This window comes from Microtus pennsylvanicus, chromosome 14 (genome assembly GCF_037038515.1).
Source record: "Microtus pennsylvanicus isolate mMicPen1 chromosome 14, mMicPen1.hap1, whole genome shotgun sequence".
Taxonomy (NCBI): domain Eukaryota; kingdom Metazoa; phylum Chordata; class Mammalia; order Rodentia; family Cricetidae; genus Microtus; species Microtus pennsylvanicus.
The window spans coordinates 74988876-75133054 of record NC_134592.1 but is presented as its reverse complement, the minus strand read 5'-3'; the positions used below and the strand labels follow the sequence as shown (position 1 = coordinate 75133054).

General features: G+C 40.6%; 2 protein-coding genes across 3 annotated transcripts in view; one reads left to right on the top strand and one right to left on the bottom strand.

The window, feature by feature from the left end:
- Positions 1 to 44958, bottom strand: part of LOC142834739 (HAUS augmin-like complex subunit 8) — a 90679-nt gene extending 45721 nt beyond the window's left edge. Inside the window, exon 1 of the mRNA XM_075947556.1 lies at positions 44828 to 44958. The gene's annotated coding sequence lies outside the window, so the exon portion shown is untranslated. The remainder of the gene's footprint in view (positions 1 to 44827) is intronic.
- A 25356-nt stretch (positions 44959 to 70314) lies between these two features.
- Positions 70315 to 139493, top strand: LOC142834759 (small ubiquitin-related modifier 2-like). 2 transcript variants are annotated; one of them, XR_012907671.1, is made up of 3 exons: positions 70315 to 70391; positions 70660 to 70764; positions 139295 to 139493. XR_012907671.1 is itself a non-coding variant. In XM_075947592.1 (3 exons), the coding sequence occupies exon 3, from the start codon at positions 120583 to 120585 to the stop codon at positions 121006 to 121008; it is 426 nt and encodes a 141-aa protein (XP_075803707.1). In that variant the 5' UTR covers positions 70315 to 70391; positions 70660 to 70764; positions 120471 to 120582; the 3' UTR covers positions 121009 to 121555. The 2 variants fall into 2 exon arrangements, 1 of the variants encoding a protein (XP_075803707.1); XM_075947592.1 differs by lacking the exon at positions 139295 to 139493 and adding an exon at positions 120471 to 121555.
- The last annotated feature ends 4686 nt before the right edge of the window (positions 139494 to 144179 follow it).

Here is a 144179-nt window from a genome sequence, read left to right as displayed (position 1 = left end):
TAAAATTCAACAAATATGAAGGATTCCAGCTGCTGGACTGCCATGCAGTGGGAGGGCAAGTGTCCCACGGCCAGGTTAACACAAGGACTCAGGCCCAGGAGGAGGTGAGAAACACAGAGGGCGATGGGAGCCAAGGCTGGGGAAGCTCTGATCCAGCCACTCCTGTCATGTGGCAGTGTGCCCCATCCAGGTTCAGTGTGTTGCTGAAAGCAGGAAGGGAGACAGGTCTGTGCACTGCCCGAGCTAAGTAGACAGGTACCCAGCTCTTCATGGACCATGGGGAGATCTCACTGAAGCCAAGATAGAAAGAGGGAAAGCTGGCCCCAGAGACTCGGAAAACACTCCAGCTCTGCCTTCCCCAGAACCTTCATCACTGCGTCTTAAACTTCAGTCTATAACTGCAGCCCTGGCTAGTAAAATCTCTGAGCAGGACCATGTAGGACCATGTCAAGGATTCCCCAGCCGCCTAGCATGTGTGTGAGCCCTGCCCCCTCCTTGCCAGATCTTTCATTAAAGTCTGCTCAGCCTGTTTGTGGGGTTTCATCCCAAGTCAGGTATTTATAGTGACCAAATTTCCTCAGTCACAGGAGTGGGGTCACTGTGCCATGGGGCTTCTGCCCTAGAGGTGGTACTGGCAGCTGGTGTAAGCTGAGGAAAACTCTACACCATTTGGAAAGAGGAGCAGTCTTTGCAGCCAAGCCCTCCTCCAAACCGGGGGCCTGAATTCTCCACCTGCCACTGGCAGGCACTGAGTCACTGCTGTGCCTCTTCTAGCACCTAGTCTGGGAGAGAGCTGCTCTGGAGGGATTCAAGGTCCGGGTGCCCACTGTAAACCGCTGATGTGGATGGATCCCTCCCTCCCATGTTCATGTGCACAACCATTACCTCCTCGGGGTTCCAAATCATCTTTATGATCCTCAGGGAGACCCAATACCCATTAGGGTCTCTTGCCTCCCCCAGTCCCCAGCAACTGCTCATCTGTACATTTAGCACTGTGGAGGCTCCCATAGTGGAACCATTCAGCATGTAGCCTCTACTGAGCAAACTGCTTTTTAGACTCGTCTATGTTCTGGCATTATCAGAATCTCAGTCCTTGCTGTAACTAAACAGTCTTCCATTATGTGAAGCCAGCAGGCAAATGGCAGGTGCTTTTAGGACAGAAAGCGCCAGTTTAAGAGACGCTTTCAAAAGGGAGGAAAAGGTAGTTGATATGTGAATCCTCGTTTTCTTTCTTTAGCAGTGTATGCACATGGGCCCTAGGAATAACCACTGCTGGGCTGGAGAGATGGCTCAGCAGTTAAGAGCACTGGCTACTCTTCCAGGTCTTGAGTTCAATTCCCAGCAACAACATGGGTAGCTTACAACCATCCATAATAAGATATGGTGCCCTCAAAAAAGATATGATGCCCTCTTCTGGCCTTCAGGGATACATGCAGGCAGAACACTGCATACTAAATAAATAAATAAATAGTCTTTTTTAAAAAAAATATGAAGGAACATTGTACCCAAACCTGTGGAACACTATGAAAGCAGTGCTAAGAGGAAAGTTCATAGCTAATACAGAAAGCTCACAGTGACTTAACAGCACATATGAATGCTCTAGAACAAAAAAAAAGCAGACATGCCCAGAAGGAGTAGAAAACAGAAACTAATAAAATTGAGGGCTCAAATAAATTATTTAGAAACCAAAAATGCAATGAATCAATGAGACAAAGAGCAGGTTACTTGAGTAAATAAAAAAGATAGACAAACCCTTATGCAAACTAATAAAAAAGACAAGAGAGAAGATCCAAACTAACACAATCAGAAACAAAAAGGAATACATGACAACACTAATGAAATCCACAAAATACTTAGAGCAAACAACAGAAACCTGTACTACACAAAATTGGGAAACCTAAAAGAAATGGACAATTTTCTGGCTAGGTACCATTTACCTAAATCTAATAAAGCCTAGGTGAGCAGTTTAAATAGGCATATACTCTTTAATGAAATAGAAACTCTCATAAAAAGCAAACAATATATCTGAGGGACAAATGGTTTTAATGAAGAATTGCTATACCCCTCTAAGTGTTGCACTTAATATAACCAGAAGGAACATAGCCAGACCTCTTTTTGAGACTACATTAAGATTGATGACAACCACACAAAGACTCACCCAAGAAAGAAAATTACAAAACAATCTCAATAATGAACATGAACGCAAAAATACTGAATAAAATGATGGAAAACCGAATCCAGGAATACATTTTAAAAACCTTCATTAACAATTCAGCTTCATCAAAAAGATGCAGGGATGGTACAACATTCATAAATGCATTAATGTAATCCATGATACAAATAAATTTAAAGAAAAATACGCATGAACAACCTATGAAATATTAAAGTAGGCACATATCGTACTTGTCATCAAAGACTCTCAGCATATTCCATTAATCATACCTGGGATAATGGTACTGAAAATTGAGAAACAGCATAACCTGTATGTACAGATTATACATATTATAATTTCAAACATCGGCCATCCTTTAGAAAATTGTGAAACAAATTGGGCAAAATACTTCAATATAAATGGGTCAATTGGAGCCCATATGGTTAGCTTAGTAACAATTGTTCTGAAATATCACCACCTGTGATTTGCTTAGTGTTACCAGGATGAATCAAGCCAAGAATAAAAAGTTAACAGGAAGCCATTTTCTGACATTGATTGCCTTGCACACAGCCCATAATGCAATATAGATCCATATTAGGAAGATCATAGCTGACTTAAAACCTGTTCAGGTATTGAAAGGCTCAGTCATTGGAACAGCAGTACCCGCCTCTACTTATATATTTACCTTACTCAGGAATACTAATGTTACTACCTATGTACAACTAGCATATGTATTTTTAGTTAGAAGAACCAATTTCAATACTGAAATTAGTAGTTATGATTTTCAATTGGATTCATGTATTAATTTATCTGTTAGGTTTAATCCTCATCATTACTTATGATACTACAGCAACATACACACATTTGGCTGTCTGTAAACCTAGGTCAGTGTTGGGCTCAAAAGCCTCTGGATCTTAATGTAGTATTCTTTATCAAAATATTGAAAAGAACAAAGTGCATGTTAGATTTTGTAATAGAGGAAATTCATAACCTTATTGCTGTTGCTGCTAATGCTTCTGTGTCAGGTGGGCAATGGTATAAAGATTCTCAGGGACTGGACTCAGCAAGCTCAAATAGATACTAAACCACAGACAGAGGTTGATGTGCTTAAGAAATCTGTGGGATGGTTGGGAAAGAAATATTTATCTGTGCAAAAACATTTGTGATTGGAATTCGACCACTTTTGGCATTACTGATTAAGCTTAGTGAATTTTTACATGAATGGAAGGTTATTCATATTTATCTTTTGGGCAATGCTGCTCCTTGATCTCTCATTGATCATTTACATGATGTTATAGAACTTACTTTTCCTAATCATTTCCTGATTCAGATGCCTCAACTATTGCACAAATTTTTGATAACAAAGTGACAGGACAATTTGGACAAATTAGATGCGATGGGATTCTTACAAAGTATTCCTCATACATCTGGTGGTATGCTTATTGTAATCATTGTTATTCTTTTCTATTTTTGATTATGTAAGAGTTTCTTTCAACCAAATGCAGAATATTTACATACTTTATGAATAAAACTCAATTAACTTAAAAAATCTAAAAGGAGGAAAATATGGAGGCACAAAACTAGCTTAGAGTGCAGGCTCCTTGTGGCACAGATGAGACAAACTTGGGAAACGGTTGCATGAGAGAACAAGCATAGATGAAAGCAAACTCTGCCTATTTCTCAAATGTTCTCTCAGAATCTATACCATGGATAAAAAATTTGTTTTTGAGCTCAGTTGCTCACACTGTACCAGTTAAAAAGGAGTGCTTTGCTTCTGTATACTTTTTGCATTGTATCTTTGTACTTATTTTCACTTTTATTATGGATTAATTGAGGTATTGTTTCTGGGAAGGAGAAGCAAGAGTACACATGTACCTGAGTACAGAGGGGTTTCAGAGTTGAGGTATCACTTTTTAGTATGTATAAAAAGCCATAGTAAATAAATCTTATTGTGCAGTTGTTCATACTATGCATCAATGTGTACTGATTTACAAGACAACCATACCAAGGGACCACAACGCAGTAGATGTTGAAAGGTGGTACCAGAACAGAGACCATAAAGAGTAAAAGTTAGGAAGGGTTTTAAATTATAAACCAGATAAGTAATCTTCATTACAGGGCAATGGGACAAGCCAAATCCTCTCTGTACCTTGCTATCCTAAAGCATTCAATAAAAACTCATAGGGTTCACATTTCTCTTTCTGATTTAGAAATGTGTGTGGAAATAATGAAGCCTTAAAATTCTTTGGTATCCAGAAGGCACCTAAGATATAGATACTTGGTAAAGAATTAAAGCTAATGTTGAAAAAGCTCTGAGATAGGGTGAGAAAGTACTTGTCTGTTTCTGGTCTTATAGGGTTTATGAGCTTTACTATTTTCAAATAAAAGCAAATGAAAATAACTGGCCACTGTGTCAAGAGAAAGTAGTGCCAGCTGCACAAGTAACGACCATGTATAAAAAAATTCAAATACTTGGCTCTTTGTCAAGGGAGTACATGACATGTAACTCCAGCACATAGAGGCTGGGAGGAAAGCTGCCATGAATCAGTTGCTTCCCTGGGCTAAATAACAACACAACAATAAAACAATTCCATTCAGGATAGCAAGGGCAGACCTAAAAATTTCAAGTCCTTTGCAGTAAGAAAAGTACATTTGAGGTACCATTTTTTGTTCCAATTTTCTTCTCCATTGTTGTGATTAAACTCTATCCAAAAGCAACTTAGATAATGAGATTTATATGGTTGATATCCCTAGATCACAGTCCATCCTTGTGGGAGCTTAGGATGGAAACTCAAGCTAATAAATGAAGACAAAACATGGGGAAACATTGCTTCCTACCTTTCTCTCGTTTGTCATGGTCTCATGCTAAGCTAGTTCTCTTCTGCAGGTCCACTTGCTTAGAGATATTGTCAACTCAGTGGAAGAGCCTTCCCAAACTTTAAATCAATACAATTTCTCTCAGATGCAGCAATTAGATGTTCTCATCTATGCACACCCTCAACTGATGCTTCTTCAGATAACCCTAGGCAATGTCATGTTGACAGGTGAGGCTAATTAGGAAAAAGACAATAATATACAAGGAGGTTTTAAAGATCCAAAGTCAATGTATTAATCACATCCAATCACTTAAACAGCCAAAGCCCAAACAGCAACTGGAAAATACAGAAATGTCAGGGAATGGAAAGAGGAAGGCCTCTAAGAACAATAAATAAAAAAACTAAAACCAACTCTCCACAGAAACTTCTCAACAAAACATAAGGTACTTTTAACATGAAATTTTCTAGATACAAAACTGTTGAAAGCCGATCATTTTCCAGAGGAACAATCAGATGATAATAAAACTAACAATATAGGTTGCAACACTCAAAAAATGAGACATAAAGACATAGCTACAAATATAGACTATAATTTCTTAAACAGAAATGACAGGATTCTAATCAAAATCAAACTATCAGAAATCAATGACCATAACTCATCCAGTACACCACATTCTTTGGAGAGATTCACTTGAAGCCTTCTGAGGTTTTAACTTTGTAGAAAATATTGTGACTACTAAAAGGATATCATTCAGCCGGGCAATGGTGGCGCACGCCTTTAATCCCAGCACTCGGGAGGCAGAGGCAGGTGGTTCTCTGTGAGTTTGAGACCAGCCTGGTCTACAGAGCTAGTTCCAGGACAGGCCCCAAAGCCACAGAGAAACCCTGTCTCGAAAAACCAAAAAATAAAAAATAAAAATAAAAAAAATAAAAGGATATCATTCTATTATAATAAAGAATAGGATGTCTGTTAGGGTCACTTAGACAACATTTTGCTTACTATTGTTGGGTCCAGGTGGCATGCAATTATTGAGGAGGGGGCAGACCACTAAAATATATTAAACCAGAAGCAAAGTTGATTCCAGAAAAAAAGGAAGGGGAAAAAAAACCTCCATGGGGCACACAAAGCTTATCAGTTATATCTAATCACCACCTGAGATTGGATTTCTATATCAGTGGCGATGGGAGATTTCCAAACTACCCTTTTTATAGCAAAAAGCAAGCATTATGCATGAACAAAAGAATTTTTATAACCTTGAGGTAAAGCTCAGGTACTAATTGCTTTGTTTGTTGTTACCATTTCCAATAACAGGGTTTTTCAGTGAAACTAGGGTTTGCATTTAGCCTATTGTTTCTCTCTGCCACTTTCTGGTGGTCTTTAGTGAAGTTCTGTAATCCCTTGATACTGACAGTTTTGCACAACAAAAAGTCATGTACATCCCTTAATTTAAAAGTTAACTCAGCATTTCTAAAAACTGAAAAATGCAGCTGTTCTAGAATTATTAAACTTTCATGGCACACAGGTTGTGAGCCTATAATGGCCCCTTGAGCACCATGTTAGAGGTCTTTGACTGAGAAGTGGGTCTTTTGGCTGATTGTAAATCATGGTTTTCTCATTTGTTATAGAAATGTACCTTAATGGCTTATTAATCTTGGTGAACAAACATTTGCATCTCATGATACTAATATCTAACAGGCATGGTTAGCATACTACTTATCTTTGGGGAATTTGGGATGCAGCCCTCCCTTACTTAAATTCTACTGTGTGACTTAATGTCTCCTAAGAACTGGTAAATCCTTATACCATTTATGCTACTATCAATTATGCTCTACTTCAATTTAGCAGTGGAGTTCTACTCTACACAGGAGAAACCGTTTACAAGCTCCACAAAATTAATACAAATGGATCCTAAACATAAATGTTAAAAGTGCAGAACTTCTGAAGATACTGTGGTCTCCGAGTTTGGAAAATTTGGTGATATCTCTCCACATGCGGCAAAATAAGCACTACAGCCACCACCATTTGCAGCTGCCAATGCTCTGCTCAATGCAGACACAGCCCAGGCAGTGAAGTTATTCAGAGACTGCCATGGAGAGTTGCAAGGATCACTTAGGACTACTTACTTAGGATAAGGCAGGAACACACTAAACTCTTTGTCCACTGGCTCCCAACCAATCAGGGGAGGACTGAACAGATCAGCCGTACTCCTCAGCAGGCCACTCCACCTAGTTTGTGGACAGTGGCCCCTGACCCGCCAAGCACAGCCACTCTAAACGTGGGAAGAGCAGCCACGTGCATTAAGCCCAGCCACTCCTCCCACCTGGGGACATTGGCCCCTTACTCACCTTGGCCCATCACTCCTCCAATCTGTGGAGAGCAACCACTCATTCACCATGGTACAGCTGACAAACTCTCTCCCCACAAGGGAACCCAGGACACAGTGCACAAGAGACTGATTTCTTCAGGAAGCGATAGACCGGGAGTCCTTGCTCCCTGAAGAACCCTCCCATTTGACTGGTGGAGGCTCTGATTGGTTAGTGAAGTCTGAGTGTCAGAATCAGGTGAGCAGAAGGTCCCAGCAATGGCTGCTAATCAGACCTATCCCAGATTGACTGTAGAACTAAGTCAAATTCAACAGCAAGTCTCTTGCTAATGTAAATCAATGGGTTGGGTTTTAAAAGGAAGTATACAAATTCAGAAAGGGGCTAATCAGACAATGTTGCACAAGAGAAACATTGGGTAAACCAAGAACATTATAAACAAAGTCCACAGTGGTGTTGGAACTGATAACCATAGTTTTCACCCTTCTGTGAAAAGTCTTGGGTTCTGAGGACCCAGACCAGCAATGGAAGAGGTTGCTCAGCTTCCATGTAAAATGTTAGTCACTGAGTGCTGTAATCTAACACATGGAGTTGCATTCAATTGTCTGTTTCTCAAACATCTCAGCTGACTTAACTTTATCAATCAGGATTGTACATATCTGCATAGATCTGCTCATTGGAAACTGAATACTTAGTAGTTCAAGCTCCCCTCCCTAAATTGCACACCCACAAATTCTGTCTGTCTTCACTCACATGGAAGGAATTAATACATGCAGGGAAATTATAGAGAAAGTCACTCATCATGCCCCATCAGTCAGTCCTTCTTTAAAATGGAGACCCCTGCAGCTTACTGCCTTCAAGTTCAGTCTGTGACCTGGCTATTACCTAATCTGTTTTCTCAGAGCAGTGTTCCTCCTCTTCTGGTCTGAATGGAGAAGCCAGGCTCCATAAACAAATCCTTTCTCTGTTCTGCAATGGACAGTCCACTATGTACTCAAACTGGCAATTTCAGAATGCTGTGGTGCTGCAGACATGCAATCCAAGGTTTAGAGTGTTTAGGAAAGAAGACAAGAAGGGCAATGTCTTGTGGGGCTACAGACAGGGTTCAAATATACTTCAATCAACATAGGAGACCTTGACTCAAAATTTCTTTTCATAAAGACTAGAAATGCCAATGTTCTAGAATTAATATACCTTTATGGCACAACAGGACTTAATGGGGTTGTGACACTGGCATGGTCTCTTGGGCAGCATTAAAAGGATGGTTTTTAATGGAGGAATGGGTGTTTCTGCTGTTTGTAAAACAGGACTGTCACCTTTATTTTGGGAATGCAGCTGGTTAATCCTAGGTAACAAACATTTATATCTTATACTAATCTCTAACATGTGCAGTTAGCATACCATTAACCTTTGGAGGATTTGGGATGCAACTCTCCCTTACCTAAATTCTACTTTGTTACTTAATATTTTCTAAGAACTTATACCATCAATCCTAGTCTTATCACAGTAGCAGTGGAGTGCTAATCTATAAAGGAACTACTGTTTACAAGCTCCACAGAATTAACTACAGATGGATAGTAAACATAAATGTTAAATGTTCAAAGTGCAAAACTTCTGGAAGATACTAGAGGGGCCAGGGCTCTCCAACCTTGGCAAATCTGTGTTACACGGGGCTGATTTCATAAAGGATATTTCAAAGCACAGTCCCGCTCCCTGTGCTCTGCACAGACACAGTCAGGAGAGTGCCAGTCGGCCCAAGAAATACAAAGAACATGCAGGACCACTCAGATCATGCTGGAGCATTAAAGACCAACAGAAGCACACTGGATGATGCAGGACCAGGCAAGAATATAATGAAATCTGCATCTGATCACTCACTACCACATAGCCAGGAGAAGATGAACCACACTGGCTCTCATAGCTCAACTAGCCCGTCCTCCCAGTCTGGGGATAGCCAAAGCTAACCATGTTGTGGTTTTCTAGCTTTTACATGCTCCCTGCTCAGCTGCCTGCAGCAACTCTCATAGCACAGCACACAAAACCACATGTGCCAGCTTCTCTTCAAAGCCTGAAACTGGGTCCTGAAAGACCCAGCACAACTTCTTGACTGACAGGTCACCTAGAGGATCTGATTGGCTATTGAGGCCTGAGTGACAAGAGCACCTCCCATAAGGTTATACTGTGCTTAAAAGCACAGCACAATGGTTCCTGACTACTTTAACCCAATGTAATTGTTCTGAATTTATCCATACTATGGTATATAGCAGCCCATTCATATTCATTTCTGAGTAGTGTCCCATGAGACCTCAATCTATTCCTCTACCTGCTGATGAAAACGTTGAGTGTGTCCACTTTTTTACTCTTACATATGAAGTATTTGTGATCACTTGTAATTATGTACATACTCATTGCTCTTGATGTATCCAGTGGCACACACGCAGATGTAAAATAGACACATCACATGGAAACAGGAGCTGATTGAGTGGGGAATGCTGGGTTAAGGTTTAAAACTGATGACTGGAAAGATGTCTCAGGAGGTGAGGACACTTTGTCACCAAGCATGAAGACCTAATTTTAATCCCCAGAAACCACAAGGTAGAACCAACTCCCACAAGCTGTCTTCTGTCTTCAACATGTGTGCTATGGTGCATGAGTGCATGTATGCCCACAAAAATGCACACACATGCACACATAATAAATAAGTTTTTGAAGTTATGCCTGAAGAGTCAGAACTGGGTACAAAGACTCACACTTGCAATCTCAACATCTCGAATACTAAAGCAGTATTCTGCTTTAATACCAGGCCACCTTAGGTTGTATGAAACCCTGTCTCTGAAAGAACATGATAAAGGACTGAAACCCTAGATTATGAGCTTCACTGCTACAAAATTTCCAGTGACCTGGAGCAAACACCTCTTGTCACCTTTCTGATTGTCAGTTTTCTGGTAAACAAACAGAAGTCTGAATCAAATGTCCCGTGCTAGGCTAGGATCTACTGTTCTGTGCTTATCCTCCTAGGATCCTTTACTTTCTGTCACTGAACAAACTCAGAGAGTGTGGTGAGTGCCGCTTCTCCACCACCAGTGCCAAATGATCTTGAACTCCATCAGTCCTGAGCCAAATTGAAGTCAGGCCACGTGATTCCATAGTAAGCACCAGACATAACAAGTTTTTAAAAATGTCCTAACTTCATTCATTCTGACCATAAACAGGAAAGAAGGCAAGGAGAAAGGTTTCTGCTTCTTGGGTTCACATAGACTTCCAGCAGACAATAAACATCCACAAGTTAAGACCCAGGGAGGTGCTGTCTTGTGGTAATCAAGATCTTAAGAGAATAAGACATCAGATGGCTCCTCTTTTCAGAATGTAGTGTTTCCTACTCTTTGTCTCTCTCATGTCTGTGAGCTACACCTAAGCATCCTACCTCGAATCTGGAAACTCCTCTGAGACAGCAGTCTCAGCTCAATGCCTGGGTGTGACACACACTCATACACACACTCACACACACACACACACACGGTAGCTCCTCAGCTGACTTATAGAATGCAGCCTCCTGACATAGTAGGTCTACAAATCAGGCATGATTTGATTGATCTAATCAATCAGCTCTGTTGTCTGATCAAGTGAGGAACACCCCTCCAAAAGGCTCATGAAAATCCTTCCATATGTGTTGTGTAGCATTTTGTTTGTGTTCTGACAAATAAAACTGGCCTGGAGATCCAGGGTGGAGCTAACCACTAGTTGACCATAGGAGCCTGGTGGTGGTGGTAGTGGTGGTGGTTGGGTAGAGACAGAATCTCACCCTTTTAAATGCAGAAAGGAGATGCATAGAAAGCAAATGGCGACTGCTCCCAGTTCTCTGGTCTTCCAGGTTTTTACTCCCACATCTGTCCCCTGGTTTTTATTGATTAAGTGTAGTTGGATTTATGTGTCACCTTTGTAACACAGATCATGTTTTACTTTAAGTTGTTCAAAGGATTCATTGCTTAAACCATTAGGTTGGGAGAAAGATATGGAAAACAAGCATGACAAGACTTTGATCACAGACTGCCTCCAAAAAACGAATAGCTAGCTAGAGGTGCAAAGAAAGCAGAAAGGGTTTTTGCAAAGTTAGAACTGAAACAAATCTAACTCTGCCCATGCCCCCATTGTATCCAGTGAATAGGATAACTGTGGCAGAGAGCCTTGTGTCTTCTTATTATTTCCCCAGGCTCTTTTGAGCCTACCTGATGACAAAGAGGGGAAAGACAGTTTGAATAATTGCCCTGCAGGGAGACAGGCCATCTCTTCAACAGTATAATCAACTTTTACAGGGAGGAAGGCAGAGTCTGTGGCAGTTGAATCAATACTATGGACCTATCAGGACAGCACCAGCACCAGGAGAGAACTTATACATGAAAATCGTAAGATTATTCAGGAATTCCATGGGTACGATTCAGATAAAACTCTGCCAATTACTGCCCTAAGCTTCACTGAGCTCAAGAGTATATTGCTGAGCTTCAAGACCTGACAGCCAGCCTTCCAGAACTGTAAAATGTGTCGTTGCACTATTTAGCCACATGGTGGCAGCACGCGTCTACTATACTGTCGCCCGGCAAGAGACTCATAAAGAAGTAGGAGTCTGAGAAGACTAAGAGAAATAGTTGGACTCAAAAAATCAGGTAAAAGCTTTTGAAAACAGTCACTTTAAATGTATCCCAAAGAGCACAACAAAGTGAGTTTGGTACAATCACGTCATCTAAGAGAAAAGGCCCTCTCCACCACACGTTTAACAATGGCTCTTCCTCCACCAGTGACTAGGCATTCAGGGAACAAACACTATCGGATGCGCCAGTGACTAGGCAAAAACGCTACATTCAGGGAACAAACACTATAGAAGTCCATAGGACAATGAGAGGAACTGCATCCCAGGAAGCCTGTAGCCAGGTGATAAGGCTAAAAGAGAGACTGTTCACTCAGGCCTTATCACCACCTAAGACTCTCTTGACTGAAAGTCTAAACTATGATGAGGAGAGCGTGGACCTTACAGCCCTCTCCTACTCACTTTTTCCTGTTTCTGGTCTGCCTGGTCCCACAGAAAACAAGAAATGCTTCTGTTTGGTTTTAATTTTCTGATCACCCAGATGTTTTAAATGAGCAAAGCATTCTGAACTCTTAAGTCATCAGCTTCAGTCAAACATTTCTTCTCAGGTAATCCACATTTTAACAAAAGAAGCTAGGAGCAGGCATCCTGGCTTTTGTTAAGGGCAGAGGCAGCTTGTCTGCAGAGCTACGTGATCAGCTTGGACAGGGCTAATGGCTTTTGTGCCATATCGAAATATGGGCCCACAATCCACTCTCTCTTATTAATTTTAATAAACCCTGTGCTTCTGCAACAAGACAGATATGTCGCTCTTGACTTGGGCAAAGTCCTCTTCATTTACCCAAATTTTTCCGTCATTAAAATAGGCATCTTTTATGCAAGCCCCTGTCTTAGGCATCTGGGGAGAAGCCTCAAACCCCTCATTGACTGCCGACCTCTGTAAAGAGATTAGTGGATAGAAATATACTTTTCAGGCCCTGTGTATCAGCCATATCTTGTTAGGATGCATCACAATGCTTTGTGTATAATTATGCTCCCAAAGACTATATTCTCCTATCTTAAAGGAGAGTAGAATCACCTGAGTTGAAAATGTTTCCTCCGCTGGTACAGAACATCATTCAGAGTTTACTTTCTCAGCATGTGTATCAACTCAACATTCATAGTCAATCTCTCTTTCAGCCAACTCTCAATCGCTGCAACTCACAATCATGATTTTTCCACATCACCAGTCAATGCCGATCTTTAGTTTTCTAATACCATAACTTCATGTTTAGCCGGTCAAAACCAGCTCTCCCAATTTTCATAATTTCATGTTTGGCAGGTCAAAACCAGCTTTCCCAATTATTGATAATTTCATATTTAGCCGGTCAATACCAGCTCTCCGAATTATTCGTAATTGCATGTTTAGCCGGTCAGTACGAGCTCTCCAATTATTCATAATTTCATAATTTTCTTTACCATAACTTTATATGAACTTAAAATGACTGAAAACATTCAATAATTGCTCAAATATAATATGCTTAACCATTGGAGAAATGCAAATCAAAACAACTCTGAGACTCCATCTTATCTCTGTTAACATGACCAAGATCAAAAACTCACAACTTATGTTTAAGAGAAACTCTTCCACTGCTGTTGAATTCTCAGAAAATTAGGCAACAAACCATTTTAAAACTCAGCTATCTCTTCTGGGCCTATATACAAAAGATGCTCAACCATACAACAAGGACACGTGCTTAACCATGTTCATAGCAGAATTACTTTATCATACACAGAATCTGAAAACAATTCAAATGTATCTCCTCTACATATATCATAAACGAGATACTCATAAATATCATGAATATTTTTGAGTAACTCTAATCACACAAATTGAAAAACTTGTATAACAAGAACTTTAAATCTCTGAAGGAAGAAATTTAAGCCAACAGAAAATTGAAAGATTTCCTATTCCCTTGTAAAGATAGCACCAATCATAGCAAAATTGACAATGTTATTGAAAGCAATCTACAGATCTAATGCAAATGCCCATTAAACTTGTAACAAAATTCTTCACAGACTTTGAAAAAACAATCCCTAACCTTGTGAGAAAAGACAAAAACTCAGGCTAGCCTGAAAAAAATCTTAAAATCCTGTACAATCAAGGAACTTCTGAATGCATCACAATCTCTGACTTTAAACTTTATTAGAGGCACAGTACTGAAATCAATCCACCTTGGATACGAATTCACTTGCCTACAAATAGCAGACTATTGACAAAAAGGCAAAATTGTGAAATGAAAAAGCATTTTAACCTGCTTAAGTCAGAGGCTACTTTAATTTAAATCTGGCTTTTTCTTTCAGTTGAAGCTGCACTGCACAGCAGGAAATAGAACACAGGCTCTTGGTCTCTTAGACTAGACTGCCTTCCTGAGCTCTAGTGGGCAGATTTTTAACTAGGTGCCAGGGCTCAAGTCACATCCGCATCTAGCAGTCAGGTAGGCCCTGAATTAGCATCTCTATAAGACACCTTCCAAATTACAAAAGAAAGGAAGCACCAAACGTCTGAACTCTTAAGTCATCAGCTTCAGTCAAACATTTCTTCTCAGGTAATCCACATTTTAACAAAAGAAGCTAGGAGCAGGCATCCTGGCTTTTGTTAAGGGCAGAGGCAGCTTGTCTGCAGAGCTATGTGATCAGCTCAGACAGGGCTAATGGCTTTTGTGCCATATCGAAATATGGGACCACACTGAAAGAACCTGTAAACTTCCTACTACTGGGGTTCATTATTGCCACCCAGAGTCCATCAATAGCTAGGACCACCTAGCTGGGATTCAAGACAATAGCAGTTACCACAATTCCATAATGGTAGTTAGTGTTACCTCTTCAGAGGAAGGTGGGATAAGAACTGGAGGTAGAAATCAACTATACAATTTAGGGAAGAAGAAAAACAACTCTCATGGCTCTTTATTGGCTCCCTATTTGCTCACAATCTACTACCCACTGGTGTTCTTGATTGTTAGGCTTGCCCAGAATCCCTCAATAGCTAGAATTGCCCAGCTGAGCCTCAAGCAGTTCCCCAACTAGATGAGCAGAAATCAAATGACTAAGCTAAGCCAGCACAGCCCTTCCCAGCTCTGCCATTCCACCCTAGGGGAACGCAGGATTCTAGTCTGGAATATTGGCATTTTAGTAGAAACTCTTCCAGTCTCTGAGAGCACTTCCTGTTCTTTTCCAAAATATGGTGTGATTTGTATGTGTTCCATTACAGAGTCACTGACCAGTGTAATAAACCCTTTCCCTTATAGCTCAGATATTCTGAAGCCAAACCTAGGTCACATGCAAACAGCAACCCTTGATAAAGCAAAATTCATGATTTTTCTAATTTCTGGAAAGCTTAGAGGCAAGAAAGTGGTGACATAAATGATGTAATTAAAATCCACAAAAATTAATCTAAATAGGTGAAACAGGTTTATGGTCATGTGCTTCAAAGTATAGTGATTTATATTAGAGGACATCAAGGATTAGTAACACATTTTATCTTTGGCTGTACATCTTAAATATGTAAAATAACAGTGCTTTTAGGCAGGGGAACAACATTTCATCCAGTTCTATTTTTGTAATAAGAATAGTGCAACTACTGAAATTTGGTTTCATAAATTTGGTTCTTTATTCTGATTCTTGATTCCTTAATCTGTGGATGCAAGAAATGGTCAGTGAGAACATTTAGCAATCATCTAAAATTGATTGACTCACTACCTATTTCTTATGTGAGCTATGGTCGAAGAGGGAAAGCTTTCATGCTCCTTCTTGCCAAGACCTCTCTGTGCTGGGACTATACATGATTTACAGTTTGTAAGGGAATACAATTCTTACACGAGTCCCTCTGGAGATAAGGTGGCCAAATAACTCTGATTTTCTTTCTTTCTTTCTTTCTTTATTTATTTATTTATTTATTATGTATACAATATTCTGTCTGAGTGTGTGCCTACAGGCCAGAAGAAGGCGCCAGACCCCATTACAGATGGTTGTGAGCCACCATGTGGTTGCTGAAAATTGAACTCAAGACCTTTGGAAGAGCAGGCAATGCTCTTAACCGCAGAGCCATCTCTTCAGCCCCATAACTCTGATTTTCTACAATATCCTACTCTATACACTGAGTTGCAAGACAGCCAGAGATTCATAATTAGGCTATTACTTAAGATAAAAAAAATAGAAAATAAAAAAGAACAAATTATTAAGAAAAGTAATAAACATGATATTTTTTGGTGACACTAATTTGGAACGGTGATGAAAATATGGGGTCCGAACAAGTTTAGATAGATGACAAGGGATATACAAAACTAAGTTAATATAACTAAGTCATATAATGAAAGCATTTCGATGTCTGAAACTCTCCTGTCTCTCCTGTAAGGTGGTCAGATAAGGAGTAAATGTTTAAGTAAACATGGTCTCACCTGAAGGATTCAGTCTTTTTCCACAGTGAAATTCCCAGGGAAACTCAAATTACATAGTGTCTATTAGTTCAGTAGTTGTTAGCCAAAGGGAGAAATTTAAATGTATCTTAGAATATCCTTATTCTTGCCAGGCAGACAAGTACTGGAGATTGACGGGATGGAGACTAAAGAGCTTTACATTCCTGTGGAGACTGCAAAATGGGGGCTGTAGGATACTGTCACAAGGAGCCAAAAAAGTAAATAATGGAAGACCTGGAGGAGGCTGAACCACCATAGTAGAATGGATACAGAGCACAGATGGTGCCAACCCACTTAAATGCACCCTATGCACTGCTCTTTGGCATTTGATCCCAGGGCTTTGCAAACAATTCTTTCAACCACAGCTCCATGTAAGTATCTGATTAACTTAGCCTTACACTTACTTCAGTTCAAATCTCAGGATCTCCACACAACCTGGATGTCATCTGGTCACCATCATTCAAAACTCCTAACTAGAGATTTTGTAGACATCAGGGAAACACAATATGATTCCATTCAGATAAAGTCAGACTACATGCCTGCAAGTTCCTTTTCTCTCCTTCAGAGGAAGTAAAACATCAACCTGGGGTCCATCTGACATGCGAGCTTATGGGTTCCAATAGATGTCTATTAACCATATTGGAGACAAACTCATTATTTTGACTTTGGTTAAATGGTCAACCATCTTTTAAAGTAATTTATTGTCAGTTTCCATCCTGATTATTTTTGTACTTTACCCCCATTTTATGGAGTTTTTGTGCCCCTAACCATAACCTCCAAAAGTAGCTTGCTGTCATACAGAGAGAACCAAGAGGTGAGTGACCAGCCACCAGTTATGAAACCACACTTTCAAAGCCTTTCATAGTGAGGCAAAAACCTGGACCTCTAACCTGACTGCCTCAGTTTCTCTAGCCAGTCAAAAGGAGAGATTCTTGCAGGTAGGCTGGATCAATACCCACTCCAATCCACTAGACCCCCACAAGCATCAAACGCCATCCTGCACCCAAACTCACCTATCCTGCAACCTCAGTGGTACTCTGAAATACAATACTGAGAGGACCAAGAGGTGAGTGAACAGCAACCCAGCCAGGGGCATGACCAACCTGACCCAAATTATCTAGACAGCCAGCAGAAGAGGTTCCTGCTGAGAGGACCAAGAGGGGAACTATAAAATGCAAGCTGTGAGAGCAACCCTGGAGAACAGAGCAAGAGAGGATGCTAAAGGAGACCTCAGTGGCTGCCTGAGACACAGAGCAGACCAAGAAGAGTTCCCAAAGACTCAGACAGCCACTGTAAGAAGTAGACGAGCAGAATAGAAAAGATGGAAGAATCTCAGGGGTTGAAAATAGCTATATGAAATAAATTCATGAGCCAAAGAAAACATTAAACCTAACAAACTCTTAACACAAAACATCCAGGAAATCTGGGAAAACATCAAAAGACAAAACCTAAGAATGATAGGGATAGAAGGAGAACTCCAGCTCAAAGACACAGAAAACACATTCACCAAAATCATAAAAACTTAAGGAAGGATATTACTACAGAGATAGAAGAAGCTTAAAGAACACAAGGATCAAAGTTAAGTATCCAATAGCACAAAACATATAGACTAAAGGCAAAATATTGTGAGCCACAAAGGGAAAAGGTAAAGTACCATATAAAGGTAGATCTATCAGAATTACACCTGACTTCTCAATGGAAACTAAGAAAGCCAGAAGGTCCTGGTCAGATGTGCTAAGAGACCACAGATGAAAGCACAGATATCTATACCCAGCAAACCTTTCAATCACCATCGATGGAGGAAACAAGATAGTGCATGACAAAACCAGATTTACATAATATATATCCTCAAACCCAGCCTTACAGAAAGTACTAGAAGCAAGCAACAACCCAAGGAAGCTAACTTCACCCACAAAATAAAATCAAGTAACAGATAACCTCAGATCAGCAAAACCCAAGGAAGAGAAACACACAACCACTCCCACTGAAAAAGAACAGGAACCAGTGGTCATTAATAGCACTTAATATCAATGGTCTCAATTCACCTATAAAAGGACACAGGCTAAAAAAAAAGTGGATAGGAAAAGAAGATCCAGACTTCTGTTGTATACAAGAAATACACCTCAACCTCTAAGACAGACATTAACTAAGTAAAGGATTAGGAAAAGGTTTTCTGATTAAATGCACATAAGAAACAAGGTGTAGCTATCCTAATATCTAGCATTATATTTCAAAATAAAATAAATAAAAAGAGCTGAAGAAAGACAGTTTATACTCATAACAAGATAAATCTATCAAGCTGAAGTTTCAATCCTTAACATTAATGCCCCTAATACAAGAGCACTCACATATGTAAAAGAAACATTACATTAAAATCTGCACACTAATAGTAGGAGACTTCTACATTCCACTAACCACAATGTTAGTTTGATCTACCAGACAAAAAATTTACAGAGAAATAAGGAAACTAACAGATGGCATAGATGAAAAGGAATTAACAGACATGTACAGAACATTTCACTTAAACACAAAAGTATACCTTCTTCTCAGCACCTCAGAACCTTCTGTAAAAGGTTCTGACCACATACTCCATAGCAAATCAAACATCTGCAGATATGAAAAAATTGGAGTAACCCTATGTATCTTATTGGATCTCCAGGTTTAAAGTTAGAAATTAACAACAATACTATGAGAAATCATACAAATACATGGAAATTGAAAAGTAAACTATTGAACCACCCCTGGGTCATAAAAGAAATGAGAAAGAAATTAAAGACTTCCTAAAATTAAACAAAAATGAAGCTACAAAGTACACAAACCTATGGGACACTATGAAATCAGTGCTAAGAGGAAAGTTCATAGCACATAAAGAAAGTGGAGAAACACCCAAACTCTAATGCAAACTAATAAAAAAGCAGAGATAGAAAATCCAAATTAACACAATCAGAAATGAAAAGGGATAAATGACAACAGACATCAAGGAAATCCCGAGAGTCCTTAGATCATACTACAAAAGCCTGACTCCACAAAATTAGAAAACATAAAAGAAATGGACATTTTTCTGGTTAGGTACCATATACCAAAATTAAATCAAGACCAGGTGAACAATTTAAGTAGACCTATAAACTATAAAGAAATAGAAGCTATCATAAAAAGCCTCACAAACAAAAATATCCCAGGGACAAATAGTTTTAATGCAGAATTTTATCAGAACTTCCTACACTCCTCAAAGTGTTCTCCAGATTAGAACCAGAAGGAACATTGCAAACTCTTTTTTATGAGACTACAGTTACCCTGATCCCAAAACCAAAGACTCAACGAAGAAAGAGAATTAAAAAATAATCTCACAGGGGCTGGAGAAATGGCTCAGAGGTTAAGAGCATTACCTGCTCTTCCAAAGGTCCTGAGCTCAATTCCCAGCAACCACATGGTGGTTCACAACCATCTGTAATGAGGTCTGGTGCCCTCTTCTGGCCTTTAGACATACACGCCAACAGAATATTGTATACATAATAAATAAATATTTTTTAAAAAATAATAATCTCACTTATGAACATAGATATGCAAAAGTACTCAATAATATGCTAGCAAACTAAATACAAGAACACATCAAAAAAAATCCTTCATTATCAAGTCAGCTTGATCCCAGAGATGCAAGAATGGTACAACATAAAAAAAATCTATTGATATAATCCATCATGTACATAAAATGAAAGAAAATAACCGTATGACCAACTCATTAGATGTTGAAAAAGCATTTAACAAAATCTGATACACCTTCACGATGAAGATCTTGGAGAGATCAGTGGTACAAGAAACATATCTAAACAATATAAAAGCACCTGTCAGAATGGCTAAGTCCAAAAACACCAATGATACCGTAAGCTAAAGAGGATGTGAAATAACTATTCAGAATACAAACTTGTGCAACCACTTTCAAAATCACTATGGCTGTTTCACAGAAAACTGGCAATCAACATACCCAAAAATCTAGAAATACCACTCTTGGCATTATAACAAAAAGACGCGCAATCATACTACAAAGATATATGTTCAACTATGTTCATAGAAGCATTTTTTGTAATAGTCAGAACCTGGAAACACCCTGAATACCCCTCAACTGAGGAATGGATAAAGAAAATGTGGAACATTCATATAGTTAGATTACTACTCAGTGGTAAAAAACAAAGATATTTGAAATTCTGCATGCAAATGGATGGAACTAGAAAACACTGTCCTGAGTGAGGTAACTCAGACCCAAAAAGATGAATATGGTATTATGTACTCACTCATAAGTGGATATTAGCTATAAACAAAGGATATTGACCCTATAGTTCATGATCCTAGAAGCTAAGTAACAAAGTAAACCCTAAGAAAAACATATAGATCCGCTTGGAAATTCAAAATATACAAGATCAGCCACAAATTAGAAGATAATAAGGGGTGTCATGGTAAGGCTTGGGGATAGGAAAGAGAATGTTGAAACAGGATTAATAGTCATGTAATTCAGTAACTAGGGATTTATATTAGGGCACATCAAAGATTTCTCAAACCGTTTATCTCAGGGTGTATATTTAAAACCAGTAATAACAGTCCTGTTAGGCAGGGCCACATTTTACTCAGATCTATTTTGGTTGAACTACTGTAACTATAGCAATTTGGCTTTATGACAAGATATGTTTTTTATCCAGATTCTTGATTATATGGCATGTGGAAAACAAGAAATGGCCATCCGGGACATTTATGGAGCATCTAAAATTGATTACCTAATTACTAATTAGGTAATTACTACATAGCTAAACACTGCTAATCTCAACTACTGTTGAAGTAGGAACCTTCTCAACCACTGTCCTTTCTCTCACTTTCTGCACTGTGAATCTACCAGCTTCAAGCTTGACCTATGTACTCAGTTCTTGCACAGATTATTTTTCCTTTATAAGCAACAATAAAAAACAGAGATACTGGAGGTCACTCACTACCTGGTCTATTTATCCTTTTCACAGACCAGTCAAGTCCTGAAGGAGTTGCAGGACTACCTACCCAGCACTGGGCAGCAGAAGGAGGATTAGGAGTTTAAAGCAATTATCAAGTACATAGCATGAGGCAACAACATGTCCTACTAGCTTGCATAGGATCCAATCTTATGGAGACCCTTTTTAAAATTTAATCTCACATGACTTTAGCTTATTTTATTTCAAGCTGCCAGTAAACTATCCAGCACACAGTGGTCTAAATTCAGAGACTTTGACTAACTCTGACCATTTAGCTGAAACCACTGTGTGCAGTTCAACTGCAGCTTTCTTGTCCCAGATGTTGACACTGTATATACAAACTATCAACCTCAGCTTCCTCCTTCCAAGAGAGCTAAGGCTGAACCAGAGACTGCATTTCTAAAACCTTCTAGGCAAGACTGAGACTAGTCCTTGAACTAGATTTGAGCATTAATTACATAAATTGCACTTTTCTCCCATAAATCTTAGTATTTCAAGTGAAAAACTACTCTGGATAGTCAATGTAGTGATTTGATCTCTGAATAAGCTGAGGCTCAAATGGCAAACATAAGGAACAACAGCAAAAATGGATTTGCTGACAGTTGGCTTCAAAAGGAAACAGTTAAAATAACAGCAGCCTAGTGGGCAGCCAGCAGCCTTGGAGGCTCTTACTACTATTCTCTTCCCAGGTAAGGACACAAGCACAGTGTCCTTTACCAATTACCCACAATTACAAGCCTCCAACTACAATTCCAAGGCTTGTTCTCTTGTTGGAACTCACCTGCCACCTGCCAGTGCACCCTGTGGCAGAGCATGGGACGAGGAGGAATCAAGGTACCATGGAGACGGGACTATCTACAGAAGCATTCCCTGCATCTTTGCTTCTGTGCCTTCAGCATTTCTTTCCAAGGCTCTATTCAGGAAAAACCTTACTGAGAAGTCAAGGGTTTCAGTTTTCCTTACCAACACTGCTGCTTTATTTTTGTCAATTCAAAGTTCACTAAATTTACAAACCGCATTTTAGGGACTCTGACTTATAACACCTTAAATCCATCCATTGCCAAATACTCAACTAATACATAAGTTCCTCTGGGATTTGGCTCTTTGTTTTTGTTTACATGGCACTGGACTAAACCCAGGGACTCACACATGCCAAGCAATGACTTTACCACCGAGCTATATATTCTCTCTGATTGAGTCTGGCTCCTGGTAACTCAATTACAGATTACATAAGCAAAATGCCTGAAGCCAATGTGATGTCAACAAATGCCAGCGGAAACTGGTTTTAGTTTAGAATACAAGGAAAACAAATGTAAAAAATTATCATACTAAATAGTAAAGAAACAAAAACCAGGCATGCAGACTCTTGGCTGCTTCCTTCTGAATGAGAAGGGTGAAGTGCACTAACAACCATCATGTACTATCCTTCAGAAAAGAACAGTCGGGTCACCTCAAATCACCCAACCATTATTCCTGTGTGGCAATTCAGACATCACTTCACACGCTGTTAATTATATGCCGGATGATGACAGATGTGCTCCTTCAAACTATGTACAGATCTAAATAGGGAGTCAGGCAGCTGTGGGAGAGTCATAAAGAATACATGGCACTATAAGAAATTACAGAGAAACTAAACTAAATAATTATTCCACTCACAATGACAGGTGCATCAACATTTTTGCTAACAAAAGAAAAATTCAGACATTTCACAAACCTCTGTTAAAAAAAATTCTGAAAACCATTTAACCTAACCTAGTATAATTTATTTGACACATAGATCTTTCCTGAAGGGGTCAGAAGCATTTACAACACCAAACATTAAATCTCAAGCTTTGAACTGAGCCCATTTGGTGTGTTATAAGCAAAGTTGTATGGCTCACCAAAACTACAATGCTCCAGGGTATGAAATTATGCTGCACTAGTGAGGAAAGATTTCTTGTCTTTCAAAACAAAGTTAAACCACACACACACACACACACAGAGAGAGAGAGAGAGAGAGAGCAAAGGATCTTCCAAACTTTTATAAAGTAGTCCCTATCTGCTATGGAGTTGCTCATTCCTTCTTTTTCTTTCAACCAAGAAAACACATGCACCCCAAGTTTACCACTCTCTAATCCTTAATTCCTAATTCTCAGTACCACAATCTTTTTAGATCCCTTCAAAGCTGGCCTCTAACTGCTAGAGGCTATGGTGCACAAGCCAGAGGCACAGCTAACTGCACACTGCTGCAGGTTGCAATCCAAGTAGTTCTTTTCAGGGGCGGCCAGTCGGGAAAGCTGGAAGTCCAGAGTCAATTACAGAAAAGAATTTCAGGTGGTTTGAATGTGAATGTAGACTCAGATGTGTGAATAGATGAATCCCAGTTAGTAATGTTGTTTGGGGAGGTTTAGGAGGTGTGGTCTTGCTGGAGGAAGTGGAGGGGTGCTTCTCTAAGTTGCTTCTGGTCATGGTGTTTTATCACAGTAATTAGTTAAGTAACTAGTTAGTATTAATTAAGAATTAATGTAGTAATTAATTAAGTGACTAACACAGAGTCCAAGCTTCAACAGCCACCTGGGTGTTGTAACCAGCTTGCTCCCTGGTACCTCATGGCTGGGGCCTTGAACATGGGAGGTCCACTGTCAGGAGCCAATTTCCTCCTAAAATCTTTACAGGAACCATCACCCTGGGGAGTCTGCAGAGAACCCCACACCCCTAATTGTGTTAAGAATGGTTCTATTGACAGAGCCTACCCCACACCCAAATTGGCTGTTAATGAGAGCTATCTGTTAGCGGAACCCACCCCACATTCTAAACTATCTAGAGAACTAGGTGTGTCAACTTCCAGGCCTACTGTGACTTGACCGAAGATAACCTCCTGCCTACGTGACCAACGAGGACCATGTGACCAACGTGAACCACGCGGCAAGAGCCCAGAACCCTGTGCCCATCCCCCAACTCCTTACCCTATAAAAAGCTGTATCTTGTCCCTAATAAACGGAGGCTTTGACAAACTTTGCATGGCCTTCTTCCTGTCTCCTAGCCCATATCTTCCAGGTAGTGCCTCTCCGGGACCCTGGAATAACTGAACTGCCAGGCGGGCTACTAACCCTAGACTAAGTGGCCCGCCAAGGCAATCGACAGTGGTGCCCGAACCAGCGACGCGGAGCACGGTCAACTATCGGACGACAACGCGCAGTCCCGGGAGAACAAGAAGAAAACAGAAGGTTCTGCAGCTGTAGAACTCGGACAGATCTGCAGGACAAGGTAGGCGCAGGTTCACCGTCGTCCAAAAAGATATGGGACTTTCAAGGGAAGAGAAATTCATACAGGAATTTAATCAATCACTCAGGGAGAGAGGAGTAAGAGTCAAAAACAGAGATTCATGTGTTTGCTTCATATGTTTGCTTTATGTGTTTGCTTGCGGACTCAAAAGGGAGTCCCTTGAGATATGAGAAGTTAGGGTACAATCCACACAGTTATGCCTGCCAAGCAGGCTGGCTGCTAGGGCTAGAGAGCCTATGTCTTTAACCCCCTGCCATATGGAGCGAAAGCTGACAGGCAGGTTTGCTATACAGGAATCTAGACTCAAAAAGTTGCAGCTTCATTTAGGACAGTAAATATGCTTCTTTTCCATTTTAAAAATCTTGCTTCTTGGTCAAAAATCTTTAGTTTGTAGGTATAGAAGTTTATATCTAAGGTAGATTAATTTCAGTACTATGTTTCTGTAGGAAAGTTTTAAAATCAAAGATTGTGATATATTCAGAGGATTTTTAGAATTGTTTAGGCTATCCTGAGTTTTTATTTCTTTTGTATAAGGTTGGAGATTGTTCTTTTGAGTTCTATATTGTTCTTTCGAGTTCTGTGAAAAGTTTTGCTATAATTTTAATGAACATTTATATTGAATCTGTGAGTTCTGTGAGGAATGTTGCTATAATTTTTAATGGACATTTACACTGAATCTGTAGACTGCTTTCAGTGAAATTGTCATTTTTGCTGTGTTTCTTCTGCTTTCGCAAGAAAGTAGAGGATCTTTCAAGATTTAAAGTTCTTATCCTACAAGTTTTTCCATTTGTACGGCCCGCTCTTGGGTGGGAGTCCTATTGTTTCAGCTTGAGGTCCTTTCCTGCTGCCAGGTGTGGCTTCAAGGTGGTCTGCTGAGACTCAGGCCTCTTAATTAAATTTATCAAGGGCCAGAGTTATACTCTAACAAGTGATAATGGTTAAAAATAAAAAACATTTCCGCCTTCACAGGCAGAGATGACGGGACCCAAACTTCTGTCCTGCTTGCTTGGAGTTACTCCAAGATATTTTGTGGTATTCATGGATATTTAAAAGGATGATGTCTCATTTATCCTAGGTGTAAAAGAGGTACATCTGGGTTATTTTCAGATTCTAGGCAAAGATAAAATGGTTCTGCTATGGGCATGGCTAAACACATGTCCTTGTATGGTCAAACATCTTTGTATTTAGGCCCAAAAAGTTTTGAGGTAGATATTTGCCTAATTTTAAAAAATAGACAAAATGAGGGTCCCTCAGTGCTGGGGAGACTCTCACTTGGGTCTCTGGATGGCAAGGGCCCGGAGACCATCCTTGCTGAGGTCGCACACATGGCCTGGTTCGACCCCCAGTGACCAGGAGAAAGAATTTTTTGAGGAAAGGGGCCACAACCCAGTGGTCCAGGAGGTTCATAAATTCCAAAAATCCTGTGGTGGTTGCAGGAAGACAGCTCTCCTGCCTCTTGGGACCACTCCCAATAATCCCCTAGTTCCTAAAACAGTACTGTGATAATCGCAGCTGAAAAACCTGTTTTTCCAGGTTAAGGTCTGGCTTTGTCTTCAGCTGGTTCCTAGGGCAGTTCCTAGGGCTGAAGCGGCTAGCCCTGGATTTTTGATTCTTTTCTTCCTGCTGGGAGAGTCGGGGTTCATCCAGGTTTTTTAATACTTGTGTGATCCAAAGGTGACTGTCAGTTTACACTTCCAGCAATAAAAGTTTTTTCTTTACCCACATTTTCTTAAACATAAATTGTTAACAATAATTTTTAATCTTGGTCATTTCTACAAGGATAAGATAAAATCTCAGAGTTTTGGTTTGCATTTCTCTGAGGGCTAAAGGTTGTTATGTTTGAGCATTTTTAAGTGTCTCAGTCATTTTTAAGTTCGTCTGAGAGTTTTCAGTTTAGGTCTATAACAAATATTTTTTGGGATTAAAATTTTTAATAACTAAGTTCCTGAGTTCTTCATATATTTTTGGAATGGATTTATGATAAGTAAAGATCTTTTCCCACTATATAGTCTTGTTATACAAAAGTTTCTCAGTTCAGGAGATTTATGGTTTCTCCAAATGTTTATGCCACTGAGGCTGTGTTTGAGATGTGGAAAGTATACTTCAAAAAATTTTTCCTCTGTGAGATTCAACATAATTTTTATATGCTGAGGCCTTTGGCTCATTTAAACTTAAGTTTTGTACATGGAGATGGATATAGATTTATTTTCATTTTTCTACATGTTGATGTCTAATGAGGCCAGCATTATTAGTTAAAAAATCCTTCATTTTTCCATTTTCCTATCTGCAAGGCAGACTTAAAACTTAAGAGGAGGATAGCTTACAAACTTTTGGTTGGAGGTCCAATGGTTAAAGCCCTAGTTATAATATTCTTATGGAAGAGCTGCATATATGGCTAATAAAAAAGAAATTGTGGAGCGTAACAAGGCTCCTTGAAAGCAACTCATAAAAGTTGCAAGCAGATCCTAACACAAACGGATCTGGCGTGATAACACCAAGCTAACCTTTGCTAAGGCAAGATGGACAAGCCCTTGCAATGCATTATAAAAAAAACCCGACCTATTTATATTTGGGGTCGAGGATATGTTTATGCTTTTTTCACAGAAAGAAAATAAAAGCTGGATCTGATGCTGCCGTGGCTGCGGACATCCCACAGAGGAGTTCCAGAGGAGACTGGGGAGAGGTCCTTGGTCCGGCCTTTCCTGCCCCCAAGGAGAGAGGAGTGCCTGATAACAGAACCTGCTACACCACTCTGCAGGGTGTCAATTCTGCCCCTAGAGAGTCCAGGGAGACCCGCCTGAGATAAGTGCCAGGATGTGCTGCTTCAGATAGCTGACTCCAGCTCACCTCACTCAGGAATCCTCTGATGCGGACTAAACATCAGACAGTTTTAATGTTTGGGACACAGAACTCATTTTAATTAAAATATTAATGCCTTTTTCACTTAAGAAAGGGGAAAGATTAGGGTTCCTGTCACTGTTGCTCAGAGACTGGAACTGGTGGTATTTGATGACAACAATGTATGTCATTGTGCTCTTACTGCAATTGATCTAATGATACTTATAACTGCTTATAGATGTTGGGAAAAGTTTGACACATGCTGTAAAATGTTTGGGTTTAATGCATATGTTAAAAATTTTAGATTTAGATCCCTTTTACACTGCCCTAATTGTTGGCAGGCAGCACACGTAATCTTATGTGGAGTAGGCATTTAGGAAGGAGGATACCTAAGGCCAGATTAAAAGGTGAATACTGGGTTTGGAAAATGCCCTTTCTTCTTGTCTGGAAGATGGAGTTATTGGTGCCCAAAATTATATCATTTTATTTTGTTTGAGGAGCTACTCACAGTCTTTTCATTAGTGATAGACACAGGGGCCCAATGACGGGAGTTAGTGTGGACCCTCGCCTGAACAGCACACCATACAGAGGCTGTACTGGCCGGCTCAACATGGCATGGTGCCAGGCACGAGGAGTGCCCTCCACATGGCCTAAGACAGGGTGCCCTGTTATCTGTTTACTTTAAATCTCGCTAGATACCTTTCATTTGAGGAGCTCCAAGGATGGGTGACTTGTGGCAGGAAATCCCCCAACCTAAGACAGGATACTGGGAATCCTAAGACGGGTAAGGGGGATAAAGACCTGGTCCCCACTAGACCTAAGAATCATAAGGCACCCCTCTGTTCCCAGGAGAGGTAAATTGCTTCACCATTCGAGAGGAGGGTCTCTCCTTGTCCCAGTCCCTTCTCCTTTAGATCTGACACCTTGGTTGGACTCTGACCTGATGCCCTTCACTTAATAGCTGCCTGTCTTTATAAAAGAAAGGGGGATCTGTCAGGAGCCAATTTCCTCCTAAAATCTTTACAGGAACCATCACCCTGGGGAGTCTGCAGAGAACCCCACACCCCTAATTGTGTTAAGAATGGTTCTATTGACAGAGCCTACCCCACACCCAAATTGGCTGTTAATGAGAGCTATCTGTTAGCGGAACCCACTCCACATTCTAAACTATCTAGAGAACTAGATGTGTCAACTTCCAGGCCTACTGTGACTTGACCGAAGATAACCTCCTGCCTACGTGACCAACGAGGACCATGTGACCAACGTGAACCACGCGGCAAGAGCCCAGAACCCTGTGCCCATCCCCCAACTCCTTACCCTATAAAAAGCTGTATCTTGTCCCTAATAAACGGAGGCTTTGACAAACTTTGCATGGCCTTCTTCCTGTCTCCTAGCCCATATCTTCCAGGTAGTGCCTCTCCGGGACCCTGGAATAACTGAACTGCCAGGCGGGCTACTAACCCTAGACTAAGTGGCCCGCCAAGGCAATCGACAGTCCACACACACAGGAACAGCTGCTTAGCCACCTCGCTCCTGCCTGTTATCATACAGGCAGTGAGAACAGCAGAGCTGCTGCAGTCAGCTCTTAGATGATGAAGAGTAAATTTTTATTTATGAACACTACTGTGTTTGGGGATAACTTTTTTTTTTTAGTTTTTTTTTGGGGGGGGACAGGGTTTCTCTGTAGCTTTGGTGCCTGTCCCGGAACTAGCTCTTGTAGACCATGCTGGCCTCGAAGTCCCAGAGATCCACCTGCCTCTGCCTCCCAAGTGCTGGGATTAAAGGCGTGCACCACCAATGCCCGGCGGGGATAACTTTTTTAAAATATTTTTTTCTCATTTTACATACCAATCCCAGTTCCCATTCCTTCCCCTCCTCCCACTACCCTCATCTCCCCGACACCGTCCCCTCTATCCAATCCTCAGAGAGGGTAAGCCTTCCCGAGAGAGGAGTCAACAAAGTCTGGCACATCCTTTGAGAAAAGACCAAGGCCCTCCCCCCTGTATCTAGGCTTAGCAAGGTATCCCTCCAAAGAGAATGGGATCCTAAAAGCCAATTCAAGCACTAGGGATAAATCCTGGTCCAACTGCCAGTAGCCCTACAGACTGCCTAAGCCACACAACTGTCACCCACATTCAGAGGGCCTAGTTAGGTCCTATGCAGGTTCCCCTCATCAGTCCAGAGTCAGTGAATGCCCCCTAGCTCAGGTCAGCTGTTTCTGTGGGTAGGGTATAACTTACTATGCATCAAAAACTACCACTGCAGTTATTTAACTGAAGTCATAAACTACACAATTTTGTAAGTTACCTTATTTTATCTTGACAATGAGCCAAAGAAAAACATCATTAGTCCTAATTTTTAGCTATCAGTTGAGAAACCTATTTTTATGTATTTCTAATTATCTGTGCAGGCCCTACCTCAGGTCTATAAACAGAAATCTCCAAAGAATGAGTTCGATGAACCCTTTGTTTCTTTTTTTATTGAGGTTTATGTTGGGGTTAAGCCCCACTCGACCTCTCGGGATTCAGAAGGATTGCTATAGTAGGTGACATCTGCAATAAGGTCTGAGGGCAAACAACAAATTAACTCACAGAAGTCTTTTTATCAAGTTCCGTTTTTTCTGTCTGTGCTCTCTCTAGTGCTCTCCTGATGTTACGCTTTCTATGGCCCTCCTCAATGTTCCTCACTATCTACCCATCCCACAAGGTTTCCCCTTTACACACCCACAGAGATATGGTTAGCGATCCCATAGGTGAGAACAATGGCACCAAGCATGCATTTCTTAGGGCTAACAGGGTGGATAAAAGACTGACAAGGCAGGTGCCTTGTGTCTCAGAAGGGGCGTGGCTGTGCAGCTCCCTGGAAGATACTGGGAGGATTAGGATGAAATTTGGCTCCCTGAGCTAAACATCCTGGTGCTGTATCTGCTGGCACCCAGGTGAGAAGGAATTTCTTCCTCTGGGGCTGGTTTAGCAAGCAAAGCTTTTTTTCCTGTATATTTTAGGGGTAAAGGTACAGAGAGTTAATTACAGGAAAAGAGCTAGTTACAGGAAAGGATCCAAAGCTACAGAGAAACCCTGTCTCGAAAGACAATAGATAGATAGATAGATAGATAGATAGATAGATAGATAGATAGATAGATAGATAGATAGATAGATAGATAGATAGATAGATGGGTGGGTGGGTGGGTGGGCGGGCGGATGGATAGATAAATATATAGATAGACAAATAGATAGATAGATAAATAGATAGATAGATCTACAAGAGCTAGTTTCAGGACAGGATCCAAAGGTGCAGAGAAACCCTGCCTTGAAAAACTAAAACTAAATTAAAAAATAAAAGAAAGAAAGAAAAAAAGAGAAAAAAAGAAAGAAAAAAAGAAAGAAAGAAACCTGCAAAAGCTATTTCCAGGAAAGGCTCCAAAGCTACAGAGAAATCCTGTCTTGAAAAACAATAAATTAATTAACTAATGAAATAAAAATTTAAAAAATGAAAATTAAAGACACAGCTCAGTGGTTCCTGGCCCTGCCTTTTATCCCAAAGACCCTTTCTAAATGAGTAGAGGAGCATTTCCATAGCATGTACCCCTGGCTCCAACAACAGATCCTGCTATCTTCCAGCTCTCCACAGGCACTGCCCATTCTTCTCCTTGACACAAGCTAGCTTGTACAGGCCACTGTTCCACAGGTGGAAGGATGCCCAGAATATTATCAGTTAAAGGGAGATATTTTTTTGCGGCGGACTTCTTGACCGGTGACGGAAGAACGACCACCACACCAGGATTCCACTCAGATCACGCTTTACTGGAGTGCCCTTGATTGATGGGGGCAGGGAACGAGGGGGCAGGAAAACGAGGGACAGGGAGCGAAGGGGCAGGGAGCACAGGGGAGAGGCAGCAGGAAGCGAAGGGGAGCAGGAAGCGAAGGGAAGGGGGTGCACTTAGGCAGCCGCTTAAATAGGGAATTGGCACACGGGTCGCCCTGTGATTGGCTGCCACCAACAGCTGACACCAGACCGCATCGGGATAGGCCCAAGAATCCACATCCACCGCGCATGCGGGAAGCGGGGACACGCAGCTCTCAGTGAATAGCCAAATATGGAGTTGTTTGTAACAAACAAGACAGGGTGTCGGCGCCATCTTGTAATGGCGATCCTGTCTGGCTCACTACAGTTCCCCCTTATTGTTTGTAAGCAATGAGCGCAGGACTAACTCATCCAATCTGACCCCCACCTCATGATGTGTTGGTCGATCGAGGATGGAAGATATTTTCCATGGACACACCTTCCCCTGTGCAATGGGTATTCGAGGAACCCCGGGGGTGCAAAGGCTGTGTCGCAGGAACCTACAACCACACACCTTCCCAAGTGCAATGGATCGACAGATCCCATGGGGTGCAAAGGCTGTGCAGAAGGAGCCTACATCCGCACACCTACCCAAGTGCAATGGATCAACAGATCCCATGGGGTGCAAAGGCTGTGCAGGATGGAAGCTCTAAGCGTCTCTTAGTGCTAACAATCATATCTGGGGGAAGGAGCCACACTCCAGAGTAGCTAATGCCTGAGAGATTATAACTTTATCCCAATATAGCCTTATCCCTATTGGTCTGGGCTCGAAGGCAGCAAACCAACCACAGGCACAACACACGGCCACCCAGGCAGCTTGCCAAAAACATGCCCACGCAACTGAAAGCATAGGGACCCTTTCTCTGTAAAGTTACGTGCTTCTCCTATAAGGTAAAAATCTGGGGAGAACCGTGGCATCATGCCGAACAGGCATCGCCTTTGGGAAGGCTGACAGGATTCCCCTTCAGTGCTCCGCCTTCCACTGGATCCATGTCATCAGGGATGTCTGCAGGAACTTTCTCCAGAGACTCAGCCTCATCCTTAGGAACTTCCTTGATCATGCGTGTCAGCCGGCTCGGAACCCAAAGCGGAGCCTCTTGGCCCTGTGGAAAAACACATACAGCTCCCCTGGATCTTGCCAACACAAGATCCGGTCCATACCATTTGTTATCCAATACATCTTTCCACTTCACATATTCCTTTTGTTCCATAGGGCCTGCTGCATGCTTTTCAGCTGCTGCAGCACCCGACTCATTCAGGTTTAAAAAGTTAAGTGTGAAGAGAGCAAGGGAGATTCTTTCCCTGGGGGAAGCGGATTCAGCTATTCCCCCTTTTTGTTTTTGTAGAATTTCTTTAATATTTCTGTTGGCTCTCTCCACAATACCTTGTCCTTGTGGATTGTATGGAAGACCCGTAATGTGGGTCACTTGGAGCTGTGCACAAAAGGCACGAAATCCATGGGAGGTATATGCCGGGCCATTGTCTGTCTTCAGGCGTAGGGGTTTTCCCCAGGCGGCCCAGGCCTCCAGGCAATGTGTTTTTACATGAGTTACCTTTTCTCCCGCTAGGGGCGTGGCATGAATAATGCCCGAAAAGGTATCCACTGATACATGTAAATATTTTAATTTGCCAAAATCAGGCAGATGGGTAACATCCATTTGCCACAACGCGTTAGGTTGCAGCCCTCTAGGGTTGACCCCAACATTAGGGGGGTATAAAAAGGTCACACATGAAGAACAGGCTTTAACTATTTCTCTGGCTATCTCTCTGGAAATATGAAATTTTTTTCTAAGGGTATTGGCAGGCACATGCCAAAGCTTATGAAAATCTCGTGCTAATTCTACAGGGTCCGAGACGACCAAAGCCATGGACCGGGTAAGGCAGTCAGCCAAATCATTGGCCTCAGACATGGGTCCTGGAAGCAAAGTATGCCAGCACGGTCATACATTCCTTGACTTGTGGGGAATCAGGTCGAAAATCAAGCAAAATGGGATCCCTACCTTGAATTACTATGGCACCTTTGCCAGTTTTGGAGCCATCAGTAAAAACAGTCAAGGCCACATTAATGGGCTTTTAAAGGTAACCTTAGGAAAATACACTAAGTTCCTTACCACAAAATTTAATAGGGGATGTCTTGGATAATGATTATCAATAAGGTTAGGAAAAGCGCAAACCAAAACAGCCCATTCATTTACTGTAGCTGCCAATGTCTCCACCTGTCCTTTGGTATAGGGAATAATCAATTTATCCGGCATGGTTGCAAAAGATGTTAAACAATGTTTTATCCCCAATACCGCTTGAGAAGCAACCAACTCGGGATAATATTGAATGGTTTTGGTACCTGAAGAATTACCATGGATCCACCACAAGGGGCCATCTTGCCATAGCACCCCAGTAGGGTAATGTGCAGTTTTTAAGATGCATAAGAATATAGGCAAATCAGGATCGACTCGGCACAATTGTGCCTTAGTCATTGCTTTTTCCACCTGTTTTAAAGCCTTTTCAGCCAAGGGGGTCAAAGTTCTGTTCGAATTAACATTTGGATCACCTTCCAAAATAGAAAACAAGGGCAACAACTTTGCCCGGGGGATGTTTAAATACCCCCTAATCCAATTAATATCACCCAATAATTGTTGAAAATCATTAAGTGTCCTCAAATGATGGGTGCTAATGGAAATCTTTTGAGGGGTCACCGTCAAAGGGGATATAATTGCCCCCAGAAATTTTATAGCAGTAGTCTGTTGGATCTTATCTGGTGCCAAGACCAGGCCCCAACATGTAGAAAAATGAAAATAGACCTATATCCATCTTTATGTACAAAACTTAAGTTTAAATGAGCCAAAGGCCTTAGCATATAAAATTATGTTGAACCTCATAGAGAAAAAATTTTTGAAGCACATTTTGCCACATCTCAAACACAGCCTCAGTGGCATAAACATTTGGAGAAACCATAAATCTCCTGAACTGAGAAACTTTTGTATAACAAGGCTATATAGTGGGAAAAGATCTTTACTTATCATAAATCCATTCCAAAAATATATGAAGAACTCAGGAAATTAGTTATTAAAATTTTGATCCAATAAAAATATTTGTTACAGACCTAAACTGAAAACTCTCAACAGACGAACTTAAAAATGACTGAGACACTTAAAAAATGCTCAAACATAACAACCTTTAGCCCTCAGAGAAATGCAAACCAAAACTCTGAGATTTTATCTTATCCTTGTAGAAATGACCAAGATTAAAAATTATTGTTAACAATTTATGTTTAAGAAAATGTGGGTAAAGAAAAAACCTTTTTTGCTGGAAGTGTAAACTGGTGCTGGAGGTGTATACTGACAGTCACCTTTGGATCACACATAGTATTGAAAAACCTGAACAAACCAGATTCTCCCAGCAGGAAGAGAAGAACCAAAAATTCAGGACTAGCCGCTTAAGCGACCCTGCTGAAGACAAAGCAAGACTGCAATCCTGATAACAATCCCGATAAACAGTGAGTTTCCTCCTTGTGATTATCAGCTTGCTGTGTTTTAGGAACTAACAGATTACGACCTTGGGAGTGGTCCCAAGGCAACCACCTGTGGATTTTTTGGAATATGACCCTTTTGGACCATTGGGCAGTGGCCTCCTTTTTTAAAAATTCTTTTTCCTGGTACTCGGGGTTGAACTCCTCCCCCGCCAACCAAGGCCACGTGCGCGACCTCAGCAAGGATGGTCTCCCGCGAGCCATGCGGGGGCCCGCGCCATCCCAAGACCTGAGTGAGAGTTTCCCCAGCATTGAGGGACCCCTCATTTTGTCTATTTTTTAAAATTAGGCAAATATCTACCTCAAAACTTAGCAATACCCTTTTTTGAGCCTAAATACAAAGTTGTTTAACCACAAGAACATGTGCTCAGCCGCTCAGCCTTGCTTGGAGGCTTGGCTGAGCAGAGCGGCTGGGCCCGACCGACCGTTTAAGCTGGTGAGCCTTACCACGGTCGTGCTGCACTTCTATGCCCTGAGGCCCACGCTGGGAGTGGCCTAGCGTTCTAGCCTAGTGGGTCCTCAAGGCAGGTCCTGTGTTTGCAGCTTTGCATCTTAGAGCCACAGCTGTTCACATTCTACAAAATCTGGAGGCCTTGGTAACTCGAACCAGAGGAATATAATTCCCTTCCTTAGCATTTCTTGTTTAGCGGCCAGATCTCTACCAAGCCTATCATAGGATGACACATTAAGATTACCAGAGGCGGCTTTCTCCAGCTCTTCCTCCTCCTGAGGGTCTAACTCCTCCTCAGACCGATCCAGGCCCGCAAATTCCTCGAGCGCTGGATAGAGGGGACCTCCCCTCTTCTCATTAGCCTCTCTTTTAGAGAGGATTGTATCAGGATCCTTTTCTTTTACCTTTTTTCTTTTAGGCCTTTCCAAGTTTCCTCCCTTTGAATCTGAAAAACCGTTCTTGTGTTTAATCCGGGCCTTTCGCCCCTCTCTCGGAACGTCCACGTTGTTTCCCGCTCTGAGGTTGCGGCCAGACTTAAGGCAGTGAAACCAGAGAAAGCAGGCTAGTACTAACACCACAAACGCCACGAACACGAGACCAAACATCCAAGAACCCACTCCCGCAAACAGCATACTTGGGGAGACTGAAACCAGCATACTGGGAGAAACTTACCGACGTCGCCACTCCGCGTGTTGAGTTCAGAATCCTCTTCGGCCCTTCGCCTGGCGACCGAAGTTCCCGGGATTTCGGCACCAGTTGCGGCGGACTTCTTGACCGGTGACGGAAGAACGACCACCACACCAGGATTCCACTCAGATCACGCTTTACTGGAGTGCCCTTGATTGATGGGGGCAGGGAACGAGGGGGCAGGAAAACGAGGGACAGGGAGCGAAGGGGCAGGGAGCACAGGGGAGAGGCAGCAGGAAGCGAAGGGGAGCAGGAAGCGAAGGGAAGGGGGTGCACTTAGGCAGCCGCTTAAATAGGGAATTGGCACACGGGTCGCCCTGTGATTGGCTGCCACCAACAGCTGACACCAGACCGCATCGGGATAGGCCCAAGAATCCACATCCACCGCGCATGCGGGAAGCGGGGACACGCAGCTCTCAGTGAATAGCCAAATATGGAGTTGTTTGTAACAAACAAGACAGGGTGTCCGCCCCATCTTGTAATGGCGATCCTGTCCGGCTCACTACATTTTTTTTTGGTTTTTTCGAGACAGGGTTTCTCTGTGGCCTTGGAGCCTATCCTGGAACTAGCTCTGTAGACCAGGCTGATCTCGAACTCAGAGATCCGCCTGCCTCTGCCTCCTGAGTGCTGGGATTAAAGGCGTGAGCCACCATCGCCTGGCTAAAGGGAGATTCAAAGATACAAAAGGAGATATTTGTTATGTGACACCAAACTGAGGTGAACTGAAGGTAATTTTTACCTGGATGTCACAGGGACTTCAGATAACCAGGAAAGAAAAGCAAGACCTAGATCACAGATTAAAAACAGATAATAAGCCTTTCTACAACCAGAAATATGCATGATGGTTTCATTTCTTTGGAGTTTCATTCATGAAATTTAGAACAAACTGTTGTCGAAATGATAAAAATAAAGAGTAGTCTTCAGGAAAAGTTGAATACTTAGAGAATAATGAGATAGAAACAAAGTGTTTATGAGCACTAATGCTATCACATCTTCCTCAATGGGCAGGTGAAAAAACCCACAGCAGCATTATTCAAAGTTGTCTACATAAATAGGAATGGTAGAATGAATCTCTCCATGTATATAGAAAGTGGATTTATTAGAATGTCTTACAAGCTGTGATGCAGGTAATCCAAAAATGTCTGTCAAACAATAGAAATAGTTGTTAAGTTCATGAGGCTGAATATCTCAGCTGGTATTCAGTATATACCAAAATTTCAAGGAAGTAGGCTCTAATGCTGGTAAAGAAATGAGCTTGGTAGCCAGAGCTAGGGCAAGCAGGAAAAGAGGAGAGAGCTTCCTTCTTCAATAATGAAAAGTATAAGAATAAAATATAGAAATTAAGGGTCCAGTCTAAAAATGCAGAAATATAAAGTTGTAAGCTACAACGCATTTTGAAAAATGAAAGAGAGGAAGAAAGGAAGAACATTATGGTGTGTATAGTAAATTGGCAGCATAAAATGAATACAATTAGATGGCAATTTCCAAAAATTTATAACAGAAAAGCAGATTACAAAGCTACATTCATAGTGGAAACACTCAGAGTGATCAATGAGGTTATAAAAAACATTATGGAAAATAATTTAATATCTGCTTCATGTCACAAGGATTATATCACAAGATACAGATTCTGCCCTATCTACCTGCCCAATAACATGAACACATGAGAAACTTTGGTACTTCCTTTTGTCCCCTAGAATTAAACATCACTGAATCATATCATTGTGGCTGGTGAGAGCAGAAAGTTAGAAGCATTCTAATCATGTATTGCCAAAAGACAATCAACATCACCATAGTTCTACTACCTTTTAAACTACAGGTTTATGGTCACGTTCTACAAAGTTTTCCTTCTGACTTACCACTTAAGACCCAGCCTTGCAGCAGTTGCAAGACTTTCTTTCTAGCACTGAGCAACAAAAGCAGGACTAGGTGTTCAAAAGAATTCTGAACCACATAGTATGAGAAAGGTAGGTCTCTATAAACTCAAGGTAAGCATGGTATACAAAGCTAGTTGCAGGACAGCCAAAGATACACAAAAAAACTCTGTCTTGAACAACAAAAATGTATTAATTGGTCTGTGGTGTGCCAAACTATAATTGAGGAACACTGGAGATAATGTGGCAAAATAGCACTGATTTCTCTACAAGATGCTACTCTATACACTGAGTTACAACACAGCCAGAGATTCATAATGAGGATATTACTTAATATAAAAAATAGAAAAGAAAAAAGAACAAATTATTAAGAAAAGTAATAAACATATTTTTTTGGTGTGACTAATTTGGAACAGTGATGAAGATATAAGGTGATTAATTTATCCTTGGGGTCCTAACAGGTTTAGATAGATGATAAGGGCTATACAAAAATAATATAACTAAGTCATATAATGAAAGCATTCCCATCTCTGAAACCCTCCTGTCTCTCCTGTAAGGTGGTCACATTAGGAGTAAATGTTTCTTAAGTAGACATGGTCTCGCCTGAAGGAGTCAGTCTTTTTCCACAGTGAAATTCCCAAGGAAACTCAAATTTCATAGTGTCAATTTCAGTAGCTATTAGAAAAAGGGATAAACTTGAATGTATCTTAGAATATCCTATTCTTGCCAGGCAGACAAGTATTTGGGATTGATGGGATGGAGACTAAAGAGCTTTATGTTCCTGAGGAGACTGCAAAATGGGGGCTGTAGGATACTGGCACTGAGGCATCAAAAAAGTAAATAGTGGAAGACCTGGAGGAGGCTGAACCACCATAGTAGAGTGCACACAGAGCACAGATGGTGCCAACCTACTTAAGTGCACCCTATGCACTGCTCTTTGGCATTTGATCCTTGGGCTTTTGCAAACAATTCTTTCAACCACAGCTCCATGTAACTATCTGAAATGGGAGCTTATGGGTTCCAATAGAGAACCACATTGGAGAGAAACTCATTATTTTGACTTTGGTAAAATGGTCAACCATGTTTGAAAGACTTTGTCAGTTTCCCTCGTGATTATTTTTGTATTTTACCCTTATTTTATGGAGTTTTTGGGCACCTAACCATAACCCTAACCATAACCTCTGAAAGCAGCTTGCTCCCATACAGAGAGAACCAAGAGGTGAGTGACAAGACACCCGGTATGACACCACACTTTCTAGGCCCTCCATAGTGAGGCAAAACTCTGGACCTATACTCTGACTACCTCAGTTTCTATAGCCAAAAGGAGAGTTTCCTGCAGGTAGGCTGGACCAATACCCACTCCCATCTCCTGGACCCACACAAGCAACAAAAATCATCATGCACACAAATTAACCTATCCAGCAACCTCAGTGGTACTCTGAAATACAATACAGAGAGGACCAAGAGGTGAGTGACCAGAACCCAGCAGCGGTCCTCACAAACCTGACTTGGGTTAACTAGACAGCCAGCAGGAGAGGTTCCAGCTGAGAGAACAAAGAGGGGAACTATAAAGCACAAGCTATGAGAGCAACCCAGGAGAACAGAGCAAGAGAGCATGCTAAAGGAGACCTCAGTAGCTGCCTGAGACACAGAGCAGACCAAGAACAGTTACCAAAGACTTAGACAGCCACTGTAAGAATTGGACCAAAATAGAAGAGATGGAAGAGAGAATCTCAGGGGTTGAAGATGGCTATATGAAATTAACTCATCAGCAAAAGAAAACATTAAATCTAATAAATTCTTAACACAAAATGATAAAGAATGATAGGGATAGGAGAAGAACTCCAGCTCAAAGACACAAAAAAACACATTCAACAAAATCATACAAACTTAAAGAAGGATATCCCTACAGAGATAGAAGAAGCTTACAGAACATAAGATAGACTAGATCAAAATAAAGTACCCTCACCATATAATAATTAAAACATATAGACTAAAGACAGAGTATTATGAGCTGCAAAGGGAAAAGGTCAAGTAACATAGAAAGGTAGACCTATCAGAATTACACCTAACTTCTCAATGGAAACCAAGAAAGCCAGAAGGTCCTGGTCAGATGTGCTGCAGACACTAAGAGACCACAGATGCAAGCACAGATATCTATACCCAGCAAACCTTTCAATCACCATCAATGGAGGAAACAATTGATATTGCATGACAAAACCAGATTTACATAATATATATCCACAAACCCAGCATTACAGAAAGTACTAGAAGGAAAACAACAACCCAAGGAAACTAACTTCACCCACAAAAAAAAAATATCAAGCAAAAGATAACCTCAGATCAGCAAAACCCAAGGAAGGGAAACAGACAACCAGTCCCACTAAAAAAGAACAGGAATTAACAACCAGTGGTCATTAATAGCACTTAATATCAATGGTCGCAACTCACCTATAAAAGGACACAGGCTAAAAAAAAATGGATAGGAAAAGAAGATCCAGACTTCTGTTGTATACAAGAAACACACCTCCACCTCTAAGACGAACATTAACTAAGTAAAGGATTAGAAAAAGGTTTTTTGATTAAATGCACATAAGAAACAAGAAGGTGTAGCTATCCTAATATCTAGCATTATATTTCAAAATAAAATAAATAAAAAGAGCTAAAGAAAGACAGTTTATACTCATAACAAGATGAATCTATCAAGCTGTAGTCTCAATCCTTAACATTTATGCCCCTAATACAAGAGCACTCACATATGTAAAAGAAACATTACTAAAGCTTAAAACATACATCAAAATCCACACACTAATAGTAGACTTCTACATTCCACTAACCACAATGTTAGTTTGGTCTACCAGACAAAAAATTTACAGAGAAATAAGGAAACTAGCAGATGGCATGAATGAAAAGAATTTAACAGACATGTACAGAACATTTCACCTAAACGCAAAATTATACCTTCTTCTCAGCACCTCAGAACCTTCTCTAAAAGTGACCATAATGCATAGCAAAGCAAATATCCACAGATATGAAAAAATTGGAATAACACTATGTATCTTATTGGAGCACCAAGGTTTAAAGTTAGAACTTAACAACAAAAATACTATCAGAAATCATACAAATTCATGGAAATTGAACAGAAAACTATTGAACCACCCCTGGGTCAAAGGAAGAAATAAAGAAAAGACTTCCTAAATTAAACAAAAATGAAGCCACAAAGTACACAAACCTATGGGACACTATGAAAGCAGTGCTAAGAGGGAAGTTCATAGCATATAAAGAAACTGAAGAAAGGTCACTAGCCAAACTATTATCCAAAATAATAAAAAAAGCAGAGATAGAACATTCAAATTAACACAATCAGAAATGAAAAAGGATACATGACAACAGAAACTAAGGAAATCCAGAGAATCCTTAGATCATACTACAAAAACCTGTACTCCACAAAATTAGAAAACATAAAAGAAAAGGACAGTTTTCTGGTTAGGTACCATATACCAAAATTAAATCAAGACCAGGTGAACAATTTAAATAGACTTATAAACTACAAGGAAATAGAAGCTATCATGCAAAGCCTCACAAACAAAAATATCCCAGGGACAAATGGTTTTAATGCTGAGTTCTATCAGAACTTCCTATACTCCTATGAGTGTTCCCCAGAATAGAACCGGAAGGAACATTGCCAAACTCTTTTTTATGAGACTACAGCTACCCTGATCCCAAAACCACACAAAGACTCAACACAGAAAGAAAATTAAAAAATAATCTCACTTATGAACATAGATATGCAGAAATACTCAATAAAATGCTAGCAAACTGAATGTAAGAACACATCAAAAAAATTCACCATGATCAAGTCAGCTTCATCCCAGAATGCAAGAATGGTAAAACATACAAAAATCTATTAATATAATACATCATGTAAATAAACTGAAAGAAAAAACCAATAGAACAAACCTAAGAATAATAGGGACAAAAGGCACAGAAAACATATTCAAGAAAATTATAGAGCAAAATTTTCCCAACTTAAAGAAGGATATCCCTATGAAGGTACAAGAAGCTTAAAGAACACCAAATAGATTGGATAAAAAAAAATCCCCTAGCCATATAATAATTAAAACACAAAACATACAGAATAAAGAAAGAATATTGAGAGCTGCAAAGGAAAAAGGTCAAGTAACATATATAGGTAAACGTATCAGAATTACACCCGAATTCTCAATGGAAACCAAGAAAGCCAGAAGGTCCTGGGCAGATGTGCTGCAGACACTAAGACACCACAGATGCAAGCAAAGATATCTATACCCAGCAAACCTTTCAATCACCATCGATGGAGGAAACAAGATATTCCATGACAAAACCAGATTTAAACAACACATAGCCACAAACCCAGCCTTACAGAAAGTACTACAAGGAAAACCTCAAACCAACAAAGCTAACTTCATGCACAAAAACTCAAGCAACAGATAACCTCACATCAGCAAAACCCACCTGCAAAGACATTGTATCCAATAAACCGAAAAGTAGTTCACAGATTAACAGCAACAAGAAAAATAAAACCAAAGTAAATAATGAAGCATATAATTAATTTTTGGGAACTTGATACCTCAAAACAAAGATGTTGTGTATAGTAAATTTGCAGCATAAAATGAATACAATTCAATGACAATTTCCAACAATTTATAACAGAAAAGCTGATTACAAAGCTACATTCATAGTGGAAACACTCAGAGTGATCAATAACATTATAAAAAAATAGTACAAAGATTGACATAATATGACTTCTTGCTGGAAAGTGGTGGTGTACATCTTTAATCCCAGCATTTGGGAGGCAGGCACAGGCAGATCTCTGTGAGTTCAAAGACAGAGAAAGCCAAAACTCAAAAAAAAAACTTACATCAAAGCTATAACAGTAGTGAATGTGAACAATATTTAAGATAAATTTAGAAAAATATTTAGAAAAAAATTTAGAAAAATAGAATACTTAAATTGTGTTAGGAATACTTCCTAAGTGAGCTCTCTGACAACGCATAAATTCCCAAATCAAATCAATCCAAATTAAGAAATATCCAACACAGCTCCGCCAACCACGTGGCCTAAGTCCATTTCAGAGCGTCCTCCAAAGTGGCTCTTAGGTCAAAAAGATGGAGATTGAATGACCAGCCTCCCAGTAGAAACGGATCTCCACCTCAGCCAACCCCAATCCCACAGGATTGACTGCAACCTGACTCAAATTCCCAGCGTGAGCTCACAACTTCAAATGGAAATCCAAAAACGACAAAAATAAGTACGAATGGGTTCCCCCCCCCCCAAACCCTACAGCATAGACAAGAAAAGGAACTCACCAAGATGCAGCAGCTGAAGCACAGAAGCCGGTTATAAGTGGACCTGCCCTAGCTCAGGGAGGGGTCAGGACCTGGCATGCTGGGATTTGAAGTCCAGACCAGGCCTGGTGGCTGGGATAGATGTGAAGGACTGGGGAATAAATGTAGCTCCACCAGAGGAGGTAGGGAGTGTGGGCTTGAGGAAGGGAGGGGGGGGCAGTGCCTCAGGCAGCATGGTGGTGAGACGGCCTAAGGTGGGGGTGGAGAGAGAGAACAGACACACACACACACACACAAACATGGACAAAAAACCATATATATGTAAGTTTTGCTCATTTGTATCAGTCAGGCTCAATTTAAACGATTTTTTTTTGTAAGAGGCTTACAGGGGCAAAAATAGACCTGGCTTTGAACTGTAAGTGCCCATTTAAGAGTCTATGCCCAACCACATGTCCTAAATCCATTTCAGAGCGTCCTCCTAAGTGGCTGTTAGGTCAAAAAGGGGTCGCGGAGATTGAATGCCGGAAGTCCTGATAGAAACGGATCTCCGCCTCAGCCAACCCCAATCCCGCAGGATTGACTGCAACCTGACTCGAATTCCCAGCGTGAGCTCACGACTTCAAATGGAAATCCGAAAACGACAAAAATAAGTACGAATGGGTCCCCCCCAACCCTATAGCATAGACAAGAAAAGGAACTCACCAAGACGCAGCAGCTGAAGCCCAGAAGCCAGTTGTAAGCGTGGCGTAGAGCTCCACCTGCAGACTAGGTGCCTTTCAACACTAGGCCTGCCACGTGGAAAGGACCTGCCCTAGCTCTGTGGGAGCCTCCAAATGTTAGGAATATTTCCTAAGCAAGCTCTCTGACGACGCAAAAAGTCCCAATCAAGCCAAATCAAAACGCGCCAAATTAAGAAATATCCAGGTTTAATGGGAGATCTGCGCTCCTGTGGAGGAACCGGGAAGACAAAGGAACGTGACCCCCAGCGGGATGACTTAAGTACCCCGGGGAGGGGTCCCGACCCCACCCCCAGGGAGGGGTCAGGACCTGGCATGCTGGGATTTGAAGTCCAGACCAGGCCTGGTGGCTGGGATAGATGTGAAGGACTGGGGCCTAAGCTCACAACCTAACACTTTCTGTGACTTAATGTCTCCTAAGAACTGGTAAATCCTTATACCATTAATTCTATTATCAACTCTACTCTTTTACATCACAGTTTAGCAGCGGAGTGCTACTCTACACAGGAGAAACCTTTTACAAGCCTCACAAAATTAACTACAGATGAATCCTAAACCTAAATGTTAAAAGTGCAGAACTTCTGAAGACCCAGGAGAGACCACAAGTCTCCGACTTTGGCATATTTGGTGATATCTCCACATGCAAAAATATAAGCACTATAGGCACCACCATTTGGGGCTCCCAAAGCTCTGCTCTGTGCAGACACAGCCCAGGCAGTGAAGTTATTCAGAGGCTGCCAGCAGGGAGTTGCAAGGAGGACTTAGAACTACTTAGGATGAGGCAGGACGAGGCAGGAACACACTAAACTCTGTTTGTCCACTGGCTCCCACCCAGCCAGGGGAGGACACACCACACCAGACGCGAGCCTCAGCAGGCCGCTCCACCTAGTTTGGGAACAGCGGCCCCTCACCCGCCAAGCCCAGCCACTCCTCCACACGTGGGGACATTGGCCCCTTACTCACCTTGGCACACCACTCCTCCTGTCTGTGGAGAGCAACCCCTCACTCACCACGGTGCAGCTGCCAAGCTCAAATGCTCTCTCCTGACAAGGGAGCCCAAGGCGCAGAGGAGGAGAGAAATGATGATTTCTTCAGGAAAAGCTAAACTGGAATGGAAGAACCCTCCCATTTGACTGGTGGGTCTGCTGGGGTCTCTGATTGGCTAGTGAGGTCTGAGTGACAGAACCAGGTGAGCAAAAGGTTCACAGGGCAGCATTCCCAGCACTGGCTGCTAATTATAATTCAACAGCAAGTCTCTTGCTAATGTAAATCGGTTTTAAAAGGAAGTATACAAATTCAGAAAGAGGCAAATCAGACAATGTTGCACAAGAAATACACTGGGTAACTCAAGTACATTATAAACAAAGTCCTCAGTGGTGTTGGGACGGATAACCAGTTTTCACTTTTCTGTGAAAAAGTCCTGGTTTCTGAGAATCTAAAACAACCCTTTTCCAAAGGCACTGGCCCCACATCTTTACCAGCTCTCCCAAGTGTATTCCCAAGAGCTCTATACATCAGGGCCTTAGAGAAACCTCCCAAAGCCTAGGCAGATTGGCAAAGTCAGAGATATGATGACACAGAATTAAAATAAAACTTATAAATCTACAGAATATTGACAGAATAACTCAACTACTTTTTATAAAACATTTCATGAGATGAGGGAATAATTTCTTGTTTAAGATACTGGTCCTATCTTTGGGCAGTTCTGCCTTTGTTCTAGATCTATCTAACATGACGCTGCAGTGAAAATAACATCAAATACTTCTTCACTGGTTATCCCTTCGGATCTTTGCTGAAATTTCATGGCTCTGGATCCCATGTGCATTTCCTGTAGATAGATATTCTTCCAGTATTTCAGAGTTGCTTCTTGAAAAAAAAGCCTACAACTTTAAATGTGTATTTGTAAAGCATAAAGTCTTATAGATATGGTCTGACTGTGTCAGGGTACAACAGAGCTAACGTTTGCCTTATTCAGAATATTACCATTTTAGTCACCATATCAACACTACTTTAGAACAATAGTTGAATGTTTTGCAATAGCTAAAACATGGGATGAGGAAATGATAGGCTGCAAATAGCGTCCAAGGTTTTAAACTTAAGAGTTTAGCATCCTTTTGATGGGTCAGTGGTGGTACATGTCTTTAATCCCAGCATTAAGGAAGCAAAAACTGTAGATCTCTGAGGCCAGCCTCATTTACAGAGTGAGTCACAGGACAATTGGGACTACAGGGAAAAACACTGTTTATAAAACAAAAAAAGAAAACATCTTTTTCCTGGATCCAAATTGAAGAGTTATTAAGACAAAACATCTTTTTTCCTGGATCCCAACTGAAGAGTTAATAAAACAAAATGTCTTGAGATTAAGTGGATCTAGTATAAATCCTGGCCCTCCCTCAGTAGCCAGTGTCTTGCAGCACTAGTCTGGGATGCTAGGACTGCGGCACCTCCAAATTCCTGGTCTACTGGGAATTGGGACCCTGATAATTCCAATTGGACCAAGCAGCCAGAGGCACTTGCCCCTCCCCCACTCCCTCAAACCCTCACTACCCACCCCACCTGCGAGCAATGTTCTCCACATTTCTCTCCTTCCCCACCCTCACCTACTGCCTCCCTAGCAAACCGGAAGTTGAAGGTCAACTTCTTCCTTTCCCCCCTCCTTCCCTACCTCCCCCTCCTACCACAACTTCCAATCCTTGGATCCCCTGTTCACACTGAGCTAGCCCCTCCCAATCCTCCCCTGTCTCCTCCTATACCAGATCCCACCATAATTATGTTCTCTGCCCTCTTCAGGAAGTGGTGGGGGTCAATGGCGCAATAAAAGTCCATATTCCCTTTTCTATTCCGGATATCTCTCAGATAAAAAAGTGGCTGTGTTTCTTTTCTACTAATCCTTCTGCTTATATTAAAGAGTTTTGTTATCTGTCCCAGACCTATGTTCTAGCCTGGCATGACTACTACATCATCCAAGCTTCTACTCTCACTCCTGAGGAGCCACGTAGAATTCAGGAAGCACTGAGACAATATGCAGACCAGACTCGTTTGGTAGCCAGTACAGTCTCTATGGGGGAAGTGGCCATGCCAGCCAGAGAACCACACTAGGATTACAAACCTGGCCAAAGCGCTGACAGAGGCGGGACATCATGGTTCTTTGCCTCCTTCGGGGTATGGAACTGGTCTCAGAAAAAGTAGTTGATTTTGACAAACTTCAAGGGATTACACAGCTAGCTGATGGAAATCCAGCCATTTTTTAAAAAATCGGTTCCAAGAGACCATAGGAGCCATAGTCTTGGCTACCCATTTTATTTCTCAGTCAGACCCAGATATTAGAAAAAAGGAAATGGTGAAAATGGCCCTTACATTTTAATGCATGTATCAGTTTGTATTAGGAAGGCCAATTTTCTTTAGGTTTACTTCAAACAACTTTGTTGCAAGTGTCAAAAGAAAACCAAGTAGAAGCAATCCAGTGTCAGACAAGCACACAGAATGCTTTGGCTGTCTGCCATGTTTCATCACAAAGTGTTTAGATCTTCCAAACCTGGATATTGGTATGGGGATACCTAGGTCTTCTGTATGAAAGCTTAGATTATTCTAGGAAAAGGGATAAAAGCACAAATTCCATTAATGTTTTTGGAGAGAAGGAGAGGGAAGATCCACTACTGTAAGTCAGCCAGGCAGGAGCCTCATGACTATAATCATGACCCTGGGAGGCTAAAGCGGCAGCTTCAGGAGTTCAAGGGTAGTCTGGGCTTCTTGGCACTCTGTCTCCACAAACAAAACCAAACCAGAAAGCTGTCTGGGAAGAAATAAAAAGTAAGGAATATAAAGATGAATAAAAATAATAAGACAGAAAACATAGGACAGTATTAGCAGGGTATTTCAGGAATAAGTCAGACCCTGAAAATCAGCATTTATTTTACCACAGGACTAAGCAGCATTTGCTGGTACCATGTGCACTGGGCTGGCTAGGAAAATGGGAGGACTCATGTTTTGTCTCCAGAGGCTAGGGCGGCTCAAAGGCTGTGTGCTCGCATTGCCTTGGTGTAAGTCACAAGGAATTTGGACAAAGTGCTCCACTGGGGCAATTTCCTCCTGGAGTTTGGGTTCTTGTTTTGCTTTTGGCCCTCACTCCTCCATTCCTCCTTGTAGATCTGGTTCAGGTCCACCCAGGTTTCATTTATTCCAGAGTGGGAGCTGCCCCCCTAGCTCCCAAACTGAAGCAGGGCCCTATCCGTGTGACTACTAATTGTTTTCCTACTTTTTCAATGTGAAGTTCTCAAATTTTTCTCAAGGCTTTTTTTTTTAAATTTCTGTCTTCTGCAGCAGTATTTAATTAGTTATTTCACTCATGGGGGAGTCCTGGTGAAAAGGGGTGGGTGCATGGGGGCTGTGGAATGTTAGGTAGTTTCTCTTGGATGGTCTGTTCCTGGTTTGTGTCTGAGTGATCTTTCTTGGAATCAGGTGTTGCATTAGGGTAAAATAAAATTTAGGTCTCTATTGAACTTTTCATGGCTGGGCCATACAGCGACTACTTTGTTGTTGTTGTTGTTGTTGCTGTTGATTTGTATTGGTTGGTGAGAATATAAATTAGTATAGGTATTATGGAAAACAGCACAGAGCTTTCTCAAGAATTAAAAATAGGAGGATGGGAGAGATGACCCAGTGGCTAAGATTGCGCAGTGTTCTTACCAACTTCGATGCCCAGCACCCACACTGGGTGACTCACAAACAGCTGTAACTCTAGCTACAGAGTGACTGACACCCTCTTTGGACTGTAGCCTTCACTCATATGCACAGACACACATTGGCACACGTAATTTTAAAATATGTGAGCAAATCTTTAGAATAAATTAGAACTACCAGATGATCTAGCAATCCCACTTTGTATGTATAGTCAAAACCTTAATAGAGTCTGTACTCCATGTTCATCCAAGAGTCAAGCCATGGAAGCAACATAAGTGTCAAGAGAGAAAAAAACTGTCATCTATGAGAATTTCGTTTACTCGTGAAACAAAAATGAGAAGGCAGGTCTTATAATCCCATACCTTGGAATACTGAGGCAGGAGACTCACAAATTTGAGACCAGTCTGACTATGCATCCAAATGCTGCTTTGCTTGCTTGCTTTTATTTTTTTGTTATAGATGAACCTAGAGGACATTGCCTTAAGTGTAATAAGCTGGAAAAATCTTTTATGTAAAATCTAAAGAACTCAAATACATAATTTCCGGTGGGGAGGGTGTTGTTCAAAGGGCATAAAGGTATAACTAAGTGGAAAGCCTAGAACTCTAAAGCATAGGAATAAGACTGTAGCTAAAAACTGTCTGTGTAAGATCACAGCAACAGCTCTCACGAATGAGAGTCAGTTTATTCAGGAGGCAAATCTGAGTCATCGTGGTTCAAAAACACAAATTTAGGTTATCCCAAATTCTGTGTTCCAATGTGGAGGCTGTTTGTGAGGTGTCTACAGTTACAGAACAATGAAAGTCACAAAACAAGGCATTTGGGAAAAAATGCATTGATGGGGCTGGAGAGATAACTTAGTCATTCAAGGCTAGGCTCACCAGAGAGATGGGTACGGGCAGGGAAGGATCTCAGCTACAAATCTCAGATGCTATCTGATAACATTCATTGGACCTTTGGTTGGTTTTGTTAATACACTCCAAAGTTTGTGTTTTGAATCTGTTCATTAGGATATTAGCTCCCAAACCACAATGATAAAAAAAACCAATGATAGCCTTTGCTGGAGAGGTTGTGGAGAAAGGGGTACACTCACCCATTGCTGGTGGGAATGCAAACTTGTGCAACCACTCTGGAAAGCAGTGTTTTGGTTTCTCAGGAAATTCGGGATCAACCTACCCCTGGATCCAGCAATACCACTCTTGGGAATATACCCAAGAGAGGCCCTATCATACAACAAAAGTATATGCTCAACTATGTTCATGGCAGCATTGTTTGTAATAGCCAGAACCTGGAAACAACCTAGATGCCCTTCAACGGAAGAATGGATGAAGAAAGTATGGAATATATACATATTAGAGTATTACTCAGCAGTAAAAAACAAGGACTTCTTGAATTTTGCATACAAATGGATGGAAATAGAAAACACTATCCTGAGTGAGGTAAGCCAGACCCAAAAAGAGGAACATGGGATGTACTCACTCATATTTGGTTTCTAGCCATAAATAAAAGACATTGAGCTTATAATTTCATGTTCCTAGAGAAGCTAAATAAGAAGGTGAATCCAAAGACAAACATATAGGCATCCTCCTGAATATTAACCTTCATCAGGCGATGAAAGGAGACAGAGACAGAGACCCACATTGGAGCACTGGACAGAAATCTCAAGGTCCAAATCAGGAGCAGAAGGAGAGGGAGCATGAGCAAGGAACTCAGGACCGCGAGGGGTCGCGAGGGGTGCACCCACACACTGAGACAATGGGGATGTTCTATCGGGAACTCACCAAGGCCAGCTAGCCTGGGTCTGAAAAAGCATGAGATAAATCCGGACTAGCTGAACATAGTGGACAATGAGGAATACTGAGAACTCAAGAACTATCGCAGTGGGTTTTTGATCCTACTGCACGTATTGGCTTTGGGGGAGCCTAGGCAGTTTGGATGCTCACCTGGATAGAGGTGGGCAGTCCTTGGGCTTCCCACAGGTCAGGGAACCCTGATTGCTCTTCAAGCAGATGAGGGAGGGGGACTTGATTGGGGGAGGGGGAGGGAAATGGGAGGCAGTTGAGGGGAGGAGGCAGAAATCCCTAATAAATAAATAAATTAAAAAAAAAGAAATTAGCTCTGAAAGCAAGCATTTCTGGAGCCACACTTTTATACTGAAGACGGTGACCTGAAGTCAAAGGTTCTTTGAGGGCTAGAGCAGTGACTCAGTAGGCAAAGCCCTTGCCAGCCAAGAAGGAAGCTTGAGCCTGAATGCCCAGAACCCACAGGAAAAACACCAGTAGATAAGGTAGCCTGCCTGTAATCCCTGAAGGCAGAGTCAGGGGAAAAATTCCTGGAGATCTGACAGCCAAACTAGCCAAAAAAGCAAACTCCAGATTCAGTGACTCACCTTAACACATACTGTGGAGAGCAACAAAGGAAAACCCCTGATGTCAGCCTCAGGCATCCATACATGTGTGAACATGTATAACCATGTGCACCCCATTCCACATACACACACACCTAAGAATTTTCTCTGGATGTACTTTGTAGCATTCCTTGGGTAAGAATATGACCTCATACCTATTGCAGGGTGATCAAGATCAGAGTTCTATTAACTTTATTATCAAAAAATCTTGGCCAGGCGGTGGTGGCGCACACCTTTAATCCCAGCACTTGGGAGGCAGAGGCAGGCGGATCTCTGTGAGTTCAAGACCAGCCTGGTCTACAAGAGCTAGTTCCAGGACAGGCTCCAAAACCACAGAGAAACCCTGTCTCGAAAAACCAAAAAAAAAGAAAAAAAGAAAAAAGAATCTTATAGATGTCATCCCTCGCCGCTTAAGTACAAACTCTGCCCAATAACAGAACTACATCATAGGAAATGAATATATCAAATTGTATTTATACCCCCGGGCTCCACACCACATGATTAGTTTGCTGGGCACGAATTATAATGACCATACTTCCTGTTTCTTGGAAGTTTGAGAAATTACTACATCATCACTGATACTACCTAGGAGAAAATGTTCTGCAAAAAAAATAATAGTCACTTTCAGCTTCTAAAACTTTTAAGACATTTATCTTTGATCATATATAAAATACTGACCACTATACTAAGTGAAGAAACAAAAAAAAAACATATGAAACTTTTCAAGTAAGAGTCTGAAATGCCTATGAAAACGGGAGCATTTCTTCTGGATAGGTGCTGGCTGCTTCAATATGAACAGTCTTTAGACTCTGAACATTAAACCTCCATGGAGGCATTACTAACTGCAGAGCTCACTACACTGAGTCCGGCAGTTCTATCATACTACAATTAAAAGTCCTAAAAATATCCAAGGAGAATAATCATAAAAAACACTACAAAGTTTGAGAGTGAGGCTTTTCTATATTAACATCAACAAATGCATGAGGTCAATTTTTAAATCTGAAAAATTACATGGGGCTACTGAGAGAGCAAGCGTATTTGCCTTCATGAAGGATTTTTATTTAATTTAGACTCAATTCATTCTTCTTCTTCCCTGAGAATGTGGAGGGCATGGCCAAGCTTAACCTTTGATCTCTGCATAACCAATAAGGAGAAAATAAGCACCTCTACCAGGAAAAGAAAGAGTGAAGAGATGCAGCAGAGCAGGGATCTGCAACTAGCTGACCATGTGCTAACGACCCAGGTAAAAACTAAGCTTTATGAAAGTGAGGGTGGAAAGAGTCCTAGGCTCTAAGATGGCTCATATGGCAGGCACACCAGTGGATGTCATGCTCCCTGAAGAGGACACTGCACATGGGCATCTCAACGCTGGCAGTGGTTCCAAAGTCTAGAAGTGTGTTAGCCTAAAAGCATCAACTGCAAGCAATTTCTAAGTCTGTTTTGCCTCTGTCCATGACAAGAACCAACTTGTTCCAAAATTCTATAAAATGTTTTTTCATGTTAAACTCTGCTGTTTCTGGGAATGCTAAAAGCTAGAACTCTTCACATATGTGGGAAAAGTTATATTTGGACCTTTCAGTTCTGTACCAGAAAAAAAGAGACATTTTTAAAGAACTTTGCCACTGTAGCTTATTTAAAAAAAAAAAAAAGGCTTTCCAACTTTAAACATGTTTAAAAGGCCTTCTTTCCCTATACATGTGTTTAAAAGTTCAAGGCTTTTTTCATAAAAACAAAACAAAACAAAATCAAAGTTCACTGTGTGTTTAAACAAAATTATGAAACGGCCTGTATTCCTCTTTATAGATTATTTTTCTTAATCATCTCATTTATAAATATATGAGTTTTACATTAGGAATTTTCATTTATCGTTTTTCTTTTTCCTTTTTGCTGGGTTGGAACTTGGGGCCACTCCCATGCAAGTCAGGTGTTTATTACTGAGCTACTCCCAAATTCAAGATTGAACCTTTTTGTTTTGTTGGGGTTTTTTTGTCGTTGTTGTTTTGTCTGTTTGGATTTTTGTTATTATTGTTTTTGAGGTGGAGTATCTCTGTGTAACCCTGGCTGTACTAGAACTCACTCAGTAGACCAGGCTAGCCTCAAACTCACAGAGATCTCCCTGCCTCTGCCTCATGAGTGAAGGTTGTAATTTTTTAAAGATAATGAAAAATATGGCTATTTGTTTTTTATCCCTGTACCAAAATACCTTCAGGAACCTAAAATGACTAAAGGTTTTAGAGATCCATGATCAGATGGCTTTACAGTATGGGCCTCAGACAAGACAAAAAAGTAGTGGGTGAAGCACATAGCAGAGAAGGCTGCTTACTCAGCCAACAGACAGTAGTAACTGAGAGCTAAGAAGCCAGAGCAAGGCATCACTTCACAGAAATACCCCCACGAAGCTCCATCTCCCAACAGCCAACCAAACTGTTGTGCCATCAACCAGCTACTCCAGTGATGAGGTTAGAGGCTCTGGCATGTTCCTGCCTCTCCAAACCCCATCTGTTAACAAGCAAACAGATAGCCTTCGGGTGTGACGATGCTTAATTTAAACCCTTACACCATGCTTCTAAGTACTAAAAACTTACGATTAAATCATGATGTTTGGTACCTAACTTTAAATTCCTACAAAAGCATTTATGATGTCTTTCTTTAAACATCTGTGAAGCTGCACTACCTAAACATGCACAATAGAGACAGGCTGAAACCCAAGCCAGCAGATTATAAACCACAACTTCCCAAAGTTTGTGTCCATTAGACAACACAGATGTCCTTGTAGCCTGTCTGTCAAAAATAAAGGTCCAAAATAAAGTTCAGTATGATATCTACTAACAATGTTAATACTTAAAGAGTATTTACTTTTGAATAACGTTGTTACACTAAACCAGGACTTTAAATTCTCAGCACTATTAATATATAGAGCCCAAAGAACCATGTTATAGTTGCTTGTGAATCTTAGGATTCTGCCTTCCAATGATCAATCACCAAAATCCCCATTTCTAGATGTGACAACTAAAAGCTGAGTCCAGATATAGCTCTATGTCTCCTAGGACTTAAATAAAATCACTGCTGGTTTAGAACCCATGAGTTAACTTAAATGAAATTCTAAAAGTTGATCTAAGCGATTTTATGAAGACTTTAGATATATTAGTTAATATTACTAATAAATTCAAATCTTATAAATGGAGTCAATAACAATAGGGAATGTAAACATTCTAAAGAAGGAAAAAATTCAAAGCGTAATAACAAGGACATGAATGCTGCTATCACATGATACTCATAATGTTTTCAATCTCGAAGCCTTCGGGTCCATGAAAGAAACCAACACCGATAAAAGTCCACTATTTCAGGATGAGATCAGTGACGGCTTACGGCGAGTTGTCTAAAGGACAATTTCTATCTTTGTGACACACACCCAGTTAATGTTAAACTAAAACAAACTCAGGTAGTAAGTGAACTAGGACAAAATATGCTTAAGACAGTCTAAAATTGTATAAAGACAGTTCATTAATATGTCTAAGTTTCTTTCTCATTTCTCTTCAAAGGAAATCTGTCATGAAAATACACACATCAAACACACTACACCAACACATACACACAATACAAACACACTACACACACCATACTACACCAAACACATATACATACACATATCACACACACACTACATCACACACATATCACACACACTACACCATACACATACACACACCACACACATCACACACACCACACATACATACACACACCACACACACATTACACACCACACACATACATATATACACAATACACATCACACTAAACCACATACATACACACATCACACACTCCACACTATACCACACTACATCACATGTACCACACACATACATATACACACCATCCACATCACACACACCTACACACTACACCACACACACATACCTACACACATCACAATACACCACACACACATACACACATGACACACACCATACTACACCACACATACCACACTAAACCACACACACCATACACACACATGCACACACTATAAAAAATCTTAAGAAAGCAGTTAGACCTGGGCATGGGCATAGTGGCACACACCTTTAATCTCAGCACTTGAGAGGCAGAGGCAGGCAGATCTCTTTGAGTTCAAGGCCAGCCTTGTCAACATAGAGAATTTCAGAACAGTCAGGGATACATAGAAATCGTGTCTCAAAAGTACAAAAGAAAAAAAAAACATCAGCAGCAAGTAGTTAGTTTAACCAATCCAGAGAATAAAGAAATATTATGGAAAAATAAAGTAAAAATGAACACTGCCTAACTAAGGTTTTCATTAATCTTAAACATAGCCCAATTTCTTGCTATTTTTAGAAGAATTATTTATGTGTGTGAGTGCTTCTATTTGCATGTGTGCCTGCACAAAAGAAACGGGCATCAGTTCCCATTACAGATGGTTGTGAGCCACGATGTGGGTGCTGGGAATTGAACTCAGGACCTCTGGAAGAGCAGCCAGTGCTCTTAACTGCTGAACACTCCTCTAGCCCCAACTCCTTGTCATTCATTTTAAGGCAAGAGATACTGCTCTATTTCTCCTTAAACCATACACCAAACAGAAAATAGCAAGTTAAACCAAAATTTTAAATCACAAAGATAACCACAGCTCCTCAAGAATGGCCTGGGTGCCAAGAATGTAGGATCCAAAAATTGTGTATACAACGTTGCGTTGTTGGTATAGTGGTGAGCATAGCTGCCTTCCAAAAATTGTGTATACAAAAGTCAAATCTATACTTTTTTTCAAAAACAATGTATCATGTCAAAGCTTGAAAACATCACTTTCTTTGCACATGAAAAATATGTAAGTTAATAAGACCTAACAGGAGATGTAAATATCTGGGTATGGCAGGTCTACAATCACAGAACTTAGGAGGCAGAGGCAAGTGAATGCATCAACTCCAAGCCAACGTGGGCCACACAGTAAGACCCTATCTCTGATGAAAGACCAACTAACCAACAAGTGACCAGAGTAATCCCTGTAGCATTCTATAGCCATCTTCCAAGGTTTCAAAGATCACTTTCAGACTGTTTAACTTCAGGATGATGCAGACGGATCACAATAGCAAACATTTGGTTTCTGATGGTAATGACAACCTCTGAATTAGTTTTATTTATTTATTTATTTTACAGCCCTACCGCAGTTTTCCCTCCTTCCTCTCCTCCCATTCCCTCCCCCTCACCTCTGTGCCCCCAGTCTACTGTTTCTGCTGCATTACTTTTTAAGTTGTCTTTCCTATCCTTGTGAGCAAAATAAAAAATGCAACACACAGAGCTCACTCATTGTTTCTTTCCTTTAGCCTTTTCCTCAACTGCTAGATTTCCCCAAACACACATGGAAATGTCCAGTATGAAGGAAGAAATGGAATGTTTTCACATTCGGTATTTAACTGGTAGCGATCCATTTTCATGATTCCATGCTGGGCTTAAAGTTGCTATGCACAGTTTTTTTTTTGTTAAGATTTATTTATTATGTATACAGTGTTTTTCCTACATATATGCTGCAAACCAGAAGAGGGCACCAGATCTCATTACAGATGGTTGTGAGCCACCATGTGGTTGCTGGGAATTGAACTCAGGACCTCTGGAAGAGCAATCAGTGCTCTTAACCTCTGAGCCATCCCTCCAGCCCCTATGCACAGTTTCTTATGTTTGTTTTTCTGGCTATTTTAGACAAATTTCTAAAATGAATTTATGAGTTCAAGCAGTAAGACCTTTGAGAGAGTTACAAAAATTTGCATACTGCTTTTCAAAGCTAATAAATTGTACACTTTTATCTCTTTTGACAAGGTCAAATCACTGCATCCTCAAAAACATTGGACATTTTTAGTGTTATTGTATTTGTGTTCTAATAAATAAAGTTTTACTGGAGATCAGAAGGCAAAGCAGCCACCCTAGTCAGCCCTACAGGCCAGAGAGTGGTGGCACATACCTTTAATCCCAGGACTCAGAAGACAGAGTTAGATGGATCTCTTTGAGTTCAAGGCTACCCTGGGCTACACAAAATCAATCCACAAACAGATCCAGGTGGTGATGGTTCACACCTTTAATCCCAGCTTTTGGGAATCACACACCTTTAATGGAGAGAGGTGAAGACAGGAGCAATATGACTGGGCAGAGAGTAGAATATTTTTTGTTCGTCTGAGAGTTGGTAGAGATAAGATCTCTCTAGTTGCTTGACTGCTTTGCTTTTCTGATCTTCGACTTGAACCCCAATATCTATCTCTAGGTTTTTATTATTCGTGCAACAGAAATTTATCTTCCTAAAAGAAAATCAATTTAAGCACCAAAAGGAAGACTGAAGGACTGTTGGGGGATATCAGGAACAAAGCCCGTGTCTCACTCATACTAAACAAATACTCTACACTGAGTCAGTCTCAGTACTCAAATGTTTCATCACGAGTTTACACATTTTAAAGGTGACTGCATTTGTCTGTGCTTTCAAACTGTACAAACTTTTAGTCACTTTTCCAGGATCCCCTAATATTAAGTTGCTATACCTCAACATAAAACTGCTGCTTGGCATCCAGAAATTTAGTGTTTATACAGTTCAAGAAACCTTACTTACTGTAACTTTCCCACTATTTTTATTCTTGGAAAATTCTTTTCCATTTTGACATAGCTATTGATATAGTTTCAGTGCCTTTGTTAAAGATACTACACATTTCAGACATAGACCTCGGGGAAATAGAGTTGGAACTGACCTGCAAGCCTCCTTCCCAAGGACTAGCTCTAGTAGTACCTGAAGATGCTATGCAAGCTGCCAAAGGAAAAGAGAAATCAACATTCCTACCCAGCTATAAAACTTATGAACCTCAGTGATACCTTTCTGACAAGATACCCCCATGGTACAATAACAGCACAAGGGCACTTTATCACGGGAATGACCAACATCTGTCTAATAGAACTTAAGGTCTACTCAATAGGAGGGAATGCACACCCAGTACTATAAACTTAGCCAATATCTATGGATAGAGAAGTTCGAGACCCTAGGGGAGAACCCACAATTGCCAAAATCAATATACTTTCTAACAATACTCTAAATGCTTACTCTTATACCCAAAGATAAGGGTAACTCTCGCCCCTCCACAAGAAAACCCTTCTTTTGTAGTAGAGACCATCATAGAGATATACAACTGGTCCACATGTAGAGAATATGTGACCACAGGTGCTCAGCCCCAACTGGTTTTCCTACAATGTAACTCCTACTCCTAGGAGAAAACCATGGAAGAGGAGGAAGAAAGATGGGAAGAACCAGATGACCCAGGACACTTATTGCTAGTATCTTCTAGACATGACAGAAAAACTGTACCTATGAAATCTCAACAATAGTTACCTAAACAAGACTTGCATAGTGATACCACCAGTCGACATGCCAATGCACATGAGGGAAATTTCACAGAGCCCCACCCCTCGATGAAGAGAAGAGCTACTCACAACTCACTGTGGCTGACAGAGGGCGAATCAGTTTTTCCCAAGAACGAGCATCCAGATAGGTTATCCAATCCCAAGTGGTCAGCCCTTAACACGTGTACAGCAATATGGCTAGGATTAAAGCCATGGCTTTGATGGCTGGTTCCAGCCCACTCCTTAGCTTTATTCTGAGAGTCTTGCCTCATGGCAGAAGTACTGGCTGGAGTCATGTTTATTGCCACAACTCTATGGCGTTTAAAGGTCTCTACCACCACCAAAAAGCATGCAGTCAGCTTTTCATCAATACCATTTAAGGTTTGCAGCTAAAGCTGAGTCAGGAAGCCTCTCTTTTTTTTGTCAAATATTTATTTATTTATTATGTATACAATATTCTGTTGGCGTGTATGTCTAAAGGCCACAAGAGGGCACCAGACCCCATTAAAGATGGTCGTGAGCCACCATGTGGTTGCTAGGAATTGAACTTAGGATCTTTGGAAGAGCAGGCAATGCTCTTAACCTCTGAGCCATCTCTCCAGCCCCAGGAAGCCTCTCTTAAACAAGAGAGCTTGCCTCTAGCAAGCAGAGCCTACCTGAGAAAGTGCTGCTATCAGCTGTGCTTAACTCTATTCTTTTCTATCTAGAATAACTTCCCAAGCTCTTTAAGGCTTTAAAGTGGATTTGGTCAGCCCCACATTGGCACATCATTCTGTTGACTGAGGTTTGTGTCCTACCAGGTCCCACATCTACTTAGTTCCAAGTAAACACATAGAGACCTACATTAATTATAAACTGATTGGCCTAGTAGTTCAGGATTCTTATTAACTCTTATAACTTATATTAGCCCATAAGACTTGGCTGTGTTAGCCATGTGGCTTGGTACCTTTCTTGACAAGGCAATCACATCTTGCTTGCTGTGTCTGGCATCCTCTGTGTCTGGATGAAGACTGCAGACTGAAACTTCCCTCTTCTCAGAATTCTTGTTGTTTCACCTCTACTTCCTGCCTGATTGCCCCCCTATACTGAGAAGACGACAGGACATTTCACTGAAGAAGATGTACTAATGGTAAATAAGCACATTTCAGCTGTCAAAGAAATGAAGGTAAAAGTCACAATAAAGTATTATTATACATCTGTCTAAACAGATAAAAGAAAATACAGTGATGACTTAGATGTTAAATGAGGATATGGGAAAAAATGGATTCTTTGCACATTGCTGGTGGTAATATAAAATGTTTACAGGTACTCTGGGAAAGTGATTATAAATAAAACCATTAATTTCTCCCTTTGAGATACTGTGTGAAGAAATTTAATGCTATAAAAGACTTTTTTGGCTGTGAGTTTTCCTTTTCATTCATTTAAAAGTTCAAGTCTTATGTCCTTTTATTTCCTGAATTTGGCACCTAGAATCAATAGCTATCTGTGAGTTTGGACTCAGTAGACAAAGACCTTAAAATCAATGTCAACTGTAGCATTCTTTTGATGACATTCATGGATTCATTAAGATTTCCCTTCCAGGAATTTGTTCTTTCAGACAAGTCGCATCCTGAATTCTTTTACTGGCACTGCTGCTGTAGAGACTTAGCATGTTTTTATAACAATATGGCCAAACTTGTTTTGATCAGATGTGTGCTTTTCTGAAAAAGAAATCCTGGACTCATAGATATTCAGTCACTATTCTTGTGATATTATAAATCAAATATGAACTTTCAGTCACCAAAGCTTTATAGGAAATGGCTAGAAATATTAGTAGCTAAAGCTTCATTTGTGACTGTAGACTCTGTGAAATCTCTTTTTGGGCTCAGGTTGTCAGTTGTCAGGTTATCAAACTAGCCACAGGCTGGAACTGAGTAAGGAAATAAAAATATTTATATTATTGAATAACACATTCCTAAAAATGGCATAGGAGATGAGGACAGAATGTTGTTGCAAATGGTCTTAGAAAATGGAATAGTAAAGTGCAATGAAGACAGCACACAGTAAATTATAGAAAGTAAAGGACAGCTTTGTAACAATAACCACCACCATCTATCTTTTCTAGTCAGTAGTTTTTGCAAATTGTTGTTGTGTTTGTTGGTTTTGAAATGATTCTTTTTAAAAATTCTTTGTGTCTTTCACTTCATGCATCTCCATCCAATTTATTTCCATCTCTTCATATCCACTCTCTGCCCTTGCAACCTCCTCCCCCTCAATAAAATAAAATTTAAGAGAAAAACAAAAAAATAATCTCATCATGTAAGTTGTAGTATGACACAGTGAGTCAGGCAATAAACACTTTTATCCATATATCTTTACTTGCAGAGTCCTTGGTCTGGTTCGAGGTCTCCGGTTTCTGCTACACTATTGATGCTGGCTTGTGTTATGGAAATCCTGCAACTTCACTTGCTCCAGAAGATCACAGATGGGGTGGATACTGGGGTGTGTCAACACATAAGCCTGGTTCTGGGCCTGGGTAGTTGCAGGGTTGGTCAGCCTGCCTGGTCTTCTTTTGTCCTCACCACCATGGTCAGCTCTCCTGCATTGTTCTGGTGAGTTCAATCCTGGCAGCGATGAGCAGGGGGCTGGGCCAGTTCTCCTGTTTTCATGTCCTCAGGATCGGACCTCCCGTACCTACGCCTACAGGGTCAGCAGCTCTACTGTGTTGCCCAGGTGTGGTGTAGAGGCCACTTTCCTAATGCTGCAGCTGATGAGGGACAGGGCTAGCTCTCCAGCTCATATGACCTCAGGGCCAGCATGTGAGATGCTTTTACATACTCTAAAATTCCTTTCAGAGTTTGAGAGGGTGACAATGCACAGTGGGTGTCCACAGTTCACTATCATTGGTGACAAAAGAAAGCAACATTCCCACTTTGCACATAACTTCCCAAACATGGGAAATGTAATGACTTCTTCCCTTTCTCCTCTTCAGTTAGAAGAGACAGTATTTGTACAGGTTTCATATTAATATAAATGTCTGTAATCAAACTATCAACCAGAAAATACTCACACTGAAGATGTGTGGACAGTCTACAAGCCAACCAGAAAATGTCCACACTGAAGATGTGTGGACAGTATACATCAGGAGTTTGACTTTAGGCAAAGTGGAAGATTTAGGTTTGATTAGGATAAGCTAGCATTAGAAATTCAAGACCTACAGTGAGCCTAATTATGATTGATGTAATTTAGCTTTGAATGTTTTCCTTCTGGAGTGAGGTCCTCCCTGATTGAGGAGGGATCTCACGGTAACCACAGATTGGCTTGGACCTTGTCTGGTGTAAGGACCAGAGACTGGGGGAAGGTGGCATCAACCTTAGTGGTTTCTTCTCATTTGGGTCCTGGTTTAGTTCCTGATAAGAACATACAAGGCAGCTATAGAAGAGTTCCCCCCTCCTTTCTTTCTTTCCTTCCTTTTTTAATGATATGAGACTAGATCTAAGCCTCCACAACCTGGGATGTAGACTAAATTGAGGGCCCCAGATGACTTTGTCTCTTTTCCAACCTTCGTGTCTCTCACTTTAAGAGGCAGGGAATTTCCAGCAGAGAAGAAATGAGCTGTTCTTCTGTCCTCCATTACCACACATGCAATGAGGAAATTACCTCAGGGTTTGGGAATGTTGAAATTTAGTGGTAGGATTCTCAAAGTTTGCTGCTGTGGAGAAATTCAGCATAAAACTTCAGGGAAGGCTTGAAGTTATTAAATTAGGACAGTTCCCAAAAGCAGGACTTTGCAGAAGTCAGGATCAAAGGGAATAATTGTTGGAAACATATTCTCTATTATTATTCTCAGCTTATTAAATACAGCTGAGGCATCGAAAATTTGGCCTTTAATTTAGACCTGATGCTTTCTTAGAAGAGAGACTTACGCTTGAGAATTCTTTATAAGACTTTTCACTAGGAACAGTGGCACATTCAAAGTGGAGTTGTCTTAAACATTAAATACATTATATTTGCAAATTAAGAAGCTGAACACCCCTCTGCCTCACCAAAGCTCAGTAATCTTCAAGAAGAGGGGGTGGAAAGGTTTTTAGACCTAGAGGCTGTGGATAACTAAAAGGAAACAGTGGTTTCTAGACACAGTGGGACAGGTTCACATATGTCATGCAACATGCATATGACCTGTGTAAGCACAAGCTAGACAAAATCCCAGCATGAAGAAGGGAGTTGGAATTGAAGTCCCACCTCTAACTGAGAAACTGTTAGCATTTGATGGCTACTAAGAGTTGGAGAGTTAGTTTTCTTTAATGAAATGACCCCTAGAAGGTCGGCCACAGGCAAGAATATTTGAGCAACACAAATTGGACTGCATGGGTTTAAGAATAAAAATTATGGAGAACACGAGGTTAGGTGTGTAGTAAGGTGAGGTAGATTTGGGAGGAGTTGTAGCAAAGGAGATGAATATGGCCAAAATATGTTATATGAAATTCTCAAATAAATAATAAAATATTTTTTATGAATCTGAAACTAGTGGGCAGTGATGGTAGATGCCTTTTATTCCAGAATTCAGGAGGGAGAGGCAGGTAGATCTCTGCAAGTTTGAGGCCAACCTAGTCTACAAAGTGAGTTCCAGGACAGCCAGAGCTGTTAGGTAGAGAAACCCTGTCTTGAAAAACACGAACAAACAAAGAATCTAAAACTATTTGCTGTTATTTTGTACCTGACTTTACTTACATGCTGATGAGGACAGTCTATTAAGGGGTCATTGAAACAGTCATGAGTTGATATCAGGGAAATATGTGTATTCTTTCCTAGTTATTTGACACAGTATACAACAGAGTCACCATGAAGATGTACCTTTATCACAGAAAAGTGAGTGGGCATATGTGAAATATATTCCTATTAAATATTTTAGGACAATGGATTTTGACAGCTAAAACTTATCAAGGTGAAGAAAAAGGGTCAGTTGAAATTGAATTATTTCATTAGTAAAGGATTAAATTCAGTTATTCTAGATTTTTTAAAAAGTGAAAGCCAGGTACAGAATCAGTAACGGACATCATCATGCATGATTTATAAGCTTTCAAATTTGTCTAGTGGCTTTTACCAAAAAATTTTCAGTACACAGTTCCTTAAAAAAAAATAAACAAAGGGTTGAAGAGATGGCTCAGTGGTAAAGAATGCTGACTGCTCTTCCAGAAGCACAATTCCTAGCATGCATATGGCAGTTCACAACTGTCTATAATTCCAGTTTCAGGGGATCTGACACCATCAAACAGACATACATGCAGGCAAAACACCAATGTATATAAAATAAAAATAAATCATTAAAAAATACACAAATATTTGTTTGCTATTAATGTTTACCATTTTAAATAACTAATTTCAATATTTTATAGGAAAAATATGATATATAATTTTCTTTGCATATGTAAGATTAAGCTTGTTATTGAAAATAGATTCTTTTCTCAAATAGTATATCCTGATTATAGCTTCCCCTTCCTCTACTCCTGCAGTTCTTCCCCATCTCCCCTCCCCTCCAGGCCCACTCCCTTTCTGTCTCTCAGACTCTAAGAAATAACAACCAAGCATGACAAAATAAAATATAAGAAGATTAAACAAAAGTTTTTATGTTAAAGTTGGACATGACAACCTAACAGGGGCAAAAGAGTAGGCAATAGAGTCATAGTCAGGAGTCGCATAAAAATGATAAGCTAAAAGCTGTACTATATGTGCAGAGGACCTAGTGTAGACCCATGTAGGCCTCATCCTTGCTGTTTCAGTCTCTGTGGACTCATATGTGCCTTGTTTAGCTGATTCAGAGGGCCTTGTTCTCCTGGTGTCCTCCATCCCCTCTGCCTCTTACAATCTTCCTGCCTCCTCTTCTTCAGGACTCCCTGAGCTCTGAGGGGAGGGATTTGATGGAGACCTGCAATTTAGATTCTCTCTCTGAATAATGTCTGATTGTGTGTTTCTGCATCTGTTCCCATCTGCTGCTGGAGGAAGTCTCTTTAATGATGACTGGTTAAGGGCACTGATCTATGAGTATAATAGTGAATCATTGGGAGTCATTTTATTCCTTTTTTATTAAAAAAATACCAATCATGTTTGACTTAATCTAGGTCTTTGGGCTATCTAGTCTCTGTTTCTTGGTTTCTTGGTTACTCAAACAGTGCCGGGTACGGATGATTTCTCATGGAGTGGGCCTTAAGTCAAATCAGACATTAGTAGGCTACTCCCACCACTGCCCTAGCATACTTTACAGGGAGGACAGACTGTAGGCCAAAGGCTTTGTGACTGGGTTGGTGTCCACATTTCACTTTTGGTAGACTTCAGAGTACCTTCCAGCACCAAAGAGACTAGAACACAGAAATAGTGATCCATGTAGGCACCAGTTTGAATTCTCCATGTTTAATAAGTTATGTGGATACTGTCTTTGGCAATGAGGCCCTGCTGTCAGTTTGTAGTAACCTTTTGTATTAGCATCAGCCTGGCTTGTTGGGGATTTCTATGGGACCCCCTTGACCAACAATTCAATTGAATACAACCCAGTCCTGTTGTAGGAGGCCAATGGTTCATTTCCCAGCCACCCAGACTGCCGAAATAATCATGCAGAAACTATATTATTTAAATCACTGCTTGGCCAATCACTTAAGCATATTGCTAGCTGGCTCTTATATCTTTGGTTAACCCATTTCTATTATTTTATATTTTACCACAAGGCTTGTGTACTACCAGAAAGGTTCCAGCTGGCGGCTTGCCTCTTTCTTCTCTGGTGGCTCCATGGCGACTCTCTGTATATATCTTTTCCAGCCTGGCTATATTCTGTAAAGTCAATGGTTGAAGGCAGCTTCTTTATTCATTAACCAATAAAAGCAACACATATACAGAAGGACCTCCCATACCACAGTCCCCTCACTGAAAGCCTTGCTGGCTACAGGAGATGGCCAGTTATGACTCTATGTCACCCATTAGTAGTAACCCTTACTAAGATCAGCATCATATATTTCAGGAAGTTTCCACAACACCTTCAAACGTCCCCCAATTTAAGCTGTCTCTCCCTGCACATTCTTCTTCTATCCCTACCTGATCCCTACCACTTCCATCCTCATCAGCCTCCAGTCCACCAATAAAATCTGTTCTATATCCCTTTCCCAGGGAGATCCATGTGTTCCCCTAGACAGAAAGGGGAGGCAAATGCCTGAGTGTTTTGGTCTTGCAGTCCTGGGCTTTTATGTTCCTGGGTGCTTTCCCACCTCAGTCTTTTCTTTTGATAGTTAAACCAAGAGTACGACACTCCAACAGGTGTTTTCCAAGGCCTAATGCTGATTCTGCTCACAGGCTTCCTAGAAAATGTTCTCTGAATGTTTAGTATGTAATCATCATGTAAACAAAATAAAGTCCTGGTCATTTGAAAACCACAGTAGCAGTATTCATGGTGGTGGTCTGTCGAAACTAATTTTACTAAATTGTTCTTTGTAAACTTAATTTGTTTAACCTGGAATGTCCTGTGTTCTGTAAGATGCTGGAGCTGAGCCCCAGTTAGCATCTGTACATGGAGTACAGATGTAAGGGTGATGGCAGGTCGTCTTATCTCAGCTGAGCCTCTTCTTGAAGAGAAGAGAGCCTGGAGAGCTATTTGAGGTAGGGGTTATGGGTGTTTACTTTTGTGGTAATTTCTGTGTCTCTCTGCTGGCTGCCTTGTTTTTCTCTCTGTAAACAGGCTGAGCTGGCTCTGTCTTGAATACTGTGACTGTCACAGATGTGGATTTGGGTTCTTTTTTTTTTTCCTTTTAAACAGCACTGTTCTGGGGGTTTTAATTAATAAAAACCCAGAGACAGAAATTGGGTTTCCACCTTAAGGTCAGAACAACCAGTCACTGGCTCTTACCTCTACCTCAGTCCAAAATAGAAATCCTGCCTTCAAGAGTTTCACAATGAGACTGAGACTGAGAGCTGTCTCATCCCATTTTATAATCCTCTCTAGTTCTGGGATTAAAAGTGTGCACCACTACCACCTGGTTTCTATGGCAAACTAGCGTGGCTACTTGGATTAAAGGTTTATGTCATTGTTGCCTGGTCTGTAAGGCTGGCCAGTGTGGCTGTTTTACTTATCTGATCCTCAGGCAAGCTTTATTTATTAAAATACAAATAAAATGCCACTACATCTCACTACCTCATGCCCCATTTTTTTTCTAAATCTGGGAAAATATGTGGAATAACAATGTTTGGGGTTCTTGAAAATTTGGAGGCAGTGGACATGTTACCAAAAACAACACTTAGATTAACCTTTGTATTTATATAAATACAATAGCCTAGCAATCTCAACTCTGGACCTCTGCTTGTGGCCTCACTAAGTGCTTCTCAGGCATCTTGGAAGAACTTGCACCTTCCACAGTTGGAGCCTTGTGTACTGTGCTGACAGACAGTGGCCTTGAGCACTGTTTGTGCATCTCTTACATGTGGCTAAATAAAACTAAATTGCCTCCTAGGCTAGTGTATCAGAACCCATCTGGTTTCAGCTCCTTGCCAGTCCTGAGTTTTGACAATCTTCACCTGTATAATAGCAATACTGACGAATATCTTGCATATCACCATAGAACCTTCATCTGGTGATGGATGGAGATAGAGACAGAGACCCACACTGGAGCACTGGACTGAGCTCCCAAGGTCCAAATGAGGAGCAGAAGGAGGGAGAACATGAGCAAAGAAGTCGGGACCACGAGGGGTGCACCCACCCACTGAGACAGTGGAGCTGATCTATTGGGAGCTCACCAAGGCCTGCTGGACTGTGACTGAAAAAGCATGGGATAAAACCGGACTCTCTGAACATGGCGAACAATGAGGGCTGATGAGAAGCCAAGGACAATGGCATGGGGTTTTGAACCTACATAATGTGCTGGCTTTGTGGGAGCCTAGCCAGTTTGGATGTTCACCTTTCTAGATATGGATGGAGGGGGGAGGACCTAGGACTTACCACAGGGCAGGGAACCCTGACAGCTCTTTGGACTGGAGAGGGAGAAGAAGAGGAATAGGGGGAGGGGGAAAAGGGTGGGAGGAGGGGGCGAAGGGTGGGAGGAGGGGGAGGGAAATGGGAGGCTGGGAGGAGGCGGAAACTTGATTTTTTTCCTTTTCTCAATAAAAAAAAAGAACAATATCACCTGATTTAACATACCCAGTGTTAAGAGGTAGATTTGAGCCCTGACTCTATTTATGAACTAGCAAGTTAGTTTATATTATTATTGCTTCAAAGATGTTGGTAAGATATGAAACCCATGGGCCAAAGACAAAGGACATTCTTAAAGTATGGCCAGCACCAGTGTTGCATTAGCCCAGATTTCCAAGTCCCATGAGATTCCAGGTAGTGAGTTTGCACAGTTAGTGAGCTTGTCACAGTTTGGAGAACCCGTTGCTTTTCTATCAAGGAGAAGCTAACCTGATCATATTTAAGATTGAAGATGTTATCTTCTCTGTCCAATGCTTGCTGCAAACCCAGCTCTAAGAAATGCACAGGGTAAAGAGCAAACAACTCTGCAACTGCATCCTGTAATGCCAAAGCAAGACGGGAGACCTGCTGGGGAGCTGTAAATGAAAGCTCTGCTTAACCACAATAGAGCAATTTCTATACAAATATAGTTGAGTAGCCAACAGAATACATTCTGTGTCTCATATTTCAGATTTTAAATGGTAATGCAGAAAAAAATCCGTGAAGGCATTTGCTCAAGTTACTACAGTAGGTATCAAAAGAAATTTTACCTTTCATGACCTGTTCAAAATTGGCATAAAGAAATAGATTTCCAGAAAATATTTTAAGGAAAATTGCTTAAGTATCTAGAAGTAAGTACCCTAAAGTTTGCACCTATCTGTTCATGCACAGAGGCCAGAGGAGGCAGTCAGAACCCTCCTCTATTTCTGCCTGTCCTAGTCCCTTGAGACAGGATCTCTCACTGAAGTAGGGTGGAGGTGAGAGGACTGCAGCAATCCCCATGCGCATGCACACACACACACACACACACACACACACACACAAAACTGTAGTGATATTTTATTTATATTTTAATAAATAAAGCTTTCCTGATGATCAGAGAGTAAACAGTATCACTAATCAGCCATACAGACCAGCCAGTCAATGGTGCACACACCTTTAATCCCAAAAGCCACCCTAGTTTGCCATAGAAACCTGTCTCCTCCCATTTTATATTCCTCTCTAGTGCTGGGATTAAATATAAATGGGAGGAGACAGGTTTCAGGCTCGGTCTTATTCTGAGGTTTCCTGAAGGCAGGATCGTCGTTTTTAGACTGAGGTAGAGGTGGCTGGTTGCTTTGCTTTTCTGGTCTTCAGGTTGAAGCCCAATATCTGTCTCTGGGTTTTTATTAATTGTGCTACCACACACACCATGCACACACTTACCACACACACTACACAGACACCACACATACCACACACATGCAACAACACAACACACTCAATATACACATATGCTGCACACATATACACACATATCATACACACATATACACAACACATACACCTATCAGATATATTCATACCACACACATACACACACACATGTAACCAAGTCTTATTAATAGTTTAAAAGCTATTTGCCTATAAAAGGAGAGAACATTGCAGTCTTGGGTAGAATCTGGGAAATACAAATATTTTGAAACAAATAATTACTAATCTAAAGACTTAGAAATAGTAAACTAAACATTTAAAATAGTTTAACTGTTTATTCCTTAATGACTAGATATTAGCTTGATAATGCATTGGAGAAGCCAAAGAAATAAATCTAATACCCCTAAAATAAAATTAAGAAATCATTATTTGCAACTTTCCTTATGAGAAGCAGATGAAGACACTATAACTTGCCTTCACCACGACACTGCCCAGTTTGTCCATTTACCTCAGTATGTTTGTGGGATGTACACACACAATGTGTATTCATAGGATAGATTATCATCCTTGTATAACTTGTTTATCAGCTGTCCACATTTGAGCCTAAATATTTATAGAAACTGATTCCAGTCATAAGCATTGGCTATTTTTAAGTCTCCTGTATTAAGACATAGCTAAAGCTAGAATTAAATTGCGTGATACCTTCCAAAGGCTAAGACATGGGGTTGTTTCAAAATAAAGTCATTATCCACTCACCCCATACAAAAGGCTACTTTTATCATAACTAAGCTATTCCCTGAAACTGTGCACTGACCCTCAACATAGGTCACAAAGAAAGACCAGCTTCCCCTTCTGGCTACTTTTTAAATGGATACAGCTTTATTTTTTGTTCTGGATTTTAAGTAGAAAAAAAATTGTTCATCTGTTTTTTAATTCTTTACAGACAAAACAGAACCCAATGTTGTTCTTTCATAAGATTTTTATCACCAGTCATAATCCAATAATAAATAACAGGGGTGCCACTCAACCCAGGCAGGTGAAAGACACCCACAGGCTGAGTCTCCTCAGTCTGGATATCACAACTCTTGTTACCACTAAAGGTGGTGCAAATACCTGGGGTTTGGGCTACCATCTGAAGCCCTATTGGTGTCTGGAAGTCAAGCTGTAGCTGGGGTCATACAGATCTAAGTGACCTGAGCTGCCACAAGGTGCCATGGTGCCATCCAGGCCCAGGTTGCTGCCATGGACCATGTCTGGGTCAGTGGCCCTACACCAGCCAAAGTCTAAGTTGGTGTCCATGACTCCTGTTACCACTGAAGACTATATGGATACCCAGGGTCTGGTCAGCCACCTGAGACCATGTTGATGTCTGAGGGCCATGCTGCTCTGTGTACCCTGCACTACCTCTGGGCTATTGTGACATCCGGACCTTAGCTGCTGCCAAGGGCCATGTCTAGTACTGCCACAGCTGGGAGCTGTGTTGATGTTCATAATCTGTGTTACCATGGGGAAACAGGAACCATTTGTGTTGAAATCTGAGGACTGTGTTGAGCAAGCCCCACCCTTTACTGGCTCTGGGATAGCTGGCTCTGCCCTTTGCTGGACAGTGCAGTCAGAGATCTTACCCTGCCACTTATGCGAGAGCTGGCCCCTGCATTAGGGAGAGATGATCGCACCCCTCACTGTGAGTGTGGGAAAATTGTTCTGGATGGCATGGGTAAAAGAGAGCTAGCTCTCCCCCTTGCCTGAGGGAATGAGTTCTAGCGTCCCATACAGACCAGTTCAGCAGCCCCCATCCTGGGTTGGTCCTGAGAAACAAACACAGGATCTCCAGAGCCAGGGCAATAGCAGGATATCTGAGAGGAGTTTCGGTGAGGGTCCAGTGATGAAGGTGTGCCAGAGGCCAGAGGTCTTGAACCAGATGGATGACTCATTGCAATTTACATTTGTAGGTGGGGCTGATTGGGCAAGAAATGATACTGCGCGACACATCACAGCTCCCAAAGGCTCTAGGACGAGTGAAGAGTTGTTACAAAAGTCGAAGACTGTGGATTGAGGTGGTTTCTTTGTTTGCTTTGTATTTCTTTTAATTAATTTTGTGGGGATTCTCTTGGGAGGACATGGATATGAGGGACTGGGAGGTGAGTCGGATTGGGGTGCATGATGTGAAATTCTCAAAGAATTATGTTACCAAAAAAAAGAAAGAAAAGAAAAGAAAGAAAAAAAAACCAGTAGAAACTTGGAAGATTCTGTCAGACAACCAAGCAGCAAATGACTGGCTTGACTAGAGTCCCTCACCCCCACCCTGAACTCCCTAAACTACTTGGTGTTATATAAACAGAGATTTAGACTGGAGGGCTTTAATTTTGATTGATCCAAAGGAAACTCTATACAGGTTACAATGTCTTCACCTGCTTCTCATGGGGAAACTTGTTTGCAAAGAATGGTTTCTTAATTTCATTTTTAGAGTACTGTTAAATCTGAAAATTGCAAGGAGAAAGACCAGATTCACGACTGTCCAATTAAAACAAGCTTTATTTAATACTGGCTAGGGAGTGGACACTGGCCAGGTACATACATGGGGCTACCAGGGAATGCCACTGGGTTATTTTAGTCAGGTGCTCATAAAGGCAGAACCCTCAAGGCTATGGTACTTCCTGCTGTGGTTCAGTCAGAGGCAAGTATATACCCTGATGTGCTCCCTGTTTACAGACCTCCCACCTACATTTGATCAAACACACCCTGTGCAGCTGAGACAACCAAACTTGTCTATTGATGTAAAAACATGTGACTTGTTTTCTTACATAAAGAACAGTCTCCAACATTTCAGGAAGTTATCTGTCCTTGGGCAAGTGGGGCTTACAGGTTAACTTTAGCCCTAAGAGGTTCTAGATTTCTTTTTTGGCCCCTCTCCACAATTCATTATCAAGCTAATATAGTCTAGTCTTTAATAAATACACTTTGTTCAAGTACTCCAAACATTTAATTTACCATTTTCAAGAAGCTGTGTTTGTAAGATCAAGACTGTCATTTTTTGTGTTACTGCATTTCCTAAAAGCAGAGTCCTTCAGAAGCACAGTACCCTAGAGGACCAAGAGCTCTACTCCTCCTGTTTCATCCCTATCTCCCCTCTTATCCATATCCACATCCTTTGGAAAATAAGCAGGTTTTTTTAAGGTTATTTATTTATTTATTATGTATTCAGTGCTCTGCCTGCATGTATGCCTGCAGGCCATTACAGATGGTTATAAGCCACCACGCGGTCGCCGGGAACCGAACTCAGGACCTCCAGAAGAGCAGGCAAAGCTCTCAACCACTGAGCCATCTCGCCAGCCAAATAAGCAGGTTTCTAAGGGATAATAATAAAATACAATATTATAAGATAAAACAAAACAAATAAATCATAATAGGACAAAACAAACAAAGAAAAGGAAAAAAGCCTGAGACAAAACACAAGAAACAGATACAGATGCAGAGGCTACTAGTTCTTGCACTCAGGAATCCCACAAAAGCACACAACCAGAATCCATAATATATATGCAAAGGACCCGTAGGGTAAAAAAGAAAAACATAAAAATAAAAATTTTAAAGATCTCTGATGAACTTCCAAAGATGCCATTGAGTTCATTTTTGGTTGACCACCTATGACTGGGCATGTGACCTACCCTTAAGAGTAGTCTGTTTCTCCAGGAGACTCTTCAGAGGAAAACTAAATTTTCATTTGCATGTGGTTATCAATTAGAGATGGCTTCTGTGTTAGGGATGGGGACATGGGTCCACTTCTTTTGGATCTAGGATGCCAGCTGGTAAAAACTGTGCAGGCCCTGTGTGTGAGTCTCAGTCTCTTTGAGTTCCCAGTACTAAAAACTTCATTTTGGAGACCAGAAATGACCTGTGTTAGTCCTGTTGTGTTTAGAAGGGAAACTGATCACAATTCACTTTCGTTATTGGGCATTTAATGTTAAGTATCATGGTAACTGTGATCTCATAAAATAAATTAAACAATGTGCCTTCTGCTTCTACTTTATGGAATAATTTGAGAAGTGTTTTCATTAACTCTTCTTTGAAAGCCTGTTATGATTCTGCATTAAAACCATCTGACCCTGGATTTTTTGGTTGGGAAATTTTAGTGACTATTTCTATTTCTCTAGGAGTTATAAGTCTATTTAAGTTACTTATCTGATCTTGATTTAACTTGGTTTGTAGTATGTATTAAGAAAATTATCAATTTCTTTTAGATTTTTCAATTTGGTTGAGTACAGGTTTTTAAATATGTTCTTCTGCTCCTCAGGATTTCCTCAGTGCCTGTTGTTATACCACCATTTCACACCTGACTTTGCTAATTTGAACCTTCTCTCTCTGCCTTTTAGTTAATTTGACTAAAAGTTTGTCAATCTTATTGATTTTTCTCAAAGAGCTAACTTTTGTTTCAATAATTCTTCATATTTTTATTGTTATTTCTGTTATTGATTTCAGCCCTGAGTTTGATTTTTTTCCTACTATCTACTCCTATTGGGTGTGGTTTATTCTTTTGTTCTAGAGATTTCAGGCATGCTATTAAGGTACTAGTATAAGATTTCTCCATTTTTTTAAAAAATATTTACTTTTTTTATTTGTTATGTATACAATATTCTGTCTGTGTGTATGCCTGCAGGCCAGAAGAGGGCACCAGACCTCATTACAGATAGTTGTGAGCCACCATGTGGTTGCTGGGAATTGAACTCAGGACCTTTGAAAGAGCAGGCAATGCTCTTAACCTCTGAGCCATTTCTCCAGCCCCGATTTCTCCATTTTTTATGTAGGCATTTTGTGTTATGAACTTGCCTCTTAGAACTGCCTTCATTGTGTCCATAAGTTTGGGTATGTTGTGTTTTCATTTACACTGAATACTAGAAAGCTTTTGTTTCTTTCTCAATTTCTGTCAGTGAATTCTGTCAGAAATCTCTCAATTTATCATTCAGTAATGAATTACTCAGTTACTATGAATATCTAAACTTTTTGTTATTTCTATTGTTGTTTATATCCATGATGGTCTGTTGTAATAGGAGAGGTGGGCTGCGTCCCCGGCACCCGGCCGCCCACACGGCTAACTTTACCCGAAATAATTACATGGAAACTGTATTCTTTTAAACACCGCTTGGCCCATTTCTATCTAGCCTCTTCTAGGCTAGCTCTCACACCTGGACTAGCCCATTTCTAATAATCTGCTGTAGCCCACGAGCTGGCTTACCAGGAATGATCTTAACCTGCGTCTGCCTGGAGTGGGAGAATCATGGTGACTCCTGACTCAGCTTCTTTCTCCCAGCATTCTGTTCTGTTTACTCCACCCACCTATGTTTTAACCTATGAGGGCCAAGCAGTTTCTTTATTGCTTAACCAATGAAATCAACAGATTGATATATGACACTCTCACATCACTTCCCCTTTTTCTGTTTAAACAAAAAAGAAAGGATTTCATTTTAACATAGTAAGATTACATATAGCAAAACAGTTATCAAGCAAGAATTACAGTTACAATATTTATATCTATTTTATCTTTTATCATAACTAAGGAAAACTATAACTATCTATTCATTCTTCAACTCCATCAAAGACTCCAGAAGGATATAATACTACCTAAGTAAACAAGAAATAAGAAAATTCTAGAAATGACAGAGACATCTCGCTGCCTGGACAGTCACCCAAAGTTCTTTTGTACTGTTGGGGCATCCATCTTCAGCCTTCAGGCCGATAGTATCCAGCAGACATTTTCATCAAGCAGGAAATTCCAAAGACAGTTCAGTCACTTTCTGCTTATCCTGCAGAATGTCTCGCAGACTCTTTCATGAGTCAGGAACCCCAAAGGATCATCTCACCTTTAGGCAAGTTCAGCAGTCCTCTCTCTGCAGGTTCTTTGTGTCCAGTTTATGCAATAGTCCAGACAAGAGCAGTTTCTTGCCCAAATGGCTATCAAACTCCATAAGGAGCCTCTTCAATGCCCATCTTCCTCTTGAAGTAGATTGGTGCTGCCAGGAGCAGACGTGTCTCGTTGTCATGAAAAATCCTAAGTTATTAAAATATTTTAAATGCCATATTCTGCAGCCTTTGAAAGATATGAAGAATGCCCATCGAATTTAAATATATCTCTATATATTTAGAAAATCTAACTAACATGACTACAAGCTTTACTATTATCGATGATTATCCATTAACAACCTATATTTCCTAATTATACATTACATTTTAAAAGTGAACTACACAATCACAACACCTTATTCAAGATCAGAAATACATATACATATAACAAAATTGACTTTAAAATCCATACCAATGCAAATTATTCATACCTATATCATTTCCCCCTTTAAATGTAAAAGAACATTTATAAACAATATTTTGGGAACATGGGCGCAGTTTTTTCTCTCCAAACTGTTTCCTGCTGAATGGGGGCTCTGTTAATCAGATCATTCAGGGTGTAACCTGTGTGCCAGGTTTATCTCAGTTGGAAGTTGAGTGAAGTAATTTTTTTTGTTTGTCTCTTTTTTTAAAGCAATTTTTTTGAGGGTGTTCACAGGAACTTTTCGGGAGGTTGTGGTCTATTATACCATATCGGGATAGATGCAATCCACAGGGTCTGGTCCTCTGTAAAAACAAAAGAAGACCCTTTCCAAAGCATCATATCCGTAGACCCAAATTTTGAAATCGTAATACCCTTATATCCATTCTGGTTTAGCTTGGCAGCCCATGTAATGAAATGTCTCTCTGTACTTAGCTCCTTCACAGTCAAAAATTTTAAAGAAAACACAATGTACAGAATCCAGACTCTCTGTGAATTTTCCATTTTTACATGGCTTATTTTTCTTTATTTCTTTTAATCTCTTAACTATCTGTACTCTGTCTCTTTAAAGACTTTACCTTTTTTTTTTTAAACCATTAACTTTATCTCTATATTCTTTCTTTTTCTCTCTCTCTCAAGCCTACGTACATTCATCCAACAGTGTGACTCATTTAGTGGTCTGAATCTGTTCTGTTGTGAATCTGCAATTTTTTACTATCCAGGAGCAGTTTTGATTTGCGCCTTTAAATCATTAGGCGCTTAAGAATCTAAGTTGTGACATTCCTAGGTCAAAAAGAGGTACTGCCTGCTGGCCCTGCCCAGTCCAACATGGCGGAGCCGCTCGTGCCTCTGATCCTTGCACATTACACCACTAGCATGGCGGAACTGCTTGTGCCTCTGAGCTGCAGCACACAATGTCCCCCTTTTAGGCACACAGCAGCCTAGTTGCCATCAAACAAATCATAGCACTTTACTCCAAATGCTCCATTCAAAAGCTCTGTCTCCCACAGGAGCCAGACAGAGATTGCAATGGCGGCACAGCCCAGAAAGCCAGCATTTTAAAACAGCCAGTTTTTTCCTGCTGCTGAGTCAGGAAAATTTCAATATGGAGGACATACCATTTTGTGCTAGCTCTGGGGCCGCCAGGTAGGAGCAGCACTCAGCACTTTAATTCTGAGACTGAGCGTGCAGCACAGAACTTCTTTTCATCCAAGTTACAGCCAAATCTGACACGCAGAGCACTGGGCAGTCTGAAAACATGCCATGCCCTTCCGCCTGCCTAAGCCTGATTCGGCTGTCTGCCCAGGTGCAGTTGGGGAGCGCTGAACCATCAGCACGGTCTCAGAGCACTCTCCTTCAGATCCCAAGCGGGAACACAAACATCCAGTCCCATAAAATCCATTGAAATGCTTTAAAGCCAGAGTTCACGCTGGCAGCAGAGCCCCAGGCAGCAGCGCTTTAAAATGACGCAGCGTTTTTTCTGCTGCTGTTGCCGAATCAGGAAATCTCTCTACAGCACGCCACCAACAAACAGCAAAAATCTGTGTTAAACTCTCTCTCCCTTATTTTTAAGCCTTCTCAGGTTTTTAAGTGGATTTAGTCCATCACGTGGGGCGCCACTCTGTTGTAATAGGAGCGGTGGGCTGCGTCCCCGGCACCCGGCCGCCCGCATGGCTAGCTTTACCCGAAATAATTACATGGAAACTATATTCTTTTAAACACCGCTTGGCCCATTTCTATCTAGCCTCTTCTAGGCTAGCTCTCACACCTGGACTAGCCCATTTCTAATAATCTGCTGTAGCCCATGAGCTGGCTTACCAGGAATGATCTTAACCTGCGTCTGCCTGGAGTGGGAGAATCATGGTGACTCCTGACTCAGCTTCTTTCTCCCAGCATTCTGTTCTGTTTACTCCACCCACCTATGTTTTAACCTATGAGGGCCAAGCAGTTTCTTTATTGCTTAACCAATGAAATCAACAGATTGATATATGACATTCCACATCAATGGTCAGATAGGATGCAAGGTATTATTTCATTTTTTGTTCCTATTGAGGCTTGCTTTGTGTTCCTGTATGAGGTCAATTTCAGGAAATGTTCTATGAGCTGCTGAGAAGAAAGTTATTCTTTTTTGTTTGGGTAAAATGTCTTGTAAATACCTGTTAGATCTATTTGGTTTATGATATCAGTTAGCACCAGCATTTCTCTATTTAGGTTTTGTCTGTATAACCTGTCTATTTGGCAAGACTTGGGTAGTGGAGTTACCCACTATCAGTTTTTGAGAGTCAATGCATGATTAAAGATGTAGTCATGTTTGTTTTATGGATTTGGGTGCCCTTGTGTCTAGCGCATAAATGTTAAAAATTACACTCTCCTCTTGGTGGATTTTTCATTTGATGGATATGTAGTGTCCCTCCATATCTCTTCTGATGAGCTTTGGTTTGGAGTCCATTTTGTTGGATATTAGAATAGCTATACTATAACTAACTTGTTAGGTCCATTTGTTTGGAATATCTTTAACCAATCTTTTACCCTGAGGTAATGTCTATTCTTAATGTTGAAGTATGTTTCTTGAATGCAGCAAAAAGAGGGATCCTGTTTTCACATCCATTCTGTTAGTCTGTGTCTTTTATTGGGGGATTGAGACTGCTTGTATAAAGAGATATCAAGCAAGGATCAGTGATTATTGATTCCTGTTATTTTGTTATTATGGTTTAGGCCCCCCCTTTGGTTTTTTGGTCTGAGATTTTTTATTCCTTATGTTTTCTTGAGTGTGATTAACCTCTTTAGGTTGGAGTCTTCCTTCTAGCACCTTCTGTAGAGCTAGATTTGTAGATAGATAATGTTTAAACTTGGATTTATCATGGAATATCTTATTTTCTCCATCCATGGTGACTGAGAGTTTTTCTGGGTATAATAGTCTGGGCTAGTATCTATGATCACTTACAGTCTGAAGCACATCTGTCCAGGTCCTTCTGGCTTTTAGAGTCTCCATTGACATAACATGTGTTATTCTAATAAGTTGGCCTTCATTATATTACTCAATCTTTTTCCCTTGAAGCTTTTCATATTCTTTCCTTACTCTATACATTTAGTGTTTTGATTATTATGTGCTGAGGAAACTTTCTTTTCTGATTCAGTCTATTTGGTGTTCTGTAAGCTTCTCGTACCTTTATAGGCATCTCCTTATTTAGTTTAGGAAATTTTTCTACAATTCTGTTTCTGGGCTTTTGAGCTGAGTTTCTTCTCCTTCCTCTATTCCTATTATCCTTAAGATGGGTATTTTCACAATGTCCCAGATTTCCACATTCTGTGTCAGGAGTTTCTTGGATTTAACATTTTCTTTAATTGATACATCAATTTTCTTTTGAAATACATCATTTCTTCATCAATTTTCTTTTGAAATACATCATTTCTTCAATGCCTGAGATTCTTTCTTCCATTTTTTTATTCTGTTGATGGGATTTGCCTCTGAGGTTCCTGTTAGAGTTCCTAATTTTTTTTTCAGATTTCTTTCTACTTGAGTATTCTTTATTGATCCTATTTTCACTTTCAAGACTTGAGCTGTTTTATTCATTTCTTCCCACCATTTGTGTTTTCATAGATTTCTTCATTTATTCTTTAAATGATTTCATAGATTTATTCATTTATTCTTTAAAAACTTCTAACATATTTATAAAGGTTATTTTAATGTTCTTATCTTGTGCTTCAACTATGTTACATTTCTCAGGGCTTACTATAGTAGGGGTGCTGAGCGCTACTGGAGACATACTGTCCTGATTGTGATTGATTATGTTTTTATTCTGGTATCTGGGCACCTGGGTTTGGGATGATTGTAATTTTAGATGTTGATATCTTGTCTTGTCTTTATGGGGTGGATTTTTGTTCATTGGTTTCTGCTGACCTCTTTGTTCTTAAGAGTGTGTGGTTACTATGTGTTGCCTGTTAAGGCATGCATTTGAGATCCTGCCAGGTGTGGTTTATAGGGGACCAGGTAGAATGTGTTTTTAGGTATTTGAAGTTAACATTTAGGAATATGGATGGGCTGGTGCGGGGGGGGGGGGTAGGAGAAAAACAGGATGTTCCACCAGAATCTGCGTAGTCCCCTGGGAACAGGAGCAGAAAGTGAAGAGAGACCACAGTAGCTAGTCTGCTACAGAGCTGGGGATAGATACTCAGGATTTAGATTTGGAGGGGAGTGAAGATCTGAAGCTCACCTACTTGCTTTGGTGGCCTACTTGTTTCTCTTGCAGCCTTGTTTTACAAGTTCCCAGGGAATGCCTGTTGGAGTTGGGTACTGGAACAAAAGGATGATAGAGGAGAGAGGCTAGAGAAAATCTGTTGGAGGAGGGGGCAGTGAGGATAGGGAGGAGACCAAAGCAGGTAGTCTTCTACAGCACTGACATGAAACTGAGAAGTTGGAACTGGAAGAGAGTTGGAAATCTGCAGGTAGCCTACTGGATTCCCTGATCTGAGTGGCCCAAAGGTTCCAAGGGAATGCCTGCTAGTTAGAGTTTTCTTTTTTAAATTTAATTTTCTTTCTGAATTAAAATTCACACAACATAATTATCATTTAAAAATGAGCAGCCATTCACTGAAAAGGGTTATGCAAGCACCACCTCTACCAAGTTCAAAGACATTTTCATTGACCTGAAAATAATTGATCTACTTTTAACATCCATCTCTCAAAATAGTAATCTTCTAGGTGGAGAATGTAGTTCAGTTGGTAGAATACTACCTAGTGTATTGTCCATCCCCAATACCAGCACTTGTGTAAACAGGGCATGGTGGCACACATGGCTAATTCCAGTACTTGGAAGGTAGAGGCAGGATAATTGTGTGTGAAGTCATCTTCTTCAGCTGTATAGCAAGGGGAAGATATCCTAAGCTACATGAAACCATGTCTAAAAAAAACTAGCAACCTTCTTCTCATCCTCATATTTTTCTAAAAGTATATGTATGGAATTAACCAACATTTCCCAAGACCAGAAGTTTGGTAGATATTTCTGAATATCTGTAAGTCATCAGTATAATTATTTAAACATACTTAATTATCTAAACGATTAAATCTGGTATGGGTAAAATGCTAGATTACATTCTATATTTCCCACAGTTGGTACTAAAACAGTGTATTTTTGTGTTCCTAGCTTGTGAATGTTATCCTGTGGGACCTTGTCTGGTGGCCTTTGTAGAACTACTCTGATCCTGCCACAAGGTCTGTGGTTGGCCAGTGCCTGTGCAAGGAGAATGTGCAAGGAGTCAACTGTGACCAGTGCAAGCACAACCACTTTGTACTGAGTAGCCTTGACCCTTGAGGTTGCCAGGGTAAATCCTAGGAGGTCAATTGGGAGGCAAGTCAAGGTTGAGGCTTACTGTCTCAGCCATAAGATTCCATTGTTATAAATTCAAAGAATCCTGTTAACTCTAAGTCCTTAAAACTGATTCAGTATGTCCCCAAAACTTTAGGAAGTCAGTGTACACAGCCTTTCTCTGAGGCTTCCTGAAGTTTTCACAAATGACCAGCAGATGGTGCTCACATTTCTTCCCAGAGAACCAGAGAAATAAAAAAAAAAATCAATTACAAATTATGAAACCAAGGACACATGACTTCTGTTAATGTAACAGAGTACAATAAAGCCCCCTCATAGTTCTTACAGTACAAATAAGCATAACCAGATGATAAAATAATGAAGAAAGATTTGTTGTCTGTCACAGACATGGAAAATACCACAGTTGCTCTAAAAGCAAAGCATGTAATCTGGGAAAGCTGTATATCTTCGCATAGGAAAACACTTGGGAGCATTGCTGAGCAAGCTCAGCTTAGAGTGTGCATTGCTGAGCATGTGCAGTTTCCTGACTCAAGGACAATGGTAGATGCATTTCGTGCATGCTTAGACCATGGCCATCAAGTACTTCCAAGTATTCTGTTTCTTTTTCTCAAGAAGTTTTAGCTGCAATAAAGGGAATGAACATTTTGAAGGTGTGTTAGTATAGGATGCTGCCCATAGAGGTGCCTGCCTTGTTTTGCAGTTAATACTAGAATTCTGTATACAAATTTATATTACTTGGTGCATGATGAAAGGATCTTAAATTTTCAAGTGATTTCTTTATTTTTACCACATTTATTTACATGTGTGTGCACATGCATGCATGTGTGCACAGAGAGAGACACCAGAGGACAACATACAGAAGTAAGTTTTCTCCTTTTCACCACGTGGGTCTTAGAGATTAATCTCAAGTCACCAGGTTTGGAGACTAGTAAACTTAACTACTTAGATATCTCAACAAAGCCCTCTTTTTATCTCTTAATTATTTTACCCTTTTCTTCTCAAATCCCTCTTAATACTGGTTCAGAAGTCTTCTGTTAAGAAAAAAGTGAAACCAAGGGAGGAATGGAAAGGAAACAGAGCTTCAGTATTTTTATGGAACCAAATGCACAGATCCTTGTCTTTCAGACAGTGAACCTTTGTGTCCCTCAAGGCATCAGAGAACCCTTGGGAACTGGGTAAGTGGTTTCCTCTGTGTCACAGCATCATGCTCCATCTTTTTGTCCAGTGAATAAACCCGAGCAACAGCATTGGCATGCAACAAGCTAAGTCTTTATGTCATAGAGGTTTTTTGCAAGTTTTTTAAAAAAGTAAAGATCATGAAAATTAGGTACAATGATACAGTCAAGCCAGTTTCTGCACACCCTTCAGCATATCAGGCTTCTCTCTGTTCCACTGACTGAGATGGTGCTCTTAAAGAACATATTGAACATTAGTATTATTTTAGGGAGTGTGTGTGTTCTCGCAAGGTGTGTGTGCATGTATACCTACAAGTGTGCATATGTATGTGTACATGCATGTATCTGTTATATGTAATGGCTCCGTTGCTATAATTCACATACCCACAAATAGTACAAATCAATGGTGTGGGTCAAAGCTGCAGCTTGCAGTCATGTCTCAGTCTGTGGCGCTACTGCAACCAGAGTCTGTGTGGGCATTCATGGCTCCTTTTACCATCAAAGGCCCTGTAGATATCCGAGAATAACAATCAAGAAGGTAGATACATGTGGTTAGTATAACAAAAAATTTATTTTATTATACCGAGGGTCATCACACTAGGTTCACACTCTAAATGCCTAACTACAGTCCTAAGTCTACCTCCTCAAGATGCTCACCTGTATGACATATCTCAGTTGAAGGTCAGATCCAGTCTCTAACAGAAGTCTCTAATAGGAAGGCCATGATCCTGGGAGAGGCTCTCCAGTTGCAGGACAGATCGTGGTGGTATCCAGATGTGCAGAGCAGAGCATTGGTCTTGGTTTCTTTTTGTATACTGTCTAGTGGGTGTCATGGAGTTCTAGGACTGTGTCTGGTTATCCTGAGTGATGTCACTGAGTTCTGGTTATCAGGTACAGCCTTAGGTATAGCAGGGATCCTTACTAAGCTATTTTTACATGCTTAAAAGGCATTTTTACTATGCTCATTACATTCTTTATGTGTATTACATTATGTTTTTACATGTCTAAAAGGCATTTTTTACTATGCTCATTATACCAAGGGTTGGGCCACCGCCTGGAGATATGACAGTATTTAAGGACAATGCTGTCACTGGGGCCATGCTAATCTGAGTGGCCTGTATTGCCACCTGGGGCCATAGTGACATCAGGGTCCAGGCTACTGCTGAGGACCATGTCTAGGTCTGCAATTCTACTGCAGGCAGAGTATGTGTTGATGTCTGTGGCCTATATTGCCACCAAAGATCACATGGATGCCTGAGGTCTGGGCTGCAACCTGTGGTCATATTAGTATCCAAGGAACATGCTGCTATTGGGGTCATGCAGATTTGAGTGGCTTGCATTGCCACTCAGAGCCATGATTACATCTGGGCCTAAGCTGCTGCCAGTGGTCATGTCTGGGTCTGTGGCCCTACACCAGCCAGGGTCTGATTTGATAACCATGGCTCCCATTACCATTGAAGGCCACATGGATACCTGGGATCTGATCAGCCACCCGAGACAATACTGGTGTCTGAGTGAAATGCTGCTGCTGAGGACACACTTATCTGGGTAGCTAACACTGCCACAGGGTTCATAGTGATGTCTGTGCCAGTGATGATGCCAAGGGCCATGTCTGGGTCTGTGTTCCTATTACAACTAGGGTCTGTGTTGATCTCCATGGCCCATGTTACCACAGAGGGCCATAGGAACCAGGTGTGTTGAAATCCAAGGACCATGCTTAGTTGGCACTGCCCTTCTCTGACCTTGGGAGAGGTGGCCATGCCCCCCTCCTTACTGGCCACTGTAGCAGAGAGGTAGCCGCACACTTGGGAAAGATGTCCCCACCCCTCACCATGGGGCATAGAAGAGCTGACTCTGCCCCTCACCTGAAGGGGTAAGTCCCACTGACCTAGACTGATGAAGTCAGCTACCTTCCAGGCCCATATTCAAGGCTTTGAGTTGGCACACCTCAAAATCACTCCATATATGACCTTCTGGAGCATGTGAAGAGACTGACCCTGCAGAACCATAGATGCAGGATCTCCATGACTTAGGACAACAGCAAAATATCAGAGGGTAGATTCAGCAAGGGTCTAGTATTGATGGTGTGCCAGAAGCCAAAGGCCTTGAACCTGAATAATAATATATTACACAGTGAACATTTACAAGTAAAGCTGAGTGAACAAAAGGATATACTGTGAGACACACTGCAGCTCCCAATGTCACTAAGATGAATGAAGAGTTAATGAAGAGGTGGGAAAGACAGAGAAGTGAAGAAGGTTTTGTTTGTTTGCTTTGTTTTTCATCAATTTTTTAAAATTTTCTTCTGGTGGGGGATGCTATGGGGTGAGGAGTGGATATAGAGGGATTAGGAAATGAGTGGGACTGGGGTGCTTGATGTGAAATACTCAACAAATACATAAAAAATGTTTTTAAAAAAGAAATTCATCATGTAATTGGGAAGTTTAAACTCATTCAAGTCTTTTCTTTGTTCTCAACTCTTGGCAACCCAACATGATATTTCAGACAAAGAAAAACAGAGAGTTAACCTAATAAAAGAACAATAACCTTGATTTGTCTAAGAAATATAGCCAGTAAATAAGAAATATATGCCTCTGAGGAAATAGTTGGGGTCTAAAATTTAATTATTTTACTAGAAACATGTAGGTAGAGGAGATAACAAAATAAATGTGAAGGATAGACTCAATCAGGCATCCTAGAATCAGATATCCTAGAATTTTTATATAGAAGGAGAAATGTATGTGAAGAAAGTTAAAAAAAAAAACACTCCCCATGTGACATCGTCACTGAAGACCCTAAATCAGATTTCTGTGGGAAAGCCTCAACCTCGGGATGATGTATTACTGTGCTGGTAGACCAGTTGGCTTATGTGGGACACAGACTCAGTGATGTTGGCAAAAGGACAACTATTGAACAGAGACCACTATGGGAAAACTGTCCATCACAGTTGACCCTAAGCTCCATGAAATAACCCTCACCCACATCTAAATGACAATACCCTGAACCACACTGGATGAGCAAAACAAATTAAATCTGGCCCATAAGCACTTTCCTTAGCCATATCTAGAGTGAAGCAATTCACTCCACTTTTTTTTTGTAAGCTGACATTTGGTTTGAGGACAAATATCTGAATATTATCTGTGTTTAATATTTAAATTATTATTTGAGTAGAATTAGGCATAAAATTTACCGAGTGAATAAAATACAGACTTTTGAGAGCATTCCAAACAAGAGTCTCAAGTCTTAAATCTACATTTTATCTGAACATGTTATGTTAAGATTTGAGAAGTACTTTTACAAGCATTTTATACTATAAAAGTTTTTCTTTATAAAAGTGTTGCAATGACAAAGTCCTAGAACACAGAGTCAATTTTCACCCAATTCACATTGTGCCAGAACTGTTGGCTGATACACAATTATTCTTGCTGAACTGGGCACCCATAGAACACCACAAATCATCCCATAGAATACCTTAAAATTAGCTTGACTGATCTGCTACCCAAATATATAGGCTTTATATACAGGTAAACTGGTAGAAGAAGTTCTGATAGAGATACTAAAGGTCCTAGCTTGAGCAAAGTCTGATTCTGTGAGAGGAAATAATCAAATTCATTTCATTCCCTCCATTCTCACTGCTCAAATGATGAAATGGAAGAGAAGTGTCAATGGACACCTTTTCCAAGTATGAGGGCAAGAAAGGCTACTGTGAGGCCTGCCAGGGTAGTGGACTATTTGATATATCGCAATGTTGTTGTTGTGATTTCAATACTGTGCCTTGGAGCAGTACAAATCTTCACAACCAGATTCAGCTGAACTTCTTTATCTAGGTAGAATTCTGGGACCTGTGGCATCACTGCTGTGGGACAATGATTTGGTACCCTGTAAAGATTTGTCAGTTGTATTGTTTTAATAAAACGCTTATTGGCCAGTAGCCAGGCAGAAAGTATAGGTGGGGTGACCAAGCAGGAAGTATAGGTGGGGCAACAAGAACAGAAGAATTCTGGGAAGAGGAAAGACTCAGTCTGCAGTTGTCACCCAGACACAGAGGAAGCAAGATGAAAACACCTCATTGATAAAAGGTACCAAGCTACATGGTTAACATAGACAAGAATTATGGGCTAATTTAAGATGTAAGAGTTAATAAGAAGTCTGAGCTAATAGGCCAACCAGTTTATAATTAATGTAGACCTCTATATATTATTTGGGACTGAACAGCTGTGGGACTGGGCAGGACAGAAAATTTCTGCCAATATATCACCTCCACGGATGTTCTTCCTGTGACTGATGCTGAAGGTGTTTATTTTAACATGTTATTAGCACATTCTGCTCTAATCTAGTCATTGTCAGATTTTATTCCATGATAGGAATGGATATTGAAAAACACTGACCTTGAGACAGTCACAACAGCCTAATTAATTTCTTTTGTCTCAGATGTTTCCAAGAATGAGATAAACAGTACCACTTGCATACCCACCAGTATGGTCCGATAGATACCTGAAAATCTGTGCATTGTAGTCAAGAGATATCCTAGTATCTCCTTTCCCTGGTTTTTAGAGTATAACTAGAGAGTATTGAAGGGAAGAAGAGGGTTGATTCTCTAGATGTGAATTCACTTTTCAGAATAAGTCATGTTAGGCCTGTGGCCTACCAGTGTTCTCACAGGACTACCGGTGAATCAGTGCAAACTCTGGAGTATCCAGTCCAACACCCCTCATACCTCCACTCTATCCTCAGTCTCTTTATATGCCCTCGCATTAGGTTCTCTCCTTTGGATGCTTGCCTAAAAATGAGCAGTGTGAATACCACCCACATATCTCTGGTCATACCTGCCTAGAACCTGCCTCTCTGAATTTCTATTTTATGAAGCAAAGGAAGCTATGCCCCTCTAAGGACTTGTACTTCTGGTTCATATTTCCTGTTTTCTACCCACAGCCATTATTTGATGGCATATCAGTAAACACACAGAGCTTGGAGCTCATGGCTGAGGCATCTAGGGCAGAATGTCTTTGCCCAGATTCAGGTCAGAGCCATGCTTGTATTATCATGCAACCACAGGTTATATACTTTTGAGGTCTGTGCCTGTGTTTTTTTCTTTGTACCCAATTGTAGCACAGCATTTGGCAAATAGATGCAAATAAGAACAAATTGAGGCAAAACTTGCTACTTTTGTTGTTTCAGTCATATACAATGAGTTCATTGGATATCTGAATCTCTCTCTACCAAGATGGTACAAAGTACAAGGCTTTGTCTATCACATTTACCAAGCTTACATTAGCCCCTAGCATGGGGCCAGACACATAGTAGAGCTTATGGATTTCTAATAATAGATGAATAAAATATATAAGATTCTCAAGAGCATGACTCCAAGCCAAGGAAAGAAAAAGGTGATTCAGAGTGAAAGTCTTCAAGGAGAGCAAACATTTGAAAGTCAGTTTGGAAGGTGGTATTTAGATAAAGAAAGCAGATCCCATTGTCCCACAGTCTAATGGACTGTGTCCTTTATTTATTCAGTCAATGGGAAAAGATGACAGGGTTTCTCTAGAGGCTTCATATTTGCTATTTTGATGACTGGAATTGAGGCATGAGTAGAAGACTTGCACTGTCCCTGGCTAGGTGTGCAGGATCCACTACATACAAAATCTACATCTGCATTTTTCAGAGTCTTTAATATTGACTATTTATGATAGCTTTTTAGAAATGGATTTTTTTATGTTTAGGCAATACTATAAAGAAAATATATTCCAACCGGGTGGTGGTGGCACATGCCTTTAATCCCAGCACTAGGGAGGCAGAGGCAGGCAGATCTCTGTGAGTTCAAGGCCAGCCTGGTCTACTAGAACTAGTTCCAGGACAGGCACCAAAAACTACAGAGAAACCCTGACTCGAAAATCCAAAAAAAAAGAAAAAGAAAAAGAAAATATCTTCCTCCTTTTAGATAAGACAACACAAATCAGACATTATTTAAAATACATGCACAAGTTATCTACTTAACAATACTTTAGTATGTGGCATGTGATAGGTGCTGAAAATGATGACATGTTAATATTATGACTATTATGAATCTCAAGCAGGAGTTCAGAGTTGAAGGCCAAAAGAATGCTGATCATGATGGTTAGGGAATGTTATCACTCATAGAAAACTCGGGGTGAGATTGACATCAAGTATGTAAAGTGCAACAGTATGATCATTTTCTTCCTATACTGAGGGCAAGATCTTAATTGTAATAGAAAAATAAATTAAATACCACTCAATTATTTGTTCATTCATTCAGCACATTGTTGTGGTGTGTTTGCAGGGGTTGATGTAATACTAGTAAAACTTCCTTTTATTCAAAGCTCTATGCTTCCTATATATTATCACATTTAATAGACACAATAAGTGTTATCATGCAGATGAAGAAAATATTCAAGTGGATAAGAACCTGCACCTGGAGGAGTGATCACCAGAGGCCCTCCCTGCACCTGGAGGAGCGATCACCAGAGGCCCTCCCTGCACCTGGAGGAGTGATCACCAGAGCCACAGAGCCCAACTGCATCTGGAAGAAGTGTGACCACCTAAGTTATTGGAGGAAGAGATGGGTAGACAACAGTGTAAGAAGAGTAAGATGCTACCTCCAGAAACTAATGGTTCTATAATAGCAAGACATGAACATCCCAAGGCAGATGAAGCAGAAGAAAATAATTTCAAAAACAACCTTGTTGACTGAAGTTTCTGTCCTGCCTAGTCTCACAGTCTTACAGGCCCAAAAAAATAACACACAGAGGTCCTGCTCCCTGAGGCATCAGGCCAGCCCTTTCTAATAACCCTCCATATCTGTCAGTCATTGGCTATGGGCCTCTCAGGGGTTGATGTGGGACTAGAGATAGGTAAAAGTGTAGTTTTCTAGAGGAGGGACCACTACAAGCTCTTAGCTGCAACTGGGACATGGGTGCATCATCGGACAGAAATGACTGGGGGGGAGGGTTCTCCTATACTGAGTACTTCTAAATGTTCTTTAAATGTTTGAAAATCACTGTGCAGGACTGACTTTAAATATCCTTCTGACCTCTCAGAGCCTGATAATAGGACAATTTCTTATTTATGTTTCTGTCTCCAATGCAGGGCTTTGCTCTGCTCTGGGGCAGAGGCCCTGGCCTGTTTTTTGTGAGGCCCTGGCCTGTTCTTTGTATGCCTCATTCAGAGGCCAATGCTTAATTGTTACCAAGCAAGCAGTCACCAGCTGGAGAGCAGTTTGGAGTAGATCATAGAGCAACTTGAACTCTGGTCTAAATATTTTAAGTATTATTCTGTTGGCAGTGAGAACTAGTTTGGAAGGCTTTGTTGGCAGCAGTGTGGAATATGGACTGGGCCAAGGACAGAAAGGGGAGAATAGCCAAGAGTTATTGTAGAAACACAAGCAGAGTAACAAGAGGCAGATTTGAGCAGAGGTTCTGAGTGTGGGCAAAGATAATTAATAAGTATTACCTCACATCCAGTATAAAGACTGACAGGGATTGGAATCTAGCAAGCATGTTAGGGGTTTTGTGCTTATATGCCCTCAGGAAATAAGTGTATTTTTAGTTTTTCTCAATCAGACAGAATCCCTAACATACACACAGAAGTATTATTTTCCTTTCGTATTTTGGACAGAATCCCACAATTGTGAAAAAATAAGATTGTCTATATGGAATATGCTCAGTTCATTAGTGCATGGGTCACTGGACACTGCCTGCTTTCAAGTTTATTTTCGGATGTAACACAGGTTTCAAGGCAAAGGTTTGAGAACATTAATCTCAGCTGGCCTCTGGACTGTATCCAGGCAACTCAGATAGAGCGTATACATACCAGGAAATCTTTCTCTTCTCCTGAACTTTTTCAGGCCATGGCTGTAAGGAAAGCAATTTACATTCTTCCCTGTGATTTTTGGTTTTATTTTTTATGCGTGTGTGTGTGTGTGTGTGTGTGTGTGTGTGTGGTTTGGCCAGGTGTCTGCTGTTGTCACTATTTTTTGAGACCCAGTTCCTCCTGGGAGCCCTGTTACATGGACTTAACCAGGATTTGCCATGGTTCTCCCTGGAGCTTGCCTGAGATTTGTTGTCAACGATTTTTCTTTTCCCATGGACTTTACCATAGCTGTTCGCTTTAAACCCCAGGCACCCATAAACTCCTACCTCTTGAGAAAGCAGAGAGAAACATTCCTGAACTGTATCCGTATCTGTTTTGCTAGAAGAGGATTGTTATAAAATGATTCTCAAAAAGTAGCACATCTGGGAAGCATTATTAACCAAAGGGTTTCCTAAAGATACTGGAGCTGTACCAAGAGTGTGTACACAAGCTCTTTATCCAGGAAGAGTAGCTAGAAGCTGGAGTGATGTGTTTGAGGGGTAAGGCTTAAGGAAGTAGCAACTGAATGTTTTTGTAAGAATAATAAGCAGCAAAAATAACAAATTTTTCCCTCATGGGGCTTTTTCTCCAAAACCAAGTAATTACCAACATGTGAGTAGAGATCTTCAACCAGAGGCGTGTCAATAGAGGCTTTTGTTTGCATTCAAATCTTTCCCTGCAGCAAGAGACTCTGAGCCGATGATCCCTCTCACCCTTCCTACCTAACTGCCTACTCCTCACCTCCTGAAGGAGAATTGAGAAAGAATAAATTCCAATTAGAAAAAGAAGCTTCCAAAGATGTTCTGGTTAAGCCTACATCCAACCTTCTCCCTTCAACTATGTTTCCTGTGGTAGTGGTGTAAGGGAGCTCATGACTCCTCAGAAGACATTATTCTGGAGGTAGTCATTGCACATCCAAGGTATCTTTATAGGCATTATCTGGTATCTTTATGATTTTTCTCTGGGTACCTATAGAACCTCATTGTTTCCCAAAGTCCTTTTCTCCAAATGCTGTCAAATGCCTTCCTGAAGTCTATGTAACACACAAATAAGTCTTTTCCAAATTCTTTGTATTTTTCTGCCAGTTGCCTCAAAGTGAAGATCTGATCTATTGTGCTTCTGTTATCTCTAAATTCTCACTGGGCCTATACTAGGATTTCCTCTGTTCTGCCCTCGATCCTTTGCAGGATTAATGCAGAAGATCGTATAGCTATAACACAACAAACCAATGACCCTTTAGTTTGAGCAGTCCAGCTTGTCCTTCTCCTTGTGTATGGGAATTATGGCTGAGTGCTTCCATTCTGTGGGAATCACTTCGTGTGAGAAGTGCCTCAGCCCCCGAGCCTGTTGTAGCTGCCTCCAGCTCCTCCATTGTGATGTCATCTACTCCTGGGCCTTTCTGCGTTTTGCTCTCTTGATAGCTTCCTCTATCTTGTGACTATCAATATTTAATATTTTCTCATGATCTCTGGTGTTCAAGTGGCTACTGATGTATTTCTCAAGTTATAATAAAGAATCAGAACCTCAAGGAAACAATCAACTTTATCTATCTGGGAGGAATCTCAATTCAAAGGAGGAAACTATTTCAGATGTCAAGAGGCAGATGGGGATAGTGAGGGCTGCATTCCAAGCACTGGGAAAGGTTTGGTCAGCAAGAGACAAAATGACAATAAAAAAATTACAAGTATATGAGACACTTGTCATGCGCTGCCTTCCTTACAACTGGACAATGAAACGCTCCTCAGAACAGCAGCTGAATATGTTTGAGAGGGCAAGTCTCAGAAGGATTCTAGGCATCACACAAAGAGATAGGCTGCACAATGATGACATTAAGAAACATCTCCATCTACAGAAGGAAGTAAACTACAGGATGTGGCAATGGTGCTTGAGATACTTCAACCATGTTATGAGAATGGATGGCAGCAGATACCCAAAGATAACACTGTGTTCAGAAGTGTATGGAAAAAGGCAAAGAGGAAAGTCCAAAAATCACCGGATAGACAGCATAAAGGAAGACTGTGGAACCTTGAGTATGAAAATAACACAAGCATCTAGGACTGCCCAGGATAGGAACAACTGGAGAACCACCATAAATAGGCTGCCCATGCATGCTTAAATATTGCTAGGTTATAAATGAAGATGATGATGAGTCATTGCATCATGTGATGAGAGCTGGTGAACCAATTTGAGACTCTTGATAGGACATAGTTCTCTGTTGTTGATAAATCAAAACCAAGGACTTTAAATGAACTTTGCCCTGTTGAGCATAAAATTCACTTGAAAAAAAACAAATGTATTTATCTGTTCATAGAATATCTCCCTGGCATCTCAAAACAAAATACAAAACTAACAATGGCAACAGCAACAAAAATCTTTTCCAAATTGTAAGGTCTATAAATGTAGCTAATTTTTCTATATATTGTCCTCTTTCCCCTCCCCCATATGTGTAACATCTTCTGAAGGATTCCAATTGCTATCCTTTGCTCTGCAGTCCAGAGCCATGATGAACTGATCAAATTTTTTAGAGATGGGTTGATAATTAGACCTGTCAAGAATGTTAGGGGTTTTCCCAGTCCTATGAGCTACAGTTATAGACAGGGGGAAAATGTTCTTCCTGCCTAAATCACAATCTACACATATGGGAGAAAGCCATTCTGAAATTTTTCAATTCTAACACCATTCCAAGTGAACTAAAACTTGCAAATTCAACGCTGTGCACTACCCATTATAAGTGAGGTGTATGAGGATATATAATACATATGAAGATTGAAAAAATTTTCTGTATCCTTCGCCCAACATTCTTTGATTCCTTCCTTTTTAGTCCACAGCTAACTGGGATATTCATGTTTCCTCTGGAGGAAACAAGCACTGTACACATAAGAAGCCACAAGGAGCATCTCCAACTTTTGCCTTACAGCTACTTCCAGGTATGGTATGCATGGGATCTCAGAACATGAAAAGGTTCTGAGAATCTAGACCATATATCAACTTTGCAACAATGATAAGTAAATGGAGAAATGGAAATATCAAAGGAGATGTCCCATTTATTGTGCACTATGTGTGTAGTAATAGGAGGGGCGGGGCTGCATTCCCAGCACCCCAGCCGCCTGGCTAGCTTATGCCCCGAAATAATTACATGGACACTGTATTCTTTTAAACACTGCTTGGCCCTTTAGCTCTAGCCCTTACTGGCTAATTCTGATATCCCGATCAACCCATCTCTAATAATCTGTGAGCACCGGTCTTACCGGGAAGATTCTAGCCTACGTCCATCCTGGGTCGGAGCTGAATCGCATGTGTCTGCCCGGGAGCGGGGCATGGTGTCTCTTCTCCAGAGAGAAGAGCTGTCAGTCTGAGCTCACTTCCTCTTCCTCCCAGCGTTCTGTTCTGTTTACTCCACCCACCTATGTTCTAAGCTATGAGCCCAAGCAGTTTGTTTATTACTTAACCAATGAAATCAACAGATTGATATATGACACTCCCACATCACTATGTGCTACACTACCTTGTTATTCAATATTACATTGCAATGCTCCTAAAAGCTCAGTGATGTTGTCTGTGTCTTTACCAGATGAAGAGAGAATTGAGAAGCCTCTCCAGCATACAGTGGGGCCAGGATTGCAGCCCAGAGATAACCTAAATCTAACTTCCTTTTCTGTTCCTCTGATGGCATGGAAACGTGATAAATTCTACAAACCTGAAAGTCAGTTGACTTTCAGTAGCTTAGAAGCTAGATGAGAAAAGTTACTGATGTTAAGGCCACTCGTTTTGAATCAGCAGAGATGATAGCAAAATGGAAAGGAGACCCTGTTAGTATAAGCACGATAGCTAGGATAGAATGTATCAGTCTTACGTTGTCTCCTGGGAAGTCATGTAAACCATGACCAAAAGTTTCAAAGACTGCACTTCAACATAATCATGGTAGAGCTCCAGAGGATGCATGAATGTACTGTCCAAATGCTCCCCAATACCCTGGTGCTGGTGTAGACCTCAGTCTTGATTGAAACCCTTCACAGTCCAGGTGGGATGCTGCCAGGTACTGTGGCCACTTAGATAATATCATTGTACTTTTATCACTGAACCTTTGTATCATTTTCTTAAAAATAGAATCATGCTGCTTCCTAAACCAGTCAATTTAGAACAAGCTGTGTCATATTCCATATTCCATTCTCAGCCTTTGAGCAGAGAGTCCCATGCTCATTCTCAAAGCTTGGTTATAATGTATTCTGACAGAATGTGATTACAATGCTACTTTTAGACTCCAGTAGGTTATTTATTGACTAGTAGAAATGTATCTGTTTAATTACTCCAACCACCGAATAACTAAGGTAAATTGCATATTATAGCATATATAGTAATTGCCTAGAGTGCTTTATTTGTGGACAAAATCCAAATAGCTTGGTTGAAATTGCATTTTGTAATATTTGTAGAAATATTCTAATTTCATGATATAATATCATGCTGGCCCTAGAGAGTTTTGACAGAACATACTTGGTCCCAGTTGTGTATGTATTACCTATATTTGCTTCTTGACTAAAAGGCAGAGAACTTACAACCTTAAAAGCCAAAAAAATTACTATCCTTCCATTTTCAGGCAGCTTGTTAACCCTGAGTTAATGAGCTATATACTTATGTTGATAAATTATGCACTAAAATTTCAACCATTGAACACTTGAAATTTACAATCCTTGAGCTCCAGTTGTATTTCTACTTTCAGAGAACTTAGGCATAATTATCGTGAATGTCATTTCAAAGAGTTCCTGCCAGTATTACCACAAGGCATCATTTGGGAACCATTTAACTATAGTAGGGTGGCAAGATCTTTTAAGAAAAAAGAAGGAAGAGGGGAGGCAGAAAACTACAAAACTTCAAAAACAACAAACAAAATTCAGTGTATGTCTTAAATGTTACAATAGATGTAATTATATGAAAAGATATTCATTTTCTCTGACATTTAATTTTACCTAGCTGATCTGTATTTTACAAACTTGAACAAACTGGTTCAGGCTTGCAGACAGAGGATTGTTTCATAGTTGGTAGAGTATTCTGCTGCATTGTGGTAGACTAGGACTGCATCTATAAACAAGCTCATTTACAAAAAGGAAGAAAAACTAATCTAAAAGATTGAATTCAGGTTGGAAAAATGTCTCAGCAATTAAGAATGTTTACTGTCCTATCACAGGACCAGAGTTTAGATTCTAACACCAATATTCAGCTGTCCTATCACAGGACCAGAGTCACTGAAGATCATAAAATTATAAAAGTCCCAGACAATTTGAAAGACTGGCCTGAGTGTCTTTTTGAGTTTATATTCTGATATTTGCTTATGCATTGAGACTCTTAGACAGCAGAGTTGGAACATGTGTCTTCTTTTCTCATCATCTCAAAAATTTGGCCTCATTCCCCACACCAATTCACTGAGGATTTCTGCAGCGAGTAGGATGTAGCTGAGTATGAACTAAAAACTGTGTTGAAATGGCCTCAGGCTGGGACCTCAAGTGCTCCCAGCAGTGTGTGAAAAGCCCTTGGTCAGGATGTCCACACAGCTGCACAATGGGGACATGGGTGAGTGTCTTTCTATGACTCTTCTGAGGCACTGTGAGCCTGAAGATGCTTTTTGGAATGTAGGCTAATAGATCAATTTTAGCATCCACTCCAAACAACAACATACCCATCAGTCAATGATTAGATGATGCTCATGGTGGTCTCCTGGCATGGTAGAATCAAATCTATCAGAATGGTAAGTGCAGTGAGGAACTTCACTGCAGGTAATGGAGTGAGTCTGCTGAAGCAATGGTCCAAACATGCATTTGGAATCCTAGAATATTAGGACTAGAATGAACTCTAACCAAGGTATTCCTCTCATACTAGATAATGGTGTAAAGGTAAAAAAAATTACATAATCTGATATTTACTTAGCTATAACTCTACTGAGATTTGGAACTGGATAATTCTTTGTGTGGAGGTATGGGAGTTTGCTTTTGTATAATAGGATTTTTACCTCATCTATGACCCCCAGGGTCAGCATTCCTCTCCTAATTTGTGACATCCAAAAAAAATGTTTCCTAACTTTGTCAAATGTCTCCTAAAAAGTGAAATCAGCTTGAAATTGAGAACTCATGCTATCCACTGACAGCTATTTTGAGGGCCTACTCACGGTCTCATGAAATGAATGGAATAGAGGCCATAAAAGCTTCTTGCTGTACATGTTAGTTTTTATCACTGTAATGAATTCCTGAAAAAAAAATAACTTGAAAAGCAGTAAGTTGTTTATGGTTTCAGTTCATAGTTAGGTGGCTCCATTTTTTCTGAGCCTGGGATGAAACAGACAAAATGCATGAGGGCAACATGGAGCAGAGCTACTTGCTTTATGGTCATCAGAAATTAGAGAGAGACAAGGAAGAGGCCAGGGAAAAGTTTTACTCTTCCAAGTCATACTCCTAGTATTTATTTCCTTCAGCCAAACCCCTCCTCCTAATTTGTAGCACCTCCCAAAGCTGTCATCAAATTATATATCCACCAATGGATTAATCCAGTGATGAAGGCAGAGCCTCATGACCCTATGATCACTTCCCGAAATCCCTATCTCTTAATAGTTCTGCAATGGGAACCAAGACTTCAGCATGTAAACCTATGTGGATTAATCCACTGATGAAGGCAGAGCCTCATGACCCTATGATCACTTCCCGAAATCCCTATCTCTTAATAGTTCTGCAATGGGAACCAAGACTTCAGCATGTAAACCTATGTGGGATACTTCATTAATGTAGGTCTCTGCCCCCACACATCAACAATTTAGGGTATAATGACTCACAGAGTACAAGTAATCAGTCATTTAAGGCAGATTGTGTTAAACGTTTCATTAGCTTGTTCAGTAAAGTTCATTTAGCACTTACCACATGCAAAACACTTTTTTAAGTACCACACAGGCATACTACCTGTACTACAGCTCCATGTTCCCATGTATAAATCCTGACTTATCGACATATAACAGGTGAGAAGGTTTAGAACTAAGCACTAAGGAACAAGTTACTTCTCTGCCCACCCTCACCAAAATCTCCCTTCCTCTGTCCCCTGAAGCCTGCCAGTGTCACCCTCAGAGTGCAACTAGATGCAGTTGCAGCCCACTTGGAGGCCAGTATCAGTGTAAGCACACATTATGGGACACTGTTGTGACGGGTGCTCACCTGGAAGGTATGGTTTGGGGCATCATGGCTATCATGATATGTGGGGGAAAAAACACAGAAAATACCTTGGTGATTCAGTATTGGTGTTTTAAAGGTAGGCAAGAGGATGTGAAAGGTTTTAATAGGAATAATATTGGGAATTTGACTATTATTACTGTTATTCAGGCTTTATATACATAAAATATCCTGAAATGTTTCCTACCATGCTTTATTCATCTACTGATGAATGGGAACTGACAATATGAAGCTCTATTAGGGACTTATAAGGGATAAACAAAGATAGCCAATGCTTCTGGGAGTTTACAGTACAAACTAGTTGTCTTAGGGCTTCTATTGCTGTGAAGGCACATCATGAAGATGGCAACTCTTATAAAGGAAAACATTTAATTGTGGAGGCTCACTTAAGTTTCAGAGGTTTAGTCCACTATCCTCATGGCAGGAAGCAAGTCAGCATGGAGGTAGACATGGTGATAGAGAAGGAGTTGAGAGTTCTTACAACTTGGCTCACAGGCAAGAGGAAATGGTCTGTCCCACTGGGCATGACTTGAGCATACATGAAACCTCAAAGCCCACCTCTACAGTGACACACTTCCTCCAATAAAACCACACCTACTCTGACAAGGACATAAGGGAGAGAGAGTTTAACACAGATTTTTGCTGTTTGTTTCATGCTGTAGAGAGATTTCCTGATTCGGCAACAGCAGCAGAAAAAACGCTGTGTCATTTAAAGCGCAGCTTCTTGGGGCTGTGCTGCCAGCGTGAACACTGGCTTTAAGGCATTTCAATGGATTTTATGTTTGTGTTCCTGCTTGGGATCGGAAGGAGAGTGCTCTGAGACCATGCCGATGGCTCAGCACTCCCTGCCTGCACCTGGGCAGACAGCTGAATCAGGCTTAGGCAGACGGGAGAGCATGGTGGATTAGGACTGCGCAGTGCTCTGCCTGTCAGATTTGGATGTAACTTGGATGAAAAGAATTTTTGTGCTGCATGCTCAGTCTCAGAATTAAAGTGCTGAGTGCCGCTCCTACCTGGCGGCCCCAGAGCTAGCACAAAATGGTATGTCCTCCATATTGAAATTTTCCTGACTCAGCAGCAGGAAAAAACTGGCTGTTTTAAAATGCTGGCTTTCTGGGCTGTGCCGCCATTGCAATCTCTGTCTGGCTCCTGTGGGAGACAGAGCTTTTGAATGGAGCATTTGGAGTAAAGTGCTACGATTTGTTTGATGGCAACTAGGCTGCTGTGTGCCTAAAAGGGGGACATTGTGTGCTGCAGCTCAGAGGCACAAGCAGTTCCGCCATGCTAGTGGTGTAATGTGCAAGGATCAGAGGCACGAGCGGCTCCGCCATGTTGGACTGGGCAGGGCCAGCAGGCAGTACCTCTTTTTGACCTAGGAATGTCACAACTTAGATTCTTAAGCGCCTAATGATTTAAAGGCGCAAATCAAAACTGCTCCTGGATAGTAAAAAATTGCAGATTCACAACAGAACAGATTCAGACCACTAAATGAGTCACACTGTTGGATGAATGTACGTAGGCTTGAGAGAGAGAAAAAGAAAGAATATAGAGATAAAGTTAATGGTTTAAAAAAAAGGTAAAGTCTTTAAAGAGACAGAGTACAGATAGTTAAGAGATTAAAAGAAATAAAGAAAAATAAGCCATGTAAAAATGGAAAATTCACAGAGAGTCTGGATTCTGTACATTGTGTTTTCTTTAAAATTTTTGACTGTGAAGGAGCTAAGTACAGAGAGACATTTCATTACATGGGCTGCCAAGCTAAACCAGAATGGATATAAGGGTATTACGATTTCAAATTTGGGTCTAAGGATATGATGCTTTGGAGAGAGTCTTCTTTTGTTTTCGCAGAGGACCAGACCCTGTGGATTGCATCTATCCCGATATGGTATGATAGACCACGACCTCCCGAAAAGTTGCTTGTGAACACCCTCAAGAAATTACTTCACTCAACTGCCAACTGAGATAAACCTGGCACACAGGTTACACCCTAACTGATCTGATTAACAGCACCCCCATTCAGCAGAAAGCAGTTTGGAGAGAAAAAACTGCGCCCATGTTCCCAAAATATTGTTTATAAATGTTCTTTTACATTTAAAGGGGGAAATGATATAGGTATGAATAATTTGCATTGGTATGGATTTTAAGGTCAATTTTGTTATATGTATATGTATTTCTTGACCTTGATTAAGGCATTGTGATTATGTAGTTCATTTAAAAATGTACTGTATAATTAAGAAATATAGGTTGTTAATGGATAATCATCGATGATAGTAAAGTTTGTAGTCATGTTACTTAGATTTTCTAGATATATAGAGATATATTTCAGATAGGCATTCTTCATATCTCTCAAAGGCTACAGAATATGGCATTTAATGTTTTAATAACTTAGGACTTTTCATGACAATGAGACATGTCTGCTCCTGGCGGCACCAATCTACTTCGAGAGGAAGATGGGCATCAAAGAGGATCCTTATGGAGTTTGATAGCCATTTGGGCAAGAAACTGCTCTTGCCTGGATTATTGCATAAACTGGACACAGAGAACCCGCAGAGAGAGGACTGCTGAACTTGCCTAAAGGTGAGACAGTCTTTTGGGGTTCATGACTCATGAAAGAGTCTGCAAGACATTCTGCAGGACACAGCAGATAATGACTGAACTGTCTTTAAAATTTCCTGCTTGATGAAAATGTCTTCTGGATACTATGGGCCTGAAGGCTAAAGATGGATGCCCCAACAGTACAAAAAAACTTTGGGTGACTGTCCAGACAGCGAGATGTCTCTGTCATTTCTAGAATTTTCTTATTTCTTGTTTACTTAGGTAGTATTATATCCTTCTGGAGTCTTTGATGGAGTTAAAGAATAAATAGATAGTTATAATTTTCCTTAGTTATGATAGAAAATAAAATAGATATAAATATTGTAACTGTAATTCTTGCTTGATAACTGTTTTGCTATATGTAATTTTGCTATGTTAAAGTTAAAGCCTTCCTTTTTTTGTTTAAACAGAAAAAGGGGAAGTGATGTGGGAATGTCATATATCAATCTGTTGATTTCATTGGTTAAGCAATAAAGAAACTGTTAGGCCCATTTGATAGGCTCACCCTTTGGTGGGTGGAGTAAACAAAACAGAAGGCTGGGAGAAAGAAGCTGAGTCAATGAGTCGCCATGGTTCTCCCACTCCAGGCAGATGCAGGTTAAGATCATTCCTGATAAGCCAGCTCATGGGCTACAGCAGATTATTAAAAATGGGCTAGTCCAGGTGCGAGAGCTAGCCTAGAAGAGGCTAGATAGAAATGGGCCAAGCAATGTTTAAAATAATACAGTTTCCATGTAATTATTTTGGGTAAAGCTAGCCGTGAGGCGGCCGGGTGCCAGGGACGCAGCCCCGCCGCTCCAACTACAACTTGCCAATAGTGTCACTCCTTTTCAGGGCAACTTTTCTTCAAACTACCGCAAGAGCAAATGGATGTACAGCCACTTTGGAAATCAATATGGCAATTTCTCAGAAAAGTGGGAATCAGTCAACCTCAAGATTCAGCTCTGCCACTCCTGGGCACATACTCAACTAAATTCATAGCAGCTTTATTCTTGATAGTCACAAACTAGAAACAACCTAGATGTCTCACAACTGAAAAACTGATATAGAAAATGTGGTACATTTACACAATGAGTATTGTTCAACTGTTAAAAACAATGACATAATGAAATTTGCTGGCAAATGCATGGAACTTGAAAGAACTTTCCTGGGTGAGAAAACCTGGACCCAGAAATACAAACTTGGCATGTACTCACTGTAAGTGGATATTCGCCATCAAGTGAAGGATAACCATGCTACTATCCATAGATTGAGGGATGAGAGGCACACAAATCTCACTGAAGGGGAAATAGATTAGACATCATAAGTGGAAGGAGGAGAGGTCTAGGTAGAGGATGAACATGGGAACAGGAGGGATCAGGTGGGGGAAGGGTGGAGGGAGAGAGTACTGCAATCAAGCACATCTCTGGAATAAACTAGAAACCTAAAACAATACAAACTCCCAGGAATCTATGAGTGCGACCTTAGCTAAACTCCTAGCAATGGGAGATATGGAGCCTGAATCAGCCATCTCCTGTAATCAGGCAAGTCTTTCAGTGGAGGGATTGGGACCCCAACCCAGCCACATAACCACTGACCTAGAATTTGCCCTGCCTACAAGATAGGCTCAGAACAAAAGGTGAAACAGAAATTATAGGAGAGGCCAATCAATGACTGGTTCAGCTTGAAACCCATACTATGAGAAGAAACCAGCCCCTGTCAATGGCGTGAGGGCCAGGACCCAGAGGCTGGACAGCCCAGAAACCTAGGATAGAACCAAAAATGACTGGCAGCAGAAAATAAAAGTCAATGAGATGATTCCCAATGATATTCTTCTATAGTCACGATCGTTACCTAGCCCAATTGCCATCAAGAGGCTTCATCCTAGAACTGATGGAAGTAGATGGAGAGATTTATAGTCAAACACTTAAGAAACCAAGAGAAATTGTCAGGGAGCATGAGAGTTGCAGCAGGTGAAAACTAGTGTTTAAATACCAGCCCACCAGAGGAGTGATTATCTTATGGAGGTTAATCCTGTTCTGGCAAGGCCTGAAGGACGACCATCAACTGAAAACTGTTTTCACTTTTACTAAAACAGCTTGGTGTTTCCCCCATACCTGCATTGTAGTATGTAATCTCATGTGATGTGCATATATAATCTCTTGATTACATCTCAAGCTTATGGGCACATATATCTGTGGGTGGTCAGGAAGATGACTTTGCATTTAGCCATATAATTTTGTTATATAGAATATATATTAGTACATGCTTCCTAAGTAGATCTATTTGTTCCATGAGGAGAGTTTAAAACCTGCCTTGTTCTTTTACTCAGACTACCTGCACACATTTAGCTCACTTTCACCTCAAAGCAGCTTAAAATTAGACTAAAGGATTTTTGTAAATAGATCATAAGTTTGGAATTTTGCAGCAATGCTTAAGGTCAGAGTTGCAGATATCCAACCAAGGCTACTACACAAAGCACCCTAAGAAAAGCATGCCAATTTTTTGCTTGCCAGTCTGTTAACAAAAGACCTATATCTCAAAGTTTATCTCACTGGGCACTGTATCCTCTACCCTCTGGTCATGGTCTTAGTCCTGTAAACTTGTGTTGCCATGGTGAACAGCTCAGCTCCTTACCACTTGCTCTAGGAATGTGCTTTTTGACTAATTAGAGGTAATTCTTGTAATTTCTTTATTGCTTCAAGTCTTCTGGGAAAAAGGAAGTTTTTAGGCTAGAAGAGAAGACACTAGAAGAAGAAGTTAGGAGGAATCATAAGTAGGACAGGAGAATTAGAGTAGATGCAGAACAATAAAGAGACTGATTCAGAAGAGCGTGTATGAGAGAATTTGTTTGTTCAGTCTCAGATAGTCAGAGGAAAAATGTCTTTTTTTCTTGTTGTAGAATCTGTTTCTGAACCCTGAAGAGTCTTGGGCCTGGATCCCAAAGGCATGTGTTAATAAATCCTGTAGAAAAAGGAAGGAAGGATTTTGGGTGTCTAAGGGACCAAGGACATCACAGGGAAACACAGAGTCAACTTACCTTGATTCATTGGGGCTCACAGAGACTGAACTGCCAACCAGAGAACTTGCATGGAGCTAACCTGGGCCCTCTATACATATGTTGCAGATTTGTGGCTTGGTCTTCTTGTGGGACTCCTGACAAAAGGAGCAGTGGCTCTCTCTTACTCTGTTATCTGCTCTTGGGACCCTTTCCTCCTACTGTGCTGCTTCATCCAGCCTTAATAGGAGAGGAGGTGCCTAGTCCTGTTGCAACTTTGATATTCCATGTATATACATGGAAGGCCTACACTCTTCTGAAGGGATGGGAGAGGGAGTGAATAGGGGTTTGGGGAAAGACTGGGATAAGACAGGGTAGTATATAGCATGAATAATATAAACCCAGCGACAGAAATTGGGATTAACATGAAGACTCTTGAGCTGCACTTCATAGTATCATAGAATCAGAATCTTAGGCATCTTTAAGACGGTCATCAAGATATCTTAATATTTGAATATGAAGATTCACACTGTGTATGATAAAGCTCTGATATGTAAAGGATAAAGAGAAGGAAGGAAAGAGCACATTTCCAGAGGATATTTCTATTACTTCAGTTTATTCAAGCCAATTTAGACAATCACTTTTTTCCAAATTATTTAAATAAATAGAATTTTGTAGAAGAGCTTAAGAGAAATGTTAGGCTCACAGTCATTGACATCAAAAGCTCCAGCTCAGGCTGGCCCATGAACCTGGTGTTTGGGAAGATCAAAGCTAATCAAAGGTGTACAGCTGCTGGGATACTTCAACACAGCCTGTGCTGCACAGTGGGCCCTTCAAAGAACGCATGCATGGGACCTCTCAAAAGCCTTGTCTGTGATTTGTTAAATACCAGTGTCTACCTCTAATCACAGCTTTGTTATTCCAGGGTATTCCTCCCATCCTGCTAGAGTGCGTTCTGCTGCATAGCCCTGGGTTTGAGAGCTTTCCTCTGTAATCCTGTCACTGGAGCATGCTCTTGTCTGCCACACGTCACAGACTTGCCCCTGACCATTGTGCTGATGGGTGCTGCAACCTGGTCCCTGGCAGAAGGTGTCAGTCATGTGACTGTGGCCCCCGAGAACCCTCCAAGCAGCCTCTGTGACCAGGCAGGGCACTTTGAAGCTTTTTAGTATACTAGGAATAAGAATGGACAGTTAAGCGTATTTTCCAGATTTGGGAACAGCATTTTATTTATGTACTGTAGAGAATTAGTGGTTCTAATTCTGACTGACATTAAACAAGATAGTCCGTGATGCAGGAATGTGGGTTTATCTAAATCAAAACACTATTCAAAAAACTGAATTAAACCAGGTTTGGTGTTGCATACCTAAAATCCCAGGAAAGTGAGATAGAAAGAGTTGGAGGCTAGCCTGGAATGGGGCCCGGTCTCCAAAACAAATAAATAAATACAATTTCTAGAATCTTTTTAATTAGTAAGAATTAAAGTCATCTCTAACCTCAACTCCACTGAGAACTTATATCCAAAGGTTTATATAAGTAATTTTTTAAAGCAGTATCTCCCTATGTAGTTCAGGATCTGCCTATGTCTTCCAAACTGGCCTGGAACTTGCAATCTTCCCACCTCGGCCTCCTGAGTGCTAGGCTTGCAGGAATGTGCCACCACGATCTGCTCTTCTACATAGAATGGTTCTTCTACATAGAATGTGTTTGCCCTTCCCTTTGTTTTGCTCTAACCCCCTCAACCAACCCACACAGCAAACACACCGAACTCTCTTTTCAAAAGAATACACCTTTTAAATAATAAAACACATGTGTGAGATTATAAAGATAGTACAAAGAAAATATGTTCTTATACTGATTGATATATTTGCCATAATATAACTGAGTATTAACATAATATAGCTAACTTAATTTCAAAATTTACTCAGATTTTTCTGGCTTTTACCCACTGTGTGTTTTGGTTCTATCTTTACAACAGGTTATCATGTCTGTCTCCTGGCTTTCCTCATTTTTCACCATTGTCATAGGTTTCAGATTATCTGTAGAATGCCCTTCCCCTCAAACAATACTTTTCTTATTAGCCTGGGGTTCTGGAATGTAAAAAGACAACCAAGACCCACTTCAGCACATAAGACTAAGATGACCAATCACTGGTTATGAATCATGGTCACATTATAGTAGTGTTTGTCAGGTTTCTATGCTGTACACGTTCCTCTTCCTCCCTCCACACTGTGCTTTTGGAAAGGAAAGTCAGCATAAACAAACCAAACTTACAGAGTAATGAGTTCTATCAGACTCCTTGAAGGCATCATATCTCCAGGAATCGCTGGGATTCATCTGTACTGAAACTATGTCTGTTGTCCCCCTTTTATTCAGTCATATATATCACTATGGATTCCATGGTATTTGTATTATACTACTCATAATGGTCCAACACTATTTTATTGCTAAAATGATTCAGGCTTCAGTCATAAGAAGTTCTTTTAGTTAGAATGTATGACTTTTCATACTCAAACATTTTATACTTCTTTCATACTCAAATATTTTAGAATTCTTCAAGATACCTCAGTTTATGGTTAGAGCAAACTGTTCTGAATTCATCTTATACACTCAGTGCCCCACTATTAGAATCAGGCACAGCTCTAAAGAATGTTAGTTCCTTTATCAGACAGTAGTGTTAAAAATCAAGATATGGGTACTAGGTAATCACACCCATCTGGCATATTCCCTTATACTCTCTATACCTGCAGTCACCAGCCACAGAGGAGACAGACCAGCGTCCACATGAATGTGTGGCTTAAGTCATGTAGAACTTCTAACATTCAAGATATCACTGTCTGGCAAACATTTTGGAACTCTGGGGAAGCATATTTGTAGTAGCATGCAATGTATAGTTCAACCATGGAAGCCAAGAGCAATTTATGACCTTAAAGATCGATAGCATTAATTTAACTAAAATCCCCTCATCACAAGGTTGCTTTGAATTGTTTGGTCCATGGGGCAATCCCTTGAGGAAGGTTGCATTCTACAATCAGGAAACACTTTCATTTGAGTACAGAGAAGACATATGGCTAATTAGATTCCCAGCTGTTTAAATAACTTCAGATAAATCTCTGTGTCAGCCAGGAAGTTGTCTCTAGTGCATCCCCACAGAGAGATCCAACTGGGCTGTCCGATATTTTGGTCAACTTTAGATGGAGTTGGAGAAACAAGTTTCTCAAATTATAGATGTTACAAAACTGTAAGCTATATGTTAAAAGTGAAACACAAGGCTAGAAAGCCTGACAGACTTTCATGCAGAAACAACAAGAAATTTTAACAGGGTAAAAAATAAAGTTGTGTAACTAGGTATTTGAAATTACTTGCATAAGGGTGGGAGTAATTACTTGGCACCAACTCATGTGAAAATAGCTAAGGATTGAAACCACAAGTGAGCCAACAATGTCCAGAGTTGCCAGAGAAGTGATGCCTGCTTGGACTGGAGTAAAGGCATGCTGTGCTCAGCTTGAGTACAGTCACCACCCCAACACTGGCTTTCCTAAGCACATAACTCCAGGATCATTGCTGTCATTTCATAGCAAGATAACATTTTTACAATGTTTTTAACGTTTTGCATAAGCTTTTATTTTTTGTTTTGGTTAATTTTTTGTTGGTTGGTTGACTTTTTGGTTTTTTGATATTTTGTTTTCCTTTGTTTTTCAAGACAGGGTTTCTTTGTGCAGCCCTAGCTATCCTGGAATTAGCCCTGTAGAGAAACTCACAGAGATCTGCCTGTCTCTGCCTCTCAAATGCTGGGATTAAAGGTGTGTAACACCACCGCCAGCTTTGATTAAACTTTCATCCACATAGTTATGGAGAATATAGTGATATTTTGGTGTATATTTAGTGATCAAAATTAGTGTAATTAGAATATCTAAACTTCAGACTAATAGATTGTCTTTAGCTGTGGTCATCCTACTGTGTTATAGCATATACTAGCACTTTTTCCTCCTGTCTGGCTGTATTTTGGTATTCTATCCTTCCCTCCACCTTCACTGGCAACCACTATTCTACTCTGTAGTGTCTAAGATGAACACTTAACTTATACACGTAAATGAGAAGATAGAAAATATGTCTGCCTTCTAAATACCATGTTGTTAACATAAAACAAACCTTTTAAAGTATCTATCTAAAAGAAAACAACTTGAATAATGGATAGAACCATGCAGTTGTGTAATGAAGTTCTAAAGGAATTAGATGGGCTCAAAACAGAAATGAGGCAAGTTGAAATGGCCACATGTAGCTGGGGAAGAAGGAATCCCCACATGTCGCTGGGGAAGAAGGAATCCCCACATGTAGCTGGGGAAGAAGGAAACCCCACAGGTAGCTGGGGAAGAAGGAAGTTGCCTTGTAAATGGAGACTGCTCATTCATTTACCGGCTGCCCAATCCAAAAAAATCACACGGAAACTATAATAATTACAGTACTGCTTGACCACTAGCTTAGGAATCTTTCTAAATAGTTCTTATATCTTAAATTAACCAATTTTTATTGTTTTGTGTATTGCCATGAGGCTGTGGCCTACTAGTAAGGTTTTCCAGTGTGCTCTTCTCCTTCGGCAGCTACATGGCATCATTTACATACTCTCTCTATAAACCTCTGCTCAGATTTTCTGTCTGGCTTTGCTCTGCTAAGCCATTGTCCATAAGAACTTTCTTCATCAACCAATAAAAGCAACACATATACAGAAGGACATTCCATATCATCTCCCTTTTATGTCTAATTAAAAAGGAAGATTTTTAACTTTAGCATAGTAAAATTACAATAACAAAACAGGTATTAAGCAAGAATTACAATACTTCTTTGTGAGTCTAAAATTATATATCTACTTTATCTTTTATCACCACTAAGGAAAACTATAATTATAACTATCTATTCTTCAACTCCATCAAAGACCTTAGAAGGATGTACTAATTAAGTAAACAGGAAGTGCATTGTAAGCAACTTCCAAAGTACTGGACTTGTCAGAGACATCTTGCTGCCTGGACAGTCACCCAAAGTTCTTCTGTAACGTTGGGGCATCCGTCTTCAGCTTACAGGCCCATAGTATCCAGCAGACTTTTCTGTGAAGCAAGAAATTTGGAATATTGTTTTGCCTATATTGGCAGTTTCTCAGTCACTTTCTTCCGTATCCTGCAGTATATATGGCAGATTTTTTCATGAAGCAGGAACCCTGAAGGACCATCCATCTTTTGGAAAGTTTAGCAGTCACTTTTCTGTGAGTCCTGAATTTCAGTTCATACAGCATAACATCAAGCAGTCCAGGCAAGAGAAGTTTCTTGTCCAAATGGTTAACCTCGTCACATTGAAGGCAAATTCCTTTATCAAGTTTCTTCAATGCCTATCATCCTTCTAAAGTAGATTGTTGCTGCCAGAAGCAGACATGTCTCACTTTTGAGAAAAGTCTAAGTTCTTAAAACAATTTAAATGCCATATTCAGTTAGATAGAATATCTATCTAACTGAAATATATATCTATGTATCTTTGTATACCTAGAAAACCTAACATAATTAAAAGTTTGATTATTATAGATAACCATCTATTAATCTGTATTTCTTAATTATATATTACATTTTAAATAAGGTGCACAAACACAATATTTCTGTTAAAATAAGAGCAGAAATACATATACAGTGTAACAAAATCGTCCTTAAATTTGTATCAATAAACAAAGATCCATACCAATACAAAGTATTGATCTTTATGTTATATCCCCCTTATTTTTTTTAAAAAAGAGTTTGACTGTGACCATTTAACCATTTATAATCAACCCCCTTTAAATGAAAACAAACATTTATCAATGATCATTTTGAGAATTTGGGTGTAGTTTTTGAGACTACTTCTTGCTGATTATTGGACAAAGTATTCTTAGGTTTCACAGAGACCTTTCAGGGGGTCTTCTTCCATCAAACCACATTAGCTTGGAATGAATCCACAGACTCTCATTTCCTGTGGAATCAAAAGCATAACCTCTTTTCCAAAGCAACATATGCTTAGACTCAAATTTTGAAGTCAAGATACCTTTTTGCTGGTTTAACTTAGCATCCCCTAGAATCAAATGTCTCTCTGCAGTCAAAAAATTCAAAGAAAACACAATAATATACATAATCCAGAATCTTTGTGCATCTTTATGTGGCTTGTTTTTCTTTACTCCCTTAATCTATGACTTACTCTTTATATTACTTTTATTGTCTCTTTAAAGACTTTGATTTTTTTAAACCTATTTCTTTTTATAACTGTCTATACTCTTTTTCTTCCCTTTCCCAAGCCTATGTACATTTATCCAACACTGTGACCCATTCAGAGACCCCTTTTCTCTGAATCTGTCTTTATTGCATATCTGTAATCATTTTCTGATGAGGAATGTTTTTTTTTCTAAATACTAAGTGGCATGGCTAGGACTAAGGCTGCTTTGCCTTTTGGCCCTGCCCAGTCCAACATGGCAGAAAGGTACCTTTACCACCAGCTCTGAGAGCCATGCTCACTGCCCCAGATGCAGGGACACAGCAGGTCTATGTCACTATTAAGTAATTTGTAACATGCTGTTCACAGACCACATTTAAGTTCAGGACCTCCTGAAAGAGCTAGAGCTATTCATGCCGCTAGTACCAGCATGAATCAGGAAGCCATTTCTTAATGAAGCCATGCAGTTTTTTTGTGCTTATACTGAGGCAGGAAGCTGTCTCTTAGAGGACCTGCTCCTCTGCCCACTGCCAGCCAACAAAACCTACCTGGGGGTGGGGGGAAAGCAGCTACCAAGAAGCTGTGCTTAACTCTATTCTTTCGTGTCTAGAATTCATTCTCAAGCTCTCAGTTTTTATGTGGATTCTCCATTCCGGTGCCATTTGTAAATGGAGAATGTTCATTCATTTCCCAGTCACCCAATCCAAATCATCATGCAGAAACTATATTAATTACAACACTGCTTGGCCAACAAGACAGGATCTGAAACAACGGGAATCAGTTCCAAAGAGGCAGAGTGAAAGAACTGACTAGCAATGAAGAGCAAGCATCATTATAACACACCTGTGAAGCAACAACCTCCTATAATTACCTCTATTTGAGCAGGCACTAATGGGAATTCCAAGGATGGATAGAAACTTGGTAGATGCAGTCCTTTAAAGAATCTGGCTACCTATTCACTACAGGTATACTTACAGAGGTATGCTTAAGCATATTTAGTCAAATACAATTTAAGATTCCTATAATAGTGACTTATTTTTTCTTTTCTCTCATTATTCCAACCTTTTCAGTTTTCAGAAAAGTGAAACAAGAACACAAATGGGAAGGTACAGGAACATTCAATCTTCTGTCAAAAGCACAAATACCACAACATGACTAATTATAAAGTAAAAAACTGCCATTCTGTAGAACAAAACACTAGCCACTTGGTAAAGTTACATCATGTATTTCCACAAAAGAAACATTACTTTCCAGAATGATTGATGAATGTTAGACCACATCTTTGGCCTGTGCCCCTGTCAATTATGGGGAACTCCCATCACTGTGGAGTTAAAGAATGTGGACTGTTTCCCAATATGTGTTTTGTTTTCATTTACATCTGTGTATGTTTTCTAGTCTGGGGCCACCTGTCCCTGAACAGCTGGAAGCAGGCAGTATGGTCAAGAATTCTAAGCCAAAACACATTAACTAGTGGTGCTTGATCCTGCCAAGGGTGACTGCCGACCGTGGGAATTACCGGTCTTGAACTTTTACACAGCTGTATGTTCTAACTTACTGGAGGAAAACTGTTTCCTAGGAAATCATTGTTTTTAGACCATAAAATTTGTCAGTTCAGCACCCACTCTGTTCTTACAGCTTACAGGCTAATGTCCGTGCAAGCCAGGTCACGGTGGGACACACTGCAGTGAGTGTGAGGAAAACTCTTACAGCGATCCATCTGGAAGATGCAGTTGTAAGTGAATGTTAAAAGCACAAGTGCAGTCAGTTGGATTTACTATGGACATGCCACAAAAAAAGAAAAAAAATGGAGTTTCATATTTTTTTTTTGGTGTTGATTTTTCAAGACAGGGTTTCTCTATGTATCCCTGATGTCCTGGCAGTCACTCTGTAGACCAGACTGAACTCAAACTCACAAAGATCTACCTGCCTCTGTCTCCCAAGTGCTTGTATTTAAGGCATGTGCCACCATTGCCCAGCAAGTTTCATATCCTTTTATTTTTTTCTAAGAAATTTGAACTTAGAAAATGAATACAGCTTAATTCTAACTTTGAAAACAGTATTTTTTATAATCATATAAAAGACTTTTTCTTTTTAGCATTATTAACCTACATTAAATATTAGCCTTTATTAAAATTTCTCTGAGTTATTACAATGGAACAAACACCTAAGGCCATAGTTGACTATAGCCAAACTTCTGCTATTTGGAAGGCTGTGGAGGGAAATCGATCCCTCTGAACAGAAGTAGAATCTGATAGCTACATAGGTCACAGGAAGTCAGAGATGTGTTATGTATGATTCTCAGGACTTTGGGTCTATCGCATAGTTACTATTTATTGAACAGGCATCCACAGAATGCCTGATGGGTACTTCCGATGCTACAGGGTGATCCTCTGTCTTCTTGGATTTGAGGTCCATGCCTTTCGGTTCATGTGTGAGTTCTATCTATAGGATTCAGAACAGTCCTACCCACTCCATCATTCTGCAATGAAGAAGGCATTCAACATTCATGCTGCCCAATGGAGAAGCTACTAGTCATATGTAACCATCAAGAACTTAGAGTATAAGTATTGCAAGTGAGGGATGTAATTGAGCATTTCTGAATTTTACTCATTAAACATGTGGAGCCATGTTGAAGGAGAGCCATTTGTTGGTTTCCTGTCACCCAGCTAGCTTAGATCCAAAATAATCACACAGAAACTGTATTAATTAAATCAGTGCTTGGCCCATTAGCTAAAGTTTCTTATTGGCTAACTACCACATATTAATTTAACCCATTTCTATTAATCTTTGTATCACCACATGACAGTGGCTTATTGGCAAAGTTTTGGCATGTCTGACTCCGGTGGCAGCTCCATAGCTTCTCTCTGATGCTGCCTCCTTCCTCCCGGCATTCAGTTTAGTTTTCCCCGCCTACCTAAGTTCTGCCCTGCTATAGGTCCAAAGCAATTTCTTTATTCATTAATGGTAATAACACCATACACAGGGAAATCTCACATCAGAGCCAGTGAGTTGGCTCAGTAGATAAAGGTACCTGTCACCAAGCCTGATGGCCTGAATTTGATACCCAGAGCCCACATAGTAGGACAGACGGGACTCCTATCAGTTGTCTTCTGACCTCCACACATGTACCATAGCACACGTGTATACACAAAAATAATATAAAATATTGCGTGTGATTAGTGGGCACATATTAGACAACATAAATTTGGTTTTTGCATTGATGTTTGCATTGATGTAAAAGAATTTTTACATCTCAGTTTAAAATGTGCTTCTAAAGAAAGTCAATGTAAAAAATGATAAATATGATGTGACCATAAGTCATGGTGACCCTTACATTATCTCCTGTATAAATGTGTACTTTGGGCTAAAAATTTGTCACTATATCCTTTCCCTGTTTCACTATATATCCTTAATTATTTTCTTCAGATAACACGCATCTCAGTTTTCTATATATAATTGGCTATATTAAAACCAGAAAGGAAGGGTAAGCAAGATATCTCAGTGAGTATAGGTGTTTGTTGCCGACCTTGACAACATGGAAGAAAGAAAGAGCTGACTCCTACAAGTTGTCCTTTGACCTCCACATAAACAGTCAGGGAAGAGGACTTGGGGTAATATAATGCTTATTTAGAATGCAGGAAAAAAAATCAATTTTGAAACATTTTTTCTTTGTTTTTAGAGACAGGGTTTCTCTGTGGTTTTGGAGCCTGTCCTGGAACTAGCTCTTGTAGACCAGGCTGATCTCAAACTCACAAAGATCCGCCTGTCTCTGCCTCCCAAGTGCTGGTTGAAACATTTTTTTAAATTTTATTTATTATGTATATGATGGTCTGCCTGCATATATGCCTGTATTCCAGAAGAGGGTACCAGATATTACTACTGATGGTTATGAGCCACCATGTGGTTACTGGGAATTGAACTCAGGACCTCTGGAAGAGCAGCCAGTGCTCTTAACTGCTGAGCCATCTTACAGCAATTTTGAAACATTTTTAAAAGAAGGAATGTTGTAATGTGGGATTCTCCTCTGTATGCTATATGTTTTATTACCATTGGTTAATAAAAAAGCTGCTTAGGCACAATGGCTTAGCAGAGTAAAGCCAGGTGGGAAATCCAAACAGAGATATTTATAAAGAGTAGATGGGGCCAGGCGATGGTGGTGCACGCTTTAATCCCAGCACTCGGGAGGCAGAGGCAGGCAGATCTCTGTGAGTTCGAGACCAGCCTAGTCTACAGAGCTAGTTCCAGGACAGGCTCAAAAGCCACAGAGAAACCCTGTCTAGAAAAACCAAAAAAAAAAAAAAGAGAGAGAGAGTAGATGGAGTCATAGAGACACCATGTAGCTGCCAAAGGAGAAAGACACCAGAAAACCTTACCAGTAGGTCACAATTTTATGGAGATACACAGATTAATAGAAATGTGTTAATTTAAGATATAAGAGCTAGCTATAAAAATTCCTGAACTATAGACAAAACAGTGTTGTAATTAATATAATTTCTGTGTGATTATTAGATCTGGGCTGTCTGCTCTCTCCATATCTCTTCAACACAAATAATAAAGAAGGGGAGAGGGAAGTGAGAGAAACGTCACCTTTCACAATAGCCACAAATCACATAAAATATCTTGGGGTAACACTAACAAAAGATGTGAAAGACCTATTTGATAAGAACTTTAAATCTTTGAGGAAAGAAATTGAAAAAGATACCAGAAACTGGAAAGATCTCCCATGTTCTTGGATAGGAAGGATCAACATAGTAAAAATGGCAATCTTACCAAAAGCAATCTATAGATTCAATGCAATCCCCATCAAAATCCAAGCACAATTCTTTACAGACTTTGAAAGAACAATAATCAACCATATGGAAAAACAAAAAACCCAGGATAGCCAAAACAATCTTGTATAATAAAGGAACTGCTGGAGGCATTGCCATCCCTGACATCAAGCTCTATTATAGAGCTACAGTAATGAAAACAGCTTGGTATTGGCATAAAAACAGAGATTTTGACCAATGGAATTGAATTGAAGACCTGGATATTAATCCACACACCTACAAACACCTGATTTTTGACAAAGAAGCAAAAATTATACATTGGAAAAAAGAAAGCATCTTTAACAAATGGTGCTGGCATAACTGATGTCAACCTGTAGAAAAATGGAAATAGATCCATATCTGTTGCCATGCACAAAACTCGAGTCCAAACAAATTAAAGACCTCAATTTAACTCTGACCACACTGAACCTGATAGAGGAGAAAGTGGGAAGTAGCCTTCAATGCATGGGCACAGGAGACCACTTTCCTAAATATAACCCTAGTAGCACAGACAATAAGAGCAACAATAAATAAATGGGACCTCCTGAAACTGATAAGCTTCTGTAGAGCAAAGGACACAGTTACTAAGACAAAAAGGCAGCCTACTGAATGGGGAAAAATATTCACCAACCCCACATCAGACAAAGGACTGATCTCCAAAATATATAAAGAACTCAAAATATATAAAGAAATAGACATTAAAATTCTAAATAACCCAATTAAAAAGTGGTATACTGAACTAAACAGAGAATTCGCAACAGAAGAATTTCAAATGGCCAAAAGATACTGAAGGACATGTTCAACTCCCTTGGCTATCAGGGAAATGCAAATCAAAACAACTCTGAGATACCGTCTTACTCCTGTCAGAATGGCTAAGATCAAAAACACTAATGATAGCTTATGCTGGAGAAGATGTGGAGCAAGGGGAACACTCATCCATTGCTGGTGGGAATGCAAACTTGTGCAACCACTTTGGAAATCAGTGTGGCAGTTTCTCAGAAAACTGGGAATCAACCTACCTCAGTACCCAGCAATACCACTCTTGGGAATATACCCAAAAGATGCTCAATAATACTACAAAAGCATTTGCTCAACTATGTTCATAGCAGCACTATTTGTAATAGCCAGAACCTGGAAAAAACCTAGATGCCCCTCAACTTAAAGAAAGTGTGGCACATCTACCATTAGAGTACTCTCAGGGGTAAAAAACAATGACATCCTGAATTTTGCATGCAAATGAATGGAATTAGAAAACACTATCCTGAGTGAGGTAACCCAGACACAAAAAAATGAATATGATATGTACTCACTCATAAGTGGATACTAGGCATAAACAAAGGGCATCAAGCCTGTAGTTCATGATCCTAAATAAACTAAGTAATAAGGTGAACACAAGGAAAAACATATATAGACCCTCCTGGAAATTAGAAACAGACAAAAATTTGGGAGCATGGGAGCAGTGGTAGAAGAAAAGGGAGAAGGGGGGTTGAGGAGAACTTGAGGGAATGGGATAGTCAAGATGGAGGAAGGACAGATATGAGAGCAAGGAAAGAGATATCTTATAAATCTGCAAAATGACGTAGAAAAATACATACATATATACATACATATATACATACATAAAAAGAGATATCTTGATGGAGGCAGCCATTGTGGAGTTATCAAGAAACCTGGCTCTAGAATAATGCCCAAGAACCCACAGGGATGACCCCAGCTAAAACCCTAAGAAATAGAGGAGAGGGTATCTGAACTGGCCTTACGCTGTAGTCAGACTGATGATTATCTTAAATATCATCATAGAACCTTCGTCCAACAACAGATGGGAACAGAGGCAATGACCCACATCAGAGCACTGGACTGAGCTCCCAAATGCAGTTGAAAAGTGGAAGGAGTGAGAGTATGAACAAGGAATTCAAGACCATGAGGGGTTCATCCACTGAGACAGTTTACTTGAGCTAATGGTAGCTCACCAACTCCAACTGGACTGGGAGTCAACTCTGAAGGGGGTTGACAGTTGGGGCAGACTAAGGGGCCACTGATGGTGACACTGGGATTTGTCTCTACAGCATGTATTGGCTGCTTGGGATCCTATTCTCTTTGGATGTAAACCTTACTCAACATAGATGTAGTAGGGAAATCCTTGGACTTTCCACAGGGTGGGGTGCATGGCCCTTTATTAGGATTGGAGGGGGTGGAGTGGGAGGGTCTGTGGAGGGACTAGGAGGGGAGTGGGAGGAGTGGAGGGAGTGGGAATTTTTTAAGTAATAAATAAATAAATAAGTTTGGTATTTTTTAAGTAATAAAAAATGTAATGCAAAAAAACTAAAAATAAAAGGCTTACTGAGAATCATGAAAATCATGACATAGATTTACAGCCATTATTCTCTGAATACACACTACTTCACCTATGATACAGGAAACTGGAACTACACTACTTTCCAATACAAATAGCATGTTTTCAATGATACACACAAGGAAACTCTGCCAAATCTTCCAAGATTCTTCATTTAATTAGAAGCTATTCATCACTTGTATTATACCAAGGATAGCCATTCCTTCATAATACAATATCATTTTTATCATCCAGTACTGAATTCATTTTTCATTCATCAGTCATCTTTCAAGACTGCATTGATTGCTCTGAACCAGGGAATATCAGACAGCTACATTTTCACAAAAATAGCCCTCACTGAAAAGTATAGGAACTACCCAATATCACTTAAAAATCACACAGTATGGCCCAAAGTTCATCTGAGGATGAATTTTAGTCTGTAGATGGTTGCTCTATAGTTATAGCTATCAGGAAAATGCAAAGTAACACCAAGCAAATAGACTGAGCTACAGGGATGTGTGAACAAGCCCGAGAGGACAGCAAGAGGAAAGGAGCTGTAAGCCATACAGAAGTGATAAGAAAATAAGAGTCCTTCCAATGGCATGCCTTCCCCTGGGACAGATAGCATGCAGAAGTCCTGATGCTGTCTGGTGGCCACCCAAATACCATCTTCCATTTGCAGTCTTTCCTTATCTCCCCAGAGAACAGATTTCTATCTTCTCCTCCACCCTCTCACCTCATTGTGCTCCTCATCATGGCCTTAGTGGGACATCCACACACATATGTTTATTTCCCAGGCAAGATGTAGTTATGAACTATTTTCTAGATGAGCTGACAAGGGAGATCAGAAGGACAGGTAAGTGAGGGCACCCTGAGCTTAAATGTAGATGTCAAGGTACCATGATTCAAAACCACTCACTACCTGTGTAGCTTCAAACAAATCACAAAGAAGAAATTTTGTTTCACAGGACTTTTGCTCAAGAATTAGCATGGTACCTGCCTGGCACACAGTAAGTGCTTAGGGAATATAAGTGGTCACAACAATAGCTTTTATTGCTTCTATTATTATTGTTAGCCTGAAGAAGCACACTCTTGAAAGTCTGAGAATGAAGGAAAAGTCTGTAGAAAAGAAAGAGAAGAAAAATTCAGGATGCATTGTTCAAGGTTCAGAGGGCCCCAACTGCAACTGCTAAGGTTTTCATGCAGTGTTCTCATCAGGAAGGAAGAATTCATTCTCTACCTGAACCCAAAGATACATGCTGAGCCCAACCAACAGATGTGGGGGGAGATTAATGTTTGTTCACCAGTTTGGAGACTTCTTTTTCACACATGGAAATCAAAAGACTGGGTGGCAGTAGCACTAAGGACGCTGTGAAGGCAGATAGCAGCTATTACTGGGGTATCCCCAACAAGAGAGCAATGCCTGTGGGTCAGTAAATGGTGAGGAGGTAAACCACTCTGGAGCCCCTTTTCTCAAGGAACAGTATTGCTTTACTGCACATGAGTAAGCACTTAACATAGTAAAAGTCTATCGACTGTGATAGGTTAGCACATTTCCTTGGATTGGTCAGTGAGTGCTCAAGGATCTCTATGCATATATAAGGAACATGTAAAGGGAGACATGGAGAGTGCAGACTCATGGCCAGCTACCAGCTACTCACACTAGTTCAGAAACCAATGTTCTCTCTTCTGGGAATATTCAGGAGTATGGTATGCCAAGCTTCTCATTTAGAAGCACAGTTTGGAAAATAGGCTGGCTACCAGGTCATGTCTGCATTTTCTCCTATATCAGATGCCTTCTGAGACTAGTATTCTTTCTTAGCAAGCATTGAAAGTCAAATAGAAATATCTTGTAGATTGGTTCAAATGAACCATGTCTGTATACGTGTTTTAACATGCATGTGTTTATTCTGCTAGGATGTTGTCTTAATTAGGATTTCTATTGATGTGAAGAACACCATGACCACAGTAACTCTTCTAAAAGAAAACATTTAAATGAAGTGATGGCTTCCTTACAGTTCAAAGGTTTAGTCCATTATCATTATGATCAGGGAGCATGGGGGCTGGGAGTATGACAGTGTGCAGGCAAACGTGGTGCTGGAGAATTCTACATCTTGATCCTAAGGCAACAGAACTACACTGAGACTCTGGGGGTGGTCTGAGCATATATGAGACCTCAAAACCTACATGCCAGAAAAGGGCACCAGATCTCATTACAGATGGTTGTGAGCCACCATGTGGTTGCTGGGAATAGAACTCAGGACCTCTGGAAGAGCAGCTAGTGCTCTCAACTGTTGGGCCATCTCTCCAGCCCATGGAGTCCTATTTTTAAAAGTACTTTTCTATACCCATATCATGTAGGGTGCCTGTAATGATCTGTCCTGTCCCTTTAAGAGACAAGCCATGCCCACTCCCTCCCCTGTCTGCCCAGGCAAGCTGATCTTCAGCTTTCAGCCTGAGTCCTTTTCTTTTTAATCTCTCCCCCAGAAGAGGTAGCTTCCACCTTACTCCATTCTCCTCACTTCTCCCCTCCCCTGTCTCTCTATTTCTCTCTGCTCTTCCCCCTTCTCCCCTTACCCTTCACCCTTTCCTTCCATAACTCACTAAATAAATATCCAACCTCACTCAGCATGACATGCCTATCCTTCTGTCTCTCGCCTGCTGCATGGCTCCCTGCCCAGGACCAGCCACCTGTGGAATGGTCTCATGGCATGCCATGGGACTCGCTGCCCCTCATGGCCCACTGCCACCACTTGGGTGCCTGCAGCTTTTCTGCCGCTGAAGCCACTTGGAGATCCACAGCATTTTTACTTAATCCATTATAGGAATACCTAAACTAAGTAAAATAAACTCTTTCAAAAACCTATTAACTATGATCAGTAAATAACAAACACAGCAAGGCATTTACTGATTCCTGATATGAAATACAACATCCATTGAAAGAACTCAAGATCTATCTGAGGTCAAGTAAGCCAATCAGAGTAAGTAACACTGGCCATGTTATGCCCAGATCACGGAGTCCCTCCAAAAACCAACTAGGAGACCAAATCCTGTACATAAAATCAAAGAGCCTTTATTCTTACACAAGTTTGCAAACTCAGACTCTTCATGTGTCCAACATACTGGAGTGATCAGAGATCCCCAAACTCAGTTAGAGTTGGGTTTTTATAGTAGCAAAGGTGGGGATGAGAGATTTCTAAGGTTCAGGACCCCTAATTGGCTGACATTTGTCTAGTGGTGTCCTGGTGGAAAGTGATGGGTGTGTGCTGGCAGGTGATCCAGTCTACAAATGTTGGAACATTAGGAATTTCCTTTGGATGGTCTGCTCCTGGGTGATGTCTGGGTGGTCTCAGCTTGTGGTCTTTCTTGAAACCAGGTATTTTCTTAGAGTAAACTGTATAAGTTAGCTCGACTCAGGAAATAGCCAAGCCAGCTTAAAGATAAACAATTACATTTTTACTTACTATAAGGGGAAACTCACGCCACAAGAATGGGAAGTCCAAGCTCAGCTGTGTCCCACGGGAATCACCCAGAGAGAGCGAGCACCTGGTCTGTCCCAGTTTTTCTTCCTGAGCTCCAGGTAGCCACACTTTAACTAGGTTCCACTTCTTAAAGATAATTGGTTAACAAAGCTTCCCCCATCAGTAAACCACCGAGACTCAGACCTCTATTGAGCTTGTCATGGCTGGGTCCTATGGCCCACACTAATCCTCTTCAGTTTGGAGTCCATGGGCAGTTCCTAAGGTTTCTAAGATGCCTAACTCTTGGCAGTGGGAACTGGGAACTGAGTACAGTGACTTCCTAACACTGTCTGGAGAGTCGAGTTGGAACATCACACAGTGTTAACAACTGATTCGCAAGCACAGGAACAAGATAAGCATTCTGTTAGGAATAAGATTCTGTTAGGAAAGGATGCAGGGAAGGGGTGGCAATAGAATATTGTTCATCTATTTTCCTAATTAAAGAAAAACATGATATACTGTAAAAATGACAGTGTAAGAGCCAGAAGGCTTACACATAAGACATAGGGCCCTCACCCTTGAATTCCACAAAAAGTAAAACTCAGGACCCTTGGGTTCTAGCTCCTAAACTATGGAGTTACAGTTTAGAAGATTTTAGTGAATATGTGTTTTTATTTTAGATGTGGAAAACAAAAGTACTTAATAACACAGGCTATACCCAATCGGTGCCCTAGTCCCAAACAGTCAACCCTAAATGCACACACACACACACACACACACACACACACACACTATTTATTGAATAAATAGTGAATGAACTCAGCAAGCTGTATTTATCCATTTACCAATAATAGTTAAAGAATAAGAGGCTATAAGAAAAGAACACAGGATCTAGAGTTAGACTGCTAGGTTCAAATTCTGCCTTCAGCTCTTACTATCATTAAGACCGCATTACCTCCCCAGAGCCTCAGCTTTATCTGTGAAGTGAGGGTGGCTGTGCCTATGTGCATGTCACAGTGTTTATAAAAACTGAGGAAGACTATTGATTGCTGACAATACAGGTGTATAGGAAGCATTGCTGACAATACAGGTGTTTAGGAAGCATTACTGGCCTGAGATGCTGTTATCATCTTCAACGTCAAGGTTCTACCAACTGCAATATGAAGATGAATATTGCTCACACACTATGTTTGCAAATAAAATGTCATTGCAATAAAATCTTACCTATTTATGTGCTCATTCTAGAATGACAGAGTTGAATCATTGTTGCAGAAATGCTCTGCCTAGCAAAATCTAAGACATTAATTCTCTGTCCTTTACAAAATAGTCTATCAACTTCTGTTCTATATAGTTTAGTGAACTAACAGGGTTATTACATTAAAACTTATATATTATTTATAGTTGGTACATTATATTTGTGACACATTTTTGTATGGTATTTTATATTATCTCAGTTCTCACAAACTATTTTCCACCAATTTATAGATTGAAAGACCAAAATCCAAAAGATTATCTGATCTGCACAAAGACATATCCTGCCTAGAGAATACACTCAGGGAAACTCTATGAACTAGAATGCTGTTTTCCTGAATCCATCATGCCCCTATCTATTACACTGCCTCTAATTCTGACCCATCAGATACAAACTCAAAGAAGTAGTTCTAAGAAGGTTCCTTCAGTGCGGACCTGGTGCCTCATTTGTGAAGCGGCAGCTGAGGAGACTCCGGCGTTCGCCATCACCGACAAGAAACCCAAGGAAGGAGTCAAGATCGAGAACAACAACCATATTAATTTGAAGGTGGCGGGGCAGGATGGCTCTGTGGTGCAGTTTAAAATTAAGAGGCATACACCACTTAGTAAACTAATGAAAGCCTATTGTGAAAGACAGGGTTTGTCAATGAGGCAGATCAGATTCCGGTTTGATGGGCAGCCATTCAATGAAACAGACACACCTGCACAGTTGGAAATGGAGGATGAAGATACAACTGATGTATTCCAGCAGCAGACAGGAGGTGTCTACTAAAAAGGGAACCTGCTACTTTACTCCAGAATTTTGTTATAGACCAAGAATACATTCGCAATTAGCCGCAATTTGGTCCCACCACATCCTGGCTACTACAGTATAGTTTTCTCTATTCTTTCATTTCCCTGTCCCCATTTCTTTATTGTACATAAAGTAACTGGTGTATGTACACAAGCATATTGCGCTTTTTTCTTTTTTAAACTAAATGGCCAATGTTCTGTTTTGATTGACAGCAGATGGAGGTGGTCTGGGGGAAAGTACAGTTCTGTGAAAATATCCCCCTGCTCCATTAGTGACATGCTCATTCAGCTCTTATCTTTATATTCCAGGAAGTTATTTTGCTCTCAATGTTTTAACAAAAGAACCCAACCACAAAATCCTTGCATACCTTGTTCGATTGAAGAATTTTAACGTTTTTCATTTATCATTGTAAAACCAAGGACAATTTTATAACTTTTTTGTACGTAGCTGTTACATGTAGGACAATCTGTCTTTAAGTAGGGGTAAATTACTCTTGAACAAAATGATCCTAGATAGTTTTCCCTTCAAGTCAACCATCTTGTTGTTTAAATAAACTTCTTGTTTTTTTTTGGGGGGGGGGGGGGGAGAAGAGGATTTATTTGGCTTACACTTCCATATTGTTGCTCGTTATTGAGGAAATCAGTACAGGAACTCAAACAGGGCAGGAACCTGGAGGCAGGAACTGTTGCAGAGGCCATGGAGGGAGCTGCTTACTGGTTTGCTTCCCCTGGTTTGTTCAGCCTGCTTTCTTTTTTTTTTAATTTATTTATTTATTAAAGATTTCTGTCTCTTCCCCGCCACCGCCTCCCATTTCCTTCCCCCTCCCCCAATCAAGTCCCCCTCCCTCGTCAGCCCAAAGAGCAATCAGGGTTCTCTGTCCTGTGGGAAGTCCAAAAACTTCTTGTTTAAAATAAAAAAAAAAGAAGTAGTTCTGAAATTTTTTGTTCAGTAAAAGTTAAGACCAAGACCAGAGCCACTCTATGAAATGATATCCCTATAACACATGTTTTTATTTGTTTATCACAAAATTTTTCTTATCTCATTTGTGTTGATGTAGATTGCTGGGGGGCAATGGTCTCATAGCCTGTAAAGATTTGTCTCTTGTACTTGTTTAATAAAATGCTGGTTGGCCAGTAGCCAGTCAGGAAGTATAGGTGGGGCAATCAGAAGAGTAGAATTCTGGGAAGAGGAAAGACTCAGTCTGCAGGTGTCACTCAGACACAGAAGAAGCAAGATGAGAATGCCTCACTGAGAAAAGGTACCAAGCCACATGGCTAACACACACAAGAATTATGGGCTAATTTAAGCTGTAAGAATTAGTTAATAAGAAAGCCTGACATTACCATCCTTGACTTCAAACTCTATTACAGAGCTACAGTGATGAAAACAGTGTGGTACTGGCATAAAAACAGAGAAGTCGACCAATGGAATCGTATAGAAGACCTGGATTTTAACCCACAAACCTATGAACACCTCATTTTTGATAAAGGAGGCAAAAGTATACAATGGAAGAAAGAAAGCATCTTCAACAAATGGTGCTGGCATAACTGGACGTCAACCTGTAGAAGAATGAAAATAGACCCATATCTATCACCATGCACAAAACTCAAGTCCAAATGGATTAAAGACCTCACTATCAGTCAGAACACATTGAACCTGATAGAAGAGAAAGTGGGAAGTACTCTACATCAGATGGGCACAGGAGATCGCTTCCTATGTGTAACCCCAACAGCTCAGACATTAAGGGCAACATTGAATAAATGGGACCTACTAAAACTGAGAAGCTTCTGTAAAGCAAAGGACACTGTCACCAAGACAAAAAGGCAACCTACTGACTGGGAGAAGATCTTCACCAACCCCACAACAGACAAAGGTCTGATCTCCAAAATATATAGAGAACTCAGGAAACTAGACTTTAAAATGCTAATTAACCCAATTAAAAAATGGGGCACTGATCTGAACAGAGAATTCTCAGCAGAGGAAGTTCAAATGGCCAAAAGACACTTAAGGTCATGCTCAACCTCCTTAGTGATCAGGGAAATGCAAATCAAAACAACTTTGAGATATCATCTTACACCTGTCAGAATGGCTAAAATAAAAAACTCCAATGATAGCCTTTGCTGGAGAGGCTGTGGAGGAAGGGGTACCCTCATCCATTGCTGGTGGGAATGCAATCTTGTGCAACCACTTTGGAAATCAGTGTTTCGGTTTCTCAGGAAATTTGGGATCAACCTACCCCTGGACCCAGCAATACCACTCCTGGGAATATACCCAAGAGATGCCCTATCATATGACAAGAGCATTTGTTCAACTATGTTCATAGCAGTATTATTTGTAATAGCCAGAACCTGGAAACAACCTAGATGCCCTTCAATGGAAGAATGGATGAAGAAAGTGTGGAATATCTACACATTAGAGTACTATACTGCGGTAAAAAACAAAGACTTCTCGAATTTTGCATGCAAATGGATGGAAATAGAAAACACTATCCTGAGTGAGGTAACCCAGACCCAAAAAGATGAATATGGGATGTACTCACTCATAATTGGTTTCTAGCCATAAATAAGGGACACGGAGCCTACAATTGGTGATCCTAAAGAAGCTAAGTAAGAAGGTGAACCAAAGGAAAAACATATAGTTATCCTCTTGGCTATGGGAAGTAGACAAAGTTGCCAGGGAGAAAATTGAGATCTTGGGGGTGGAGTGGGATGGGGGTAAGGGGAGATGGGGAGAGAAAAGGGAGAAGGGGAGGAAGGGGGGAACTTGGAGAAAAAGGAGGATTGGGATAAAGGAATGTTGGATAGGGGAGCACGGAAGCACAATTCTTAGTTAAGGGAGCCACCTTAGGGTTGGCCAGAGATTTGAACCTAGAGTGGATCCCAGGTGCCCAAGCCGAGGTCTCCAGTTAATTCCTTGGGCAGCTGGGGATAGGGAACCTGAAATGACCCTATCCTATAGCAATACTGACGAATATCTTGCATATCATCATAGAACCTTCATCTGGTGATGGATGGAGATAGAGACAGAGACCCACACTGGAGCACTGGACTGAGCTCCCAAGGTCCCAATGAGGAGCAGAAGGAGGGAGAACAAGAGCAAAGAAGTCGGGACCACGAGGGGTGCACCCACCCACTGAGACAGTGGAGCTGATCTATTGGGAGCTCACCAAGGTCAGCTGGACTGTAACTGAAAAAGCATGGGATAAAACTGGACTCTCTGAACATGGCAAACAATGAGAGCTGATGAGACGCCAAGGACAATGGCAAGGGGTTTTGATCCTATGTAATGTGCTGGCTTTGTGGGAGCCTAGCCAGTTTGGATGTTCACCTTCCTAGATATGGACGGAGGGGGGAGGACCTAGGACTTACCACAGGGCAGGGAACCCTGACTGCTCTTTGGACTGGAGAGGGAGGGGGAAAGGAGTGGGGGGAGGGGGAGAAGGGTGGGAGGAGGGGGAGAAGGGTGGGAGGAGGGGGGGAAATGGGAGGCTGGGAGGAGGTGGAAACTTGTTTTTTTTTTCTCATTTTCTCAATTAAAAAAAATAAAAAAAAGAAAGCCTGAGCTATTAGGCCAACCAGTTTATAATAAATGTACACCTCTGTGTGTTTCTTTGGGGCTGAACGGCTGTGGGATCAGACAGGACAGAAACTTCTGTCAACAGTAGATGCCTCCGAAAACATCAAGAAATACTTCAGCATATCAACATCTGCTAAGAGGACTAATGAGACAGGTTCCATCATAGATAACTCTGAAAACACCAGGATTAGCTCATATCTTACATCTTACAGATACTGGCCCCAAAAGAAAATGTGTGGAAAAAATTGAAGCATTTTAAATCCCAGACATTCAAGTACTGAAAAGGTATATTTGTAATGCTACAGTAAAAGTCTGTGGCTTTGCTGAGTTTGCAGACCTTTTCACTTGTATGGCCCTGTCATTCTTATTTTTTGAGTTTATATTTATAAGGACATATATGTACATAAAGCTCATAGGTAATAGCCAGTATATCATCTGTTTCATAATATATATGCAAATAATACACTTATTTACATTTTATTTATTTGAAGATTCATAAAAGATTGTTGCTGGATCTTATTATTTTATTTACTGTTTCCAAAATGTCCCAAAAATGGACATTAGCTCTTCTTGCCTCGCTATAAGTAAAAGAACAGAAATTAAATTAACAAGAAAAACCTAAAATTTGACTATTTTCTCAAAGAATATACAAATATAAAAATGACAGATTGATTCAGTGCTGATAACATAGGTATTTATTTGGTTACCTAGGAGCTGTTTTGTAGGTCTCTCTGCATACAATATGTCAGAAACAACTGTAGGAATCTACATAGGAATGTAATGCTTAGAGCTAGAGAGCTGGAACGGCAGTAGAATAAAACCGTGCCAGCAAGCTGAACACTGATATGAATCATTTCTGCAAGGTTTGCAGGCAACCAGGGAACTAGTCATGCAATTGCTTACCATGTGAGGGTGCTCTCTGCACCAGGCCTGAGAGACACAGGCTGTATGGTGGTCCCAGCTCTCAAGGGGCTCTGACTCTCTTAAGGAATGTCGTTCAGAAAGCCAGGAACCAGAATCTATGATTCATAATTTGGACAGTCAGTTCCAAGGGCTGTAGAATCAGGTAAAAACTGCCTAGTCTTGCTTGATATGCAATGGCGTAACAGTGAAGAAGAAAATTGCTAGGAAACGTTTATGCTTTATTTTTATTTTATGTGTATGAGTGTTTGCTTGCATGTGTGTGTATATATGTGTACCACATGCATACATGATACCTTCAGAGATCAGAAAACAGTGTCACATCCCCTAGTATTGCACTAACAAGGCAGTTAAGAGCTGCAATGTGGGTGCTAGGAACATAACCTCTGTTTTAAAATAAAACAAAACAAAAAAGCAGGTCATCTTCAAAAGCAGCCAAAGCCCTTAACCACTGAGCCATCCCTCCAGTCCCTGGAGCTGTGTTAAAACACCATTTAAATGGAAATTACAAGAGAACAGAGTCTAGAAATCATATGCCCTACCAACTGAAAACTATGCTATTCTCGATTAAAATCACTGTGGAATTTAAAGTAGATGTGCATATAGGACAGGTCACAGGCACACAGTTCTGATGAAAAAGAAAGCAGAACTCAGAATGGCATGGCTCACAGACTTGTGTAGACATGTTTTGTTTGTTTGTAAGAGCACATACCTCATAAAAATGTCAAAACATGGCCTTGAAAATTTGAAGATTATGCAGATCTCTCAAAGCAAAAAACAATTTTTATGAACTCAAAGACGTATTTTGACTCTATCAAATATATAAAACTTAATGTTAGAATTTAACTGTAAAATACTTCAGAGGAGTGTGTTCTTAGGTTTTGTACTTCTTTCTGCAATGATAGATGTAATAACATGTTGTTGTTTCTTTGTGTGTGTGTGTGTGTGCATGTATGCATGCATGCATGCATTACATATATGTGGGTGTGTGTGGAGGCCAGAAGTCAATCTTGTAGCTCACCACATAAGCTAGACTGTAGTAGGGAGCTGCGGGCTGCGTCCCACCACCTGGCTAGCTTTACACCCAAAATAATTACACGGAAACTGTATTTTTTTAAACACTGCCTGGCCTATTAATTATAACCTCTTATTGGCTAGCTCTTACATATTGATCTAACCCATTTCTAATATCCCTGTAACACCATGAGGTGTCTTACCAGGGAAGATCTTAACCTGCGTGTGTCCCGTGGGAGAATCATGGCGACTGCCTGACTTAGCTTCTTTCTCCCAGCATTCTGTCTGTCTACTCCACCTACCTAATTTTATGTCCTATTAAAGGGCCAAAGCAGTCTCTTTATTTAACCAATGAAATTAACACAAAACAGAAGAGTCTCCCCCATCATTAGACTAGCTAGTCAGAAAGCCCCAAAGATGTCTCCACTTTCCCAGCATCTAGGCCATAAGTGCATTCCACCACACCCAACTTTTCACTTGGGTTCTAGGAATAAAACTCGGCTTATCATGTCTGTGTGGCAAATACTTCGTAGACTGAGCTAGCTTGTTAGCCTGATGTAATTGTGTTGCTGGTGGTGGTGGTGGTGGTGGTGGTGGTGGTGTGTGACTGTGCGGATCTGCAGAGGCCAGAGAGAGGTACCAGATCCCTGGATTGGAGTTTTTTCAACAATATGCTTAAAACCTTTAGTGAAAAATAAGAAGATTTTAAGGGTTGCATATTAGGCACATGTTGTTGTTGTTGTTTTAAGCTTAAGCAATAAAAATTAGCAATTTCTTTTTTTATGATAACAATAATTAATAATGTTTTATTTATTTACTTAGTTTAACTTTAGATATATTAGTGCTTTGCCTGCAAGTGGGTTTGTATGTGGGAATCAGATCCCTTGGAATTGAAGTTACAGACAGTAGTGGGTGCTGGTAATTGAATCCAGGTCCTCTGGAAGAACAGTCAGTGAAAATTAGCAATTTCTTAAAAGAAATTTTTAGGGAATAGAAGACAACTTACAAGCAAAAGAAAGATGCATGGGAAACAAATCTTTGTACCAAGAAAATGATAGAAAGCCAAGTTTGAAAATGGGGTAAGACTACAGCCACATAACACACACATACATACATACATACATACATACACACATACACACATACATACATACATACACACATACACACATACACACATACATACATACATACATACATACACACATACATACATACACACATACATACATAGAAAGAGAGAGAAAGAGACCCTATTTTCTATTTTCTAGTCCACTTATCCTCACTCCAAATCCTGATAATCCAAGCTGTAAAATATCCCTACAATACTAAGTGTTAAAATTTTTTATTTAGAAGATATCAGGTTTGTATCACTACCTAGCTTGGCCCTCATATGTAATTTTTCAGTACTTTCAGAAATCTGTGCTGAGTCCCTACTGTGTGTCTGATCTAGTTGAAAATATTACAGCAGCAATCCTAGCAGTGTTAAACCTCAGTGGTTAAGACTCCTCAATAGCTTAATATAATTTTAAATGATTATCCTTCTCTTTCTCAAATACAAAAGACTTCTCCCAACACTGAAACGAGCCCTGATTGTTGCTAGGTTCTTATGAAGTTGGTCATGGTGTTAAGCTGACAGTGTTAAAAGATAACTGTTGACGTCTGCATTCACAGAATTTGGTGTAGTCAGCGCATGTGGGAAGCTGGAAAAGAATGAGAATGAGATTGCCCTGTTGACAAAATGATGTGCTTTTCCTGATTGCAAGGCAGAAGAATGCCAGCAAAGACTGTGAGGGTTCTTGGGAATCAGATGTGACTGAGGATGCAGTGCAGAAATGTTTGCAGAGTGAAGGAATTCAGTTTACGCCCTCTCTTCCCATCTCTTTCCTTCCTTCCCTCCCTCCCTCTCTGTTTCTATGTGTCTCTGTCTCCCACCACCGCCTCTCCATATTTGTGTGTGTGTGTGTGTGTGTCTGTCTGTGTGTCTGTCTGTCTGTCTGAATATGGCACCATCCTATGGACCCTGAGATTTCACTTGTAACACTTGGTGCATTCCTGGAGTGAGTGTTTCTGGGTTTTTTATTTGACTGCTCTCTAGTCTTAACTGCTTTAAAGAATTAAAGATTAAATCCAGAAAATTAAGGTATACGTTTTAATCATCTAAAGCCTTATTTTTGTTATTTTATCACTTGCTAATGACTACAATTTAAATACTTTTTCACAGAAGCTGTGTGGTTCAAATTTAACAGGCCACTTTTGTAGGAAAATAAAAGGTGAACTCTCCCCAAATCTGTTTGCTCTTAATTAACCCTACTTCTGTCACAATTAATTTATTCATTAAGGCTCAATTTGTCCTATGGTTTCTTGCACTCACCACTGCTAATTTGTTAGAACTTCGAGAAAAGAGCCTATGACCTTACCCAAATCACACAATTAAGAATTTGTACTTCTAGTCACTAGGATATTAGTTGCACAATTACTCCCCCAAGGAGGAGGTGGGGGAGTTCTCCAGCTTTAGCTCATTCATGAAAGAAAAAAATATACTCTTGTTAGCTTTCAAATAAAGTGCGTTATTTAATTTGAGGACATTTAGAGTAACTAACCTATCAGGAATAAGTCTCAACCTGTTAAAAATGGCCACCACTGAAGGTAGATAATTCTTAAAAGTCATTAAGTTTGACTTTTAGATTTATATTAAGAAACCTCATACATACTTTTAGTTCAATGTTGCTGTCAAACAATCATTGTGATCACTACTTTTTAAAGGTAAATTAGTGTTATTATAAAAACATAATAATGAAAAAATAATAATCATCTCCTTTTAAAGAGTCCTTTTCAATGAGTCTATGGTTTGGTTATGTAGGCTTCTATCTAGTTTTTAGTGACTGATTTTTCCTTCATTTCTGTGTATATTCTCTCTTTTTTTTCTTATTTCAGATAAGAAATATAAGTAAACTGGTGGGAGTCTCCAAAATCAATTCCTTACAGCTAAGTAAAAAGTATAAAAAAACAAAGTGAATTTGAGAAAGAACAAATGAATCTTTTTCCCCATTTTTAAAATTTATTTTTCTCTCATACAATATATCCTGACCTCAGTTTCCCCTTCCTCCATTCTTTCCAGCACCCCACACCCTACCTCCCTTCTCCTCTAGATCCATTTCTCTTCAGGAAGTGAGGCCTCCCTGGGATAGCAATTGAACAAGGCATTACAAGTTACAATAAGACTAGGCTCAAACCCTCTTATCAAGGCTGAACAAATCAACCTAGTAGAAGGAAAAGGGTTCCAAGAACAGGCAAAAGTGTCAGAGACACCCCCCACTCCCAACTGTTAGGTGTTCCACAAAAACACCAAGCTAACAACCATAATATATATGCAGAGGGCCCTAGCACAGACTCTGTGAGTCCCTGTGAGCCTTGCCTAGTTGACTCTGTAGGTCAGATTCTTCTGGTGCCCTCACTCCTCTGGCTCCTACAACCCTTCCTCCCTCATTTCCTCCAGGTTCCCCAAGCTCCAAGCGGGAGAGACAGGATGAAGGTGTCCAGTTTAGGCTGTCTCTCAAGTCTAATGTTTTGCTGTGGGTCTCTGCATCTGTTCCCATCAGCTACTGGGGGCCTCTCTCCTCTCTGATAGCGCCCACTATCTGATGGCCAGGTGGCCTTTTATTTTATTGGCTTTTTTGGTCTTTCAAGATAGGATTTCTCTGTGTAGCCCTGGAACTTGCTCTGTAGACCAGGTTGGCCTTGAACTCAGAGATCCGCCTGCTTCTGCCTCCCAAGTACTGCTGGGATTAAAGGCAAGCACCACTACTGTCCAGCAAGTTTTTGTCATTTTTTAAAAGACAAAATGTACTTAGGTCAGTCATGGTTATACACACCTTTAATCACAGTACTCAGGAGGCAGAGGCAGGCAGATATCTGTGAGTTCAAGGCCAGCCTGGTCTAGATAACTAGATCTAGGCTAGCCAGGACTACATAGTGATACCCTATCTCAAAAAAGGAAAAAAAGAGTACTCAAAATTCATAACCATTATAAATTATAATATTTAGAAATTACATACCTAATCCAGAGAATAAAAGTTAAAAGTTAAACATTTCATCTTTAAAGTTTTTAAGGAGAATAATCTCAAAGTGCCTTCTGTATAATATTTAGTAGTAAATCTTATAATTTAGCTAAAATTCAAACAAATGAGCTTATTTAATGTTGCTTTAAAAAGAAGAAGCCCAGCATGTTAATGTCAAAATTAATTAATCTTCTTTGGTGACAGAAATAACATTAAAGCAAAACTTATCAGATTCTGGTTGATATTAAATACTGTCATAAGATGACTTAAAAAATTATTATTTAAAAGTTGTCTATTGTTTTAAGTTTGTGTTTAGCTGTCTGGTTGGCTGACTGGAAGAGATGAGATTCCTTTCCACATTCAATATTTAGCACCGTCTGTGTAGACTCATTGATAACTGAAATATCCATTATAATCTGCAGTCAGTTGGAGCTTTTATGTTTATAAAAGACCCCACTGCCCAAGTTCTTTTCCTATCTCAATGTTTCTAGGTGTCATATTAGCATCTTATAGTTTCAGTTTTCACAATAAAAAGAAATCAGAGCCTGGGGAGGTGTCACAATGTCATGCTTTTGCTATTACACAAGCATGAAGGCCTGAGCTTAAATCCCCAGCACTCATATAAAAAAGTCAGGCACAGCAATGAATATACCAATAATACTAGCACTGAGATGTAAAGAAAGGAGGAGTGCTAGGCCTCACTGACCAGTCAGTTTAGGCAAATCAGTGAAAGACCCTGCTTCAAAATGTGAGTTTGAAAGCAGCTGAAGAAGATGTTTGGCATTTGGAATTATCCTCTGGCCTCCTCGTGTATACACAGGAATGCACTCATATACATAAGCATACAGAAGAAATCAGGCAGGAGTGAGCTTTCACTAACAGCCAGTTAAAGTGCATGGCATGGAGTCTTCTGAACCTGTTATTTATTCAACAGCAAATTAACCAATGAGTAGTCTGAAGGACTTAGGTTGGCTAAACCCAGATCCCACCAATGTTTGGATTGAGAAGGATTTTATAATTGCTGTAGATGCAAGTCTATTCAAACACCAAAACAAATAACCAAAATTGTCAAACCAATTGTATGAATGGTAGCATGTGGTCATGGAAAAGGAAGATACACATAGTCTACTTCCCTTCTAATTCACTGGATATTTGGTATGAGTCCTTATTCCTGAATAAAAAGTCCAATGGTTGAGCCAAAGAATTGGAAAAAGTCTATGTTCAGATTATTTTAATTTAAGGCACAGATAACAATTATTAAAATTAGGCATAGAGGGGAAAGAACTATCTCATAAAAGAAACTATGCTATGCTTAAAGTCCCAAGACCCCTGGTATCCAGGCCTTGTCCAGGCCTTGCAGTGCCCTTTCATGCCCAAGGCCGCTGTTCTTTGCTTGGATCTAATTGGCCCAAATAAAATGATCACAGGATTGGCCATTATGATTTCAGCTTTGCTCTCTAAATCTTAAAAACAAGTCATATGTCACTTGTCCCTAAAAGTTTTACATACAAACATTTAAATCTATAATTTCATAATAAATACAAAACATGTTTGATGAAAGAATGATTCAACTAGGTTTATTCTTCACTGGGATTCTTTTTAGTTATAAAAAGTTCCTATTTCTTTAAAGTACTGTTTAAAATGTGGTTTTAATTTATTCATAAAAATGTTATTGAGTATTTCAAAAACATTAAAGAATAAAATATTCTGTTCATATTAAGTAAAATAACTAAAGTAAAAATTGCTTCCTAAAGGATCTGCTATATATTCATATCACATCACTCAAATACCAAAATCCTCAGATTGGGAGGGGTGGGGCTGAGGCAGGAGGATTGTGGGCTCAATGCCAACCTCAGCTCATCAAAGAGATTCCTGTCTCAAAACACAAAAATCAACTGGGTTGGGCCTGGTGGAGTATGCTGTAGTAAGGAGGCCACTGTTGGTTCCCAGCCATTCAGCCCTGAAATAAACACACAGAAACTATATTATTTAAAACACTGCTTGGCCCATTAGTTCTAGCTTCTTATTGGCTAACTCTTATATTAATTTAATCCATTTCTATTCATCTGTATATCACCACATGGCTTCCGCTTACCAGGTAAAGTTCCCAGCATCTTTCTCCTGCGGCTCCATGGCTTCTCTCTGACTCTGCCCTTTTTTCCCCTCAGCATTCTGTTTAGTTTTCCCCACCTACGTAAGTTCTGCCTTATCAACAGGCCCAAAGCAGTTTTTTTATTAACTAATGGTAATCACAGCATACAGAGGGAACTCTCATATCAGTATGCCTTTAATCCCAACATTTGGGAGGCATAGTGAGTCATGGGCTAGCCAGAGCTACAAAGGACCTGTTTCAAAAAAGGAAGAAAGAAAGAAAGAAAGAAAGAAAGAAAGAAAGAAAGAAAGAAGAAAGAAAGAAGGAAGGAAGGAAGGAAGAAGGGAGGGAGGGAGGGAGGGAGGGAGGGAGGGAGGGAGGGAGGGAGGGAGGGAGGGAGGGAGGGAGGGAGGGGAGAGAGAGAGAGAAAGAGAAAGAGAGAGAAGAAACTGGGTGGTGGTGGTGCATGCCTTTAACCTTTATTCCCAGCACTTGGGAGGCAGAGGCAGGCAGATCTCTAAATTCAAGACCAGGTTGGTCTACATAGTAAGTTCCAAGACAGCCAGAGCTACACACAGAAACCATACCTCAAAAAGCTAAAAATCAAAACAAAACAAAAAAAGAAAACCAAAATGGAGTTGTGTCATCTTAAAATGCACGATTCTCCATTTCATTCATTGTGTTTACACTGAAATGGCAGACATATAAACCACTTAATTGATTTTGAATATGTACTTCAATATTCCTCAGAGGAAATTTTGTAGAATACAGCTATGCTCCAAGTCTTTAGTTTTCCATGCTTCTAGTGGGCATTTGTTCAACAAGTATTCTGCACTACAAAACAGTACTTCTTTCTCACAGAGAGAAAAGATGATTGAGGAGGAAGAGGACTCTAAGGGGCATAGTGTTCCCTCCATATCCTAGGGATACACTGCCAAATGCAGGTGTATTTGACTTAAGGGTTATTGTGGTTACATGAACATGATGCAGTGTTTCCTAAGGGAAGCTGATTGCCTAATTCCTACCTGCTTATTTAGAGGAAAGCATGCCTGCAGAAGACAAAAAAAAAGTTGTAAACCGTGTACTTGACATTCACCTTCCAATAACATGGCAAATTCTAACCCACAAGCTTGACAAAATACAGAAACTTCTGCAACTCTGTGAGACAACAGTACAGATGAGGAGAGGTTCACCAAAGAAAAGATGAAGCCCAAAAGTTTATGATGAAGGCAATGCAGCTGAGTAAGTCACCATATTAACACTCTTGCCTCACACTTGCAGATCGTCTGCTAAGAGGCCTGCTGAAGAAATGTTTGCTGGGCTGCTATAACATGCAGTCAGATTATCCTGCAGGAGCTTCATGTACAAATTGGAAGCTGAACTCTTTCTAAACAATGCTGACAGCTGGGAGGCAGAGTGCAGTGATGCATGCTCTCTGTTTTTCCTGGGACTCTAAATGTCTGTGGTGGTTTGGATGGGAATGACCCTCATAAGCTCATGTTTGAATGCTTGGTCCCAGTGGGTGGAACTGTGTGAGAAGGATTAAGAGATGTAACTTTGTTGAGTAGGTGTGGACTTGTTGGAGGAGGTATTTCACTGAGGGCGGTCTTAAGGTTTCAAAAACTCACACCAGGCCCAGTCTCTCTGTCTCTCTGTCTCTGTGTCTCTCTCTGTGTCTCTCTCTGTGTCTCTGTCTCTCTGTCTCTGTCTGTTTGTCTGTCTGTCTGTCTCTCTCTCTCTCACTCTCACTCTCCCTCTCTCGCCCTCTCTGCCTATAGATCAGGATGTAAATCTCTCAGCTATTCCAGTGCCATTATCTGTCTGCTTCCTGCCATGATGATCATGGATTCACTCTCTAAAACTGTAAGCAAGCCTTCAATTAAATGCTTTTTTTATAACTTCCCTTGGTCATAGTGTCTCTTCACAGCAACAGAACAGTAATCAAAACTATGTCTTTCTAATGTTTTGAAACCTCAGAATATCAATGCGTACCAGGAAATTTCAGGTACCTACTCATATGCCAATATTTTTATATTCCAATGGTTGGAATGTGGTGTGGTTTTTCATTCTTTACCATTCCATTTGCATGGGTGTGTGCAGGGGAACACATTTCATGGCATCACAAAGGTCAGAGGACAGCTTTAAATGTTGGTACTTCCTTTCTAACTTGTTTGAGATAGAGTTTCTTTGTTCTTGTTGTTTGCAACTGCCTATGCCAGGCTAGCTGGCTCACCAACTTCTAGAAATTGTCTCTTCCCCTCCCATCTCAACATAGGAGCACTGGAATTATAGAAAAAGTTATTGCATTAGGTTTGATTTGTGTTCTGGGGATTTGAACTCAGATCCTCACACTTAAAAGACAAAGGCTTTACCCACTGAGCCATTTTCCTAGCTGCTCTTTACCTATTCTTGATAATTTCTAAGTTTACTAAGAAGTAATACTTTGAAATCTAAATTTTAAAAGACTATAGTAAAAATCTATGATGGCAAACACATTATGCTTACTCTCATATGTGGACTTTAGATTTAAAATAGGGGGGAGCTGGAGAGATGACTCAATGATTAAGAGCACCAGCTGCTCTTCCAGATGTCCTGAGTTCCCAGCAATCACATGGGATCCTGATCTGTCATGCAGGCATACACGTAGATAAAGCATTCATATACATAAAATAAATAAATCTTTAAAAACTTGTGTGTGTGTATAATTATGAATGCACGTGTGTAGGTTATAAAGCTAGAAAGAGAATCATGAGATAGAAGAAAGATCTTCAGGGAGTCAGATAGAAATGGTAATGGAATCTATGTAACAAGAAAGCAGAAGAGGGGCTAGAGAAATGGCTCAACAGTTAAGAGCACTGGCTGATCTTCCAGAGGTCCTGAGTTCAACTCCCAGCAACCACATGATGACTCACAACCCTTTGTAATGAGATCTGGCGCCCTCTTTTGACCTGCAGGTATACATGGAGACAGAACACTATACATAATAAATAAATAAATCTTAAAAAAAGAAGAAGAAAGCAGAAGAGGAGACTATCTGTAAAAGGAAGAGAAAAAGCAGGTGGTACAGGGAGGCCAGGCGGTGGGGGGAGAGGACAATGTAAACAAAGGAATAAAATAGAATGACACATATGTATAAGAACTTAATAATGAAAATTATTATAACAATTTTATATTATAATAATGTTATAACCATGTTATAATGTTAAAATCAATAAAATAATTTTTAAAAATTAATATTTGTGGAAAATAAAGAAATGGATGCTAGTAAGAGGGCATCATAGTAAATGGAGTTAACTCATTGTCTTCCTTCACTGGCTTCCTTAGCTAAACAAAACAGCAAAGGCATCTTGATGACCTGATAAACATGGGATCCTGTGGGTCAGCGTCATCTTTTTTTTTTTTTTTTTGGATTTTCGACACAGGGTTTTTCCGTAGCTTTTGGTTCCTGCTCTTGTAGACCAGGCTGGCCTCGAACTCACAGAGATCTGCCTGCCTCTGCCTCCTGAGTGCTGGGATTAAAGGCGTGTGCCACCACTGCCCGGCAAGGTCAGCGTCATCTTGATGACCTGATGAACGTGGGATCCTGTGGGTCGGCGTCATCTTGATGACCTGATGAACATGGGATCCTGTGGGTCAGAGTCATCTTGATGACCTGAACATGGGATCCTGTGGGTCAGAGTCATCTTGATGACCTGAACATGGGATCCTGTGGGTCGGAGTCATCTTGATGACCTGATGAACGTGGGATCCTATGGGTCAGCGTCATCCTGATGACCTGATGAACATGGGATCCTGTGGGTCAGAGTCATCTTGATGACCTGAACATGGGATCCTGTGGGTCGGAGTCATCTTGATGACCTGATGAACGTGGGATCCTATGGGTCAGCGTCATCCTGATGACCTGATGAACATGGGATCCTGTGGGTCAGAGTCATCTTGATGACCTGAACATGGGATCCTGTGGGTCGGAGTCATCTTGATGACCTGATGAACGTGGGATCCTATGGGTCAGCGTCATCCTGATGACCTGATGAACATGGGATCCTGTGGGTCAGAGTCATCTTGATGACCTGAACATGGGATCCTGTGGGTCGGAGTCATCTTGATGACCTGATGAACGTGGGATCCTATGGGTCAGCGTCATCCTGATGACCTGATGAACATGGGATCCTGTGGGTCAGAGTCATCTTGATGACCTGAACATGGGATCCTGTGGGTCGGCGTCATCTTGATGACCTGATGAACGTGGGATCCTATGGGTCAGCGTCATCCTGATGACCTGATGAACATGGGATCCTATGGGTCAGAGTCATCTTGCTACACAGAGATTGGCAACAGCAACATCTTCACATTTTTGGTCTCTTGCTTATTCTATTCCTTTTTGTTTGTTTTGAGACCCTATCTGTATCTCACTACTTAGCCCTAGCTAGTCTAGAACTCACTACATTGATGGAGGAAGGTCATTGGTTAATTAAATAAAGAAACTGCTTGCCCTGATAGGTTAGAACATAAGTGGGTGGAGTAAACAGAACAGAATGCTGGGAGGAAGAGGAAGTGAGCTCAGAGACGCCATGCTCCCCTCTCCCGGGCAGACGCGATAGCTCTGCTCTCTGAAGCAGATACACGTGATGAAGCAAGCCGCCAGGTCAGATATGCTGAATTTTTCCCAGTAAGGCCGGTGCTACACAATTTATTAGAGATGGGTTGATGGGGATATCAGAATTAGCCAGTAAGGGCTAGAGCTAATGGGCCAAGCAGTGTTTAAAAGAATACAATTTGTGTGTTGTTATTTCGGGGCATAAGCTAGCAGGCGGCCGGGGTGCTGGGGACACAGCCCCACCGCTCCTATTACTACACTACAGAGACCAGGCTATCCTTGAATTCGGAGATCCTCCTGCCTCAACATCCCAAGGGCTAGAATTCCAAGGGTGTGCCACCACGCCCAGCTACCCATTACTTTTGGATGTTCTGCTGAGCTGGAACCAGACCCACCCTCACAGACTCATCACCCATTGCATAAATGCCATGTGCCAGAGTAAATGCCCCCGAAAATCCAACCCCCTCCAGTCTGTCTTTAAAAAGAAGCAGATTGCCCACACGGTGAAGTGACACAGCTATTTAGTAGCAATTAGTTGCTGAGAGATTTTTTTAGTGTCATATGGAGATACACATAGTGAAAGATAATTTAAAGGCAAGTAACAGATTTTACCTGGAGGAGAGCTCAATAATGAAAAGAATATAACATTAAGACAAAAGGGCAAAAAGGGTAAGATTATTAGTAAAATTTTGTCTTATTTATACTTTAGAGGTACTTAAAAATTGTTTTTTGCTATGATAAATAATACATTGAAAATCTAAAGAACGGCCGGGCGGTGGTGGCACACACCTTTAATCCCAGTACGCAAGAGGCAGAGGCAGGCGATCTCTGTGAGTTCAAGGCCAGCCTGGTCTACAAGAGCTAGTTCCAGGACAGGCTCCAAAAGCTACAGAGAAACCCTATCTCAAAAAACCAAAAAGAAAAAGAAAATCTAAAGAACCAAGCTAGGTAGTGGAGGAGCACGCCTTTAATTCCAGCACTTGGGAGGCTGAGGTAGGCGGATCTCTGTGTGTTCAAGGCCAGCCTGGCCCACAGAGCAAGTTTCAGGACAGCTAGGATTGTTACACAGAGAAAGCCTGTCTCGAGAAGTTTTTTAAAAAGAGAAGAAAAGTCTGAAGAACCTATATGTGTAATCTCTCTCTCTCTCCCTCCCTCTCTCTCTCTCTCTCTCTCTCTCTCTCTCTCTCTCTCTCTCTCTGTGTGTGTGTGTGTGTGTGTGTGTGTGTGAAATGCTAGTGCACTGGGAATGTTACTGAAATAAAATAATGTAGGAAGATGGGTTATACTGGAGAAAAGAAGGTTCTTGAAGCTTGGGAGATGATTACTGGAGTAAAGGGTGGCTTGTGGTGAGGAGGTATGTTAGATTCCACCATGTCTGCTTTAGCCCAAGCACTTCTAGTAATACTTTGCAAATGTCTGCCTCATGTTCCACTCGTCTGATATGGGCTTCTTTGGTTATTTTGAGCCCCCAGATTTAAATATCTGGTGAATATTTACAAAGGTTAGAAGGTGAGCTTGTTCTAAAAAAAAAAAGTTCTGTATCTCCTGGAATGCTTGTGATTTTAACCTTTGACTGGGCCCCTGAGCTGCTGGAATGTCAGTGAGGATAAATAACCCTGAACAAACAGCCAGAAACTCAGCCCTTTGGTCCTCTAGCCCTTGTTCCTTTCCTCTGTGAGGCCTCTTCATCTCCCCACCCCCACTCTAATAAGACTTATAGAAGGCTGCATGCCTTTGAAAAATCAGAGTGCAGGGATTGACTTTTATGTGCTAAGCAGCTATATCTGGTGAAATCTGTATGTCCTGGATATGTATGTGTGCTGCTAATGGCATTTACATATAAACCCTATTTCTCAAATGAAGACTTTTACTTTGCTTAAGAGGAATTTAAATTGACTATAAACAATTCAGTAAAGCTTTGGATTGAGTTTCTGGAATCCTCAAGGTGAAGTAAATGAATAATGGCATGTTTATCTAATCTGATATGTTAATATCTTACCTTAGAAAAGAAACAGATGTTAAGACTTGAGGAATTGCTGAACAGGTTGCAACAAGTTCAAATCGCTCGAGGCCAAGCAAACTCAACCATCACACAGCTGGCTGCCGAGATAATGAACGTAAAGAAGAATGCACTGCAGGAATTTTATCTTCTCTAAAAATATCATGAAATAGATTTTGAAGGTAGAAAACACAATTGTTTTTGCTTATATCGGCTTTCCCTCTCTGTCTGATGGAATTGTAATAAAGATACATTAACATCAATAATTTTGTTATATCAATATTAATGGAATTATGCATCAGATTATTATACAGCAAAACCCTTTTATGCATGAACTGGGACAGGGATGGGGAAAGCATGTAGCAGGTACTACACCAGCTTAGGAAACTAAGACTCAGAGAAGTTATGTAATTGACTCAGGTCACACATCTACTTAATGATAGATTTGTAGACAAAGCTTCCCCACTCTGATGGAGAACAAACCTAAAAACTCACAAATCACCAGGCAGTAGTTGTGCATGCCTTTAATCCCAGCTTTGGAGAGGCAGAGGCAGACAGATCTCTAGAGTTTGAGCACTGAGGTCATCAGGGCCATTGAGGCCAGTCTGTCTCAAAAAATAAAAAATAAACAAACAACAACAAAAACCAACTCACAAACCATAGAACTAAATAGGGCTCCTGGTTACAAGGTTGCTGCAGTTTATCCTAAGTAAAGTTGAATGACTAGCTCGTGATGAGTAGAAGCAGGGCCTCTTTCCACCATGAGATGACATGGGAAGAAAATGACTTCACCCCATGGTACAATGGATCCTCCACAGATCCTTCCCCACAGGGTTCAGAGTCACTGGGTCCCCATGCTTCCGCTGTATTTCTCAGGCATCCTGAGAAGAAGAACAGCAAGGAAGAGCATAAAAAACAGTGTACCATGAAAGTGACCATGGAGGAAGAGGCTGTAGAAGAGGGAAGCCCCAGCTTTCCCTTCCAGATACACACTCAAGAACAAAAGTGGGAAAATTCAGCCAGGACCATGCTGGCTGTGGCTGCTTTGAACTGCAATGTCCCAGAGTCAGAGGGTAGCACCAAGATCTCTCTGGACCACAAAGCACAAAGCACTTTCCACTTCTCTTTTTACAGAAAAAGTGATCGATCTCTTGCTGTAGAAGAACTCCCACATATACTTAAGAGCATGCTTTCCATATCTCAGAAGATGGTAGACCAACACCTTAAGGAATGCTCCTAATAGAAAAGAGCTAAAAATGTTACACAGGGTATTCGTAAGAAGTCGAAGTTTTCTCAGAAGCCAGAATGACAGGCAAGCATAAATTCAGAGAACTAAGCAAGCATGCACCTAAAAAGGCGAGAAGGTACCTGCCAAAAGCAGTCTCTCTCTTTCCCCTTTTCTTTCTCTGTCCAATAAACTTGCCTCTGGGTAGGGCAGTACTCAGTCTCCTACAAGAATTACTATCCACAGTTGACTCTTGTGCTGGGTAGTTTTGTGTCAACTTGGCACAGGTAGAGTCATTTGAGAAACCTCAGCTGAGAAAAATGTCTCCCACAGATTGGACTGTAGAGCATTTTCTTAATGAGCAGTTGATAAGAGAGAGCCCAGACCATTGTGGGTGGTGCTACCTCTGGGGTAGTGGTTTTATCTTTTAGGTGCTTTTGTGTAACACGATTTTACTTGGTTGTTTTGGTTCATATAAAGATTTTGTTTTCTTTCTGGTCTTTAACCCAACAACAGGTTAAAACTCAAGTCAAGAAAATGAAGGCTCAGCTGGAATTAGCAAAATTAAAATCAAAACGAAACAGTCAGAGTTAGAGCCAGGAGCAGGTAGCAGTGCAAAGGATCCTCAGGCTGTATGCACTGAAAAGAATCATTTTTCTACCACTGTCACCAGGACACAGTGCTTCTTTGCAGTCTTATCATTTAACTCCAGATTCTTGGACCATTACCCAGAATTCCCTTTATTGCTGATCCATACTCAGTGGTATATGTTCACAGGTTCCTAATGTGGGAAGGATCTTGTGCAGTAACAAACGACCTCTGACCAAATCCTGTTGGGGTGTTTCCTCCCCACCTACCTGTCCTAATCTGCTTAATGGTGCCCTAGTCACATAGTCCATCTATTGAGATTTTCCTGAATGTGACTACTTTAGTATTTTGTGTTATCAATCTACGTTGTGGCCAGGCGGTGGTGGCATATGCCTTTAATCCCAGCACTTGAGAGGCAGAGGCAGGCAGATCTCTGTGAGTTTGAGGCCAGCCTGGTCTACAAGAGATAGTTTCAGGACAGGCTCCAAAGCCACAGAGAAACCCTGTCTCGAAAATCAAAAAAAAAAAAAACCAAAAAAAAAACCCCTACATTGTGTGTATCTGCCCTGTGATTTATTTTTTATTTTATTTTTTTGAAGCTTCAATCTTTTATTTCTCTCAAAGAGTTTGGGGGTTGAATAGAGACTCTGGTGTATGCAGCTTCTTGGAAGCACTAGGAATCATTCCTATCATTTCTCCTAGGATGGTTTTATTTTATTTTATTTTTTATTTATTTTTACTTAAAAATGTGCACCTCCTCCCCTCCTCCCATTTCCCTCCCCTTTCCCCCATCCCCCTTCCCCTCCCTCTCCAGTCCAAAGAGCAGTCAGGGTTCCCTGCCCTGTGGGAAGTCCAAGGTCCTCCCCCCCCCCTTCGTCCATCCAGGTCTAGGAAGGTGAGCTTCCAAACAGACTAGGCTCCCACAAAGCCAGTACATGCAGTAGGATCAAAACCCAGTGCCATTGTCCTTGGCTTCTCAGTCAGCCCTCCTTGTCCGCCACGTTCAGAGAGTCCGGTTTGATCAAATGCTCCATCAGTCCCAGTCCAGCTTGCTTTGGTGAGCTCCCATTAGATCAGCCCCACCGTCTCAGTGGGTGGGCACACCCCCAGCGGTCCTGAGTTCCTTGCTCACCTTGCTCATGTTCTCCCTCCTTCTGCTCCTCATTGGGACCTTGGGAGCTCAGTTCAGTGCTCCATTGTGGGTCTCTGTCTCTAGCTTCATCCATCGCCAGATGAAGGTTCTATGGTGATATGCAAGATATTCATCAGTATGGCTATAGGATAGGGCCATTTCAGGCTCCCTCTCCTCAGCTGCCCAAGGAACTAGCTGGGGACATCTCCATGGACACCTGGCGACACCTCTAGAGTCAAGTCTCTTGCCAAACCAAAAATGGCTCCCTTAATTAAGATATATACTTCCCTGCTCCCATATTCACCCTTCCTTCATCCCAACAGTCCCATTCCCCCAAGCTCTCCCCATCCCCCCTTCTCACTTTTTTCTCCCACACCATATAAATAAAACAGCTAAAGAAAGTCACTCATCGAAAAATAGATCAAGTTACAAACATTAGAGTGAGCTAATTAGCAGCCTGTGTAAAGTGTCCACTCATTTCAGTTGCTGAAAGAACCTATCAATTCACCTTCTTAGAAGGAAGCCTTTGGTTGGCTGTATGACTATAGTAGCTTACACAAAGGAAAATGTTGGGGTTTCTACAATTCATCTGTTCACTTGCTTTGAATTCCTAATGTGCTGGGTAAACTTTCCATTGCCTGAGGAGCTGGAGAAAGGGGATTCCTGCTCACTTGCTTGCCAGCTCCATCCTCCATACCCGACTCAGCCTTTGTTGTTTTCTTACTCTGGGTTATGAGCCATGCATGCTGATATAAAAGATTTCCACTTGAACTGCAGCAGAATTTTATGCCATTCCCCTACTTTTCTTTCCTTCCTGCCTCTCACCTTCCCACACTTCTCTCTTACTATTTGCCAACCAAATCTAAATCTTCATTATTCCATCCTTCATCCTGGACATGCAACTGTTTACTACAACTGAGCCACAGAGACTGGTCAAGCATAGATTAGATCACTTCTGTCTTCTGTATCTTCTACTATAAAACATTGAAAGACAACTCTGGTCCCACCAATGATACTTCAATATGCATTAAAAATTAATAATTTAAATTAAAAAGTTTAATTAAAGCTGAATGTTTTTTCAATCTGTTTTTGGTTTTGTTTATTTTTTTGGGGGGACAGGGTTTCTCTGTAGCTTCAGAGCCTGTCCTGGAACTAGCTCTTGTAGACCAGGCTGGCCTCGAACTCACAGAGATCTGCTTGCCTCTGCCTCCTGAGTGCTGGAATTACAGTGTGCACCACCACCATCCAGATTCAATCTGTTTTTTAAAAGCATATAAATAGACTAGGCAGTGGTAGCAGACACACTCAGGAGGCAAAGGGAGGTGGATCTCTACGAATTCAAGGCCAGCCTGGTTAACAAAGTGAGTTCCAGGACAGACAGCCAGAGATACACAGAGAAACCCTATCTCAAAAAAAAAAAAAGAAAAGAAAACAGACAAATAAAAGCCCTCTTAAAAGTGACTCGAGAACATCAGTATTCTGGACTTCTGGACTACTACTTTCTCTGCATTCTTTCTCTAAGCAACAGGAGAATCTTTCATGCAGTGACAAACTTTGTAGGTACTTTCTGATTATGGGAGTATGGCTCTGCTATAGGAGTTTGTTTAGCTGAAAATTCTGTGTGTTCATCTTAAACATATGACAAGCATCATGGAGCTCGTGGGGGAAACTTTAAGAAGAATATACAGCTCAAAGATGTTTCAGAGACGCTGACTCGAGACACAGAGGACAAGATAAAAAGGAAAACAGGACCTATTCTTTCACCCCAATGCCAATCTGACAGTAACACCATGTTACCCTACTTCTCTGATAGAACTTAACACTCATTTGAATTTATCATAACACGACTTAACCTCAAATAAGTCCACTGAGGAATGAAGTGTGAAGGATGTAAAGTAATGGACCTCTTTCAAGGATTTTCCTAGAAAGGTGCAAATGAGAAAGT

What these genes read in the sequence shown, in the direction of transcription:
- LOC142834759 (XM_075947592.1), top strand. Translation starts at nt 120,583, where the DNA reads ATGCCCCTATCTATTACACTGCCTCTAATTCTGACCCATCAGATACAA.